At 44.2% G+C, this 121,896-nt stretch overlaps 2 protein-coding genes across 2 annotated transcripts; one reads left to right on the plus strand and one right to left on the minus strand.

Moving 5' to 3' along the window:
- Positions 1–922: 922 nt before the first annotated feature.
- Positions 923–25,906, minus strand: GPA33 (glycoprotein A33). Its single transcript, XM_023554228.2, has 6 exons — positions 24,669–25,906; positions 22,236–22,452; positions 11,651–11,806; positions 2,509–2,628; positions 1,489–1,618; positions 923–1,084 (listed from the first exon to the last, which is right to left on the minus strand). The coding sequence occupies exons 1-6, from the start codon at positions 24,816–24,818 to the stop codon at positions 952–954; spliced, it is 906 nt and encodes a 301-aa protein (XP_023409996.1). The 5' UTR covers positions 24,819–25,906; the 3' UTR covers positions 923–951.
- Positions 25,907–71,276: 45,370 nt separating this feature from the next.
- On the plus strand, positions 71,277–115,150 carry STYXL2 (serine/threonine/tyrosine interacting like 2). The gene is made up of 5 exons (XM_003415218.4): positions 71,277–72,986; positions 95,873–95,967; positions 99,250–99,481; positions 101,786–102,003; positions 112,007–115,150. The coding sequence occupies exons 1-5, from the start codon at positions 72,877–72,879 to the stop codon at positions 114,802–114,804; spliced, it is 3,453 nt and encodes a 1,150-aa protein (XP_003415266.1). The 5' UTR covers positions 71,277–72,876; the 3' UTR covers positions 114,805–115,150.
- The last annotated feature ends 6,746 nt before the right edge of the window (positions 115,151–121,896 follow it).

Genomic DNA, 121,896 nt, shown 5'->3' on the forward strand with positions numbered 1-121,896 from the left:
AGGACATCATGCTTGGTAAGGTAGAGGGTCAGCAAAAAGAGGAAGACCCTCAAGGAGATGGACTGACACAGTGGCTGCAACAGTGGGGTCAAGCGTAGCAACAATTGTGAGGATGGTGCAGGACCAGGCAGTGTTTCGTTCTGTTGTACATAGGGTTGCCATGAGTCAGAACAAACTGGATAGCACCTAACAACACCAACATGTGGGAGACCAGGAAAGGGTTTTAGAAACAACTGTGATTTGAGCTGGGCCTTGAGTGACAGGTAGGGTTTTGACAGGCAGAGGGGGAAAGAGTGTGGGCATTCCAAGGGGAATAGGGAACACAAAGGCCCCTTGAGGGAGCGTGCAGTGAGAGCTGGTGTGGCCTTGCTAGAAATGTCTGGAATGTACAGGGAAGCTGTGGAGATGAGACTGGAAGGGGAGCTGGAGGCCAGGCCAGGGTGGGTCCTGAAGTTTGCACTTAAATTGGCTAGATAATAGGGAGTCCTTCACTTACTCATTCTTTTATTCATTTGCCAAAAATGTATTGAGTGCAAACCATCTGCCAAGTGCTCCCTAGGTGAGCAGGCAGGGTCCCGGCCTCCTGAAGCCGGCATGGCTTCTGTGGAGCGTTCTAGGGTGGGGTGCCCCATGCTCAGTGCTATGCTTCAGAGAGCTCCTGCAGCTGCCTGGTTGCGGTGGGCGGCGGGGAGCAGGTCCTGAACAAGGGCATGGCAGTAGGAGGGGTCACTTCACAGGAGAGGGCAGTTGGTAAGGTCAGTCATGAATGAGAACCCCACCCACTCACAGCCAGGCCAAAATCTCCAGCAGTGGACACAGGGGAAGAAACATCCCCCATCAATGTCTGGGATGAGAGAATAGGAAAATGGGACTTGGAGAGGAAAGAGGAGGCAGGGAGGCAGGAGAAGGGCCCCCTTAGCCTTTCTGAAGCCGGCCTGCAGGAGGCCCCCATCACTGGCCAGGGTGGTCAGGGGACCCACGCCCGGAGCTCCTCTGGTCTTCATCCCTGAAGCTGTCCTCCTCATCCTGCCCCCCAGAAAGCTCTGTCATCTGCTCTGGTGGCTCCCTGTAGATCTCCCGATTCCTGCAAGGCAGGGGGTGCAGAGGCGATGGGTTTGCATCCCTGGGGTCCCCATACCAGCTGGGCCTAGTATGAAGAGCAGCCACCAGACCCACTCTCCCCCACCTCACCAGCTGCAGAAGGACAGGGCACTAAGGACTGGGCTCAGATGGACAGAAAGGTGTCACAAGCGTGTTCCACTCATGAGCTGAGGACATTAAGGGAACAGGCTGGCTCATGAGACAAGGAGACCCCGTGACAATCTCCCCCCTGAGATCAGAGATGGGAAAAATATGGGCCTTGGAGTCAAGTCCTGCGACTGCACTGCAAGCTCTGTACTGTGCAAGTCACTGCTCTTTGCTCAGCTATAACACGGGGGTGATAAAAATCATACCCATCCCCAGGGTGCTGCCCACCCAGACACTCACGGCCTCGAGTCTTCCTTGTCCTGGGCCTCGCCTTTGCTCCGGAAGCAGCAGTAGACAATGATACCAATGACGATGATAGCGGCAGCCACGCCTCCCGCGATGCCCGCGTACAGGGCCACATTCATGGAGGCTGCAACGGAACAGGGCAGCTACACCACCCAAGGCCCAGCCAGGGGCAGATTAGCCAGCAAGCAGAGTACACACGGCTGGCACGGAGCAGGGTGCACAGCGTGAAGCCGCATTGACTTGCCAATCTGCGGAGAGCAGTTTCACTGCATCCTTGACGTGATGGGGGACAGGTGAAACTGTGCACTGCAGATTGGTGGGAAGGCGTGATTGGGTTTGCGTGTTCCTTACTTATTGGGTAATCTGTCCTGCACCCAACCCTCATCTCCCGACGTGACCTGGGCGCCAGAGGAGAGGATCGAGGCTGGGATGAGAAGCCTCGGCACCTGGCACTTGTTGCTGGGAGATCCTTTCCTTCCAGCTCTGGGCTGGCCTCAGACCTCCTCCCAGCCTGTGAAGCAGCAGCTGCAGGCTTCTGGCAGCACTCAATAAAAGGTATGTTCTTACAGGACCATGACCAGACAGGGCTGGGGACTGCTCTTGGGGATGGAGGTGCAAACAAGGACACCTGGGCTACCCAGCTCCTGCCCCAGCTTCTCCCCAAGCTAGCCACGGTGTCCACCTTAGAAGGATGGGTTTCAGACTCTGTGGCAGCTGGCTCTGGCTCTTTCCCCAGGCTCCCTGAGTGGCCCTTAGAGCAGACAGGCCTGAAGCAGGCTGCAGAAGTCAGTTCTAGGCTCTACATCCAAAGAACCAATGGAACCAGGCTGGCCTCGAGGGGAGGGGAGGCTGGGACAGGAGCCGTCTTGCCTGGGTCACTGCAGCTACCTGCAAATGGGTAGCCCTAAAGAGGCTCCCCGAGTCATCTCCACAGGGTCGCAGCTGACTGTTCTGGTCTTTGGCCCTCCTCCCTCCTTTTCTCCCTCCCTCCGTCTCTCCCTGAGCTGCTCTTACGAAGTCGGACAGCCACGGTGATGTTGCAGAACTTGGACCCCATCTCATTGCTGGAGGTGCAGATGTAGTAACCCGACATGTCTGTGGAGATGTTCTTCAGAAGGAAGGTCTGTCCTGTGACTGGGAAAGAAGAACAGACAGAGGGAGGAGGTGGCGACTGCAGATGAGCTGAGACTGGCTGCCAAGGCTGTGCCTCAGAGTTCCAGAGGCCTGGATTTGAAGACCAGGTCCCCCATTCACCACTTGCATGACCTTGGACACGTTAATTCATCTCCCTGAGCCTCAGTTAACTCATTCGTAAAAGCCAAAAAATAAAAAACCAAATCTATTGCCTTCGAGTCCAACTCACGGTGACCCTAAGAGGACAGAGTAGAACTGCCCCATAGGGTTTCCAAGGAGCAGCTGGTGGACTCAAACTACTGACCTTTTGGCTAACAGCTGAGCTCTTAACCACTATACCACCAAAAAAAAAACCAGTTGCCATCGAGTCGATTCCAACTCATAGTGACACTATAGGACAGAGTAGAACTGCCCCACATGGTTTCCAAGTAGCACCTGGTGGATTTGAACTGCCAACTTTTTGTTTAGCAGCCATAGCTCTTAACCACTACACCACCAGGACTCCTCATTTGTGAGAGGCGGTAATAATACCTACCATAAGATTATTGAAGGTATTAAATGAGATACTACACATACATAAAGCTCTTTAATAGAGTGCTTAGAACTTAAGATCTTAGGCATGGATGACTCTTATTAAAGCTTGCTGGCTAGAGTCCTTTTTGCAAAAATTTAAAAATTTATCTACAGCTATAACCATCAGTGGAGCCCTGGTGGCGCAGTGATTAAGAGCTTGGCTACTAACCAAAAAGTCGGCAGTTTGAATCCACCAGCAGCTCCTTGGAAACCTATGGGGCAGTTCTACTCTGTCCTGTAGGATTGCTATGAGTCAGAATCGGCTCGATAGCAATGTTTTGTTTTTTTATAACCATCAGTGACATCTGCTCACAACCAACCCCCTTCTTCCACCACACACATGCACACACACACACACGGGCACGTGCACACATGCACACACACACACGGGCGCGGGCACACATGCACACACACACATGCACTTCCTTCAGGGGCACCAGAGTAGGGTACAAATAGCCGAGAATAGAAGACCTAGGTTCCTAGGCAGGTGCACACACTACCTCTGAACCCCCTGAGCCTTGGTCTCGTCTGGAGAAAATGTCCACCTCTGGGGCTTTAGGGACAATTAAACCAGAAGGACACACAATTCTTGGGTGTTTAGAATTCGGCCAAGCACCCTGGGTTTGAAACCTGGCTCTGTCACTTACTAATTTTGTGATTTGGGGCAAGTTAGTCAGCTTCATCGAACCTTCATCTATAAATGTTAATAATAATAGTACCTGCCTCACAGGGTAACTGTGGGCATAAAATGAGACAATATATGTGGTGCTAAGTCCACACCAGGATGCCTGGTGTGTCGTACACATTCAGGGAACATAATATACATTCTGTGCTCCTTGGGAACCCAGTGGGGCAGTTCTACTCTATCCTGAAGCGTCGCTCTGAGTCGGAATCGACTCAACGGCAGTGGATTTTTTTTTTCACATGAAAATGCTTTATAAATTAGAAAGCATTACTATTACCAATTTTACTATCTTCAGAAACAATTCTGAGCACAGACTCATGTGGAGGAAGGCTTGGGAAATGAACTCTGACCCCTGGATTTCTGCAACATTTGTGTGTGTGTGTGTGGACTTTTTAATCTGTCACCACTTCAGCAAGCCATTTAACTTCCCTGAGTCACAGCTACCTCATCTGGTAAGTGGGAGTGAAAACGCCTCATCACCTGAATTCAGGGGAACAGACCAGATGTCCTCAGGAGAGACCGCCAGCTAAACCTACGGCTCTGTGAATTCCTCCACCTTGAAAAGGAGAGCTTTATGCTCACACATGTTTACATGTGCCGCGCTCCAAGATGATTCATCACAGCTCTGCTTTTTTGAGAGATTTAGAGACCACAGCCTTCTAATTTGTTCACCTGCAGAGCCAGCCTTGTATGATCCTTGCTGCACCAGGTGATTGTTGTTGTCAGGTGCCAGTCAAGTCCATTTTGACTCACAGCGACCCACATGGCAGAGTAGAACTGCCCTACAGGGTTTTCTAAGCTGTAATCTTTATGGGAGCAGAGCTCCAGGATTTTCTTCTGTGAGGCAGCTGGGTGGGTGCCAACCACCAACCTTTTGGTTAACAGCTGACTAGCTTAACCATTGTGCCACCAGGGCTCCTTCCAACCAGAGGAACCCTTCTAAACTGCAGATAGGGTCCTGTCTCTACCTCGTTTAGGCATTTCAGAGGCTGCCCATGGTTTTCAGTAAGAGGTCCAAGCTTTTCAATATGGTCACAGAGTTAGAGATCTGACTCTGGCAACTGCTCCAGCTCCCTCTGGGCCCAGTGGGCAAAACCAGGTGAGCAACCCCCTCTCCCTTGCATGACTGTGTGGATTTTCCTTGTCTGGATGTGCTATTCAGTATGCTTCCTCAAACATGTTCCCTGGTCTATCCAACAATCTCATATGGCAGGTGGGACAAATATTTCAGTCTCCAATTTCACAGAGGTAACTAGAGGTTTAGCAAAGTTAAGTGACTTGTCCAAGGTCATAAAATTAAGAAATGGCAAAATCAGGACAAAATCCAGTTTTAAGTCTACAACTCCCTGGAGCAGTTGACAACTTTCTAAAAAATAGATACTTTTTTATAAGAGTAATGCATGCTCATTATAAAAATTTATATATTACATAAAACTAATATTTAAATTCAATCTGTATGCTGAGCAAATTATCCGAGAAGCTGGACTATATGAAGAAGAATGAGGCATCAGGATTGGAGGAAGACTTATTAACGACCTGCATTATGCAGCTGACACAACCTTGCTTGCTGAAAGTGAAGAGGACTTGAAGCACTTACTGATGAAGATCAAAGACCACAGCCTTCGGTATGGATTGTACCTCAACACAAAGAAAACAAAAATCCTCACAACTGGACCAATGAGCAACATCATGATAAACGGAGAAAAGATTGAAGTTGTCAAGGATTTCATTATACTTGGATCTACAATCAACACCCATGGAAGCAGCAGTCAAGAAATCAAAAGACACATTGCATTGGGCATATCGGCTACAAAAGACCTCTTTGAAGTGTTAAAAAGCAAAGATGTTACTTTAAGGACTAAGGTGTGCCTGACCCAAGCCATGATGTTTTCAACTGCCTCAATATGCACGTGAAAGCTGGACAATGAATAAGAAGGATCGAAGAAGAATTGATGCCTTTGAATTATGGTGTTGGTGAAGAATATTGAATATACCATGGACTTCCAGAAGAATGAACATCTGTCTTGGAAGAAGTTCAGCCAGAATGCTCCTTAGAAGCAAGGATGGCAAGACTCATGTACTTCGGACATGTTATCAGGAAAGACCAGTCCCTGGAGAAGGATATCATGCTTGGTAAAGTAGAGGGTCAGCGAAGAAGAGGAAGGCCCTTAAGGAGATGGATTGACACAATGGCTGCAACAATGGACTCAAGCATAGTAACGACTGTGAGGATGGCTGAGGACCGGGTAGTGTTTCACTCTGTTGTACATATACGGTTACTATGAGTCAGAATTGACTCAACGGCATCTAAACATGACAACATTATTTCAATTCTATTCAATCCAGAAAGCCTTCCTGTGCCGATCAGAGCCATAAACTCGATAAACAAGGTGCTTGTCCTCTTGCAGGTTACAGCCTGCCAGGGAAGGCAGAGACAATGGTGATACAAAGGTGAGTAGAGTTCAAAACAGAAGTGCTTTTGGAGTTTATAGCAAGGGAATTCAGTCTCATCCAAGGGGTCAGGGAAGGCCTCTACAGAGAACAGAGAATAAAATAAAAATAGTTCATAATCACACCAGCTAGAAATAATAGCGTTTTGATTTGGGGATATTTTCTTCCAGTCTTTTCACATACTTTCTCCAAAATCTTCCCCTGAAACCCAGAGTACTGCTCTCTGGATGCCCATTCTCTGTAAATACTCCTTCTCTGTTAGAATTCCATACCTCGGTGTGTTTTCTAGAATATTCCTTATGTGTGATATTAATATATTACTGAAAAAGGGGTCCATGACCAAAGGAAGTTTAGAAATCATTGAGTTAAGGTTAAGTGAGATCTTTAATGTCAGAGTTCTCAGAGCTTTTTTTTTTTTTTAATATACACTTAATGATCCTATGTATTCTTTACTCTCAAAGTCGCGTTCATTCAGTAGATACACATTAGGTGTATACTCTACGCCAGCTGCTGGGGGAAACTTTTGGGTTGAGGGCATACTTTGTGGAATCCCTGGGCTGACTTCCTTAACAGTCCACGCCAAATCTACTCATCTGTCCTTCAGGCACGTTACTGGCCGGGTGAATGCTTGATCCCCCAGTCCTCAGCTCCCAGTTCTTCCCACTCACTCTCTCAGTGCCCCACGGATGGATGTTTAAATCCCATGTATTCAAAAAAGGCAGTCAATTAGAAAATAACCCATCCATCACACCTCAATTAACAGTCAAGACTGATGCAGAGTTCACTAAATGAATTATGAAACACATTTCTTACTCTCATTAACTTAGGACTGAGTCTTGTTCTCACTTGACTGATGAACTTGAAGCTTGATGTTAATATCATTTGCTACTGGACAATGGGAATCTCTAAGAGGGCTACGGTTTTAATTGATCTCATTTTCTAAACTAATTGGACCACAGATTTTTATTTTAAGAGCTGTCCTGCAGGAGCACACTTTGGGACGTGCCCCCTTAGCTACCTGACCCTCGATGGGCTTAGGTGACCTGTAGGTCTTGTCAGGCTCCCACTACTTTAGAACGGGAGTTAGGTCTATGTACGATGCCATTGTAAACTCTTTGGAGCACAGTTCTACTCTGACACACATGGGGTTGCCAGGAGTAGGAATCAACTTGATGGCAGTTGGTTTTATTAGGTTTATGTAGCACATTGCAGACGGATCCAGGATGGAAGGCTTCAGACTACCTCAGGGCCTTTTCAGATATCAAAGCCCAGTTGGAGCCCTAGACCATGCTCAGGTTTGGGGAGTAAGCACCTTCCTTCCTTAGCTCCCCGAAGCAAACAGTGAACGCTGGAAGCTGCTCTGGGATGAACCAGCACATGTCCCCTGCCACAGGACCAAGCCCCCTTTTCTTCTTGGAAAGTTCCTGAAAGCTGGCTAAAACTAATGTTACCGTGGCAGTGGCAACACCTTGTGGTGAAGGAGGGGAACACACAGGACTGTCGCCTCCCCTCTGCTCCAGCTGGGGAGCAGATTTCCCTCCAGAAAAGCTTTGGCCTCCCCAAGGCATTGTTACCAAATTGACAGGATTTAACTTTGCCACTCGCTGCCCTGATTCCATGGCTCCTCAACAAGCTTCAGCTGCCACTTCTCACCCAGGCCCTCAGGATCCTCTCCAGCTGCTATGAGCAGGGCCATTCAGGACCTTGCCCACCCTTCAGAATCTCCTCCCCTAAAGGGCTCCAGCCCCCAGAATTACCTCCCCCTCCTTCTCTGATACCCAAATTCCTGTTCCTTCAGCGCTGAAAGTCAGCTGACTGGGGCACAGTTTACCAACTATCACACGTGTGATCTCATGTTATCCTCTTCACAGACTTCAGAAAGGTGGTACTATCGTCATCCTAGCTTTTCAGGTGAGGATACTAAGGGTCAGAGAGGCTGAGTGACTCACAGTTGGAAAGTGGAAAAGCCAGGACTCAGCTCCCGGTTTAAGGGACTCCAGATGCCTTGTTCTTTTCACAGCTAGCTTGCTTCCACTCCCTGCTAAGTCAAAGGAACAAGTCTCTAATGGTGGAAATCCTGTCTTTAAACATAGGAGGGTGGAGGAACAGTGTGGATTGGAATGTTTTAAAAGTCAGAAAGGGGTAGGGACTGACCCAGAGGGGAAAAACACTTTGATAGATTCTCTAGGGCTCTGGGGGGCAGGGTGGACACGAGAGGCTTTGAGAAATCGACCCAGTGCCATCCAGATGTCACATTGGTGTTATTACCACTACATACAGTTTTTCTGCCACCCTAGGTCCCCACTCAGACCCTGAGGAAACCTTCACTCAGGCGGCTTTTCCAAAGTAAATAAGCACATCTCCCTTTAGGCCACTTTCACGTCCTCAGGGAACCCCTTTAGAATCACTGCAGAACTAAGTCTTGGCTTCTGACAACCAGAGCAGTTTTTCTGATGGAGTCAGGAGAGGCGTACCCAAAATGCCCGTTTGTGCTGTTCTCTGCCATAAACCCCTCAGAAGGTGCCGGTGACTTAGAGAGGGAAGGCCAGCCTCCCTAATGTGACGCACAGGCCCTTCATGGTCTCTCCTCGCTGCTTTTCTTACCTGTGTCTCCCCATCATTTCCACACGCTCGCCTTACCCCTCAGCTACCTCAGATGCCCGTGGTTCCCATACTGTTATTCTCCATGCTTAGCCAACGCATCCTGCAGGGCCTAGCTCAGAGAATAACCAGTAATCCCTAGCATTTGAGTGCTTACTGTCTACCAGGCACTGATCTCAAAGCTTTACGTGTACTTTCATCTAATCCTCACAACAGCCCCATGAAGTAAATACCAATATTATGTCGATTTTACAGATGCAGAAACCAAGGCACAGAGAGGTTAAGTAACTTGCCAAGGTCACACAGCTAACAAATGGCAGAGCCAGGATTCAAGCCCAGCACATCTTCTAACCACCGTGCTATACTGCCAGCTTCAGTGCTCCCTATTCTGAGAAACTTCTTTGTTCCCTTAAGCATCCTCTGTGCTACAACCTCACTGGGTATAAAACCATCACCACATTGATCACCCTGTAACCTTCAGCTTTGGGTCCCTGAGGAGGCCACACACAATCGGTGTCCATGGCAGACCTTCTGTGACCGTCGTTGGAGTCACTGGGTTATCCACGGGCCAGAGAGTGGGCGATCACAGAGCTGGAGGAACACTACCAGGTCGTTTCAGCACAAACTCCAGACACACTCAGTAAAAATCTGCCAAACAGCAGTATGTCAACAAAACAGGAAACTTGCTGAAATCCACATCACAGCTTCTATTTTGTGTTAGAGCGAGTGGATTCTATTCATTCTTGTTCATTTTTGAGACGTTCTTATTGTGCCCCCCAAACAAGGGAAAGGTAGAGTGTAAAAAGTCATCTTCATTTGACAGGACCCCCAATCTGTGCATGCATCCGCCCATGCTTACCCATGACGCCAGACGTTCTCCCATGCCCCTAGTACCCCAGCTTCTCGAAACAGTTGTTGATACCCCCTGGCTCCACTTTTTACCTCCTGCTTCCTTTAAACCCGCAGTGAACTGAAAGACCTCCAGATGTCAGATGTGATGGATGCCTTTCAGGCCTCGTCTTTCTAGATTTTCAGGAGCACTGGGTGCAGCTGGCCAGGCAGCCAGTGGGCTGCAGGGGCCCAGGGCTGCCACCAGGGTATTCCCATGCCAGTTGGCCCGCAGGGGGATATTTATATAGCCCCCCTTTTATTTTCAGTTTGTTTCCTGGCCCAAAGGTCAAATTTCAAGCTGCCCAGTACAAAAATGGTCTCCTGGCAACTGTAGCTGAACCTACCATCCCCTTCCCTGAGAACACGGGACCCTCACAGGAGGCTTGATGGTATCATTGGTGGTGTGTTTGGGGAGGTGGGGCCCATGGAGTCTGAGATGGACTGGCCTGGACAGGGAATGGGATTAGGGAATCCTCTGCTCTTCCGGGGAGCCAGAGAGCTCGACTTGTGGCCTTGTATACTTTGGGACATAATCATCACCAAAAGAAAAATCCCATCCAGTGCCTTGCATAGCGTGGTTAAAACACCTGCTTAGACCAGAAGAACTAGATGGTGCCCGGCTACAACCGATGACTGCCCTGACAGGGAACACAGCAGAGAACCCCTGAGGGAGCAGGAGAGCAGTGGGATACACACTCCAAATTCTCATAAGACCAGACTTAATGGTCTGACTGAGACTGAAGGACCCCAGTGGTCATGGCCCCCAGACCTTCTGTTGGCCCAGGACCGGAAACATTCCCGAAGCCAACTCTTCAGACATAGATTGGACTGGACAGTGGGTTGGAAAGGGATGCTGGTGAGGAGTGAGCTTTTTGGATCAGGTGGACACTTGAGACTATGTTGGCATCTCCTGCCTGTAAGGGAGATGAAAGGGTGGAGGGAGTTAGAAGCTGGCGGAATAGACACGAACAGAGAGAGTGGAGGGAAAGAGCAGACTGTCTCATTAGGGGGAGAGTAACTGGGAGTGTGTAGCAAGGTGTATACGGGTTTTTGTGTGAGAGACTGACTTGATTTGTAAACTTTCACTTAAAGCACGATAAAAATTATTTAAAAAAAAAAAAAAACCTGCTTAGTCAAGTGAATGTAGTTATGGGGAATAAAGAAAACCAAAAAACCAAACCCGTTGCTATCAAGTCAAATTCTGACTCACAGCAACCGTAGAGGACAGAGTAGAACCGCCCCATAGAGTTTCCAGGGAATGCCTGGTGGATTCAAACTGCCAACCTTTTGGTTAGCAGCCATAACTCTTGACCGTTACACCACCAGGGTTTCCAAGAAAACAACAGTTAACATTTATTAAGTGCTTCTTATTACTATGTACAAGGAACCCTGGTGACGAAGTGATTAAAGCACTTGACTGCTCATCGGCAGCTCTGCAGGAGAAAGATGTGGCAGTCTGCTTCTGTAAAGGTTGTAGCCTTGGAAAGCCTACGGGTTCTAGTCAGTCCTGTAGGGTGGGTATGAGCCAGAATCAACTCCAGTGCACAGATTTGGTTTGGGGTTTATTACTATGTACTGTGCTAAGTGCTTTTACATGAATTGTTTTTACTTCTCACAACTTATGAGGCAGGTATTATTAACCCTTTCTACCAATGAGTAAAATGAAGCTTTAGAAAGATGAGCCAAGATACCACAGTGGCAACTAGAGGCTGGGAGGGCTGACTGTAGGAATCAGATTGGTCAGCCCCAGGGCCTGGTAATTCTAGCCAATCAGCTGCACCTTGAAGTAGGGGATCCCACCTTCCTGATGAGCCCTGTTACCTGGTTGGGCCAGGGGCCGCTCCTGGTTCAGGATGTTGTAGCTCTTCCAGCTGTACTGAGGGGTTGGCGAGCCTTCCTGTGACTCGCAGGTCAGCTTGATGTTGTTCCCGATCACGGTCTCTCCCTCGATGCCACAGTCTGGCTCAGATGGTGGCACTGGGGAGGGGAGGGGCCAAAGAGAAGATATGAATCAGGCAGGGCTTGGTGACATGCACTTCTCCAAACACACACACACACACACGCACACATATACACACAAACACACACACGCACTGTGCCTTGCGCATCCACAGCCAGAGGAATTCATAGCTTAGTGATGAGATGTAAAGCTGAAAGATCAATTCACCCCCAAAATATCTCCCCTGTGGCTTGTCACCATCACAGAGAGTCGGCATGTGTAAGGAAAGCATCCTGGACAGGCAACTAGCTTTAGGTGTGGTTTAGTGCCATGGGGACATCGCCGTTATGAAGGTGGGGATACTGAGGCCCAGAAAGGAGATTGCTCAAGCATCCTGGAAGGGCTAGAACTAGAACCAGAGCTCTCTCCACCAACCCATATCGGCTCCTTCTGCCATTGACTTATCTCTGCCATTACAGGTGCAGGCATTCTGGGTTACAAATGCCTGACATAGTACAATCGGCAGTTATGAACCAGCCCCTCGTAAAGCTTATCATATTAAAAATTCAAGGTACTTAAAATGATTCTTAATAACAAATGGGTGATGGTTTGCAACATGCGTCAAAACATTATTATTATTACTGTATTATTATGTTAAATATGCTTTAGTGTATCTGGAAGTGTTTCTTTAATTTTTTTATGCATACAAAGGTACACTACATACTATATATATACTAAGACAAACATTTGACTGACATTAGATAAGAACCAGATCTAACTGTTCTGACTTACAAATTTGATTTAAAGACAGACTCAGAGATGGAACTAGTTTGTAAACCAGGGACTGCCAGTAAATCCTTCAATTTCTCTGGTCCTGAGTATTCCCACCTGTAAAATGAGGGAACAAGCTTCTTCTGTAAAGGGCCAGACAGTACATATTTTAGGCTTCGTGGGTCCCATATGGCCCTGTCCCTGCTGCTGGTGCTTCTCTTTCTCCTCTTTTCCCCACCCCCACTGCTCTTGAGTCAATTCCTACTCACAGCAACCCTAAAGGACAGAGTAGAACTGCCCCATAGGGTTTCCAAGGAGCACCTGGTGGATTTGAACTGCCGACCTTTTGGTTAGCAGCCAAAAGCTTAACCACTGCACCACCCTTTAGAAATGTAAAATATTTTTATCTTGCAAGCCTTACTAAAACAGACTATGGGCTGGATTTGGCTGTAGCTTGCCTACCCCTTGGTTAAATGAGCTCTTGTTGTTGCTGATGGGTGCCATCCAGTCGGTTCCGACTCACAGTTACCCTACATGACAGAGTAGAACTGCCATCACGGAGTTTCTAAGACTAAATCTTTACAGAAGCAGACTGCCATATCTTTCTCGTGGGGAGGGACTGGTGGGTCCAAACCACCATCCTTTCTGTTAGCAACCAAGCACTTAACCACTACACCACCAGGGCTCCTTACAATGGGTATAAAACAAACAAACAAAAAAACCCATTGCCATTGAGTCAAATTCCGACTCATAGCAACACCATTGGACAGAGTAGAACTGCCTCATAGGATTTCCGAGAAGCAGCTTGTGGATTCAAACTACCAAACAATTTCTTCTAAAAAAAAAAAAGAATTTGCTAAAGCATTAAAAAACAAAACCCGTTACTGTTGAGTCAATTCCGACTCATAGCGACCCTGATGAAAGCATTAAAGACATTGCTATTTATTTCTCCCACACAGAACCGCTGGGTGGGTTCAAACTGCCAACATTTCAATTTTGCCACCAGGGGTCCTTAAATGATCTCTAAAGCTCTCCACCCACTACGCCACCAGGGTTTCCGTTTTTGTTTGTTCGTTTGTTTTTAAAGCTCTCCGACTCTAAGTTCTTAGGAATGCTTGCTCTGGGTTAAGCAATAATTTTTTCCTGTGCTTTACTGATAAAATATAATTGCCATGAGCGCCTGGGTGACAGGAGGAACTCTAGACAGCAGCAGAGCTGTGTGTTGGGTGCAGAACGGGGACTGAAGGGATAGGAAGGGGCAGATGGCAGAGATAAGGAAGGGAAAAGAAACCTCCCAGAAAGGAGGCTGCAAAAACCCTCAGTTTACATTCCTAGCCTGATCTCCCGGAATCCCCTGAGACCTTGAACTTGCGCCTTTCACTCAGCCTTGTTAACATATCGTTTTGTAGAGCAGTTCATTCTATAAACCTTCTGGGCACCTATTGTATGCCTGAAACTGCTGGGCACTGGAATGACATAGTATGTGACTTCCTGTGCTCAAGGGTCCAGTGGGGACAGAAGACAATTGGACAATGTCCAGGTATGTGTGTGTGTGTTGGGAGTGATCAGATAAAGAGGGTACTCTAGGCAGAGGGAACAGGATGTGCGAAGGCTCGGAGGCAAAAAGAAGCATGAAACATGCCTAAGGCTTTAGGTAGAGTGCTTGGGGGCAGGAAGGGGAAAGACACAAAGTGAAGAGGGATATTATTGGAATCCCTGGGCAGCAAACCGGTCCCCTCCATGTCCCCTCCTGGGTGGCTTGTTTGCACCAGTAAATAATGTTGTTCCATTCCACAGTTCAGACACACAGGCGCACAGCCATTGATCAGCGAGTGTGAATTCCAGTCTCTGCTTGGACGTTGCTGGTGGGAGCTGAACGTGAGGATGTGATCTGCTCTATCCAGGACACACTTCTCCCCTCCAGCCCAGCAGCCCACACGTTTTTCCCTGTTGCTGGTGTGCAGACATCTCCTGCTGCCTTGGTGGGGGCTAGCCAGGTGTGGGGCCAGCACGGGACAGGTCAGAGGCATTCCTTACTGCCACGCCCACTGGACAGACCCTGAACCTAAGAGGCTCAGGGTTCAAGGACAGGCCTCCTATATCCTGGCCCAGACCCCTGGGAGTGAAGCTACCTGGGGAAGGAGGGCCTCCTGCCTGGAGACCACTTTAACGAGCAGCCTTTCTGCCCACCCTGCTGGCCCAGCAAGCAGGTTGCTGGGCAACAAGAGAAGGTGAACCCACTTCTGAGAACACTGCTCCACTAGGACAGGGTGAGCCAGATATTAACTCCTGATCTCTACATAGGTTCAAGAGCATCCCTCCCCGTCCCCTCATCAAAACCATTTACCCCTGGTTTTTTATGCCTCTAATAGAAGGCAAATCCTTCGTTCCACCACCTGTCTGTCAGTTTGTTGTGCTATGGTGTGTTGCATGTTGCTGTGATGCTGGAAGTTATGCCACCAGTATTTCAAATATCAGCAGGGTCACCCATGGTGAACAGGCTTCTGTGGAGCTACCAGACTAAGACTAGGAAGAAAGGCCTGGCAATCTACTTCTGAAAATTAGGCAACGAAAACCTTATGGATCACAAGAAAAACACTGTTTGACTCACTTGCTTTTGGACACATCATCAGGCGAGATCAATAGGTATCGAAGGACATCATGTTTGGTGAAGTAGAGGGCCCATGAGGATGAGGGAGACCCTCAATGAGATGGATTTGCTCAATGGTCACAACAATGGACTAGAGCATGCTGGCAATTGAAGATGATGCTGGGCGGGGAAACATTTTTCTGTTGCACATAAGGTTACTATGAGTCAGAGCTGACTCACAGCATCCATCCATCCATTCCTCCGTCTGTCTGTCCATTCACCCATCCGTCCACCTGTCCACCCACCCGTCCACCCGTCCATCCGTCCGTCCGTCCATCCACCCATCTATCACCTTCATTCCACATTTAGAAGCTGGCCTAAAAGATAAACACCACCTAAGAAGTCCCACAGCACCACAAATTCATACTAAGTGTGAATGACTGATAGAGCTTTCTATGACCAGGCTGCTCTGGGACACAGGACAAGAAGGAAAGGCAAGTGACTGTGAGGCCTCAGAGCATAAAGAGAAGCATAAAAAAGCAAGCTGAACATATTCGAAAACTGTCAAATCCTTAATTCATTCCAGGGGCGGAAAGAAAGATAACGGCAAACGAGGGCCCAACACCCTTGAGAAGACCCGTGTGAATTTGGTCCCCCTTAGGAAGGAGAGGTCCCCCAGACCCTTAACCTCCGCCCCCAAACTCCTTTCACCTCATCCCAGGCGCCCCCTACCTTCATTCTGTCCAGACCCCTCACTGAAAGTCTGTCTCCTCACCCTCCTCCATCCTAATCAAAAACAGCTCGGACCTTCATTCAGATAGATACAGTTCCTATAACGCTTTGGGGACCGTGAAACCTCCCGGTCCTCACTAGATCTCTGATTCTCAGTGCCTCGTCTGACCTCCCGAGAAGAATGCAGATGCTTCCTGAGTATTTACTGAGAAAAGCGTGGTGAGGAAGGACGTGATGTATCGGCTCTGGAGCCTCCCCATGTCTGTCCGCCCAGGGCGCTGTGCCCAGGTCCTCCAGAGCTCCGCTGGGTGCGCGCGAGGACTGCGGCTCCCGCTCGTGGCGCCAGGGGGCGCCAGAGGCCGGAGAGACGACCTATCCGCCGGCGGCGCCGGGTCCGGGTCCGAGGATCCGCTGGCCTCCCAGTGGTGACCAAGACGCATGCTCCCCGAGGCGAGGGCTGGCGGGCTGCCTCTTGTCTGGAAACTCCGTGCTCGTCCTGCTTTACTGTGAGGTCACCCAGCCCGAGTGGGCTGGACCGTGTAATTAAAGCCCTTCTGCCTAAAAATAGCTGCAAAGCCGTTTGGAAATATTTTTTTTTTTTTTTTTTTTACCGGATTACTTAACTTGCAGTGCAAAACGATCTCTCTCTTTTATTAAAGAAAACATTGGTTTCGCCGACTTGCATCATCTTGGATTAAACTTGTTTCCTTCACTCATCCAGTTAACGAGATGAATTCCAAAAACGCAGCTGGCGCTGAGAGGGGCGGGAGAGAACGGCTTCCCTTAGGTGGGCCCCTGCCCCCTTCCCCGCGACCAGGGAAGGCGTTGCCAGGAAGAAATGGGAGCTATTTAAGGGGTGGCAAGGAGCTCAGCTGGGGGCAAACTGAGGCAACGAGAAAGGGGGAAGAAGCGCAGGAAGAGAAACAAGAAAAAAACGTTTGGTAACATCTCTCCTGGAGCCCTGGAGACGCAGTGGTTAAACGTTCAGATCCACCTGCCGCTCTATGGGGCAATTCTACTCTGTCCTGTAGGGTCACTACAAATCGGAATGGCAACGGGTCTTGGTGATAACTCTCCTGAAGTATATTCTAAGGAACTAATGCAAATAAAAATTAAAAGGTATGCACACAAAAAAATTGTTGCAACGTTGTAACAGCTTTAACTGGAAACAGCCTAGGTCCAGTCCAGGGGCAGGGAGTCTGGGCATCCACTTGATGGAGTGGGGCGTGGCTTAAAGAGCTGGAAGTGTTGAGGCAGCCAGAGGAATGTCGTGTGAGGTAGGGTGAGAGAGAAGTGCCAACTGGTTAGACTACGGGTACAGTTCTGTACGTAAATAAACATGTAGATCGGAGCTGGAGAAAATGGGGAGAGATGTACCAGAGTGGTACAGGCGAATGCTTGCCTTTTTAGTTTCTTCTTATTTTTTTAGTTAGTATTTTTATAGAGGCAAGGAAACACCACACAGCTGTTTGCTTAATTCCTTGCGTTCGGACTAAGGCTGCTACGGTAGGACAACGGGAGGGCAGAGCTGGAATAGGCTCCACTGAAAAGCCTTACGAACATGAGCAATCCTGACCTAAGGAGCCCTCCACAGACATGACTTCTTGACCATGGCTTATACCTTAATTATACAATTATGATCAGAAGTGACCTTTTCGGACCATTTTTATACATATAAGCAGGAGATTAAAGAAAGTGAACGGAAGGATATGATTTACCTTTGATACGGGAGGACGGGTGAATGAGGCCTAAATGCAGTTCTGGAAACGTCACGAGCCACGCGAAGTACCTGCATGGGCAAGCTATGCCAGAGCTATTTTACTTAATTTCATTATTTCTGTGCCTTTTACATGTGGGTGCACTATTTGCTAACAATACGGTAGGTCCTCAGTAAATAGGAGCTGCTGTAATGATTAGTTTGGTATTATCTGTAATGACCCTGACACAGGCAAAGGTAATTACCAGTTATTTTCCCTCCATTTAACACAGGCCATCCCCTTGGTTGGCTACAGCTCTGCCCTAGGCCCGCAGAGCAGGATACAGAGAGAATGGTGACTTTTTTTTTTTTAGCCAAGTAACCATTCTCTCTGTATCCTACTTGAGATAAATGGCGGGTTGTGAGGAAGGTCCCCTGGCATCCTCCTTCACAACCAAGTAAACAAAAAAACTCCTCATTTGCCCACAGGAAGTCTCGAATTCTACCATTAGAGATTCCTTGTTATTGAGGGACCTAAAATCAAACCTGATATACCATCTCCCTAGATAGAAGACTTAATATTTTTAAATGTCACTCCTTTGCAAATTAATATGTAAATTGAACCTAATTCCAACCAGGCAAACTCATTTTAAAATTAACATTGCAGAATAAATGTGCAAAAATTGCCAAAAAATTACTTTGAGAAAGATTAGTAAGGGGTGATATTACACAGTTACCCCTTGCTGTCGAATCAATTCCGGCTCATAGCAACTCTATAGGACAGAGTAGAACTGCCCATAGGGTTTCCAAAGACTGGCTGGTGGATTCGAACCACTGACCTTTTGGTTAGCAGCCAAGTTCTTAACCGTTGCGCCACCAGAGTACCAGATGGTAATGCTAACTAAGAAAAAATTAGATGTCAACACTGACTAGAAACATACATCAAAACCAAATGATATTGGCACAGGAATAATCAAAAGGATAAATGGAACAAAATAAGGTGTAAAAATACAGAGCCAAGTATATGCAAGAACGTAACATGTTACAAAACTGGCATTCTAGTGGGAAAATAATTATTTGGTATAATAAATCATGCTGATAGAATTGGCTATTTGTCTGGAAGAAAACAAAAAAAAATTAGATTCCTGGCATCTTATGTACAAAATGGAGCTCTGGTGGCACAGTGATTAAAAGATTGGCTCCTAATCAAAAGGTCGGCAGTTCAAATCCACCAACCGCTCCTTGGAAACTTTATGAAGCAGTTCTACTCTGTCCTGTAGGGTTGCTGTGAGTTGGAATCAGTTGGATGGCAAAGGGCTTATTTATTTATTTATTTATTTGTCTTGTTTTATGTACAAAATATATTCCAGGTGACATAAATGTCTAAAAGTAAAAAAGAAAAAATTATAGACATAGGAAAAGAACATTAAGTTCATTTTTATAACCCGTGGGGTAGTGAGAGAGACTACTTGTGCAAGACAAGAAACTCAAAATCCATAAAGGAAAACACCAACAGATTTGACTTTGTTACAGGATATGGAATGGGATTTTTTCTGTATCTTAGAACTTCCACTAGAACTGCCAGGTTGGGGATGATGAATGATAAGCGTTCTCAATATTAAAGGGAGGGATGAGAAACATCTCAGCAGCCTGCTCAAGAGCAAGTCCCCTGATTATCAGTCACTCACCTTCCTCCAGCCCATAGAAGACAATGCTGCAGGTCCATTAGGGAAGAGATTTCCCTGAAGAGGATTCTCAGAAATAGGGCTCCTTCTCTTGGGGAAAGGAAGGGAGGTATTTCTCCACCTCAGACCAAGCCAGGAAGGCACCAAGAGTCTCCCATAGAAATTGGGTTGTCTTCTGTTGGGATTCTGATGTTTCTCACTCCCTGGCTGTGGCTTGCTGAGTGGCTTTCACAGCGCCAGTCCTGGAATGTGACCATGTAAGGGCTTGACAGATGTCCTGGGTATCTGGGGGCCTATCTGAGGGCAGACACTGGTGCCTGCTTATTGCCCAGAGAAGCACAAATGCCTTTTTAGGCAGCTGGAGCAGGCAGCAATAGCAGGGTGAGCGGAGAGTGTAGCAGCAATGGGTCTGCCTTCCCACTTCAGGATTTAGCAGCAAGGATGAGGGTTGGACTCATATCATCCTGAAGGAACTCTGTGCCAGAGAGCTGCCTGCTGGGCAAAGGGGAGTCCAGAGTGAATTGTGGGGAGCAGGAGCAAGTGGCCAAGAGCAGAGGTGGGGTGGAAAGGGAGATGTGAGAGTTCAGCCAGAGGGTGTACTACCTGTGTCAGGAGCTGATGCAAGGTAGACATCTATGGGGGGATTGTGATGAGTACACTAATGCACCCCCACATGACAGCCAGCAGTGGACTGTCTGCTGTGGTTGGGATTGTGTGAGCACCAAGAGAGGCTCACAAACAGCCTACCTCAGTAAACAGGTCTTCTTACTTTTTCCCTTTGACCCTCCCTACGTCTACCCTAACCGTAGAGGAGCCAGAAACAGGGGCGAGAGGAGGCAGACTAAGAAGAGTGAGGAAACAGAACCATGACCTCATTTCACCACTGTTGGTCCCCAAGCTTCAGGGGATCAAGTCCAAGATAGAAAGAGGCTAAATTTTTTTAATTTAAGTTGGACTGAAATTTTTAACACCTGAAAGTGATCAGAAAGTTATAGACTAACCCCATGGTGCTTGAGAAGTGTGGAAAGGGAGATCCAGCATAGTATGGAGAAAAAAACAAAACATAAACCTTATCTCTGATTGATGTAAGCCACCACCATTTGCTTATTCAATGAATTTGTTATCATTGCAGTAAATTTTTTTTCTGTATGTCAAAGGGCACTATAAATACAACCACAAGGAAAAAAATTGATAACACATATGACAGAGTTGATATCCTTAATATACAAAGAGCTCCTAGAAATAAATGAGGAAAACAACTTAGAAAAATAGGCAAAGGATACAAATAGGCAATTCAAGTGGGAAGAAATACCAATAGACAACAAATATGAAAAGGTGCCCCATTTCAATGCTGGGAAAATGGAAAAATTGACAGTAATGAGATAATATTTTCACCTAACAAATTAACAAAACTTAAAAAGATCAGTAATAGTCACTGCTGGTGAAAGTCTGGGAAAACTGGCATGCCCATATAATGTTCATGGCAGGATAAGTTGCTACAACCTTTTTGGAAAGATAGTTTTCAATATCTATTAAAATTTAATGAAAGCATACTCTTTGACTTAGCAATCATACTTTTAAGAATCTATCCAACTGAAATAAGAACAAGATAAAAAATATATATAGTGAAGTATATTGCAGTACTGTTCATAAAAAAAAAAAGGAATCCTGAAGGCCCATCATTAGCAGAACATTTAATAAATCACGGTACATTCATACAGTGGAATGTGTGCCGTTGTTAGGTAGATCTATATGTACTGATCTGGAAAAATGTACATGAAACATTGCTAAGGAAAAGCAAGTTGCAGAGTCATCTATATAACCCAATCCCATTTTTTCGAATGAGAGGGAAAGGAAGAAGATGAAAAGAAAAACTTGTGAGAGAGAGAGAGTAAAGGGGAGAAGGCAAGAGAAAGAGGGTGTTAAAAGAACTTAGAAGTGTGCCAGAGTACACGTCAGGGTTACCATGGGCTATCTGGCTGATGGTAGGGTAGGAGAAGAGCGTTAGTTATTCTTTACACAGTGCCGTATTGTTTGACTCACTGTAATGCTTTCAGAAAACCAGGCGGCCTGCCTTAAGTAATTAAAAAAAAAAAAAAAAAACCATCAAGTAGTATAAAGGGGAAAAAGGAAAAATGATCCATTCATTGTTTTGGGTTAAAGTGTTGTTGCCTCCTAGGGGTGGGGTCATTTCTTACATTGGGCACAGGGCAAGCCCTCACTAACATTTTTCCAATAACTGATTCTGAGTCAGTTGCTGCCTTTCTCTGGACCTCATCTGAAAAATGAAGATATTAAACTAGATGATCTTTCAAAACTTTCTAAAATTATAAATTCCAATAATAAGGCATTTGTATGAAAAAAAAAGTTCTCTTGGGGCATATTTCTAAGGCAGTAGAACCTGGTCAATGGCGTATGTTGGGGGCTGGGGTGGAGAGATGGTGGCATGAAGAGTTTCTGCTGGGAAAGGTGAATTTACGAGAGGGAAAGGCATATAACCCAAATGAGGGTCATGATTTGGCCCACAAATGATCACATCAAGGCACAGTGAAAGCCTGTCCAATAGTATATAGCATTTTCCTTTTCTTCTCTTTAGTAAGCTTGGCCTGAAAAAGAGAAGCGGTGGTATAGGGGGCAGAGCACTAGACAGGGCATTGGGCAGACTCACCCAGGGTGACCCCCAGAGACTGCTCTACATCAGCCTTCTCCTCTCCCCTCAGGAACTGTCTGCCACCCTTGTAGAAATCGAGAGTCTTCAGCTCCAAAGGAAAGAACAACATCCCCACCCAGGCCATCTTCTCAGCTGCCTGGAGCAGCTTCTAGGGACCCCTAGTCATTCCACCCCAGGCCTGTGTGAGACAGACCAGGCTCAGGGAGGAGTCTTAGCACCTTGCCTCCCATTGCTCCCTCTGGCTGGATCTTACCACCAGAATGCTTCTCCTCTTTGAGCAGTCCTTCGACCACAGGAAAGAGATGGAGATGGAGACACTCACCGAGGACCAGGAGGCGAACACGTGACTTGGAGGTGCCATCCAGGTCTGCCAGCAGCGAGACAGAGCACTCGTAGGTACCGTTGTCCTCCATGGTCAGCTGGTTGATGGTGATGGAGGCATCTGACTGCTCAGCATTGCTTGATATGCTGACACGGTTTTGATAACGGCTACCATAGAGGTAGTTTTTGTTTGAAAATGTCCAGATGGTCACCTTTTCCTGACAGGAAGAAAAAATGCCAGTTGGTCTTTACCCCAAGGACCCTGCTGGGTGCATCCAGCCTGTCCTGACTACCCTCATCTACCATTCCCAGAGCCCGGAAACATCTGTCAACACACCAAGCCCTCAGAACAAGCAAACAGCCCCAACACAGGATGCCCAACTTGTGGGTTCCTCTTATTTTTAAGAATTTTTAGAAATGAAAATATTGAAAGACTAGGGCAGGTAGGTATTTTACATGACAGGAGCCCATGTGTCTCAGATCATAAAATGGAATGCTTTAAGCAAGTAGGTAAAAAGGAATGAGATAGGTACAAGTGGGCTGATGTATGGAAAAAGCTCCAAGATGTATTGTTAAGAGAGAAAAAGTCAAGTGCAGAACAGCGTGTAGATAACATGTGCAAACCCACACATTCATGTATGTTTACATATACATGTGTATATGTATGGCGCACCTATGGAAGGGTACCCAAGAAACTGGTAAGAATGGTTGCCTTTGTGAGGGGAACAGGGTGTGAGGTAGAGGCATTTTTGCCCTGCACGCCTTAGTACTGTTTGAATCTCTTGCCATATGTGTGTATTACTCAAAAACACGTGTAAGGAAACGGGCACTCTTGTACATTGCCGTGGGAGTGCACATGCTCCCCTATGGAGGGCAATTTGGTAAGCTCTATAAAAATTAGAAAAGAATTTATCTGTTGTGGAAATGTGTCCTACGGGTATAAATGCAAACATATGTACAGGGTTGTTCCTGATATGCTTGTAATAGAAGATTGGAAACCAGCAAGTGTCCATCATTAAGGACTGGTTAAATAATAACGGCGTATCCACACAATGGAATCCTATTAGCTCTAAAAAGAACGAGGAAGCTCTCTGTTTACTGATAGGGAAAGATCTCCAGGAATTACTGTTAAGGGAAAAAGGCAAGGGACAGAAGAGGGCCTAGAACATGTTACCTTTTATGTAAAAAAGGGGAAAATAGGAATATCCACACACATATATATTCACATTTTATTGAATTTGCGTAAAGAATCACTGGAAGATTATACTAGAAACTAATATAATTGATTTCCTTAGCCAAGAGTGATATGCAAAATACTTAATTATTGTAGCAGAGATAACCAACCAATCAGGATAGACTCTGGCCAAAAGCTACCAAACCAGCTGCCACTGAGTCAATTTCAACTCAGGGTGACCCCACGTGTGTTAGTAGAACTGTGCTCTATACGGTTTTCAAGGGCTGATTCTTCAGAATTAGTTTGCCAGGCCTTTCTTCCAAGGCACCCCAGGATGGGTTTGAACCACCAACCTTTCAGTTAGTAGTTAATCACTTACTTGTTTGAGTCACCCAGAGACTACTCAAAAGCAACCAGTGTTAGTGAAAATATAGGTTCCTGGATTTCAAACAGCAGTCAGTGGAAATCTTCTGGTGGAGTGAGCAGAGGGTCAAGGGAAGAGAGCCCGGGGGAGGGATGGTGTGACAGAAACGGGAGAATGGAAATGAGATTTCCCAATGCACAACTTTTATGATGTTTTAATGTTTGCACCATGTAATTACGTTATCAATTCAAAAACAGAAATAAAAAATAAAATCTCTCCTACACCTCCCAAGAGGCAAAAAGGAAAAATAAAAAACCTAGACTATAAAATAAAATTTGGTCTCAGGGAGATGGCTATGCTAATCAAAAGAAATGACTTTAAATGATTTAAATAGTACAAATTAAAACATATGAGACTGGCTAATGGAAAGATACATTAAAGCAGGTGACTTCCCTGCCACCCCTCAAAAGAAAGGTGACATAATCCAGCCTTCCCTGGGTCCTGCATTTATTGATGCATGAAATTTCTGCTCCTTCCCCATCCAATCCACCCAGGCTGGCTGCTAACATTCATTCCACCTAGTATTTATTGAAGGCCTTTCTAGTGTTCCCCCAAGAGGTAATGATGTTGTTTTTAGTTGCCATCCAGTCGACTCCAACTCACGGTGACTCCCTGTGTACAGAGTAGAATTTCTCTATAGGGTTTTCAAGGTTGGGACCTTTTCAAGCAGATCACCAGGCCTGTCTTCCAAGGAGCCTCTGGGTTGGTTCAAACGGTCAGCATTTTGGCTAGTGGTTGAGTGCTTAACCATTTGCACCACCCAGGGACTCCGTGAAGAGGTTGCAGTTGGGTGATAATAACTCCCCAAATGACCCCAAACTGTTAAGAATCCTTACTGTATGAGTCATTAGCAGCTTATCCCATTGGATAAATCCATTTCGGTCAGAGGCAGAAGTTCGGTAGGTGCAGGGGAGCGTGACATTGTGTCCCCGGGCAGCCCGAAGAGCCTCCTGGGGTGTTTCCACAGAGATGGCATTGACAGTCATCCAGACTGGAAAGAAAGCAGAAAGTGGGAGGAAGATGTAAATGACAAGGTCATACCCACTCGTGGCCTAAGGAACTTCTATGGGATCCTAGAGACACGCTTTCTCCTCCAAACACAGCTACATATCACGTGCTACAACAGTGATCTCGGCCATGGCACACCAGCTCTTCTCCAAGATGGAGGAGGACAAACACATGTACCTTGGTCTCTCCATCTCCCTCCCTCAGCATCACAAAAAAATTACAATCATGAGTCACTTAACGTCCATAATACGTTCTGTGCAGGGATTCTAATTGGAACAAACCAGTTCCAAGACCTGTGCACGAGTCTTCAGCCTGCTGCCTGACCTACAGATTTTGGGCTTGTCAGCTCCTCACATTTGTGTAAGCCAATTCCTTGAAGTAAACTTCTCTCTCCCTATATACATATGTATCGCTGATTTGTTTCTCTAGAGAACCCTGACTAACACAGCTGGTAACTGCATAGAAACAACACCCCATGTTTGCGAGCACTTCACAGCTCTCAGGTGACTCATCTTTATCAGAAGTGAGATTCTGCCAAAGGAAACAGGCTGGGGGAGCTTGATCCAGGACTCTGCACTGCACATCACCTTCCCAGGAGGGCAATATTCTCCAGTGAACCACTCAACTACCTGTTCTTTTCCTCTCTCAACTCTCCCTTTCCTCAAATTCAGAAGCGTCCCTTTGATACTTTGATTCCCCATGTCTGTACCACTCCGTACTTACTGCATAGCCCCACCTTTGCCTTTCCCCGAAGTAGCATTGCATTGAGTTCAAGTGCACAGGCTCTGGAGCCAGACGCCTCAGGTGGGATTCTAGTTCCTTTATTTATAACTTCAAGCAACTGACTTAAACTCTCCATGCCACAGATACCTCACTTGAAAAATGGGTTGTATGAGGATTAAATGACATGAAATATTGGTTGAGCATGGTTCCTAATCCACATTAAGTCCTCCATAAATGATAGTTATTATTATATCTATCTTTTCATATTGAACCACTTCCACTTTTTCCTTCCATAGTCTGTTGTTGAGGCCCATCCTTGGTAGAAGTTAATCACAAGCGACAACCACCCATCACCAGAAAGAACTAGTAATTGCTAGTATTGCAATTAAAGAATACATCAGTTTTAGAGATCATTATAACAGTGAGTTAAAATCATCTTATGGTAATAGATTTATGAGGGAAGAGATTGAAATGAATGGATAAGAAAGTGCTCATACAGACAAGCCCCATTTACATGTTATTTGTAAACCTGAGAAGACTTTTAAAAGACTGATCCTGTGCTCTGGGGTACACTTACATTTCCTATAATCCTAGATGTGAATTTATCCTGTATTTAAGAACATCATATTGACAGTCATCACTGGGAATCTTCTATGTTGTGCCGTCAAGTTGATTCCAATTTATAGCAACCCCATGTGTGCAAATTAGAACTGCTCCATAGGGTTTTCAAGCTCATGACATTTTAGAGGTGCCTCTGGGTGATGAACCACCAACCTTTCGACTAGTAATGGAGTGCTTAACCATTTGCACCATTCAGGGACTCCTGGACTCTTCCATGTTGTTTTTTTTGTTAGGTGCCATTGAGTTGATTCTGACTCATAGCGACACCATGTGGCAGAGTAGAACTGCCCTATAGGGTTTTCTAGGCTGTAATATTTACCAGGGCAGATGGTCGCGTCTTTCTCTCATGCAGCTGTTGGGTGGGTTCTAACCACCAACCTTTCAGATAGTTGCTGAGCACTTAACTGTTAGGCCACCATGGCTCTTTTTCAGGGGCAGATTGCCCGATAAGCAAGGTAAGCACGTACTTATGGCATCAACAAAACAGGTGGACCAGTTGTCCAAAGCAAAGACCCATAGATGCCAAGCAGATAGGACACGAGGAAAAGTGAGCGTACAACAATGATTCAAAAAAGACTCACTCACTATCCTTACTATGTATGGAAGTATATATTGTTTAGCAGCTTAATGAAAAAAATCATTGAAAAATTTATAAGAGCAGGATAGAAAGAAATGTGTTTAATTATAACATGTTAGAGATAAAACATCCATCTATAAATAGAACATAGCATTTTGTTGTAATATGTTTTCTGATCATTAAATTTTCTTTTATGACATCTTTTCATTTGTTCATTTATAATTCTAGCATTTACTATGAAATAAGCATCGAAATTGAAGTATGAGCCATTTAAAGCAAAATTGGTGAAAGTCAATTTTTTTGCTGTGGGAGATCAACAGAATTTTACGTTGATGTTTGAATCAACTAAGTTCTCTGACTCATTTTCTTTTTTGTAGAATATGTGGAATATTCTTTTTGTAGAAAATGTGGGATATAGTAAAAATCTTAGTACCCCACACCTACTAAAATTTTTATAATCCAGTTCATCTCATTCCACTAAAACGGCATATGCCACTTTTGAGTTCAATCACTAATATTATAGTCATATTTTTTAAAAAGTTACATCATGGATAGCTAAGACACACACACATATACATGTATGTGCATATATATATGTATGTATAGATACGCATAACTCACATTTCCCTTTCAAATGTGTTATTAAGCAGGGGAGGGGGCACCACAGATTATCAGTGTTTGGGGCCCTCACATGTCTTTATCCAGCTCTAGCTCCTCAGACTCTGCCATACAAAAAAAACCGAAACCCATTCCTGTCGAGTTGATTTGGATCAATAGTAACCCTACAGGACAGAGTAAAACTGCCTCAGGGTTTTCAAGGCTGTAATCCTTCTGGAAGCAAACTGCCACATCTTTCTCCAGTGGAGCCACTTTCCTTTAGCCACCAAGCATTTAACCACTGCACCCCCAGGAATTGTGGACTCTTCCATAAAAAAAAAAAATCTTCCATAGCTAACCTAAATCCTTGCCACTGATTATGTCTATATCCTCTTGTTCTGACATTACCAGTGTTTTAGTTATCTAGTGCTGCTATAACAGAAATACCAGAAGTGGATGGCTTTAATGAAAAGAAAGTTATTCTGTCAAAGTCAGGAGGCTAGAAATCTGAATTCAGGGGACCAGCTCTAGAGGAATGCTTTATCTGTTGGCTCTGGGGGAAGGTCCTCGTCTCCTTTCAACATCTGTGGATCTTGGAGCTCTCAGTGTCTTTTGGCATCAATCTTCCCCTGGGTCCAGGAGGTTCCTAGGTTCTTTCCTGGTGGTAGTGATGTCCCTCTCCTCTCTGCTCACTTCTCTCTCATTTTATCTCTTGTAAGATAAAAGGTGTGACTCAAGCAATGCTGTGACTTGAGTAAGGGTGTGACTTAAGTAAGGATGTGACTCAAGTCACATCTTCTTGTAAGGCGATGACTCAGGATACACCCCACACTGAACCCGCCTCATTAACATATAGAAGTTAGGATTTACAACACATCACAAAGTGGAGGATAATTCCATCAGATCACAAAATGGAGGACAACCAGACAATACTGGGAATCAAGGCCTAGCCAAGTTGACACTTTTTGGGGAGGGGCCTAATTAAATCCATGACATTTCACGCTTTGGTCCCCCACATTCATTTCCTTTCCACATGCAAAACACATTTACCCCATCACATCATTCCAAAAGTCTTAAGTCAACTCCACGTCCAAAATCTCATCTTCTGAATCATCTAAATCAAATATGAGTGAGAAATTAGGCATATTCCACCCTGAGGCAAAACTCCTCTTCATCTGAGAACCTGTGAAATCTACAATACAGGTCATCTGCTTCCAAAATACAATGGTGGAACAGGTACAAGGTATGCATTTGCATTAGAAATGGGAGAAATTGGAGGGAAAGAAGGGCTAATAGGCACCAGCAAACCCAAAACCCAGCAGAACAAGTTACATTAGCTCTCAAGGCTTAAAAATAATCCTCTGTTCTCTGAGACCATCTAGGCAATGGCCCCATCCTCCACACTCTGGATTCCGGGTGAAGGCCCCTGGGCCCTGGGCTTCAGCTCTGCCTTCCAGGCCCTCTGGGAGAACAACTCTGCTCCCTAGGCTTTGGGCAGCCCCAATCTTCCAGTGCATCTGAGTGGTGACTCCACCCCCTCAGCCTCAGGAAGGCCCATTCTGTCTCTCAGTCATGGCAGCCCTGCCCCCTCTGCTTTGTGTGGTGGCCCATCCCCCTGCCACACCTTAACAGCAGCCCCACATTCCAGAACTGACCTAGTGAAAACCCAACTCTTTGAAACCCACTAGGCTGTGGCCTCACCATTTGAAACCTCAGAGGCCATGGCCCTACCCTTTGAGACCAAGATAGCTCTGCTTCCGCTGCTCCTCCCAACAGTTATGCTGAGGTCTAAGCTGCTCTAGGGATGGTTATCTTTTCTTAGAGGATAAAGATGTAGCTCCTTTGGCTAAAGATGTGACTTAAGTAAGGGTGTGACTCAAGCAAGGGTGTGATTTGAGTAAGGGTATGACTCAAGCAACAGTGTGACTCAAGTAAGGGTGTGAATTGAGTGAGAGTGTGACTTGAGTAAGGGTGTGACTCAAGTAAGGGTGTGACTTGAGTAAGGGTGTGACTCAAGTAAGAATGCGACTTAAGTAAAGGTATGACTCAAGCAAGAATGTGACTTAAGTAAGGGAGTGACTCAAGCAAGGGTGTGACTTGAGTAAGGGTGTGACTCAAGCAACAGCGTGACTCAGGTAAGTGCAATTCGAGTAACGGTGTGACTTAAGTAAGGGTGTGGCACAAGCAAGGGCGTGACTTCAGTAAGAGTGTGGCTTGAGTAAGGGTATGACTCAAAGGAGGGTGTGGCTTGAGTAAGAGTGTGTCTTGAGTCACGTCCTCTTGTAAGGCAGTGACTCATACACCCCACACTGAGCCTGCCTCACTAACATATAAACCACCCAAACCCACTGCCATCGAGTCAATTCTGACTCATAGCAACCCTACAGGACGAAGTAGAACTGCCCCATAGAGTTTCCAAGGAGCGCCTGGCGGATTCGAACTGCCAACCCTTTGGTTAGCAGCCATAGCACTTAACCACTACGCCACCAGGGTTTCCTCACTAACATACAGAGGTTAGAATTTACAACACACAAACTGTAGGATAGTTACATCATATGACAAAATGGAAGACAGACCCACAATACTGGGAATCAAAGCCTCACCAGGCTCACACATATTTTGGGGGACACAATTCAATCCATGAAAACTGACAATGGAGGCATTTGGCTTGATTCCCAAAATAATTTCCCATCATATGATCAGAGGCTTTCTCACCTCTATCTGGAATAAACTCAGTTCATTTCCCTTCTTTTCACAAGCTTTATGTTATTACCAAGGATCCCTGGTGACACAGTTGTTAAGCACTCAGCTGCTAACCAAAAGCTCAGCTGTTTGAACCCACCAGATGCTCCTTAGGAGAAAGATGTGGCAATTTGCTTCCGTAAAGGTTACAGCCTAGGAAACCCTATAGGGCAGTTCTACTCCGTCCTATAGGACCGCTACGAGTCAGAATCAACTCAATGGCAGTGGGTTTTTTGAGCATGTTTATGAGCATTGAGAGTGTTGTTTTCTTTTCTCTGGGATCTCTGCATTCCTATTCAGTGGATGAGAGAAAAGCTCCAGCCAGGACCTCTAATCAGTTATTGGAAAACTGGGAAGTGGAGAAGTTCGTTTCTAGAGCCTTCCGGCTACTATCCTTTCTCCTTCCTTGCAGGGGGTTCATAGTGGGTATCACCTTTCTAGTTGCCCAGAGCCCACCCTCCTGCAAGTAACTGCATCCCGTTGCTTCGTTTGAGCTGTGTTCCTCACGCTACAGAAGTATTCTTTCTTCTTCCTCATTCCCCGACTCTCCTTTCTTCTCAAGGCTTAGCTCTCAGCATCTGCCTCAAAAGAACAGCTCCCATCTGATAAGCTAATTCACTGTAAGCTGTTAATAACTTACAACTGACTGACATGTTAAACTTCCCAGGGCTACACAAGTTAGAAGGGCAAGTGCTTTCACCTGCAAAGAAGGAACCGTAAAATCGCCCTGCAATATAGTAGTCTGCTAGGGAGACAGTCGGAACACACGTGTTGTCCTAGAGGCAATGTCCTAACTCTCCCCAGCAGAGCTGATTACTCTGCCTTTGTGCCACCGACTCTCTCATGAGTACTCTCTCATGCAACTATTATGCAATATGACAGAGGGACCAAGAGCACAGACTCTGGAGCCAAAGTGCCAGGCCGGCATCTTCATTCTTACTTTCCCCAGCTGTGAAACTTTGGGCAACTTAATTAACCTCTCTGTGCCTCATTTTCCTCAACTGTAAAATGAGAGTACTAATATTATCTGACTCATAGGATTGTTATGAGGGTTGACTGACTTAACGTATTTAAACATTTTACTCTACACATACAAGAACTATGCAAGCATTCTATAATGGGAAATCTTTCTTCTCTGCCATACTGTTTTTTCTTCATCTTCATATCCCCAGGGCTCATCGAAGTGCTTAACACATAGGTGGTGCTCAATAAGAGCTCTTTGATACAGTACTTGAATGAATAGAGAATTTTAATTTAAAGGATGGGTAGGATTTACAATCAAAGAGACTTGGTGGAAGAACCTATCTCACAGACTGTTAGAAATTCCCTGAAGTGTGATGGATGGATCGCTTTTGTGTGGTCTTGTAACTCCCACACAAGTGATTGGATGGAACTGTGAAAATAGGGTGCCAAAGGGATTGGTAAATTTTCCATCCCGCTGGGCTTGAAATGAGCCATCCCAGAGGCTGGAAGGAGAGGATTTCATCACCACCAAGGAAGACGGGCCAAGAGTACAGCGCATTCTTTGGATCCAGGATCCCTGTGCTGAGAAGCTCCTGGAACCAGGAGATCAAGAGAGACAGAAAAAGAGAGCAAGCTATAACATTGAAGACAGCAAGAAGCGGTGGCGGAGAAACACTGGCAGAAGAGACTAGCAGGACACAGCGTGGTGGGCTTCCCAGCCCACAGAGTGAGAAAGCTGAGTGCCTTTGTGCAGGAGGCTTGCTGGAGAAATAGAGTGCCTCCGGGCACTTGGTAGAGCTTGGTTTGCCAACCGTTAGAGTCAGAGCTGAGCGCCTTCTGGCTGAGGCTTACTGGTGGAGCATGGTGCCTCCAGGTACTGATCAGCAGAGCTAAAAGAGCTTTGTAACACTTGCTTAAGCAGGGCAGAGGCTAAGGGCCAGGGAGAGGCTGAGGGCCAGGGAGAGGCCTGCCTGTGAGCATGGCTGGGAAGAGACTGTCCTGATGGAAGAACTGTATCCTGAGTGTTCCTGAACCTAAATTGTAAACTGTTACTTCCCTAATAAACCCCATAATTGTGAGTATGGTCTGTGAGCTCTGTGTGGCCATTGTGATGAATTATCGAACCCAGCAGAGAAGTACAGAGTGCTGTGGGAGGGATGGTTGGCGTCAGAGTTGGTAAAAATGGCGGAGAGAGGAGGCCTGTCTAACCTCCACTTCATAGGAGTCAGCCTTGGGCTATGGATCTTGATTCTCCTTCCCCATTGAAATTAGAGGAGGTCAGACACCACCCTTACATCATTTTTACATTCCCCAAAGCCCAAAAACACTAAACCCATTGTTATCAATTTGATTCCGACTCATGGAGACCTCACGTGTTACAGAGTAGAGCTGCTCCACAGGGTTTTCTTGGCTGTAATATTTATGGAAGCAGATCACCAGGGCTTTCTTCCACGGCACTGCTGGGTAGGTTTGAACCACCAACGTTTAGATTAGTAGTCAAGCACAAACTATCTGTGCCACTCAGGGCCCTTAGAAATTGCCCAAAAATCAAATAAAGGACCAATGGAGCCCTAAGAGGGGTTGCCGAACCCGCAGGATGCCCCAGACTGAAATAGGTCATTTAACCTCCCTAAGGAGGTGGGAGTGATTGCTCGTAAATAATTAAGGTTTGTTAAGAAGATAATAAACTGTCTCTTGAGAGCCAAAAGGAAAGTAATATATCCGAAGAAGATAATGAAATGCTTGATGGAACTGGCTGTTTGAGGTATACACAGCACATTATGGGAACTCTTGGGAAACAGGCAGCAATGCCTCCACTTAGGAAAATCCATTTGCTCTGAGAAACCACAGTCTTAGGGAGGAGGTGCTGGAAACCAGAAGGGACCCCGCCTGCTCAGGGCTAGATAGCATACTTTGGTGCTGAGAAAGTGCTAGTCTCTGGAAAGAGCCAGGCAGCTCACCCTTGCTGGCTGGTTTGTCCTGAGGTGGGAATGGGCCCAAGGGAATGAGAGGTAGGGGGCTCAGAACTTAACAAAAGTTCGTTGGGCTGTTTGTTCAACAACATGGCTCATTAGAAACCTGTAGATTTAGATCCATTCAGTGAATTTTGCCTACAGCCTGGTAAAGCCCTACCGTAGTTGGAGGCACTGGAGAAATTATCAGAGGTGTGCTTACATCCACCTTCCCAGGAGCCCAGCCAGGACCACCCGAGCTCTCCCTGCCCAGCTAGGACCACCCCAGCTCTCCCTGCCCAGCCAGGACCACTCCAGCCCCCACTGCCCAGCCAGGACCACTCCAGCCCCCACTGCCCAGCCAGGACCACCCCAGCCCCCACTGTCCAGCCAGGACCACCCAGCCCTCACTGCCTAGCTGAGATGACCCCAGGCCCCACTGTCCAGCCAGGACCACCCAGCCCTCACTGCCCAGGCAGGACCTCTCCAGCCCCTACTAGTGCCCAGCCAGGACCACCCCAGCCCCCACTGTCCAGCCAGGACCACCCAGCCCTCACTGCCCAGGCAGGACCACCCCGGCCCCCATTGACCAGCCAGAACCACCCCAGCCCCCATTGACTAGCCAGGACCACCCCAGCCCCCACTGCCCAGTCAGGGCCACCCCAGCCCTCACTGCCCAGCTAGGACCCAAGCCCTTACTGCTGGCTGGCTTTTCCGAAGTGCTTCAGGCAGTTTTTACACCACGCACACTTCATTCTTATTCGTTGTCGTCTATGTGTGCAGGCCTCCTCTCCTCGCCAGCTGGCATGCTCCATTGAGAAGGGTTTGAGTCTCAGGTTGCTCTTGTACCTACCACGTGCCTTGCCTTCACCCCCAAGACATCTGCACAGAGCTGGGGACTAACTAAGACCATGCCAACTGAATGATTAGTGGCATGATCCCTGCCCAGGAAGTAGAGAAAGGCCACTGTCAGCCACTGTATCAGTGCCAGTGGCCATCAAGTCGAAACTGACTCCTGGTGACCCCATGGTACAAACAACTAACTCGCTTGATAGCTTACTAAAAGGTTGGAGGTTTCAGTTTACCCAGAGGTGTGCGGGAATCTGCTTCCGAAAAGTCAGCTATTGAAAACTCTGTGGATCGCAGTTCTACTCTGACACACGGGGGTCTCCAGCCGATATCCTAATGGAACCTAATGATGCATTAAGGTGCAAGTGTAAAGGGAAGGGAGGGGGGAAGTGAGGAGCCCTGCTGCTCCCAGGAAGATACATTTTAATGGAAAGGCTTATTGAGGGGTAGGATTTCAGACGTCGCCAAGAGATTGAATTTACTAGGTTGAACTTGTGTATGTAAGGAAATAAAACAGGTTGCAAAACAGTGTATACAACAGCATCCCAACTCCATACAAATAATCACAGAAGAATAGATTCTCGTAGAAAATATAACAAGATTACTAATGACTGCTTCTGAATTCTGGGATCGTGGGCAATTTTGGGTTTCTTCTTTGTGGGCTTTTATTTCCCAGATGTTCTGCACCAAACACAGCACTCTTGTGGCTGTAAAACCATGTTACAGTTTGGTAAGGCTGCATGGGAGGTGACAAGTGCAGCGTGAGGGAAGCCGATTTTGTCAAGGAGCTTGCCTAACAGAGCACGAGAATGCTGAAACAGAGGGCACTAAGGGTCTGGAGAAGCTTCCTTTGTTTCCCTCAGGGCTTGCAGACTAGGCCACAGGAAAGGAGCTCCTAGAAGAGGCTGAAAATAGAAGAGAGATGAGAAGTCCCAGCCAGGGAGGGGAGGGGCTAGGACACAGGTGGAGGATTAGCCTCCTGTCCCCTGTGTGCAGATAAGCTGGTGGGCCTGTGGGGCAGAGAGCGCTAGAGCAGTCGTGGGCCCACTCCTTGCTTTCAGTCTCCTCTCCCAGTGACCTTTGTGATGGTCCGAACTGAAAGCGTCTGTCTGTCACCCTGCCAGATGTTTATGGCATCCCTGACTCACCAGGGCAGAAAATGAGGAAGGAGCCAAAGTCCACTGGGTAGCAGAGGAGAGGGAGGCAGTTTCAGGAAGTGGGAGGCTCTAAGTGTGACCATTGGTGTCCTGGGGCAGAGAGGGTGGCTCGGGCAGGGGCCGGCAGGCAGAGAGGAGACAGGGATCAGACCTGAGTGCTGCCAGTGTGGGGAGGTTTGCAGGGCAACTCAACTTCATCTCCAAGTCAGAGATGTCCTCTACCAACCATCTCAATGCTGAAATTCCCACTGTTTAGTAGTAGGTCTTTGAGTCAAGGCACTGGAGCTCCTGCTAAAATGCTAATGATGTCTGGGAGGGAAGGAAGGTGCATTGAGCAAGTCTTCCTTTAACCTGCAGGATAAATCTATTTCCCTAGTTAGATACCCTTACCTGTCAAACTCTGGAAAGGGACCATGATAGGCAAATGTTGACAGAAAGAAGTGAGACCATGCAAATACAGTGTATGGAATCCTAACAAGTGGATTGGTTAGTTTTGCTATTCTTTTAGGCTTAAAAGAGAGTCAATACCATAGTGGGGGGTGGGGGGAGAGGGTCTCCTACCACCAAGAAAGAAGAGCTGGGAGCAGAGTGCATCCTTTGGACCCAGGATCTATGTGCTGAGAACCTCCTAGACCAGGAGACAGAGAGTTGTAACACTGGAGATGGTGAGAGATGATGAGAAGCAGTGGCAGATAAATGGCAGCAGCAAAACTAAAAGACTAGCAGGAAACGGCACAGTGGGCTTCCTGGACCATGGCGCAAGGTGGTTACAGTGGGTGTGCCGACCCACAGAGTGAGAAAGCTGAATGCCTTCAGGCAGGAGGCTTCCTGGTAGATTGCCTCTGGGCACTTATCAGCAGAGCTACAAGAGCTTTGTAACACTTGGTTGAGCAGGGCAAAGGCTGGGCCAGCCCAAGAAGCCCAAGGGGCCAAGGGCCGGAGAGAGATGTGCCTGCAGCATGGCTGAGAAGAGGCTGTCCTGATGGAAGAGCTGTATCCTGAGCATTCCTCCACCTGAATCGTAACTTGTTACTAGCCTAATAAACCCCGTAACTGTGAGTATGGTCTGTGAGTTCTGTGTGGCCATGGCAATGAATTATCAAACCCAGCAAAGAAGCGGAGAGTGCCTTGGGAGGGATAGTTAGTGTCAGAATTGGTAAAAAGGTTGGCAGACGGAAACATGTCTGACTTCCGCCTCAGAGGAGTCAGCCTTGGGATGTTGATGCCAATGATGATTCTTCTCCCTTGGGAAGTTAGAGAAGGTCAGACGCCTCCAGCACACCATCTTTACACTAGGCTTCTGGCTTTTGTTCCAGGAAGGAGGGATTTCCATTCATTGAGATAGAAATCACTGGAAAGGAACTAGATTTGGAGAAAAATATCATGGGTTTGGTTTTCCGTTTCTGAGTCTGAAGTGCTTTTGAGACATCTAAGTTGGGAATCAAGTGGCCTGTTGGGATTGTGGGTCTCTAGCTCAAGAGCGTAAATTTACGCACCAACCACTAGGGCCAAAGATGAAGAAATAGAATATTTTTATCAGCTGCTACAGTCTGAAATTGATCGAACATGCAGTCAAGATGCATTGATAATTACTGGCGATTGGAATGCTAAAGTTGGAAACAAAGAAGAAGGATCAGTAGTTGGAAAATATGGCCTTGGTGATAGAAACAATGTCGGAGATGGAATGATAGAATTTTGCAAGACCAACGACTTCTTCATTGCAAATACCTTCTTTCACCAACATAAATGGTGACTATACACATGGACCTTGCCAGATGGAACACACAGAAGTCAAATTGACTACATCTGTGGAAAGAGACGATGGAAAAGCTCAACATCATCAGTCAGGACAAGGCCAGGGGCCGACTACGGAACCGGCCATCAATTGCTCATATGCAAGTTCACGCTGAAACTGAAGAAAATCAGAGCAAGTCCACGAGAGCCAAAATATGACCTTGAGTATATCACACCTGAATTTAGAGACCATCTCAAGAATAGATTTGACGCATTGAACACCAGTGACCGAAGACCAGACGAGTTGTGGAATGACATCAAGGACATCATCCATGAAGAAAGGAAGAGGTCACTGAAAAGACAGGAAAGAAAGAAAAGACCAAGACGGATGTCAGAGGGACTCTGAAACTTGCTCTTGATTGTCGAGCAGCTAAAGCAAAAGGAAGAATTGCTGAAGTAAAAGAACTGAACAGAAGATTTCAAAGGGCCTCTTGAGAAGACAAAGTAAAATATTATGATGACATATGCAAAGAGCTGGAGATAGAAAACCAAAAAATAAGAACAGTCTCGCTGTTTCTCAAGCTGAAAGAACTGAAGAAAAAATTCAAGCCTCGAGTTGCAATAGTGAAGGATTCCATGGGGAAAATATTAAACAACACAGGAAGCATCAAAAGAAGATGGAAGGAATACAGAGTCATTATACCAAAAAGAATTAGTCGATATTCAACCATTTCAAGAGGTGGCATATGATCAGGAACCGATGGTACTGAAGGAAGAAGTCCAAGCTGTACTGAAGGCATTGGTGAAAAACAAGGCTCCAGGAATTGATGGAGTATTAATTGAGATGTCTCAACAAACAGATGCAACGCTGGAGGTGCTCACTCGTCTATGCCAAGAAATATGGAAGACAGCTTCCTGGCCAACTGACTGGAAGAGATCCGTATTTATGCCTATTCCCAAGAATGGTGATCCAACCAAATGTGGAAATTATAGAACAATATCATTAATATCGCACGCAAGCAAAATTTTGCTGAAGATCATTCAAAAACGTCTGCAGCAGTGTATTGACAGGGAACTGCCAGAAATTTAGGCTGGTTTCAGAAGAGAACATGGAACCAGGGATATCATTGCTGATGTCAGATGGATCCTGGTTGAAAGCAGGGAATACCAGAAGAATGTTTACCTGTGTTTTATTGACTATGCAAAGGCATTCGACTGTGTGGATCATACCAAATTATGGATAACATTGCGAAGAATGGGAATTCCAGAACACTTAATTGTGCTCATGAGGAACTTTACGTAGATCAAGAGGCAGTTGTTTGGACAGAACAACGGGATACTGTTCAAAGTCAGGAAAGGTGTGTGTCAGGGTTGTATTCTTTCACCATACCTATTTAATCTGTATGCTGAACAAATAATCCAAGAAGCTGGACTATATGAAGAAGAACAGGGCATCAGGATTGGAGGAAGACTCATTAATAACCTGCATTATGCAGATGACACAACCTTGCTTGCTGAAAGTGAAGAGGGCTTGAAGCACTTACTAATGAAGATCAAAGACCACAGCCTTCAGTATGGATTACACCTCAACATAAAGAAAACAAAAATCCTCACAACTGGACCAATAAGCCACATCATGATAAACGGAGAAAAGACTGAAGTTGTCAAGGATTTCATTTTACTTGGATCCACAATCAACAGCCATGGAAGCAGCAGTCAAGAAATCAAAAGACACATTGCATTGGGCAAATGTGCTGCAAAGGACCTCTTCAAAGTGTTGAAGAGCAAAGATGTCACCCTGAAGACTAAGGTGCGCCTGACCCAAGCCATGATATTTTCAATCACATCATATGCATGTGAAAGCTGGACAGTGAATAAGGAAGACCGAAGAAGAATTGATGCCTTCGAATTGTGGTGTTGGCGAAGAATGTTGAATATACCATGGACTGCCAAAAGAACGAACAAATCTGTCTTAGAAGTGCAACCAGAATGCTTCTTAGAGGCAAGGATGGTGAGACAGCGTCTTACGTACTTTGGACATGCTGTTCGGAGGGATCAGTCCCTGGAGAAGGACATCATGCTTGGCAGAGTACAGGGTCAGAGGAAAAGAGGAAGACCCTCAATGGGGTGGATTGACACAGTGGCTGCAACAAGGGGCTCAAGCATAACAATGATTGTAAGGATGGCTCAGGACTGGGCAGCGTTTCGTTCTGTTGTGCATAGGGTCGCTATGAGTTGGAACCAACTTGACGGCACCTAACAACAATAACAACAGCTCAAGAGTGGACAGGTTTAGAGATAGAAATTCATGAGTCAACTGGGCATGGGTGGTAACCGAAACTGTGGATGTGGATGAGTGGAAAGAGAAGAGCATCTAGGACCAAGGGTGAGGAGCTCTGACATTTCGTGGCAGGACAAAGGAGGGTGAGGCTGCAAAGGAGACACGGAAGAATCAGGTCAGGAATTCAGGAGGAGAACCGGGGGAAAGTGTATGATGGGAACCAACAGAAGAGAGTGTTTCCGAAAGGTGGGAGAGAAGAACAGGGCCAAACACTGCAAGGAGTAAAGCACAGGCTGAGTCAGGCACAATTTTACTGGGGCCTTCTGGTGAATGACATCACAATGGGCAACATGGCTGGGGAATCAAGAAGCCCTGGGATAGGATGCTGAAAGGCAAAGGCAAGATTAGGATCACACCTGTGCCCATGAGCCAATTCTTCTCTAGAGTCTTGCTTTTCAAACTGTGATCCTTGCACAAGTAGCAGCCTCACCTGGGGTCTGTTAGAAATGCAGAGTCTCAGGCTCTACCCTGAACCTAATGAATCAGCGTCATTTTAAGAAGATCCTCAGTGCTTTGTACGTGCACTAGCTGTGAGGCTATCTGCAGTTGGGCCCCCTGAGTTGAGGTACCAAGCCAGAGATTGGGCAGTAACTCGGGGAGATGCAAAACTGAGCTGAAGCCCAGGTGAAGAGTATCGTCCTAGACTATTTCAACAGCTCATCCAACGGACTTCTACTCAAGCTCCAATATTTAACTTTAAGCCTAGACTGCACAGCAGAAGCATGTGGGGAGCTTTCTAAAGATCAGAGAGGTGCCCAGATTCTGCCCCCGGACTCAGATTCAGAAGGTCGGGGGCCCTGAGCATCTGTGTTTCTACTTCCAGGTGATTCTGATGGGCAGCCAGAGTTGATGGCCACGCCCTAAATCATCACTCCTCGCCCATGGAACACATAGCCCTCTTAGACTGACCGTCTGTTACATCCTCTCCCCTTTAGGGCTGGGACCTGCTGTGTGTCTGTGAGGAGACAGTGTGATTCCCCCTGAACCTGTTCTGCGCATGGGCCCTTCCTGTGAGTGCCAGCTTCTGACTTGTGCTCAGGCCCAGAGCAGGTGGTGCCTGGGTCCCACGTGGGAGCCAGGTCCTGGGGACTGGAGTGGCAACAGAGCCCAGGGCTGCAGAGCAGATGGAAGGCTGGGCTTGTAGGTAGACTTTAGGTTGATACCGCCCTGGTTCTGGCCTGGATTCCCCCCTTTCAGGGTCAGGATTAACTGGCCACTCTCTTATCTGATTATCATCAGATGTGCATGTCCGAGGCTGAGCCCCCGTAAACCGTGCAACTTGGGCCACGCTGTGCACCCAACTCAACACGCAGGTGGCACTGGGCTATGACATGTCACAGTGACAGGGCACACCAGGGTGCACCCCAAGCCTGTGTGACCAGCAGGGACATGGCACTTCAAGTGGGCAAGTGCAAGGCCACACATTTAGAAAAATTGTTCCTGGATCGTGGCTCTAGGGAAGGATTCTAAAATGGCTTGATCAGTCTTAAAAAGTCAGGAACGTGGGAACTTAGCTCCCCACCAAAATCCATCATGGATCGCTCATCTATGGGCTTACTGAAACTTTTTAGATGAGGAGAAAAAAATGCATATTTTCTCAACCGGTACGATATTCTGAGATGATGGATTTCTTTATTTCTCTGAAGCAGTACTTTCCTTAATGTTTCTAATTTAAGGGCCAAGGGGGTTTCCTCTAGTTCTAGGCAGGTGGGACTTTGGGGGGTTTTATTAGGTTTTGGAAGATTTTAGTGGCTCCAGGCAGAGCTACTTTGGGACTTTTTTTTTTTTTTCTGGAGCTTTCCTGGTGGGCTCTTCTTTATACATCTGCTTCCCTGCATCTGTACCTTCTATCACATCAAATCCGTCATGGAGTCTGGTGGCTGAAAAGTTCCAGGAGAGGAAGAGCCTTAGTTCTGCACGTGAGTTAGGACATCTTCTCTAGCAGCAGGTGCGGGCCCAGCACTCTGTGATGGTAACTTAGGGCTCCACCCACAGTGACCCCTGATTCCCCTACTTGGCGCATGTCTGCCGGAGCAGAGCTCACAGGTGATCACCAACGGCTAGTTAATTTCCTGCACCTTACACATGCCACACTGATAGTAACAACAGCAACAATAATAACTGGTATTTATGGAGTGCTTATCATATGCTGGAGCCCCTGGGTGGTGCAAATGGCTCGGCTGCTAACTGAAAGGTTGGAGGTTCAAGTCCACCTAGATGTGCCTCAGAAGAAAGGTTTGGTGACCTACTTCCAAAAAATCAGTCACTGGAAACCCTATGGATCACAGTTCTGCTCTGACGCACATAGGGTCACCATCAAAGTGGACTCAAGAACAACTGTTTTGTTTTGTTTTTTAATGTGTCAGGCATTATTCCAAGATCTTGACATGTATAACCTCATTTAATATCCATAATGACCCTATGGGAAGTACAATTACTAACTCCATTTCACGGATTAGGAAATTGGGGTTTATTGAGGAGAAGTAATTTGCCCAGCTTGAAACAGCCAGAAGGGAAGAGGGGCTGTGGTTTGGCCCCTCCCTCCAGTGCATGTGATGGCAACAAGAGGGCCAAGGCGGGAAGGGATGGGAGCATCTGCCTTGGCAAGAAGGAGTATTTTGTGCTGATGTGGCTTAGGATTGCTAGCAGATGTGATAATAAACAGTGGACTTTTAGTCAGTGTTATTATTGTTTTGGCATCCTAGTGGCACAGTGGTTAAGAGATCGGAAGCTAACCAAAACGTCAGCAGATCGAATCTACCAGCAGTTCCCTGGAAACTCTATGGGGCAGTCTTATAGGGTCACTATGAGTCAGAATCAACTCAGCAATGGGTTTAGTTTGGTTTATTATTGTTTTTAAATTCCCTATAGACAATGTACTGTCTTACAGCTGCAACCTCTGGATACAACCTTGTGTGGTATCTTCCGTTTCCCCAAAGCCCAACAGGAACCCTGGGGCCTATCCTCATCAGCTTAGTGTTTCCCTGCCCAGGTCATTAGCAGAAACCGACTTGTTGCCAGGCAAGTTCGGACCCGAGGATCCTCTCAGATGGAAAAAGGAAGAAGAGAAAAAAGCCAGTAGGTCCTCTGGAACCCAGCTCAAGACCCCCCTTCTCCAGGAGGCCTTCCCTAAATTTTCCTGCCCCTACCTCCACCTCCCAAGGAGCCCTGGTGGTGCAAGGGTTAAGAGCTTGGCTGCTAACAGCAAAGCTGGCCAGTTCAAACCCACCCAGTGGCTCCCGGGAAACCATAAAGATTATAAACAAGAAAATCCTATTGGGGCAGTTCTGTTCAAGGGCAAACAACTTCTGCCTCCCAGATATGCAAAGGAGGAGGCGTGGTGGGCTGGGCTTTCTGGTTGCTCTTAGGTTTGATCCTTGAAGACCTTCCCTGCTCACCTGCTCATGGCAATGACTATTTTACCACCACATATTGCCAAACTCTCCCTGTGCCTTATGGTGCCCAGGGAGTCCTGTCCGCTGCCCACTGCTCCAGCCCCACCTCTTACTCTGTGGGAGAAACAGTGTGGGCACCCTGTCCTGGGCTGGGCTGGCTGGGTGGTTGGAGGGAAGGGGGTGGGGGCTGAAGACACACCCTATCAGAAAAGACTTTCTCCCTCTGAGGCTGGAAAACGTGCCCAAGAACTGGTTCCCCTGGTTGAGTTCACCCAGGGGTCACAGGCAGGAAGAGGCGAAATGTTCTGCTCCAGGCAATTCAGAGTTCAGGACACTTTTTGTGCTGAGCTGGGTGAGCATTTTGTTTTGGTTTTTTTCCTAAGCCAAACTCACTTTTTAAATTTGTGCACAGGGCTGCAGCCAGACTACAAATACAGGAATGTAGGTGTGGGAGGGGGCACAGAATAGACTTCTGGCCTAGCCAGGCCTTGGTGGTGTTTCCTTTCAGCCTCCCTCCCGCCCTCCCTCAGCTTGAAGCAGCCTCCCTGTCTGGATCTGATAGCTGAGACAAGCTCACTCATGATGGTGGTCCTTGCAGACTCCTCATGCCTGTGACCAATATCACAAGAAGCAAAACAGCTGGGATATCGAGAAGCCCTGGGATGGGATGCTGAAGGGCAAAGGCAAGATAAGGGTTACACCTGTGCCCATGAACCAATTCTTCCCTAAAACCTGGCTTCTGTGGTGCCTGCACAAAGTATGTGCCCAGTAAATACTTGTTTGGATGAGCGAATGAACCAGCCAGTCCATCTCAGCTGATGACGAGCAGCTTTCTGCCCCCAGTCAGTGAACCCCAGGGCAAGGGTTGATCCAGCCTGAGCTGATTTATCTCTTCCAGGTCTACTTCCAAACCCTTTGAGACAGCCCTCCTCCAGCACCTCTTTGCCCTCCCAAAGGTGGGCTTTGAGAAATCTGGCAGGAGAGGCAGCCTGGGGACCTGAGAGAAATGAGCTGGGTCAGTGGCAATCGTACTTGCAGAAAGTGACCTCTTAAACACAGCCTCCTGGCCCATCTCCCCAAGGGGTTTTGGGTCCTGTTTCCTGGTATAGCTCTTTGCTTCCTCCTCATTCTTGCCAGATTCCCGAAGCCTGCAACAGTTTCTGGATTTTTTGCAAGCTAATGAGATTTCTCAGCATAGCCAAATACCGAACCAAAGATGCCCCTAAAATCCCCCAAACCCCCCATCTCTCACCTTCTCTGTCTCAATTCTACTCCCTTCCCAAGCCTAGGTACCCTAACAGCAAGGCTTCCATCCTAACCCATCTAGCAATTGATTTGGATCCAATTGTTAAAGCAAAGGAGCGCTGGTAATGCGATGGCTGCTAACCAAAAGGTCAGCAGTTCGAATCCGCCAGGCATTCCTTGGAAACCCTATGGGGCAGTTCTACTCTGTTTTATAGGGTGGCTGTGAGTCAGAATCCACTGAACAGTGCCGGGTTTGGTTTATTAGAGCAAAGAATGTCTGATTTTTTTTTTTTTTTTCCCAGAGCTATCTACTTCTTGAGAGTTTTCAGCGGTGACAGTATCAGAAGGGCTAAGTTTTAGCCTTTCGGAAGAGCCTTTCTAGTTTATTGCAATTTTTTTTTAAGGTTTGAATCTTTTCTTCTTTTTACCAACAATACTGGGTAAGTAGCATCTTCTTTCAGTACCTCGCTTTCCGTGTATGCAATGCTGATGACATCACTCATCATTGTCTCTTTCTCTGGGTTTAAGGCAACATTTAAATCTTTGGTAGTAAACATAGCAGTGGATTTTCTGGGATAACTTTGATTTCAAATGCTTTGTCCCCCATTGTCAGATCTTGTGTGTGACCCTAGGCACTGGTTTGGGATCAGAAAATACAGTCTTCAAAGTATTATGAATTCTTCATTCTAAAATGGGCTGAAATTTTATTTACTAATAAGCAAATAAAAACCATTCTGATTCGGGGCACTAGTCTGGAAACTGCTGCCTGAAACAGAGCCTGTAATTCAGTCCAGCAGGAACGCAACTGTGTCACTGGAGGCCCTTCCTCCATGGGGAGGCTCTGGGAGAACTTCACCCTTGATCCCACCCACCCCTGGGAGCTAGATGGAGGAGAGGCCTACTCACCGGCACAGAGTGTCCACAGCACAGGCCTCATCTTCCCCACCATGGTCTTGCTTTTTCTCTGCCCCAAGTCTAGCCTGGCACTGGCAGGCACCACACAGGTCCTGGCTGACTGGTTAAAGCTACAACAGCCTCTGGCCTGGCCCAACCTGAGGTTACTGCAGTTCTCCCTCTTCCTACCCACCTCTGTCCAGTCTGGGCCACATGCCCCACCCCTCAGCTGAACTGGCAGGTAAGCTTACCTGTGGGCCTGGGCTTATGCCCCACCCACGCCACAGAAGGCACCAGTAGGAACCTTCGCCACCTTCTCCTTGAACCAGTCACTTCCCCTGCAGATGTACAGAGCCCTGTGCTTCCCCTCAAGGTGTGGGCTTCTTTAACTGACAGGAAATTATTACTGTATAATAAAAAGGGACTTCATCTCAGAGGAAGGTTCTGAAGCCAGTAAAAGAAGGGCGTTGCCCACAGTCACTGAAACACTTTAAGACCTCAGGTGATCTGTTTCTCTACTTCTCTCCTCTTCTATGACCCCCACAAGCCTTCGAGACAGAAAGTCCCTGCCCCCAGAAAGTTTATAACCTGGCTGGGAAAGTAGAAAATACAAAAAAAAAAAAAAAAGAACAAAGAAGGTAATACTAGAGACAGTGTAACCAACTCTCCTCGTTCGCTTGGGGTTGTTTCGGTTTTAAAACCGAAAGTCCCATGTCCTGGAACTCCTGAGTCCCAGGCAAATAGTGATGGCCGGCCACCCTACTTAAAGAGTGATAGGTGCTATGGGAAACAGAACGTGGGAGGATGGTACAGAAAATGAAATTGGGGTAGGGAAAGGGCTTGCTCCACTTCAGATTGAGTTGGTGAGAACAAAATTGGGAGATGAGCCCCAGAGAAGATAAATGACTTCCCCAAGGTTACACAGCCAGTAAGTGGTTTTCTGATTTCTGGTCCACCACAACTTCAGTGGCCCAGAAGCCACCCTCTGGCAAGTCCAGGAGTGATGACTGTGGGTATTGAGAAGACAAAGGCCCTCTGTCCTCTCTCCTCCTGTGATACCTTCCTTATCTGTGGCCTCTTTCAGTGTGTGCCTCTTCCCTCCCATTCTTCTCCTCCCTTGCCATGATGGGAGTCCGTCATCCTGAACATTCACCTGCCTAGTGCTGCTCTTCAGCCTTTCTCTGCCCCTTTGTGCCCCTTCCCACCCCTGCCCTCCTCCATCTCTTCCTCCCTCATCTCATCTCTCCTTTACATCTTGGTCACCTCACCTCTTCACAGAATCTTGATGCCTACGGATGGGAATAGAGCTACTATGGTTTCTCAGTTGCAATCACTCTTCTTTTATTCAGCTGTTATTTAACGAACCCCCAACATGGCCCCCAGGAAGCAGTTTGATGCCATGTACATCCCCAGAGACTCCTTCCTTGGCTAATTTATCTAAAGAAGGCCCATCCCAGGCCTGCCAAGTCTCAGCCACACCACCCTGCTTGCTTTCTTCACAGCTTTCACCACTCCTTGAAACTAACTACTTGTTTATTTGCTGGCTTATTTTCTGACTTCTTTTGCAGTTTTTATAGATACTGCCAAATTACCCTCTATAAGGGTTTTACATCCTACACTCTTACCAGCAATATACGAGAATGCCTATTTCCCTACCCACTCAGTACCCCATTTATCAAACTTTGTTGTTGTTAGATGCCATCAAGTTGGTTCTGACTCATAGCTACCCTATGTACCACAGAAAGAAATATTGCCTGGTCCTGTGCCGTACTTACAATCACTGTTATGCTTGAGCCCATTGTTGCAGCAACTGTGTCAATCCATCTTGTTGAGGGTCTTCCTCTTTTCTGCTGACCCTGTACTTTACCAAGCATGATGTCCTTCTCCAGAGACTGATCCCTCCTGACAACATGTCCAAAGTATGTAAGATGCAGTCTTGCCATTCTTGCTTCTAAGGAGCATTCTGGCTGTACTTCTTCCAAGACAGATTGGTTCATTCTTTTGGCAGTCCATGGTATATTCAATATTCTTCTCCAACACCACAATTCAAAGGCATCAATTCTTCTTCAGTCTTTCTTATCCATTGACCAGCTTTCACATGCATATGATGTGATTGAAAATACCATGGCTTGGGTCAGGCGCACCTTAGTCTTCAAGGTGACATCTTTGCTCTTCAACACTTTAAAGAGGTCCTTTGCAGCAGATTTGCCCAATGTGATGCATCTTTTGATTTCTTGACTGGTGCTTCCATAGGTGTTGATTGTGAACCCAAGTAAATAAAATCCTTGACAACTTCAGTCTTTTCTCCGTTTATCATGATGTGGCTTATTGGTCCAGTTGTGAGGATTTTTGTTTTCTTTATGTTGAGGTGTAATCCACACTGAAGGCAGTGGTCCTTGATCTTCGTCAGTAAGTGCTTTAAGTCCTCTTCACTTTCAGCAAGCAAGGTTGTGTCATCTGCATAATGCAGGTTGTTAATGAGTCTTCCTCCAATCCTGATGCCTGTTCTTCTTCATATAGTCCAGCTTCTCATATTATTTGCTCAGCATACAGATTGAATAGGTATGGTGAAAGGATGCAACCCTGACGCACACCTTTCCTGACTTTAAACCAATCAGTAGCCCTTTGTTCTGCCTGAACAACTGCCTCTTGATCTATGTAAAGGTTCCTCATGAGCACAATTAAGTGTTCTGGAATTCTCATTCTTCAAAATATTATCCATAATTTGTTATGACTCACACAGTCGAATGCCTTTGCATAGTTAATAAAACACAGGAAAACATCCTTCTTGTATTCTCTGCTTTCATCCAGGATCCATCTGACATCAACGATGATATCCCTGGTTCCACGTCGTCTTCTGAAACCAGCCTGAATTTCTGGCAGTTGCCTGTCGATATACTGCTGCAGCCACTTTTGTATGATCTTCAGCAAACTTTTGCTTGCGTGTGATATTAATGATATTGGTGGATAATTTCCGCATTCGGTTGGATCACTTTTCTTTGGAATAGGCATAAATATGGATCTCTTCCAGTTGGTTGGCCAGATAGCTGTCTTCCAAATTTCTTGGCATAGGTGAGTGAGCATTTCCAGTGCTACATCTGTTTGTTGAAACATCTCAACTGATATTTCGTCAATTCCTGAAGCCTGTTTTTCGCCAATGCCTTCAGTACAGCTTGGACTTCCTCCTTCAGTACCATGGGTCCTGATTATAAACGACCTCTTGAAAAGGTTGAATGTCAACTAATTCTTTTTGGCATAATGACTCTGTGTATTCCTTCCATCTTACTTTTGATGCTTTCTGCGTTATTTAATATTTTCCCCATAGAATCCTTCACTATTACAGCTCAAAGCTTGAATTTTTTCTTCAGTTCTTTCAGCTTGAGAAACGCCAAGCATGTTCTTCCCTTTTGGTTTTCTACCTCCAGCTCTTTGCACGTGACATTATAATACTTTGTCATCTTGAGCTGCTCTTTGAAATCAAACTTTAGTGACACAGATATCAAACTTTTTGATCTTTGCCAATCTGATAAATGAACCTGATATGCCTATGCAGATATAATTTTTTATTTTAATATTAGTGAAATTGAAATTTTATAAATATAATTGTCCATTATTTTTATTTCCTTTTCTGAGAATGCATAGTTCATTTCTCATGTTTCTGTTGGGCTGTTGGTCTTTAGCTTGCTATTTCTAGTTCTTTATATATTAGGGAGATTAACTTTTAGAAGTACCAAGTATTGCAAATATTTTCCCCAGTATTTGTTTGTATTTTGAATTCAGAACTTTCCGTGCAGAAGATTTTATCGGGGAACCAACATGGTACTACAGACAGAAGCACCATGCTGTCCCTCTGCAGCAAAGACCTGAAAAACTAAGTAAAACAGATACAAACGTCAATTCTAGAACCCCAAGTACCAAACGAAGGAATAAAGAACTCGGTCAAGCACTGGGTGGAATAAGAAACTGACAGAGAACAGAGAACAAAGAGAGCTATGGAGTGAAGGTCCCATACCAACTAACGTGGCCAGATTTGCCATCTTGGGCTACAGCCACCAAAGAACTCAGACAAAGAGTAAAGGAAGGCAACTTCATAGAGCTCCCAACAAGAGACAGAGCACCCTGTAACCAGGGATACATGCTTTCCCACCCCCCATCCTTCTTCCCTCTATGCAGCCTCCACTGCTTGCCAACAGGCCATGGTTGCTTGGCCAGAGAGACACTAGCTCACTGCTGTCAGTGTCCACCCCACTCCCATCAGTCTTTTTTTTGGTTTGTATATATATATATATATATTTGGCTTTTTGTTGTTGTTGCTTCTCTCTGTCTCTCCTTTCCTTACTCCCACCAAGCTAGCCCCATGTGCCATCCCCTCCCCTTCTTGACAGGCTGTGATTTTTTTGGTCTGTTTGCATTGTTCTTTTTTGTGTGTGCGGTTCTTTTGTTGTTTATTTGTTTTTTGATACTTTTTGTGGGCTTTTTTTTGTTGCTTTTCTCTCTTTCCCTTCCTTTCCTTTCTCCCATCCAACTAACCCCATGTGCCACCCATGCCCCTTCTTGACAGGCTGTAATTTTTTGGTTTATTTGCTTTGTTCGTTTTGTTTATTTGTTTGTTTTTTGATACTGATTTTTGGGCTTTTTTGTTGCTTCTCTCTCCCTTCCTTCCTTTTCTCCTGCCCAGCTAGCCTGTGTGCCATCCCCTCCCCTTCTTGATGGGCTGTGATTTTTTGGTTTGTTTGCTTTGTTCTTTTGAGCTGCACAGTTTGATTGGAGAGTCACTGCACCTGGGCTCCCCAGGTCTGTGCTGCCGTCACCAATCAGCTCCCTCAGTGCCATTTTATTTATTTATTGTTGTTCATTTATTTTTTTGTTTCTTGTTGTTTTTCTCGTTATTGTTTCCTCTCTCTCTCTCTCCCTTCCTTCCTTTCTTTTCTCCCATCCACCCAGCCTGGTGTGCCAATCTCAACTTCATTGAGGGCTGTGCTGTACCACACAGCCGGAAAGCCACTGGAACATGGCCTCCACCGGCCTGTGCTAACACTAGAGGCCAGCTCACTCAGTGCCATATTTTTATTTTTCTTCATCTTTCCCCTTCCCCTTTTCCTTCTCCCTTCACCTAAGCCCTGCACTGCCTCCACCCCTTCCTGATGGGCCGTGCCATGCCACCCGGTGAGAGAGACATCAGCTTGCTGCCACTCCAATTCCCCCCACCCCACCACTAATGGAAGGTGCCCCCTCTACATTTTTTTGGTGCTGTTGTTGTTTTTATTTATTACTCTTTATTGATTTGTTTCCTTATTTGATGGTTGGTTTCTTCTCTCTCTTTCCCCTCTTTCCTTTCCTTTCTCCTGCCTGTCTAGGCCTGTGCACCACCCACTGCACTTCTCAACAGGTCAAGCCAGGTCTGCCCCACCCCCACCTGCGGAATCTCACCATACTGCTATTTTTTTTACTTTTTTCTTCTTATTTTATTTATTTTTCACTTCATTTTTTGCCTTTTTTTTAACTTTTAAAGAATTTTGCCTTTGTTTCTCTCTCTTCTTTCACCAACCCACTTAGCTCTGCACATCACATCCTGTCCTTTCCCTCCAACCTATCTGCACCGTGTGTCAAGTGCCATGCCCCCGAGTGGTACCAATGAGGTCCCTCAGTCCCTGCCCTTCACTGCTCCCCAACCCCACTCCATCACCCCCAGTTCGTGTTGCAAGGTACCCATTCCCACCACTCCACTCCCACTGGACCGGGCCTGCTGCACCATAGCTGAGTGACCAGCCCTGCCCACCTGGACAAGGTGGTGAGAAGTATGCCCACAGGCAAGCAAGCAACAAGGCACACTCAGACTGCCTGCCCAGAATAACCAAATAAAACAAAAAAGCAGGGTGAAACAACTAAAAACAACAAATAAAGAAAATAGTTCCGGAATGTCCCAGAAACAGCAGACGATATCAAAACATATACAAAAACAGGAGAGGATGGCTCCATGAAGTGACCAAAATAAAACACCAGATGACCTTCTGCTAGAAGAAAAGGCACTGGAACTACCTGATAGGAAATTCAGAACTCTAATATTCAGTGTTCTGCAACAGATGAAGGAAAATGCAGACAGAAAAAGGAAAAAATAGACAAAATTATGGAAAATACAGACGAAATCATGGGAAAGGCAGACAAAACAATGGAAGAAATTAGGAAAATAATACTGGAACAAAATGTCAAAATAAATAAACAACTCGATATCATCCAAAAACAGCAATTAGAAATACAAAAGATAAACAAGATTTCAGAAATGGACAGTGCAATAGAAAGTTTTAGGAGCAAATTTGAAGCAATGGAAGACAGGATCATCAAAATTGATGACAAATCCTTGGATACCACTTTGAAAAAAAAAAAAACGGAGAAAAGAATGAAGAAAAATGAAGAAGCCCTGAGAATGACGTGAAATAAAAATCAAAAGCAAAAATTTGCATGTGACCAGAGTCCCAGAAAGGGAGAAAAAACAGAAAACACAGAGAGGATCATTGAAGATTTGCTGACAGAAAACTTCCCTAATATCATGAAACACAAAAAGCCGACTACCTAAGAAGCTCAACAAACCCCTTACAGAATAGATTCCAAAAGAGAAACACCAAGACATATCATAATCACACTTGCTAAAACCAATGACACGGAATCCTGAGAGCAGCTCAAGAAAAATGAAAAGCCACATACAAAGGGGAAACAATAAGACTAAATTCTGGTTACTCGGCAGAAACCAAGCAGACAAGAAGGCAATGGGATGACATATATAAAATTTTGAAAGGAAAAAACCACCAACCAAGAATAATATATCCTGCAAAACTCTTGCTCAAATATGATGGTGAAGTTAGGATACTTCCAGATGAACAGAAATTAAGGAAATACATTAAAACCAAATGAAGCTTAGAAGAATTATTAAAGGGACTCATTCATTTAGAGAACTAACGACATCAGACAACAACCTGAATCTAACACATAAGACAGCATAAGCCAGATGTCAAACTAGATAATGAACTCTCAAGGTTAAAACAAAACTAGAAAAATTTACAACAGTGAACCAGAGACATCACTCTGTAAATGACAACAATGTCAGAACAATAAAAGAGGGAATAAACGGTACAGCTATAGAACTTTCAAATGGAGAGGAAGTCAAGGCATTATAAAGTAATAAAAGGCTGCTTTAAACTTACAAAGATAGGGGTAAATTTCAAGGTAATCACAAAGAAAGTTAACAAACCTACTCATCAAAATAAAGACAAAAAACATAAACTCTTGGTAAACATAAAATCTACAAAAATGAAAGAAATGAACAAAAAATCCACAGAACAAAAGTAATTCAGCACATCAGAGTATGAGGAACAAAGAAAATGTCAGCACCACAAAAAAAGCAGAACAAAATGACAGCAATAAACACACACCTATCAATAATCACACTGAAAGTAAATGTCTTTAATGTACCCATAAAGAGACAGCGAGTGGCAGAATGGATAAAAAACCAGGACCTATCAATATGCTGTCTATAAGAGACACATCTTAGAAACAATGACATAAATTTATTAGAAATCAAAGAGTGGAAAAAATATATCAAGCGAACAGCCACCAAAGAAGAACAAGAGTGAAAATACTAATCTCAGATAAAATAGACTTTAAAACAAAATCTATCATGAAAGACAAAAAAGGACATTATATATTGATTACAGGGACAATCCACCATGAGGACATAACCATAATAAACATTTATGCACCCAATGACAGGGCTCCAAAATACATAAAACAAACTCTAACAGCGCTGAAAAGAGAAATTGACAGTTCCACGATAATAGTAGGAGACTTCAACACACCAATCTCAGTAAATGACAGAACATCTAGAAAGAAACTTAACAAAGATACAGAAGAGCTAAAAGGCCACAACCAGCCAACTTGACCTCGTAGACATTGATAGAACACTCCACCCAATAGCTGCAAAATACTCATTCTTTTCCAACGCACATGGAACATTCTCCAGAACACACTACATCTTAGGCCACAGAGCAACCCTCAACAAAATCCAGAACATTGAAATAATACAAAGTATCTTCTCTGACCACAACACCATCAATGTAGAAATTAACAACAGGAAGAGCCAGGGGAAAATATATATATATATGGAAACTGACTAACACCCTGCTTCAAAACCACTGGGTAATAGAAGAAATCAAAGATGGAATCAAAAAATTCCTAGAACTCAAACAAGAAGGAAAACATATCATACCAAAACCTTTGGGACACAGCAAAGGCAGTGCTCAAGGGTCAATTTATAGCAATAAACACATACATCAAGAAAAAGAAAGAGACAAAAATGAAACATTGGCTACACAACTAAAACAAATAGAAAGAGAACAGCAAAAGAAGCCCACAGCCAGCAGAAGAAAGGCAATAATAAAGATCAGAGAAGAAATAATGAAATAGAGATTAGAAAAACAATAGCATCAATAAGACTAAAACATGGTTCTTTGAAAACATCAACAAAATCAATAAACCATTGGCCAAACTGACAAAAGAAAAACAGGAGAGGAAGCAAATAACCCAAATAAGAAATGAGATGCACAATATCACAACAGACCCAACTGAAATTAAAAGAATCATAACAAAATACTATGAAAAATTGTACTCCAACGACTTTGAAAACCTAGAGGAAAAGGACAAATTTCTAGGCACACAGAGCCTGCCTAAACTAACACACGCTGAGGTAAAGAAACTAAATAAACCTCTAACAAAAGAAGAGATTGAAAAGGAAATTTAAAAAAATTCCCTCCCCCCCAAAAAAGCCTTGGCCCTGACCATTTCACAGGAGAATTCTACTCAACTTTCAGAGACAAGTTAAAAACAGTATTACTAAAGAGATTTTAGAGCATAGAAAAAGATGGAATATTCCCAAGCTCATTCTATGGAGCCAGCATAACACTTACACGAAAACCAGGTAAAGACAGCACACACACACAAAAAAATTACAGACCAATATCTCTCACGAACATATATGCAAAACTCCTCAACAAAATTCTACCCAATAGAATTCAACAACATATAAAAAAAATAATTCACTATGACAAAGTGGTATTCATACCAGGTATGCAGGGATGGTTCAACATTAGAAAAACAATCAATGTAATCCATCACATAAATAAAACAAAAGATAAGAACTAAAAAATCTTATCAATTGACGCAGAAAAGACATTTGACAAAGTCCAACACTCATTCCTGATAAAAAAGTCTCAGCAAAATAGGAATAGAAGGGAAAACCTTGACATCATAAAGGGCATTTATACAAAGCCAATGGCCAAGATCATCCTAAATGGAGAGAGTCTGAAAGCATTTCCCTTGAGAACGGGAACCAGATAAGGATGCCCTTTATCACCACTCTTATTCAACATTGTGCTGGAGGTCCTAGCCAGAGCAATAAGGCAAGAAAAAGAAATAAAGGGCATCCAAATTGGTAAGTGAGAAGTAAACTTATCCCTATTTGCAGATAATATGTTCTTATACACAGAAAATCCCAAAGAATCCACAAGAAAACTACTGAACTAATAGAAGAGTTCAGCAGAGTATCAGGATACAAGATAAACATACAAAAATCAGTTGGATTCCTATGCACCAACAAAGAGAACTTCAAAAATGAAATCACCAAATCAATACCATTTACAATAACCCCTAAGAAGATAAAATACTTAAGAATAAATCTAACCAGAGACATAAAAGACCTATACAAAGAAAACTACAAGACACTACCAGAAGAAACCAAAAGTAACCTACGTAAGTGTAAAAACATACCATGCTCATGGATAGGAAGACTCAACACTGTGAAAATGTCAGTTCTACTCAAAGCGATCCACAGATACAATGTGATCCCAATCCAAGTTCCAAAGACATTTTTTTAATGAGATGGAGAAACAAATCACCAACTTCATATGGAAAGGGAGGAGGCCCCAGATGAATAAAGCATTACTGAAGAAGAACAAAGCAGGAGGCCTCACACCACCTGATTTTAGAACCTATTATACCACCAAGCAAGTCAAAACAGCCTGTTACTGGTATAACAGATACATACCAGTGGAACAGAATTCAGAACCCAGACGTAAATCAATCCACCTATGAGCAACTGATATTTGACAAAGTCTCAAAGTCCATTAAATGGGGAAAAGACAGTCTCTTTAACAAATGGTACTGGCATAACTGGATATCTATCTGCAAAAAAATGAAACAAGACCCATACCTCACACCACGTACAAAACTAACTCAAAATGGAACAAAGACCTAAATATAAAATCTAAAATGATAAAGATCATGGAAGAAAGAATAGGGACAACACTAGGAACCCTAATACATGGCATAAGCAGAATATAAATCATAATTAACTATGCAAAAACACTGAAGAGAAACTAGATAACTGGGAGCTCCTAAAAATCAAACACTTATGCCCATGAAGACTTCACCAAGAAGGGTAAGACAGTACACAAACTGCAGAAGCCAGCACAACCTGTACAAGGCAAGGTCATGGAAGCTCTATAGACACATCCAAACTCCCTGAGGGAGCAAATTTGCTGGGCTGAGGGCTGTGGGGACCATGGTCCTGGGGAACATCTAGCTCAACTGGCATACCATAGTTTATAAAGAAAATGTTCTACATTCTACTTTGATGTGTCTGGGGTCTTAAAAGCCTGTGAGTGGCCATCTAGGATACTCCACTGGTCTCACTCCTTCTGGAGCAAGGGAGAATGAAGAAAACTAAACACACAAGGGAAAGATTAGTCCAAGGGACTAATGGACCACATCTGCCACGGCCTCCACCAGATTGAGTCCAGCACAACTAGACGGTGCCTGCCTACCACCACTGACTGCTCTAACAGGGATCACAATAGAGGGTCCTCGACAGAGCTGAAGAAAATGTAGAACAAAATTCTAACTCAAAAAGAGAGACCAGAATTGCTGGCCTAACAGAGACTGGAGAAACCATGAGAATATGGCCCACGGACACCCTCTCAGCTCAGTAATGAAGTCACTCCTGGGGTTCACCTTTCAGCCAAAGATTGGACAGGCCCATAAAACAAAACGAGACAGAAGGGGCACACCAACTCTGGGGCAAGGACTAGAAGGCCAGAGGGGACATAAAAGCTGGTAATAAGGAACTCAAATTCGAGAAGGGAGAGGTGTTGACATGTCATGGGGTTGTTAACCAATGTCATAAAACAACATGTGTACTAACAGTTTAATGAGAAACTAGTTTGTTCTGTAAACCTTCATCTAAAGTGCAAAAAAGAGAAAAAGACTTCACCAAAAGAGTAAAAACAGAACCTACAGACTGGAAAAACAATTTTGGCTACGACATATCTGATAAGGGTCTAATCTCTAAAATCTACAAGATACTGCAAAATCTCAACAACAAAAATATAAATAACCTGGTTAAAAACTGGGCAAAGGATGTGAACAGACACTTCACCAAAGAAGACATTCACATGGCTAACAGATACATGAGGAAATGTTCACAATCATTAGCCATTAAAGAAACACAAATAAAACTACATTGAGATACCATCTCCCCCAACAAGGCCAACACTAATCCAAAAAACACAAAATAATAAGTACGAAGAGGTTGTGGAGAGAATGGAAAACTTATGCACTGCTGATGGTGATGTAAAATGGTACAACCACTTTGGAAATCGATTTGGTGCTTCCTTAAAATGCTAGAAATGGAAGTACCATAGGATCCAGCAATCCCACCCCTTGGAATATATCCTAGAGAAATAAGAGCCGTCACAAGACTAGATATATGCACCCATGTTTATTGCAGCACTGTTTACAATAGTAAAAAGACAGAAACAACCTAGGTGCCCATCAACAGATGAATGGATAAACAAATTATGGTACAAACACACAATCGAATACTATGCAACGATAAAGAACAATGTTGAATCCATGAAACATCTCACAACACAAATGCATCTGGAAGGCATTATGCTGAGTGAAATTAGTCAGTTTCAGAAGGACAAATATTATGAGATCCATATTATAAGAACTCAAGAAAAGGTTTAAACACAGAAGAAAACATTCTTCGATGGTTACAAAGGTAGGGAGGGAGAGGGGAATTCGCTAACTAGAGAGTATAAAAGAATTTTCTTAGGTGAAGAGAAGGACAGAACACAATACAGAGGAAGTCAGCACAACTGGACTAAACCAAAAGCTAAGGAGTTTCCTGAACACAATCACTTTGAGGGGCAAGTAGCAGGGGCTAGGGTCTTGGAACCATGGTTTCAGAGACCATCTAGGTCAATTGGCGTAACAAAGTTTATTAAGAAAATGTTCTGCATCCCACTTTGGTGAATGGTGTCTGGGGTCTTAAAAGCTTGCAAACGGCCATTTAAGACACATCAATTGGTCTCGAACCACATGGAGTAAAGGAGAAAGAAGGACACTAAAGACACGAGGAAAATATTAGCCCAAGAGACAAGAGGGCCACATAAACTAGAGACTCCATCAGCCTGAGATAGAAGAATTAGATCACTCCCAGCTACCACCAATGACTGCCCTGACAGGGAACACAACAGACAGTCCCTCATTAGCAGGAGAAAAGTGTGGCGCAGAACTCAAAATCACATAAAAAGATCAGACTTAATGATCTGACTGAGACTAGAGGAACCCCAGAAGTCATGGCCCCCGGACACTCTGTTAACCCAGAACTAAAACTGTTCCTGAAGCCCACTTTTCAGACAAGGATAAGAATGGACTAAAAGACAAAAAATGATACTTGCGAAGAGCATGCTTTTTAGTTCAAGCAGATACAGGAAACCAAATGAGCGGCTCCTGTCCAGAGGCAAAATGAGAAGGCAGGAAGGGACAGGAGCTGGTTGGACGGACACAGGAAACCCAGGATGGAAAGGGGGAGTGTGCTGTCACATTATAGAGATTGCAACTAGTATCACAAAATGTGTATAAATTTTTGTATAAGAAATTAACCTGAGCTGTAAACTTTTCCCTAAAGCACACACACACAAAAAGAAAAACAACCCCCCCCCAAAATAAAACAAAACAAAATCAACAAGCCTTTGGCCAAATTGACAAAGGAAAAACAGGAAAGGATGCAAATAACTTGAATAAGAAATGAAATGGGGGACATTACAACAGACCCAACTGAAATTAAAAGGATGATAACAGAGTAATATAAAAAAACTATACTCCAACAAATTTGAAAACCTAGATGAAATGGACAAATTTCTAGAAACACATTACCTACCCAAACTAACACAAAATGATGTTGAAAACTTGAACAGAACATTAACAAGAGAAAAGGTTGTAAAGGTAATAAAAGTCCCAGCAAAAAAAAAAAAGCCCTGGCCCAGATTGCATTGCTGGAGAATTCTATCAAACATTCAGAGAAGAGCTTACACCAGTACTACTCAAACTATTTCAGAACATAGAAACTTAAGGCACATTTCCAAATTCATTCTATGAAGCCAGTATAACCCTGATACCAAAACCAGGCAAAGACACCACAAAAAAAAAGAAAATTACAGACCAATATATCTCATGAATATAGACGCAAAAATTCTCAACAAAATTCTAGCAAATAGAATTTGAGAATCATATCTAAAAATAAAACACCATGACCAAGTGGAATTCATACCAGGTGTGCAAGCATGGGTCAACATTAGAAAACCAATTAACATAATCCACCACATAATAAAATAAAAGAATCACATGATCATCTCAATTGACACAGAAAAGGCATTTGACACAGTCCAACACCCAGTAATGATAAACACTGTCAATAAAATAGGTATAGAAGGGAAATTCCTCAACATAATAAAGGGCATCTTTACAAAACCAACAGCCAACATTATTCTTAATGGAGAGAGGCTGAAAACATTCCCCTTGAGAACAGGAACAAGACAAGGATGCCTTTTATCACCACACCTATTTAACATTGTACTGGAAGTCCTAGCTAGAGCAATAAGGCAAGAAAAAGAAATAAAGGGCATCCAAATTGATAAGGAAAAAGTAAAGCCATCCCTATTTGTGGATGATATGATACTATACATAGAAAACCAAAAAGACTCCATGAGATACCTACTGGATCTAATAGAAGGATTCAGCAAAGTCGCAGGATACAAGATAAACATACAAAAACGAGTTGGATTCCTATACGCTAATAAAGAGAACTATGGGAAGGAAATCAGGAAAACAATACCATTTGAAATAACCCCTAAAACAATAAAATATTTAGGAATAAATCAAACCAGGGAAGTAAAAGACCTATACAAAGAAAACTATAAAACATTACTGCAAGAAATCAAATGAGAGCTACATAAATGGAAAAACATACCATGCTCATGGATAGGTAGGCTTAACATTGTGAAAATGTCTGTTCTACCCAAAGCAGTGTACGAATACAATGCAATCCTGACACAAATACTAACAGCATTCTTTAAAGAGATGGAAAAACTTATCATTAACTTTATATAGAAAGGGAAGAGGCCCCGGATAAGTAAAGCACTATTGAAGAAGAGTAATGTAGGAGGACTCACACTACCTGACTTCAGAACCTCCTATACAGCTACGGTAGGCAAAACAACCTGGTACTGATACAATAACATAACGTTGGCCAATGGAACAGAATTGAGAACCCAAATGTAAATCCACCCACCTATGGTCACCTAATCTTTGACAAAGTTTCAAAGTCCATCAAATGAGGAAAACACAGTGTTTTTAACAAATGGTGCTGGCAAAACTGTCCATTTGCAAAAAAATGAAATGACCCATATCTCACACCATACACAAAAACAATTCAAAATGGATCAAAGACCTAAATATAAAACCGGAAACTATAAACATCATAGAAGAAAATACAGGATCAATGCTACCCAGTTCCCAGTGCACTCATAGGATCATAGGATCAACGCTAGAGGCCATAATACACTGCATTAACAGGATACAAACCATAATTAATAATGTATGAATTTCAGAAGATAAGCTAGGTAACTGAGATCTTCTAAAGATTAAACACTTATGCTCATCAAAAGACTTCATCAAAAGAGTAAAAAAACCTGCAGGCTGGGAAAACAATTTTTTGGTATGACAAATCTGACAAAGGTCTAATCTCTAAAATCCACAGGAAATCCAAAACCTCTACAACAAAAAGACAAATAATCCAATTAAAAAATGGGAAAAGGATATGAACAGACATTTCACCAAGAAGACATTCAAGTGGCTAACAGACACATGAGAAAATGCTCATGATCACTAGCCATTAGAGAAATGCAAATCAAAACCACAGTGAGATACCATCTCACCTTGACATCGCTGGAACGAATCAAAAAATAAAAAATGTTGGAGAGGCTGTGGGAAAATTGAAACTCTTGTGCACTGCCTATGGGCATGCAAAATGGTACAACCATTTTGGAAAACAATATGGCACTTACTTAGAAAGCTAGAAATAGAAATACCATATGATCCAGCAATCCCATTCGTAGGAATATATCCTAGAGAAATAAGAGCTGTCAGATGAATAGACATATGCACACCCATGTTCATTGCAGCATAGTTCACAATGCCAAAAAGATGGAAACACCCTACGTGCCTATCAACAGATGCTTATCAAAAGCAAACTGTGGTATATACACACAATGGAATATTACACAACAATAAAGGACAAGGATGAATATGTGAAGCATGTCACAACATGGATGAATCTGGAGGGCATTACGCTGAGTGAAATAAGTCAATCAGAAAAGGACAAATACTGTATGAGACAACTACTATAAAAACTCTTCAAAAGGTTTACACACAAAAAGAAACAATCTTTGATGGTTACGAGGGAGGGGAAGGGCTGGAGGGAAAAACACTAGTTGGTAGATAAGTAGTAACTTTGGTGAAGGGTAAGACAGTACGCAATACTGGGGAAGCCAGCACTTGTCCAAGGCAAGGTCATGGGAGCTCCATAGACACATCCAAACTCCCTGAGGGACAAAATCACTGGGCTGAGAGCTGTGGGGACCATTGGGGATCATGGACTTGGGGAGGCTCTAACTCAAATGGCATAATAGAGTTTATAATGAAAATGTTCTACATTCTACTTTGATGAGTAGCATCTGCGGTTTTAAAAGCTTATGAGCAGCCATCTAAAATACTCCACTGGCCACGCCATCTGGAGCAAGGGAGAATGAAGAAAACCAAAGACATAAGAGAAAGATTAGTCCTAAGGACGAATGGACCACAGCTACCACAGCCTCCACCAGATTGAGTCCAGCACAACTAGATGGTGCCCGGCTACCACCACTGACTGCTCTGACAGGGATCACAATAGAGAGTTCCTGGACAGGGCTGGAAAAATATATAGAACAAAATTCTAACACACACACACACGCAAAACCAGGCTTAGTGTTCAGACAGAGACTGGAGAATTCTGGGAGTATGGCTCTGGGACACCCTTTTAGCTCAGGGATGAAGTCACTCCTAAGGTTCACCCTTTAGCCAAAGATTAGACAGGCCTATAAAATAAAATAAGGCTAAATGGGCACACCAGCCCAGGGGCAAGGATGAGAAGGCAGGAGGGGACACGAAAGCTGGTAATGGGGAACCCAAGTTTGAGAAGGGGAGAGTGTTGACATGTCATGGGGTTGGCAACCAGTGTCACAAAACAGCAAGTGTATTAATAGTTTAATGAGAAACTAGTTTGCTCTGTAAGCCTTCAACTAAAGTACAATAAAAAAAAAAAATTTTAAGTGTTTTTTTCAACCCTTTTTGGCATCTAGATTTTATAACACTTTTATACTCAGTCACATTATTGAGTTCTTCTTACTTGTAATAATTTTCTAGACCCAGCACTTTTTTTCAAATGAAAGCCATTATTATTAACCATATTTAAAAAAATAAGAACAAACCTGGAAACCCTGATGGCACAGTTATTAAGAGCTACAGCTGCTAACTAAAAGGTTGGCAGTTCGAAACCACCAGGCACTCCCTGGCAACACTATAGGGCAGATCTACTCTGTTGTGTAGGGTTGCTATGATTACCCATATAAAGCAAACAGTAAATAATAGGAACAGATTTCTGGTAAGCCAGCCTGCCTTCTGGTCCACTTGCCCCATTATGTACCATAGAAGAGGGGCCAGCTTATGTCTCAAAGGGGACCCACTTACCTTTCGCAAAAAAACAATGTCCATTCTTTTGTCGCTGGGCAGGTACGCCATGGCTCACGTCTCAGCAGGGGCGCTGTAGTTCAGGCGCTGGATTCACATTGTCCACTCAGGTCAGGTGCCATGTTAGCCTTGGCATTTTTGAACACCATTGGCAAGTCAGTCTTCCTAACACACAGCCCTGATGATGTCACTGAGCCTAACAAATGAAGCTCAGCCCCTTTAAATTGGCGTTTAAGGTGTTCTGGTATTTGTTCTCAAACACAGCCTACCTTCCCAAAAGTATCCTTTGACCAGTACTCTGGCCCTGAAAATTTGTCTTTCCATTCCCTCTGGAATTTCTTCCCCCAGCTATATCTAATGTTATAATCTAACTTGCCCTTGAAAAGTCAGCTTATATATTACCATCTCTTCCACGAAGCCTTCCCTGATTTATTCTGTCAGAGGAGCTCTGTCCCTCCTTAGAACTCACACAGCACTCTTAGGATACTAATTACATTCTGCCTCATGCATGAGGTATTTTTAGTCTGTGTCTCATCTCTCCTGACAGACTATGAGCTCATTCATTCATTTAGCCAATTTTTAATACTATACGTCAGTCATTGTTCTAGCTACATCCTTCTGTGAACAAGACAGATACAGTATCTTCATACAGTGAAGCTTTCCACCTAGTCAAGAAGAAAGACATTTTTAAATTGTGCTTTAGATGAAAGTCTACAGCTCAAGTTAATTTCTCATACAAAAATTTATACACATATTGTTATGTGACACTAGTTGCAATCCCTGTAATGTGACAGCACACCCCTCCTTTCCATCCCGGGTTTCCCATGTCCATTCAACTAGCTCCTGTCCCTTCCTCATCTCACCTCCAAACAGGAGCTGCCCGTTTAGTCTTGTGTATCTACTTGAATTAAGAAGCATACTCTTCACAAGTATTATTTTATACGTTATAGTCCAGTCTAACTTTTGTCTAAAGAGGTGGCTTCGGGAATGGTATTAGTACTGGGTAACAGAAAGCCCGGGGGCCATGTCTTCTGGGGCTCCTCCAGTCTCAGTCAGATCATTAAGTCTGATCTTTTTACATGAATTTAAGCTCTGCTCCACATTTTTCTCCTGCTCCATCGGGTACTCTCTGCTGTGTTCCCTGTCAGGTGGTCATTGGTGGTAGCCTGGCACCATCTAGTTCTTCCAGTCTCAGGCTGATGGAGTCTCTGGTTTATGCGGCCCTTTCTGTCTCTTGGAAACCCTGGTGTTGTAGCGGTTAAGACCTACGTCTGCTAACCAAAATGTCAGCAGTTCGAATCCACCAGGCACTCCTTGGAAGCTCTATGTGGCAGTTCTACCCTGTCCTATAGGGTCGCTATGAGTCAGAATCGACTGGACAGCAAAGAGTTTATTTTGGGTTTTGGTTCTGTCTCTTGGGATCATATTCTCCTTGTGTCTTTGATGTTCTTCATTCTCCTTTGCTCCAGGTGGGTTGAGACCAATTGAAGCATCTTTAAGACCCCAGATGCCACTCACCAAAATGGGATGCAGAACATTTTCTTAATACACTTTGTTATGCCAATTGACCTAGATGTCCCCTGAAACCATGGTCCCTGGACCCCCGCCCCTGCTGCTCTGTCTCTCGAAGCATTTGGTTGTGTTCAGGAAACTTCTTAGCTTTCAGTTTAGTCCGGTTGTGCTGACTTCCCCTGTATTGTGTGTTGCCCTTCCCTTCACCTAAGATAATTCTAAGAAGACAATTTTTTAAAAAATAATATCTTATTGAGTTTTTGGCGACAGTTTACACAGCCAGTTAGGTTCCCATTTGGCAATTTCCACACAAACTGTTCAGCAACATTAGTTACATTTATCACAATGTGTCAACGCTCTCTAATTGTATTCCGTTTGTTGCCTTTCCAGTACTCTAGTTTCCCTGCCCTTTATCTTATCTTCTCTTTGCTTTTCAGTAATTGTTGATCTTTTGGTCTCATACTGACGGTTTTTAAGTAGGGCACTGGTCTTACTGACAATATTTTTTATTTTGTGTGAGTCTGCTGTTTCCTAAAAGGTGATCTCAGGGGATAGGTTCAGTTCTAGTTTTAAAGAGTGTCTCAGGGCAACAGTCTCAGGGAGTCCTCTGTTCTCTACTGTTTCAGTTTGTCTGGCTTTTTTTTTTTTTAATAAGAATTTGAGCTCTGCTCCACATTTTTCTCCCATCTGGGACCATCTATTGTGACCCCAGTCAGAACCGTCAGTGGTGGTAGCCGGACACTATCTAGTTCTTCTGGTCTCAGGGTAGACGAGGTTGTGCCTCATGTAGGCTTATTTCTTCTCTGAGCTTTTGGTCACCTTCTCACTGTTTTTATCCTGGTGAGTAGAGACTCGTAGCTGTGTCTTAGATGGCCACTGGCAAGCTTTTAAGACCCCAGACACTACTCACTTCGCTAGGATACAGATCATGGTTTTTGTGAACTACTGTATGCTAATTGACTGAGTTGTTCCGTAAGACTGCAGTCCTAAGCTTTCATCCCCAGGAAACCAATCTTGGGAGGTGTTTGCTTCTGTCTGAGGAGTATCTGTATTTGTGCCTTCAATGAATATATGTGCCTGCACTCATATATTTGTATTTACATGTAACTACAGTTACTTCTATCTGTTCTCACACTTGTAGCTACTCTTGTACCTGTATGCCTAAACCCATCCATATGTGCTCAAACACCCTTTTTTACTTGGTTCTGCTGTGCTCACTACATCCACATTTAGTGCCACTTTTCCCATCACCAAACACAACAAGTCTCTACAGTCTAAAGCGTTCTTTCCACTCCCCCCTCTCCTCCCTGGTAACCACTAATGAACATTGGTCTCTCTGTATTTCTCTATTCTTGTCTGCTTATAAAAAAGGATCATACGATCTTTGTCCTTATATGCTCAACTTATTTCACTTAGCATTATGCCCTCCAGGCCCATCCACGTTAAAATATGTTTTGCGGACTCATTCTTGTTCTTTATGGTTGCATAGTATTCCATTGCATGTACGTACAGCAATTTGCTTATCCATTCATCCGTCGATGGGCACTTCAGTTGTTTCCATCTATTTACTGTTATGAATACAGCAGCAATGAACATAGGTGTGCATATGTCTGTTGGTGTCATTATTTTTAGGTCTCGAGTATGTACCTAGGAGTGGGGTTGCTGAATTATAGTTCTATTTCTAGTATTTTGTGAGAGCATCATACTGTTTTTCACAGAGCATTTTACAGTCCCACCAGCAAAGGATAAGGTTTCCAATCTACCCACATCCTCACCAACATTTGTTGTTATCTATTCAATTTTTTTTTAATCAGTGCCATTTTAGCCAGGGTAAGATGGTACCTTACTGTAGTTTTAATTTGCATTTCTCTCTCCAATGGCTACTGATTGTGAACATCTTTTCATATGTTTGTTGGCTGCTTGGATGTTCTCTTTGGTGAAGGTTTTGTTCATATCCTTTGACTATTTTGTGATTGAGTTGTTTGTCTTTCTGTTGTTGAGTTGTGGTTTTCCATGGATTTTAGAGCTTAGACCCTTATCAAATAAGTCATTTCCAAAGATTTCTTCCCAGTCTGTAGATTGTCTGTTTATTCTTTTAATAAGTCTTTTGATGAGCATAACTTTTTTAATTTTTATGAGGCCTCATTTATCTATTTTGTCTTCTATTCATTGTAATGTTTGTTATTCTATTTTTATAAAAGATTAGGTCCCATACTTTTCTCGCTATGTTTTCTTCCAGGAATTTTATGGTTTTAGGATTAACATTTAGGTCTTTAATCCATTTTGAGTTAGTTTTTGTGTGTGGTGTGAAGTACGGCTCCTGCTTCATTTTTTTGTAGGTGGATATCCAGTTTTGCCAGCACCATTTATTAAAGAGACTGTTTCTGCCCCACCGAATGGCTGGGTTTAATTCTGATTTTTCAATTCTATTCCACTTGTCTGTGTCTATTGTTGAACCAGTACTAGACTGTTTTGATTACAATGGCTGTATAGTATGTTTTGATACTGGGGAGTGTGAGGCCTCCTGCTTTGTTCTTTTTCTTCAATATTGCCTTGGCTATTCAGGATTTCTTTCCTTCCCACATGAAGCTGGTCATTAGTTTTTCCATTTCAGTAAAGAATGTTGTTGGGATTTGTATCAGGTTTGCATTGTATCTGTAGATTGCTTTAGGTAGAATTGACATTTTCACTATATTAAATCTTCCAATCCACGAGCATGAGGTGTCTTTCCACTTTTGTAGGTTTCTTTTAGTCTCTTGTAGTAGTTTTTTATAATATTCATTGTGTAAGTTTTTAATATCCCTGGTTAGGTTAATTCCTAGGTATTTTTTCAGTTTTGGGGGCTATTGTAAATAGTATTGTTTTCTTGATTTCTTTTTTGGAGTAGTCTTTGTTAGTGTAAAGGAACTCAACTGATTTCCACGTGTTGATCTTGTACCTGCAACATTGCTAAATTCTTCTATTAATTCCAGTAGTTTTCTTGTGGAATCGCTAGGGTCTTCTATGTTTAGGATCATTTCATCTGCAAATAGAGATAGTTTTACTTCTTCCTTTTTCATTTGGATGCCTTTTATTTCTCTTCCTTGTCTTATTGTTCTGGCTCGGATTTCAATACAATATTGAATACGAGTAGTGATAATGGGCATCCTTGTCTCATGCTCATTCTCAAAGGGAAGGCTTTCCACCTTTCTCCACTGAGTATAATGTTGGCTATTCGTTTTGCATATATATGTGCCTCTAATTATTTTGAGAAATTTCCCTTCTATTCCTATTTTGTTGAGGGTTTTTTTTTTTAATCAGAAAATGGTGTTGAATTTTATCAAATGCCTTTTCTGCAACAATTGATATGATCATATGGTTCTTTTCCTTTATTTTGTTCATATGGTGGATTATATTGGTTGATTTTCTAATGTTGAATCACCCCTGTAATCCTGGTATGGATCCCACTTGATCATGGTATATGATTTTTTTGATGTATCGCTGAAGTCTATTGGCTAGAATTTTGTTGAAAATTTTTCGTCTGTGTTCATAAAGCTATTGATCTACAGTTTTCTTTTTTTGTGATGTCTTTGCCTGCTTTCAGTATCAGGGTTATGCCAGCTCCACAGAAAGGGTTTGGTAGTGTTCCTTCCTTTTCTGTGTTTTTGAAGAGATTGAGTAGGACTGGTCTCTGAATGTCCGTTTGGTGGAATTCTCCGGTGTAGCCATCTGGCCTTGGACTTTTTCTGGGGGGGGGGCGGGGAGTTTTTTTTTAAATGACCTCCTCAATCTCTTCTTTTGTAATGGATCTGTTTAAATTTTCTACCTCTGTTTGTGTTACTGTATGTAGATAGTGTGTTTCTAGGAATTTGTCCATTTCACCTAGGTTTTCAAATTTGCCGGAGTACAATTTTTGTAGTAATCACTTATGGTCTTCTTTATTTCTGTTGGATCCATTGTAATGTCACCAATTTCATTTCTTAATTTGGTTATTTGCCTCTTCTGGCTTTTTTCTTTTGTCAGTCTAGCCAGTGGTTTCTCTATTTTATTGATCCTTTCAAAGAACCAACTTCTGATTTTGTTGATTCTTTCTACTGTTTTTCTATTTTATTTATTTCTGCCCTGATCTTTATTATTTTGTTTTTCTGTTTGCTTTTGATTTCTCTTGCTCTTCCTTTTCTATTTATTCAAGTTGTCAGTTTGAGTTAATGATTTTTTATATTTCTTCTTTTTTAACATAGGCATTCATTGCTATGAATTTCTCTCTGAGTACTGGTGGTTTTAATTATGTTGTGTCCCAAAGGTTTTGATATGTTGTGTTTTCATTTGATTCTAGGAAAATTTTAATTTCACTTTTGACTTCTTCTATGACCCAATAGTTTTTTAGTATTGTATTATTTAATTTCCATGTATTCTTTTTTTCCTGTTGTTGTTTTCTAGCTTCATACCATTGTGGTCAGAGAAAATGCTTTGTATGATTTCAACCTCTTTAAATTTGTTGAAACTTGTTTTGTGTCCTAGCATACAGTCTATTCTGAAAACTGATCCATGTGCACTGGAGAAGAATGTGTGTTGTTCTGACGCTGGGTGAATTGTCCTGTACACGTCTGTTAGGTCCAACTGGCTTATGGTTTTACTTAAGTTCTTGGTGTCTTTAGTGATCTTCTTCTTAGATGTTCGGTGTATAATTGAAACTGGTGTGTTGAAGTCTCCTACTATTATTGTGGAGTTGTCCATTTTTCCTTTCATATTAGGTGCATATGTATTTATAATTTTTGTGTCTTCTTGGTGGATTGACCCCTTTATTATTGTGTAATGCCCTTCTTTATCTCTTCAAATAGATTTTGACTTAAAGTCTATTTTATCTGATATCAGTATGGCCGCTCCTGCTCTTTTCTGTTTACCGGTTGTATGGAATATTCTTCTCCATCCTTTTATTTTTAGTCTGTTTGTGTCCTCATATCTATGGTGTGTTTCTTGTAGACAGCAAAGGGTGGGTCATGATGTTTTATCCATTCTGTCACTCTCTGCAGTGGGGCTTTTAGACCATTTACATTTAGGATTATTACTGAAAACTAGGTGTCTACCTACTCATTTTGCTATTTTTTTTTTTTGAGTGTTTTATATCTTCTTTGTTTTTTTAATTCTCATTTTTCTGTTTTTGTTTGTATTTGAGTGTTTTCTTCTGATGAACCTTTTGGCTTTTTTCCTTCTTCTCTTCTGAATGTTTTTTTCTTGATGATTTCTTATTGGTTACCACCTATTTTATGTTACACAATTTAAAATTGCGACAACATTTAACATATGAACAACAGTTACCCTACAATCTTAACATAATGTATCTGTTCCTGATATGCATCTCCCTCCCACATTCTGCTGGTGTGTCTCTATTAACATTAATGTACCAGCTATTTTTTTATATTTGATAAGTTTACTTTGTATTTATTTCTTACAAATTTGATGTTGTATTCTTTGTGGGATTTAATTTTTGAGTTTATTCCCTGAAAATATCATATACTTGGTCCTTATTATTGCTTGTGTTGCATTTTTTTTGAGATCTCTCTCTCTCTCTTATTTTTTGTTTATTTATTCCCCCACATATAGATACGAATATTTATTTAAAGCTCTTGCCTTACCATCTGGTGTGCTCCCTTGAGTAATGCTTACAAAGCTGGTCTGGTAGTGGCAAATTCCCAGAGCTTCTATTTGTTTGAGAATGCCTTGATTTCCCCCTAATTTTTCAATGACAGCTTTGTTGGATAAAGAATACTTGGTTGGCAACTGTTTCGTTCAGTGTTTTATGTATGTCACTCCATTGTCTTCTGGCTTCTAGAGTTTCTGGGGAGAAATCTGCACTAATTCTTATGGAAGCCCTTTGGTATGTCATTATCATGCTTTTCTGTTGCTGCTTTCAGAATTCTCTTCTTATCTTTGGTTTTTCAAGAATTTTATTAGGATATGCTGTGAAGTTGATCTTTTTGTGACTCTTCTAATTGGGGTTCGTGTAGCTTCCTATATTTGCAGCCTTGGTTCTCTGTTCAAATCTGGGAAATTCTCTCCGATTATCTCTTGGAAAATTGTTTCTTTGCCTTTATTGTTGTCATGGTGCTCTGGAATTTCAATAATTCTAGTGTTTAATTTCTCAATTGAATCCCATATTTCCTTCTGAGTTTATTCACTTTTCATTGTTCTTTTCTCTTGCTTCTTTTGAGACTTGAGAAGTTCAGTTATTTTGTCTTCTAGTTCATTTATTCTATTTTTTTCTGTTCAACTCTATTGTTAAGTGTTTCTCTTGTTTTTTCTAATTCAGTTACTTTATTTTTCAGTTCCAGTAGTTCTCTGCTTCTTTTCTTCTTTTTTCATGTTTTCAATTTCCTTGTTCAGTCTCTCATTTTATCCCTCCATTTGTTTCCTGATCTCTGTTAATTTGTTTTCTGTATGCTTTTTACTTTTTTCAAAATATTTAGCATCAAAGTCTGAAAATTTTCAATTCTTTATGTTAGTCTGGCCTCCATAGGAGACATTTCCTCTTCTTCATGTTTTGCTTTTGATTGATCCTTCTTGTCTTCTGATTTTGTGTGTGTTACTATTTTTTTATGAACTTGGGCCGTTTTGTTATCTCTCTTTAAAAAACTTTAAACTTTGTATTCTGGTTTTTATATGAAAATTTTCTGATTGGGTGTCCTGGTGGTGTACAGCCAAGTGCCCAGCTGCCAACCAAAAGGCTGGGGCCTGCACCCAGCAGCTGGTCAGTGGGAGAGAGATGCAGCAGCCCGTCTCCACAAAGACTCACAGCCCTGGGAACCCCACAGCATGGCTCTATTCTGTCCCACAGAGCTGCTATGACAGAAAGACAATTTTAAGCATATATTATGTGCCTTACTAACTTCGGCCAAGTACGGTGCCTGACACACAGGAGATAATCAGTAAATATTTGTAAATGGGTAGAAGAATGGATGAATGAGTAGATGGAGGAAGGGGTAATTATAGAAAATACAGATGAAGGGGCGAACTAATGAGCCATTGAGCTTTGCTTTGACCATAGTGATGACGGGGAGTGATGTAATGGGGTGAGGTGTGTCATGAGCTCATTTAAAGTTTATGCAGATCAGGGAATTTTTATATCACCCAGAGTCACCATTATGGGGTGTGAGTGTGTGTGTGTGTGTTGAGGGGGGCAGATCTCAACCACCCAGTTTACTGTCCAGAGATATCTCTGTTAAAATAAACGTAACCCTGGTCATAAACAATGACTACTCTTCAGTCACACCCAGGTACCCTTCCAACTCCTATCATGAGACCCTGCCCATTCTATATACCTGGCATTTTTCCCAGGCGCCCCTAAGCTGACATGTGGCTGAGGTAAAGCTTGATCCATTCTTCTAGATCCTTGGCTTTAGACTACCTTCTGGAAGAAATTTGAATAGGCAGCCCCAGGCAGAAGGGTATGGAGAGAAAGCCCATTGAAAACATTTTCTTTAGGCCTCTCTGTCTACAAAATGTGAACTTCTTCCAACTCTGATGCTAAATGTCAGTGTCTGGAGAATCAGACAGGAGGGAAAGAGTTAAGTAAAGCCTGCTTTCAGGTCTGGGTCCTGCTCGAGCATTCCTGCCTCCCAGCAATCTGCCAGCCTTTAGGGTCAGAGGCTAAATTTAGAGAGTGGCTAAGATTTCCTGTGAACAGCTGTCCTGCCCCTTGGAGAAGAAATACTGAAGAGAGAGGAGAGAGGCTGGTCCCTCTCACTGGTCAGAGCTTCTGGCCATTTAATCTGGGTCCCTCAGCCTTCAAGTGACTGCCCCTTGGTGTGGAGACACAGGAAGGCCAGTGGTGAGTGTGCTTCTTCTCATTTTGTCTTGCTGAGGCCGAGACTTATAAACAAAGGGGCAGCAGCTCTGTCCTATGTGTCAGGGCCCAGCCATGATGACTGGGACCAACTGTTGGGAGGTTTCATATCTTTTAATAGGCTGTGGGGAGGTGCTTGAGCCAAAGGACCCAACTCCCATGGCCTTGGTCAGACTCGTGAAGAGTGGTGAAGAGGGCTAGATGCACCTCCCCCAGTAGAGACAAAAGAGGTGTGCATGAGTGTGGGCATGTGTGTACAAGTATGTGTGTGTTAGAGAGTATATGTGTGTGTGATTGTGTGTGTGTGAGAGAGAGTATATGAGTGTGTGTGACAGTGTGTGTGAGAGACAGTGTATGTGAGTGTGTGTGACTGGATGTGTTGAGACAGTATATGTGAGTGTGTGTGTCTGTGTGTGTGAGAGTATATGTGAGTGTGTGAGGTTGTGCGTGTAAGTATATGTGAGTGTGTGTGACTGTGTGTGAGTGTGACTGTGTGTAAGTATACGTGAGTGTGTGTGACTGTAATTATACGTGAGTGTGTGCGACTGTGTTTGTAATTATACGTGAGTGTGTGTGACTGTGTGTGTAAGAGTATATGTGAGTGTGTATGACTGTGTGTGAGAGAGGGTATATGTGAGTGTGTGACTGTGTGTGTGAGTATAAGTGAGCATGTGTGACTGTGTGAGATTACATGTGTGTGTGACCGTGTGTGTGAAAGAGTATATGTGAGTGTGTATGGCTGTGTGTGTGAGATTATATGTGTGTGTGACTGTGTGTGAGTATATGTGAATGTGTGTTACTGTGTGTGAAAGAGTATATGTGTGAGACTGTGTGAGTATATGTGAGTGTGTGTTACTGTGTGTGTGAGTATATGTGTGTGACTATGTGTGTGAGTTTATGTGAATGTGTGTAACTACGTGTGAGTATATGTGAGTGTGCAACTGTGTGTGTGAGAGAATATATGTGAGTGTGTGTGACTGTATGTGTGAGAGTATATGTGACTGTGTGTGTGAGAGTATATGTGTGTGAGAGAAAGAGTATATGTGAGTGTGTAAATATGAGTGAGTGTGTGTGAATGAGTGTTGTGCATGAGTGTGGTCATGTGAGTATGTGTGTATGTGAGTGTGCATGAGTATATGTGAGTATGTATATGTGTGTGTGCATGTGTGCATGAATGTGGTCATGCCTCTGTGTGTGTGTGTGTGTGTGTGTGTGTGTGTGTCCACACCCAGGAACCTCACGAAAAAATCATTCTGGTTTGACCCTCTAGTCTGGGAAATTCAGTTCTTCAACCTGTTTAGTCATAATAAGATGAACTTCCAGTTCACCTCACTGCTTCCTTACTGGCATCTGTGGAAGGAGCCAAGTTGTCACTCCTTAAATGTTGTGACCCCTAGGTGGGCTGTTAACACAGCTGGGGTGTGCTACTTGGTGTTCTGGTAAAAGAAATTGTGCCCAATACGAACTGGATTTTCCCTTCAGGTCTTTTAGCCACCAGGGCTAATCTCTTCACCTGTTTTGTCATTGTTTTGTTTGGCAGATGGGGACAGTAATACCTGCCCTGTGTATCTCACAAATTGTATCGTGAAATTACTTTGGAAAACACAAGGCATTAGTATGCGATGACTTCCCAGTCCTAGCCCCAATGAGGGAACACCACTGACACTCTCCCCTAAAACCTCTAGAACCTGATTCCCTTACTGCCGTTTTCCTACCAAACTTACAGAGGTTGTCATGGCGACCAGTGGGGACCCAGAGGAGGAGCAGGTAGTCCCGAGTGAAGAGGATGAAGCTGATGTGAGGGCAGTGCAGGCCCGGTACCTCCGGAGCCCCTCGCCCAGCCAGTAAGTGTACATTCACTAACCTTTACAGCCCCCACTACCGTGGGGGACAGGGGCTAGAGACGATGATGTGAGGTGGGGCCTAGGGTGTCCACAGCCACCACCTTAAGTTCACTCATTCAACAAATACTGAACACTCATTATGTCATACTCTCTGAAGGAAGCAAATGTACAAACAGAATGCATTGCAGTGTTGCATGGAAACCGCTAGAAATATGTCTAGGGTCTAGGGAAAGGGAAAAACCTGACTTGGAAAAGAAGGCTTCTTGGAGGAGATGATGCTAGACCTGAGCCTTAAAGAGTGAACAGGAGTTTGGCAGATCTACCTGGAGAGGGGAGAGGGAAGGGGACAGGAGGAAGGGGGAAGGGGCAAGGACAGTGGTAGAGGTTAGTGGTGGTTCAGCGGTAGAATTCTCATCTTCCATGCAGAAGACCCTGGTTCAATTCTCCCAACTTGTCTGTCAGTGAAGGCTTGCATGTTGCTACAATGCTGAAACATGTTTTAGTAGAGCTTCTAGACTAAGACAGACTAGGAAGAAAGGCCTGGAGATTCACTCCCAAAAATCAGTCAATGAAAACCCTATAGATCACAATGGTCTGGCTCTGTTGGCTATTGTGCATGGAGTTACCATGAGTGAGGGGTGAGGGGACCTGGCTATCTGCTTCTGTAAAGATCACAGTCTTAGAAACACTTTGGGGCAGTTCTACACTGTCATATAGGGTCACCATGGGTCGATGGTAATGGATATGAGGATGGTAGAGCAGAGACTCTAAGAAAAGTGATTAGAAGGGGAAGAGGCCTGTAGAACCAGAGCCCTAGTACTAGAATAACTTTGCATCTGTCATCAAACTGTGTCTTCCAAACTGGGATATGTACAAACCCAGCAGCAAGTGGCAGTGTGCCAAGGGGCAGATAAACATGATGCATCTTCCTGGAGAGTCCTTTTTATTTCATGACGAGTAGAATAAAAAACGTACATGAACAACAAAACAACAGCACCTGCTAAGGCTGCTTATGTATAATACAACCAAACACCTCACGGGATTTGGTTTCTTGGTTTGGAAGTTTAGAGTCATGGTTTCATGGGACATCCCAGTTAATTGGCCTAATATCGTGTTTAGTGGTTCTTTTCTATCTCCTAGTTTGTTGTGTAGTGCCTGGGGTCTTAAAAGCTTGCAAGCAGTCATTCAGTTGGCCTCTATTTGCCTGGAGCAACAGAGGAAAAAAGAGAGTCAGGAGTAGGAGGAGGAAATGGAATACTGGCTAATTGCCTCCTTTGTCATGAGACCAGAAGAACTGGATGGTGCCCAGCTACCATTACTGAACATTTTGATCGAAGATTCTATAGAAGAATCCTGATCAAACGGGAGAAAATACAGAACATAATTTCAAATTCTCATGGAATCCAGACTTTCTGGAGCCACAGAGGCTGGATAAACCCCCAAAACTGTTGCCCTCAGATAATCTTTAAACCTTAAACCCAAAATATCCCCTGAAGTCTTCGTAAAACCAAACAATAGTTCAGCTGAACTAGAAAAGAATGTCTGTCTTGAGCACCATACTCTTTTAAGAACTATCTATATGGGGTCGAAGTGACAACAGCAACCAGAAAGATCAGATAGGAAGCTTAGGGGGCAATGAGTTTATGTTAATGGGGGAGGAACAATTCAGAAAAGGAAGGTGAGAGTGGTTGCACAACTTGAAGAATGTAGTTAATATCACTGAATTGTACATGCAGAAATTGTTGAACTGGTGTATGTTCTGCTGTTCTCAACAAAAGCAACAAAAAACAAAATAAAAAAATACCATGCTGACACTAAAAGAACTTTAAAAATCTGCATGAATTTTTAAGAAAAACTGTGAGACATCAAAGAAATTTCATGCTTAATTACCTGCTAAAGCAATAGTGGGTATGTGTCCATTTTCTTGTCATAAATGATACTCATCAGGGAGCAGAAGACCTGGCTCCTAATCATAAACAAAAACCAGCTGCCGTGGAGTTGATCCTGACTTATAACGACCACATAACGACCGTATAGGAAAGCTGCTGCAGCGTATAATTGAAGGGCTGGATTCTCCAGGTGGGGTGCATCCTGCCCCTCAGGTCTGAATGCAACAACTCATGGTCTGACCAGCTCCCAATTGATAAGAGAAGAAATGGGAAACACAGTGGTCATCAGTTTGGATGAGTCTGTCTATCCCCAAAATGGGGTAACTTCTTGTATTTGACCTTGATTCTCCTCTCTGGAGGATCTCCCTTGTCTACTGTACTCTGTGATCTCTAGCCCCATCTTCTGGGCTGCCTTCCTTGTCCAGTGTTCTCCACAGCTACATCTGAAGTGAGACTGAAGCATATCTCTTGAAGGCTGTATAGCTTTTGAGACTGTTTCCTGCTCATGAAAGTTAGGGGGCCCAAGGGCTGTTTTAAGGTTTAAACAGCCAAAGCCTTTTTAAGGCTCATGATTTCTTTTGAAAAGACGATCCTTTCAAAAATTTAATAGGTTTCTGACAACAGAGAGTCCTGGACAGAGCCAGAGAAAAATGCAGAGCAGAACTCAAATTCGCATAAAAAGACCAGACGTAATACTCTGATAGAGACTGGAGGAACCACCAAAACTGTGGTCCCAGAGGCTCTGTCATAAACATTAATCAAAAGAAAACTAGTAAAGCTATATTGATTTCAGAAAAAGTAGACTTTAAGGAAAGCATTACTAGAGACAAAGACGGACATACCATAATGATAAAAGGTTCAATTCACTTGAAGATATAATAATTTTACATTCCTATGACCTAACATAGCTTCAGAACATGTAAAACAAAGCTTAAGAAGAAAAATATAAATCCACAATCTTGATCTCATTTATATTTTTTTTAAAACTCAGCAATTGATTGAATAAGGCAAAATATTATTAAGAATATAGGAAGTTTGAACAAAACAATAAACAAAATTAACCTAATTGGCATTTATAGGCTGTGCACCCAGTAACTGCAGGATATACATTCTAATTATGTGCTCATGAAAGGTTTACCAAAACAGACCATATACTGGACTGGACATATATCAACAAATTTTAAGTGATTGAAATTGTACAGAGAATATTCCCTGACCAGAGGAGAATATTAAGCTAGCTATCGATAAAAAGAGAAAAATAAAAATAGAAATTCAAATTAAAACTGTAATTCAGTACTACTACACATTCACCAGAATGAGTAACATTAAAGACCGACAAAGCCAAACATTAGTGAGGATGTGAAGCACTCAGAGCTCTCATTCATTTCTGAATTAGAGAATACGTAAATTGGGGGTGCAAATTAGGACAACCATTTTGGAAAACTATTTCACAGTATCCACTGAAGCTAAACATATGCCTGTCCTATGACCCAGCAGGCTCATTCCTGATGCATACTTAACAGAAATATGTGCATATGTGTGCCACAAGATAAATACCAGAAGGTCTTAGTAGCAAACAATCATTAAGGATATAAAATGTTTAAACAACATGATGGACTGTCCAATTAGCAGTAGGCTAGATAACTCTGGTGTATATTTTTAAAATACTGCCCTGGGGAATAGGCATTTTATGAAGTGCCTGTCGCTTTGGCTTGATTGAGCTCAGATTATTTTTATCAAGACAGTTGGGGAAGGCATCTACTGACCACTGGGGGCAAAGGCAGGGGAAGAGTCACTGAAGAGGAAGGTAGATAGATGTCAGGGAAGTCCAATTCTGCTGCCTTCACAGTTTCACATAAAGTTAGCTGCCACCGGACAAAAGCATTTATTAACAGAGAAGTTCCAACAGTATTCAGTCCTTAGCCCTTCCAGCAGGCAGGTCTCCTCCTGGGTAAAAATAGGCATGAGCTCAGCCTGAAAGACCCACTTGCATGTGGCATGGGCTGTGCTTCCTAAAAGCAGGGTCTCACATTCAGAGCAAATTTTCTTTGGGTCCTCAATGTTTCCTGCTGAATCCTTTTGGTTTTGATGCTCTTCTTGGTTTGTGTCTACTCTTTAGCAATCGGTTTTCAAAAGCAGTTCCTAAATCTGGTAGCATTTTTCATAAATTTTCAAGGAAGGCAAGTGCATGGTGAAACTTCAAGAGCTCTTCTCACAATAATCATCATAGTCTGAGGTATAAATTATTAAGACTGAATTGGCTTTTGAGATATCATCCAATCAATCCTACTGCCTTACACAGAACCAGGCCTAAACCAGTCTAGATGAATGAGTACGCAGGGTCTTTTAAAAATGAAAAGACAACTCACAAACTGGGAGAAAATATCTTCAAATCACATATCTTATAATAATTTTGTATCTGGAATATTTTGAAACCCACAAAACCCAACAGCAATAAGAAAACAAACAACCCAATTTTTTAAAAAAAGGACAAAATACCCTTCACCAAAGAAGATATGTGGATAGAATTTGCTAAGCAAACAAAAAGATGGTCAACATCCTTAGTCATTAGGAAAATGTCAATTAAAACTACAATGAGACAGCACAGTACCTGTACCTGTACCTATTGCCATCAAGCCGATTCTGACTCATAGTGACCGTATAGAACAGAGTAGAACTTCCCCCATAGGATTGCTGTGATGGCTAAGGTTCTGTCAACTTGGCTAGGTCATGATTCTCAGTGGTTTGGGAGATATTATGTAATCATCCTCCATTTTGTAATCTGATGTAAGCAGCCAATCAGTTGAAAGCCAGTCAGTTTCTTGGAGGGTGTGGCCTGCATCCCATATATGTGGATGTCCTGGCAAAGCTCTCTCTGTATACCGCATCTGACTCATCATCCTCTGACTCCTGGTTCTTGGGACATGAGCCAGTAGCCTGCCACCTGACCTGCAGATCTTGGGATTTGGCAGCTCCCACAACCCCGTAAGCTGGCCTTCCAACTGACTTGCTTATTTTGGGTTTGTCAGCCCCTGCAATCACATGAGTTAGGAAGAAGCCTGCAGCCTGATGCCTGACCCGCGGATTTGGGACATGCCAACCTCTACAACTGTGTGAGCCATTTCCTTGAGATAAATCTCTCCATATATATTTGTATATATATGCTTCACTGGTTGTGCTTCTCTAGAGAACTCAGCCTTAGACAGTCCCAAAGCTGTAAATCTTTACAGAAGCAGATTGCCACATCTTTCTCCCACAGAGTGTCTGTGGGATTCAAAACAGTGACCTTTCAGTTAAGAACCAAGCACTTTATCATTGTGCCACCAGGGCTCCTACACACCTGTTGCAATGTCTAAAGTTAAAAAGACTGACCATGCCAAATGGCGAGAATGTGGCACACCTAGAACAATCCTACACTGCTGGTAAGAGTGCAAAATGGTACAACCACTTTAGAAAACAGCTAGGCAGTTTCTTAAAAACTTAAGCATAAACCTACCTAAAACTACACCTATACCTATGTGACCCAGTCATTCTATTCCTAGGTATTTAACCAAGAGAAATGAAAACCTGTGTCCATGCAAAGATTGTGCACAAATGCCCATAACAGCTTTATTTGTAATAACCAAGAAACTAGAAGCAAATTTTGATGGACACATCGACAATGAATGAATAAACACATTGTGGTGTATTTACCATGTTTTTATGCAAACAATGTGCACCTTCTATGTTTGTTTGCCGAAAAGAAAAAAATTGGCATAGCTGCTCTTATGAAAATACCTTGTGGAGGGAGGATGCGGTTGGCAAACAAATGTAGAAAGTGCACTTTATTTGTGCAAAAATACATTGTATATATGGGGTAATGGCACACAGCAATACAAAGAAATGAACTATTGAGTCACACAATAACCTTGATGAATCTCAATATAATTATGCTGAGTGGCAGTAGCCAGACCAAAAGAGAGTACATAGTATATGATTACATTTATATAAAAATTCTAGAAAATGTAAACTAATTTCAAGAGTGACAGAAAGCATACCAGCAGTTCCCAAAAAATGGGGGCCTGGGAAGGGAGGAAGCAAAGAGAGGGCTGACAAAGGGGCATGAGAAAATTTGGAGAGATAATGGATAAGTTCACAATCTTAATTATGGTGATGATTTCACAGATGTATACACATGTCAAGTCTTACTAAACTGTACATTTTAAATATGTACGGTGTATGTGTCAATTATACCTTAGTAAAGCTTAAAAAAAAAAAAAGAACTATAAAAGGGGAGAAAAACTCTTCTGGGAGGCAGCATAGTAGTGTGGAGCAAACCTAGGTAGAGGAATTAAGGCCAACATTGAGGTCAAATCTGCTTTCCCACTTATTAGCCATGAGGACTTGCATATATTACTTAACCATTAAATGGGAATTCCAGTTTTATCCAGCATTAGAGATTAAAGAAGATGATATATATAAAAGAATATCAGGTATTTAATAAATGCTGATTCCCTTCCCTTCCCCCCCTAGAGAAAGATGCCTGACAACCACTCTCTTTCAATAACTCGTGATGTCAAGAAATTTTTATTTAACAAGAATCCCAAATACTCTAGTTAGAACCTCCTGTTTCTCGAATTCTGCCATCAGCAAATCCTGTATACTAGGCAAATGATCACTGCCTATGGCTATCGGTTCCCAGTCCAAAGAGTTCTCCCGGTATTTGATAAGTGCCCGAAATTTTATCCTTCTCGTTTTATCTTCTTTAGCTAAAGGCTTGAGTCTTTTTTAAAAATTATATTATGCATTGAGTCAGCAAATATCTCACAAACTGACTCTTAGTCCTGTATCAACCACTGTCAAACATAACAACACTCTTTCCTGTGAAACCAAGATTTAAAAAAATAAAAATAAACACAGCCACCATCAAGTTGATTCAGACTCATGGCGACTCCACGTGTTTCAGAGCAGAACTCTGCTCCCTAGGGTTTTCAATGGCTGGGGTTTTTAAGTAGACCACCAGGACCTTCTTCTAAGGTGCCTCTGGTTAGCAGTCAAAAGTATTAATCACTTGCATCACCCAGGGACTCCGGAACCAGGATAGAGCCTTGCAAAACTTCACCCAGTGATACAGCCCAAAATAGTGGCTTAGTCGCGCCATTCCTCCGTAGCAAAGACCTGAGAAACCAAGTGAAACAGATACAGATGACAATCCTGGAACCCTAAGCATCAAATGAAAGGATAAAGAATTAGACTGGATACCATTGGAAGAAGAAACTGAATGACAACAGCAAAGGTGGAGTGATACAGAGTAGAGGTGCCCTGCCAGTCAGCATGGCACAGTGTGGCCATCTTGAGACAAAGCCAGCTTGCCTCCCAGGTGAGGAGCACAAGAAAGCAGCTTCACAGAACTCCCAATAGGAGACAGAGAAACTGTGTAAATGCACCCGGAGTGAAGCAAGGTGAGCAGGGCATGAGCCAAATCTAAGGAAGAAAGGTACAGGAAGGAGGGTGAGAGCTCCAGAGATCCTGGTGTCCACAGAACAGGGAGGAGCCAGAGAGAGGACTACTCACCAGCAACAGTCCCTGACTTTAAGGATGAGTGGCACACATGCACTAATATATTCGCAGAGTGTCAGCAGGAGATGCCCCACCCAACTGACCTCCAGGCAGTCCCCTACTCCTCACACTTGGTTTGGACTAGGTCCCTATTGTTGGTTGCAGCCAACAGGAAGTGCCCAGGCACCCAAGCCTGGTGACACATGGAGCATACTCCCCCTTCTCCCACCCTCCTGGTGATTAGTGACACTAACTCCCCTAACCCTGCCATCCTGCCCAACTGAGGACTGTGTATGAGTCCCCCCAGGCTATCCCCACCAACCCCATTCACCACCCCTCCTGCCACCCTGCCCACCTGGTAACAAGTGGTAAGCACTCCTGCACCCCTGGTCTCCTGTCACACCCTCATCTACCCAGTCAGTGGCAGAAAGCACTCCTACATGCCCAGTGGCCCACCACACCCTCACACCCACTGCCCTGTCCACTCTGAAAGTGGCAGAGAGCACTCCCACACACCCAGTCGCCCACCCCCGTGCCCACATTTGCTGCCCCGGCCACCCAGCGAGTGGTAGAGAGCACTCCTATGCCCCCAGTCACCTGTCGCACCCCCACCTACCATCCCACCCACCCAGTGAGTGGCAGAGAGTGTTCTCATGCCACTGGTTGTCTGCCACACACCCCTGGCCCACTGCCTTACCCACCACATCCCCCCACTGGCTGCCCCACCCACCTGGCAAGTAACAGTAAGCACTCCTGTGGTGCTGGTCACCCGCCACACCCCCTACCCACCACCTGCCAACCTGGCAAGTGGCAGTAAGTACTCCTATACTGCTGAGCATCCACCATACCACCAACCCACTACTCTGTCCATCTGGCAGCAGCAGAGCACTTACACGCCCCCAGTAACCTGTAACGCCCCCCGCCTGCCACGCTGCACATCCAGCAAATGCCATCATGTGATCTTGTGCCAATGAATGGACAACAGGTGGTGGCCTGTGCCTGTGAAGCCTGTCCTCAGCCACCCACACACCTGGTAAACAGTGACACACGTTAGCCCTGCCCACCTCTGCCCCATCTACCCAGCAACAGTTGCTGAAAATTCCTGTGCCACCAGATGAGCAATCAGCTAAGCACACCTGCTCTGCCCACTCCGATATATCAAAACAAAACAAAAAATCAGGACAAAACAAACATACTATTAATCAATAAACACATAAATAAATTAAATAACACCTCAGTGCCTCAGAGACAGCAGACAATAACAAATCCTGTGAAAATCAGGGTAAGATGGCTCATAAAAGTGAGTAAGATAAAGGGAAAGAAAACCTTCCCTGGAAAGAAGCAATAATAGAATTACCTGAGAAGGAATTTAAAAGACTTATATTTAGTATCCTCAAACAGATCCGGGAAAATACAGACAAAAGCCTAGAAGAATTCAGGAAGGTAGTACAAGGACAAAATGACAGACTCAATAGATATTTAGAAACTATACAAAAAGAACTAGAAATTCAGAAGAGTAACAATAAAATACCAGAAATGGATAACTCAATGGAAGGACACAGAAGTAGAATCGAAGAACCATTCCCGAAGCCAACTCTCCAGACATAAAATGATACTGGTGAGGAGTATGTTTCTTAGCTCACATAGACACATGAGACTGTGTGGACAGCTCCTGTCTGGAAGCAAGGTGAGAAGACAGAGGGGGACAGGACCTGGTTGAACGGACACAGGAAATACAGGGTGGAGAGAAGGAGTGTGCTGTCACATTGTAGGGAGAACAACTAGGGCCACATAACAACGTGTGTATAAGTTTTCGTGTGGAAAACTGACTTGAATTGTAAACTTTCACTTAAAGCACAATTTAAAAAAAAAGATGAAGTTTAGAACCCACCCTACACCATTAAAAAAAAAAAAAAGTAGAATAGAATCAATAGAAGAAAGAATCAGCAAATTAGAGGACGAATATCTCAATGCTAATTTGTTTGAGGAACAATCAGAAAAAAGAATGAAGAAATTAAGAGCTTTGTGGGACACAAGTCGACTACATCTGTAGAAAGAGATGATGGAAAAGCTCAATACTGTGGAACAGACCATCAGTTGCTCATATGCAAGCTCAAGCTGAAACTGAAGAAAATTAGAACAAGTCTACGAGAGCCAAAGTATGACCTTGAGTATATCCCACCTGAATTTAGAGACCATCTCAAGAATAGATTTGACATGTTGAACTCTAATGACCTAAAACCAGATGAATTGTTGAATCATATCGAGGACATCATAAATGAAGAAAGCAAGAAGTCACTGAAAAGAAAGAAAAGACCAAGATGAACATCAGAGGAGACTCTGAAACTTCCTCTTGAACGTCGAACAGCTAAAGCAAAAGAAAGAAATGATGAAGTAAAAGAACTGAACAGAAGATTTCAAAGGGCGGCTAGAAAAGAGAAAGTAAAGTATTACAATGACATGTACAAAGAGCTGGAGATAAAAAAAAAAACAAAAGGGAAGAACACACTGGGCATTTCTCAAGCTGAAAGAAGTGAAGAAAAAATTCAAGCCTCGAGTTGTGATATTGAAAGATTCTATGGGGAAAATATTAAACGACACAGGAAGCGTCAGAAGAAGATGGAAGGAATACACAGAGTATCATACCAAAAAAGAATTAGTCAATGTTCAAATGTTTCAAGAGGTAGCATAGGATCAGGAACCAATGGTAATGAAGGAAGAAGTCCAAGCTGCACTGAAGGCATTGGCAAAAAACCAAGCTCCAGGAATTGACGGAATATCAATTGAGATGTTTCAACAAACTGCTGCAGCACTGGAAGTGCTCACTCATCTATGCCAAGAAATTTGGAAGACAGTTACCTGGCAAACGGACTGGAAGAGGTCCATATTTGTGCCCATTCCCAAGGAAGGCGATCCAAATGAGTGCAGAAATTATCAACCTATATCATTAATATGACACGCAAGCAAAATTTTGCTGAAGATCATCCAAAAGCAGCTGCAGCAGTATAGCAACAGGGAACTGCCAGAAATTCAGGCCTGATTTAGAAGAGGACGTGGAACCAGGGATATCATTGCTGATGTCAGATGGATCCTTGCTGAAAGCAGAAAATACAAGAAGGATGTTTACATGTGTTTTATCGACTATGTACATGCATTCGACTGTGTGGATCATGACAAATTATGGATAACATTGTGAAGAATAGGAATTCCAGAACACTTAATTGTACTCATGAGGAATGTGTACACAGATGAAGAGGCAGTTGTTAGAACAGAACAAGGGGATGCTGAGTGGTTTAAAGTCAGGAAAGGTGTGCATCACGGTTGTATCCTTTCACCATACTTATTCAATCTGTATGCTGAGCAAATAACCTGAGAGGCTATACTATAGAAGAAGAACTGGGCATCGGGATTGCAGGAAGACCTGCATTATGCAGATGACACAACCTTGCTTTCTGAAAGCAAAGAAGACTTGAAGCACTTGCTGATAAAGATCAAAGACCACAGCCTTCAGTATGGATTATACCTCAACATAAAGAAAACAAAAATCCTGATGACTGGACCAATAAGCAACATCATGATAAACGGAGAAAAGATTGAAGTTGTCAAGGATTTCATTTTACTTGGATCCACAATCAACACCCATGGAAGCAGCAGTCAAGAAATCAAAAGACGCATTGCATTGGACCAATGTGCTGCAAAGGACCTCTTTAAAGTGTTGAAGAGCAAAGATGTCACCCTGAAGACTAAGGTGCACCTTACCCAAGCCATGGTATTTTCAAACGCCTCATATGCATGTGAAAGCTGGACAATGAATAAGGAAGACCAAAGAAGAATTCACGCCTTTGAATTGTGGTGTTGGCAAAGAATATTGAATATGCATACCATACACTGCCAAAAGAACGAACAAATCTATCTTGGAAGAAGTACAACCAGAATGCTCCTTAGAAGCAAGAGTGGCAAGACTGCATCTTACATACTTTGGACATGTTGTCAGGAGGGATCAGTCCCTGGAGAAGGACATCGTCCTTGGCAGAATACAGGGTCAGTGGAAAAGAGGAAGTCCCTCAACGAGATGGATTGACACAATGGCTGCAACAATGGGCTCGAGCATAACAATGATTGTAAGGATGGTGCAGGACCAGGCAGTGTTTCGTTCTGTTGTGCATAGGGTCGCTATGGGTCGGATCTGACTTGACAGCACCTAATAACAACAACAACATTGACAACCTGTGATACACAGATGACCCAACCTTGCTTGCTGAAAGCAAAGAGGACTTGAAGTACTTACTCGTGAAGATTGAACAGCACAGCCTTCAGTATGGACTACACCTCAACATAAAGAAAACAAAAACCCACACAATTGAACCAATAAGCAACATCATGATAAGTGGAGAAAAGGCTGAAGATATCAAGAATTTCATTTTACTTGAATCCACAATCAACACCCGTAGAAGGAGTAGTCGAGAAATCAAATGATGTATTGCATTGGGCAAATCTGCTTTGAAAGGCCTCTTGAAAGTGTTACAAAGCAAAGATGTCACTTTGAGGACTAAGGTGTGCCTGATCCAAGCCGTGGTATTTTCAATTGCTTCATATTTATGTGAAAGCTGGACAATGAACTGACGCCTTTGAGTTATGATGTTGGTGAAGAATATTGAATATACCATGGGCTGCCAGAAGAACAAACAAATGTGTCTTAGAAGAAATACAGCCAGAATGCTCCTTATAAGTGAGGTGGCAAGACTTTGTCACACATACTTTGGACATGTTATCGGGACGGACCAGTCCCCAGAGAAGGACATCATGCTTGGTAAGGTGGAGAGTCTTCGAAAAAGAGGAGGACTCTCAATGAGATGGATTGACACAGTGGCTGCAACAATGGGCTCAAACATATCAACAATTATTAATTGTATATAGGGTCTCCATGAGTCAAACCAACTCAACGGCCCCTAACAATGACAAGTAGTAAGGAAGAAGTAAAATTACCCCTATTTGCAGGTGATATGATCCTATACATAGAAAATCCCAGAGATTCCACAAGAAAGTTACCGGAACCAATAGAAGGATTCAGCAAAGTGACAGGATATAAGATTAACATACAAAAATCAGTTGAATTCCTCTACACTAACCAGGAGAGTTCTGAAAAGGAAATCAAGAAAACAATACCATTTACAATAGCCCCAGTAGGATAAAATACCTAGGAATAAATGTAACTGGGGATGTAAAAGACTTATACAAAGAAAACTGCAAAACGCTACTGCAAGAAACCTAAAGAGACCTATACGAATGGAAAAACATACCATGCTCATTTGTGAAAATGTCAACAGTACCAAAAGCAATCTATAAATATAATGCAATCCAATCCAAATCACAACAACATTCTTTAATGAAATGGAAAACCTAATCTCCAACTTTATATGGAAAGGAAAGAGGCCCCGAATAGCTAAAGGATTATTGAATAAGAAGAACAAAGTAGGAAGCCTCACACTTTCTGATCTCAGAATTTACTACCGTATTTTTACAAAAATAATGTATTCCTTCTGTGTTTGTTTGCTGGCTGCGCCCTCCCCCTGTGAGGCACCATCACGAGTGCTGCCATGCCAGTTCTCTTCCACATGTTGCTGTAAAAAAATCAGCACAGCTCGCTTATAAAAATATCTCATGGGGGAGGCACGGCTGGCAAACAAATGCAGAAGGGGCATATTATTTGCCTAAAAATAAGGTATATAGCCATGGCACTCAAAACAGTCTGGTACTGGTACAATGACAGACACATAGACCAATGGACAAAATTGAGAACCCAGAAGTGAATCCATCCAGCTATGGACAGCTGATCTTTGGCAAAGTGTCAAAATCCAACCAATGGGGAAGAGATAGTCTCTTTAACAAATGGTGCTGGGAAAACTGGATATCCTTTTGCAGAAAAATGAAGCAGAATCCATACCTCACACCATACACAAAAACTAACTCAAAATGGATCTAAGGCCTAAATGTTAAACATAAAATTCTAAATTTCCTGGAAGATAACACAGGGACAAAGCTAGGGGTCCTAACTGACTGCATATATACACTGTCAAACATAACTAAAAATGCACAAACAACAGAAGATAAACTAGACAACTGTGACCTCCTAAAAATTAAATTCTTGTGCTCATCAAAAGACCTTACCAAAAGATAAAAAGAGAACCTACAGACTGGGAAAAAAAATTGACAATGACGTATTTGACAAAAGTCTAATCTCTAAAATATATTGAAAATTCCAACATCTCAACAACAAAAAGACAATCTGTCTTAGTCATCTAGTGCTGCTATAACAGAAATATTACCACAAATGGATGGTGTTAGGAGCCTTGGTGGCACAGTGTTGAAGCATTTAACTGCTAACTGGAAGGTCGTGGTTCAAACCCACCAGCCTCTTAACGGAAAAAGATGTGACAGTCTGCTTCCATAAAGATTACAGCCTAGGAAACCCTATGGGGGCAGTTCTACTCTGTCCTGTAGGGTCGCTATGAGTTGTAATTGATTTGACAGCAGTAGGTTTCGTTTGGTTGGGTGACTTTAATTCAAGGTGCTTGCTCTAGGGGAAAGCTTCTCTCTGTGTTGGCTCTGGAGGAAGGTCCTTGACTCTTTAGCTTGTGGTTCCTGGTTCCTTGGAGATCTCCATGTGTCTTGGCATCTATCTTACCCTATCTCTACTTTCTTAATCTGCTCCTTTTATATTTTGTAAGAGATTGACTCAAGACACACCCGACACTTATCCTGTCTCATTAACATAACGAAGACAATTCATTCCCAAATAGAATTATAACCACAGGCATAGAGGTTAGGATTTACAACACATATTTTAGGGGGGCACAATTCAATTGATAACACAATCCAATCAAAAAATGAGCAAAGGACATGTACAGACACTTCACCAGAGAAGACATTCAGGTGGCTAACAAATACATGAAGAGGTGTTCATGATCATTAGCCATTAGAGCAAATTAAACCTACAATGAGATGCCATCTCACCCCAGTATTACTGGTACTAATTAAAAAAAAAAAGAAAATAACAAATGTTGGCAAGGTTGTGGGGAGATTGGAACTCTTGTACACTGCTGGTGGGATTGTAAAATGGTACAACCACTACGGAAAATGGTATGGTGCTTCCTCAAAAAGCTGGAAATAGAAATACCATCTTATCCAACAATCCCACTTCTAGGTATATATCCTAGAGAAAAAAGAACAGTGACACGAATAGACATACGCACACCCATGTTCACTGCAGCATTATTCACAATAGCAAAAAGACCTAAGTGCCTGCCAATGGATGAATGGATAAAAAAGTGTGGTACATACACACAATGGAATACTACTCAAGGATAAAGAATAATGATGAGTCAGCAAAACATCTTATAACATGGATGAATCTGGAGGACATTATGCTGACTGATACAAGTCAATGCAAATAGATAAATATTGTAAGATGCCACTTTTATAAACAGTCAAGAACAGTTTTACACACAGAAAGCAGCATTCCTTAATGGTTACTGGGGATGGGAGGGGGAGGGAGAGAGAATCACTTACTAGACAGTAAACCAAAACCCACTGCCGTCAAGTCGATTCCAACTCATAGCAACCCTATAGGACAGTAGTACTGCCCCATAGGGTTTCTAAGGAGTGTCTGGGGGATTTGAACTGCCGACCTAACTCTTAACCACTACACCACCAGGGTTTCCTACTAGATAGTAAAAAAAAAAAAATAGATACATGTGCTAATTCTGGTGAGGGGAAAAGCAATACACAATATGGGGGAAGTCAGCACAATGTGACACTGAGAGGTACGCAAGAATAAAGGACAACTACAGTAAATGCTATAACATATACAATTCAGCAATGGCAGTAATAATAACCAAAAATTTGTGATGGTTACATAGGTAGATATGTATACTATACAGGTGTGGGAGGGTGTTCGGGCGAACGTGCGCATGCACGTATAGGTGTAGTTGTGGACATTTGTGTATACATATTTGTATGCGCTGCGTATGTACTCATGTATAATAGAGCACATGGGGGACACAGTTATGGAAACTTCTTAGATACAGCCAAACACCTCATGGGACTGTGCTGCTGGGCTTGAAGGTTAAGGACAATAGTCTCGGGGGACGTCCAGGTCAATTGGCAAAACATAGTTCGTAACGTTATATATCTTAGTTTGGTGAGTAGTATCCAGGGTCATAAAAGCTTGCAAGTGGCCATCTAAGATACATCTATTGGTCTCTTCCCATCTGGAACAAAGGAGACTGAAAGAAACCAAGGACTCAAAGAAGCAATTAGCCCACAGGACTAATGGCCTACATGAACCACAGCCTCCCCTAGCCTGAGACCAGAAGAATTAGGTGTTGCCTGGCCACCACTACTGACCTCTCTGACCAGGAACACAATGGAAGGTCCCTGTTAGAATGTGAGAAAAATGTAGAACAAAACTAAAATTCATAAAAAAGACCAGACTTACTGGAGGGACAGAGACTGGAAAAACCACTGAGACTATCACCCTAAGACACCCTTTTAACCTGGAAGTGAAGCCACTCCTGGAGGTTGCCTTTTAGCCTAATAATAGATTGGCCAATAAAACAAACAATAACACCCCTGAGGAATGTGCTCCTTAGAGCAATAAACTATACCGACCAAACGGGCATCATTTACCCAAAAACAAAGATGAGAAGGCAAGGAGGGGCAGGGAAACTGGGGGGATGGAAATGGGAAAGGCAGGGTGGAAATGGGGAGAGTGCTAACGCATTGCAGGGATAGCCATCAAAGTCATGCAACCATTTGTGTAGGAATTGTTGAATGGGAAATTAATTTGCTGTGTAAACCTTCACCTAAAACAATAAAATGTTCAAAAAACAAAAAAACTTCGCCCAGCATTCCAAAGAGCCACTACCAATCAGTGCGAGTTAGCTCAGGGGCCGAGCCTGCAGACTGTCCAGCGGCGGTCTTCACATTTGAAACTTTCTCTGTAAATCTCATCCTAGTGTGACTTAAGAGCCTGAGAAAGGGGAGCAGACAGCAGAGGGTGGAGGTTGACAACTACGTCAAGTCCACATTTTTGCCTGAGTCAAACCCTGGCCTTAAATTCAAACCTAGTCACTGAGTCACTTTCTCTGGATGAAAACCTGTGGTTGAGGATTCATCCATCTTTCAGCTAGTTTTCCAGCAAATTTCCCAGATGATAAATGAGTTGACGCTAAAATTTAAAAACTCCTGTCCAGTGGTGGCACCAAGGAGCAGCTTGGTGAGGTCTTCTTTATTACTAAAAATCTCAGTGAGATGCCCCGCATCACCCAAATCAACACAGTCTAAGAAATCAGCACGCTTGCCTTGCCAACCAACCTCAAGACGGACCTTCCCATCCATCACAAGGAGACTGCACCCCCCAAACCCTGCCATCTGGGACTTACAACTGCTTCTGTCTTTCTTAGCTAACACCCAATTCTTTCTTCCCCGCTGAGTAGAGGAGCAGGCTCCTTTATCCTTCTCTTGTTCCTGATTTGAAGAATGTCAGTTTCCATTTCTGTCTTTACAAATGAAAACCTATTTCTTACTTTGGCTTTTAGGATCTGAATTTCCCAAGCCATTGCAATTTCACAGACTCCTCCTTGGTGATGTGGCCAGGCTTTCTTTCGCACTGCCATTTCCCCTCAGGCTCAGGGCAACTCCTTACTGTGTGCGCCACCCCCCCGCCTTGACTCACCTATTGTGAGTGTCTGCGTGCTTGGACGGTGGGGCAGGACAGGGCAAGCATGATGGGTAATGTCTGTGTGTCCTTCCTGTGTTTCTTGGGAAATGGCTCCACCTATCTATCCTTTCTCTTTCATATTTCTTTTTCTGTGAAAAATTTTCCACCTCAGCTCTTTCACTAAGCCTGCTGGAAGCAGCTTGCTGAAAAATTGATTTTCTTCAGTTTACTGACTTTGCTTCTTCTGTGGAGCCTGGACTTTGCCTGTGTGTGATCACTTTCCCTGAAGTGACTGTGAACACTTACAAAGAGTGCAGAAAACTTTTTTTTCTCTGAAGGGGCCAAATCAAGAATGACACCCGCTTCTGGACCTCTGCTTCCATCTCATTCTGAGGGACTCCTTGACACAAAGTGAGCAGCTGTAGGGAGGCTTTAGGGGTTAAAGGACCCCAGTTCCACTCCATTCTGTGCCTTGCCAGCCTGACCATCTGCTGAAAGCAGTGGCTTTCAAACTTTGCCCACTGTCACCCGCAGAAGGACGTATTATTTACATCTGAACTCAGAACATATATATATATGTATATATGTATAAATTTTTATAAAGTTCCACAAAACTGCACTTATCTTTACAATGGGGAGTGCTGTTCTACCTCTTTCTTTCTTTTTCCAAACAGGCACCACCCATTAAATTGATTTTATGATACACGAATGGGTCACAGTTTGCAATTTTAAAAAAGCAGCTTTAAAGGAAGCTATATTTTTTTTTTATACCAGCCTCCTGCTTTCGGTTTGGGAGTCTATCAAGCTCCCTTTATTGTTTCTCTTTCAATTCACCCTCAAGGCTTTTTAGCCACAGCTTCCTGAGCCTATGATGAGGTGTGTATCGATCCAAGGGCCTCTTTCTCCCTGCCTGTTTTTCTTGAGCAGGCAGCCCGGCTTCTATCTAATCAGGGTGTGAATGTCCCCGCACACCATCTCAGGTATACTAGTTGGGGCATAGATGTGGTCATAAATCAAAACCTCCAGCTCGCTTTCTCCCTGGCCCTGTGAATGTAAACAAGGCCTTCTTCCTCCTTTCTTTTGCTGCAATCCTGCTTCTCTGTGGAAAAGGAGGGCTCGACTCCTCAGCCCTGAAATGCTGTTCTCAGTCAGGCCCTTTGAGTTCTGATCCCCACACCCTTCTTTAATAGCCTTAATAAACCATGTCTTTGACAAAACTGTTATTACTGTTAGCTTTACATCTCTCCTAATAGCAGGTGACTCATAAAAATCACTGGTAATCATATCCTACATTCGCAATTGGGTTATGTTGACCGTAGTTCACTGCTGCTTGCACTCGATCTATCCTCAGCAGCCAAGGACAGAAACATTGTGGGGGGGGGGGGTGGGGGGGCGGGGGGCCTTTCCTTAAGCCCCTTCTTTTCTCAATCATAAATCCACCAACTTCTCAAAAGTGTACTGAGCAGGGTCTTCACGAGTGAGTTCTCAGATTCACTGTCTAATTAGCTGAAGTTCAGTCTTTACCACTCACAGGAAGGAAGGCTGTTTCTCAGTACTTTCTGTTTTAAAATTTTAATTCTGAATTCTCCCATAGCGAGCCCACAGCCTCAGAGCTGAGGTATACTTAGGGCATATCCTCAGTGTCCAGCACCTGTTTCATGAAACCAAATCCGCACAATCTGGAGTCAACGCTATTACGCTGTTAAGGGAAATGGCCTGATGAAGGGCCCCGGCTAGGCTTTCCTGGGCCAGGATCCTGGCAACACCGCCTGCTGAGTTCTCCGGGAGAGGGGGGGGCATCTGTACACCTGACAGGTGAGGGCTCAGTGTGTATCAGTTGCTTGGAATACTGATTACGGATGTGAGAAAGCCTCCTTGGAATGCGGAAGCCTGAAGGCCCTCAGAGGAACAAAGAAAACTGACCTTGTGTAAAAAATGAGAGGCTGTGTGGGGAGGAAGCCCTTCTAGTCACCACAGTAAACAAGAATTCTCAGCTAGTTACCCTCTCGTGGCTTGACTTGGATGTTTGCCCCCGAACCCCATTTTATATAATATGGACTCTTAATAAATGAAATTGTCAATATTTTATTAATAATACCATAACATAATGTTAATTACAAATACAGTAATATCTTATAATACAATATGATCATTAATCATGTTACATAATATTAATTATAGGAAATATAATAAAATCTTTAATAAATATTGTTGAAATGGAAATGTAATTCAAATTTATATAAAATTTGAGGCTCTCACTCTCACTTTCTGAATGGCTGATTTTGCAAACAAGACTGCTCAGAATGTTCACAGAGTCTGAAGTGCTGGACTTTGGGGGAGAGGCAGGGCTTGCTGTCCCATATTGGTATTCATTTCTTATTACTCCCCAACCCAACAAATTTGGGTCAGTCAGATATTTATTAGGTTCTGTATTACTCTTAGGAAGATTATCCTAGCATCTGCTCAGAGCTTACATCTTAGCCCTTGGAATAGTACTATAGCTACTTAACAAATCACCCCAAAACATAACGAATTAAGACAACCATTTTATTTGCTTCCCTCTTTGGGGGGTCAAGAATTTAGACAGGACCCAACTGGGCAGCTTGTCATTGTTTCATGTGGTGTCAGCTGGGCTAGATTATTTACCTCTAAGAGGGCTGGTCCACAGGCTGATGGCTGGCAAGTTGGTGCTGACTGTTGGCTGGGAGCTCAGCAAAGACTGTTGTCTAATGGCCTTTCAGCTTGGTGGCGTTTGGGTAATTGGACTTCTGTGTCAACTCAGGGCTCCCAGAGAGAGCACCAAGGGCCAGGAAGGGGAAGTTACCTTTAAAGCCTGGGCTCAAAAACTGGTACAGAGTCGCCCACTGTACCCTATTGGTCAAATAGTCACAGAGACAACCCAGAATCAAGGAGAGGGGTTTCTATACAAGGAGTGTCACAGATCTATGACCTTCTTAAATCCACCATAAGAAAAAATTTCTGGCCGCCAAAGTAAGCCTCAGAAATTATATACATCTTGGCCTCAGAAGAGCAAAGAGTTGGCATGAACAGAACACAGCCAGGGCCCTGGTTTTGCTCCTGGGCTTGCTACTGGTATCCCAGTAAAATGATGAGCACAGAAGAGGTACTTGATAACTACTTGCTGCTGATTGTTGTAATTGCCACAGTCCCTTATATATGGTGCTATTGAGGACAAATTCAGTGAGTCAGAGAATATCTATTAAGCATTTATACTGTGCTGGACATTGTGCTATGTAACATGGTTAGCAAAATAAATCTAGCCATGGTCTCTGCCCTCATAGAGTGATGGTCTAGTATATGAGACAGATATTTATCAAATGATCTCGTAAATAAATGTACAATTTCATGTGATAGAAGCATCAGAAGGGAGAAGTGTGTGGTGTAACGACAGGTGGAGGTCAGGGAAGATTTCCCTGAAGAAGTGATGATTGAGCTAAGATCTGAAGGATGGGTGAAGAGGGGGAGGTATGAGCACGCAGGCACTGGAAATGGGCTTCTGAAAGGTCCCTGGACAAAAGAAAACTTGGTGAGGATGAACAACCAAAAGAAGATCACAGTAAGAGAAAGGAATGAACCAGAGAGACCCCAGCTGTAAGCTGAGAATGGACAGGAGGAAGAGGCCAGAGACTGTAGGACCTTGGAGAACATCAAGTTTGATCTCCAAGGTGGACACCTTGTCTAGGGCTAGCATATCCCATCCATTCATCCAGCCATCTATCTGTTCATTCATCTACCCGCCTGTCTGCCACCATTCACTCATGCAGCCATTAATTCTTGCCTAATCACCTTCCATGTGCTGGAGATACAGGGGTGAACAAGATCAACCTAGTCTGCCTCTTTACAGACCTCATTCCTACCCCCAACCAGGTGTTTTTATCTTTATTACCTCCACCAAGCAATGAGGTCTCTCATGATCTCCCTAGTTCTATCCTAGGATAATATCCCACAAAGCTCACTCTTAATCTACTTCCACTCCTTAGTCATTTGAAAATGCATATTCTGGTTATAAGGAGTACTTCGTGTCAGAGTAAGGATGATCCAACACAACTGCTACTGAAAAACCCTCAGGAGCTACCAATGATGGTGCCATCTCTGACACTGCCCGGGCAGGTCTGGCCATGTCCTGAGCAGAGTTACAGGCTACTCCTTCCTCTTGGCAAGGGCATTTTCATCTCTGTAGCTTTGTTGGCTCTGAGAACATCATTTTCCCAAGAGCAGCCTCTGATGGTGTGGATGTCTAGTACAATAGAATTGTTCAGTTAGTCAATTCAGTTTAATTCAACTCCTCTCAACTCAAGTTATCTCTATTCAGTTCAGTTGGACTCAGCTTAATTTAACTCAATCTATGCATCCATGCACCCATGCATCCATCCATGCACCCATCCATGCATCATCCATGCATCCATCCATCCGTGCATCCATCCATCCATCCATCATGCATACATCATGCATCCATCCATGCATCCATCCATTCATCCATCCATGCGTCCGTCCGTCCTTCTGTCCATCCATCCATCCGTCCATCCATCCATCCATCCTTGCTTTTAACAAGTATTTTGTGAGCAGTTCTTTGTGTCCAATTCTATGTTCATCCTGGGGGTCCAGCTAGAGTTGCTTCCACCACCTGACTTACCTCTCCATTCCAATGCAAATGATAGCATGTGTTGTGGTACACAGAAGACTGGCTTTAGAGTGGGACTGTCCTCTATGTTTACAACTTAGCTCTGACACTACCTTGAGCAATTTTCTTAACCTCTCTGAGCCACAATTTCTTCAGCTGTATAGCAGGAATGCTGATGCTTATTTTGTGGGGTTTGTCAGAATTAAGCTAATAGAAGGCACTAAAAAATGGTATCCATTAAATCCCTCCACTTTTTTTTTAGCCTATCTGAACCTAAAGGAAAGAGCAAGTGAAAAATCTCAAAGCTTACTCTAAAACCAGGAAAACAGGAGAATTCACTCAGAAGGAGAGTATTCACCATTGCAGTATGGTCCTAACCCTTGGGATGCTGTCTCTGTGCTAGGATTCTCCATGTTCCCCAAAGATCTCTTTGGAAATTCTTGCTGAAATCATTCTGAGAAATCACCCTTGACAATTACTCAAGTTACTTTATTCCTTCCCTGGGCTCAGCATGATCCTTGATTTCTTGTGTTCGAATGAGGGTCTGTGTGTTTCAGCACATATTTGGCAGCTCTCTTGGTGCTGTGCCCATTCTCATGCAAGCAGGGAGAAGACATGAGGAATGGAGGGAATGGCGGCTGCCTACCCAGACCAACCAGCCCCACAGAATCTTGGAAAAGGCATAGTTAGGAACATCCTGTAGTATAGGTAGTGGAACATGGAGACAAGAGAAAAAAAAAGAGTAGTAAGATATCCAGGGGTGGGAACACAGTAGAGAAAGTGAGACCACAACAGGGTGAGTTCCTGCCAACCATGAACTCTTCACTCCACAATCTAGACTTCCACGTCATTAAACATCAGCTCACACACTAGAGGTGCCAACCCTTGCCTTATGGATGGGCAACTGAGCTACAGGATGCCCAGCGTTCTTCATTACCAGGCTCCCTAAGCTTGGGAAGGCACCCCATTTATCTCTATCTTCTGGTCTACTATGTATGGATAAAATCAGATCCAGGTTTCTCCTCTGAAAAAAACATGCCTTCCACTCCTCAGATGCTGCCCGGGGTCATTTCATGTGAACACCCTCTTTTCTTAGGTATTCAATGGTCTCAGATGCAGAAACAGAAAGCATTTTCATGGAGCCCATTCACCTCTCCTCAGGCGTTGCAGCCAAACAGATCATCAGTGAAGGTAAGACATGCAAAAGCTGGTGGGAGCAGAGTGATTTCAAGGGTCAAATGGAAACTCTGGGGGGAAGCGGGCGTTTGGAAGTTGTAAACATGCCTCTCAGGTATTGCCCTCACATTAGGAGGAGCAGATCCAAAGAAGACAATTCTGCCAAACCCTGTTTATCAGCCTTCACAGGACAGAGATGCACATTATTATACACTGGTGTGAACAGTTACCCCGGTCTACAGCCAGGGAGGCAGCTCCAGCCTTTGAGGACCCCCATTAAGTTTTCTGCTTATCCTCAGGGGTCCTGGGGCAGCTCATGCTAGAGACAGACCTTGAGCCCCAGAAATGACAAGCGGCCTCCAGAGAGTTCTGTTCAAAGGGATGCCTAGGGTTAGGCTTGCATTTCCATTCATTGTTTAAAGATGGTCTTCAAACTGGAGTATGCCCAGGGGAGGAGTCAGGAAAGGTATGACAGGGAGAGATGTTGATATTGATACAGTAAATTTCAAAGTGGATACTGTACTAGATTACACTCAAGGATACTCAGCCTGATTGGATGGATTTTTTTGCCTAGTCATTTTTGGGCAAATAATTTTTTGAGATTTTTTTTTGTCCCTTTTCCCTTCCTTTTTCCCAGGTGACATCTCTGCACTTCTGTTGGGGTAGGTGGGATAGAGGCAGCACTGCTGACGAAATGAGGCCAGGTTACTGTTTGGGCTTTCTTTGGCATCCTCTGCTGGTGGCCTTGATCCCTTTTCTGCTTCAGTCACAGAACCACACGGTCTGCTCCTTCTCTGCCCTAACCCCAGGCTTTTTCATCCGCCTGGCCCTTTGGGTCTCCACTAGGTCCCCTTCCTCAAGGATACTGGAATCTCCTGCACACCTCACGGGAACCAGGAGTTCTATCTGCTGCTGTTGGCTCCTCTGGTCATCTGTGAAGCATCATCTTCTCAAGCCGCCTCTGATGCTTTTTCTTGTTTTCCTTAACCAGCCTATCTGGGGTCCCTATTATCTTGCTCCAAGCCAGTTCACCGCCCAGGAACCCAGTCAGTGTCTTCACCCTGGTCTAGTTCTCTCTGAATTGCTTCCAGCACCACCCTAACTCTAGAAGATCTTTTCCTCCTTCTGTATGGCTGGGAATTTCCCTCAGTGTCAATTCTATTTCTTCCCTGCTCTGGGCTCCACTCTGTGGCCTACTCTCAGACTTGGGTTCTTGCTAAGTAAAAACACAGTTTCAAGAGTCATGAGAAAAACATTTTCTCTTTTTGAAAGCTCACCTTCAAGTCTATCAAATACTTTGGACATTCAAACTCTAGTTTGTAACTAGAAGCTGAGTAATACCTTCTTTATTCTAGGTCTTATCTACTTTGCCCTTCTCTGGGACATTAGTCTTAGTGGCTAAAGGGCTGTGAGGTAGGGGGAAAAAAAAGAATATATTCCTGAGAAAGGAAAACGTATTAGCTCATATTTCCCAACAATACCCTGCTCACTGGTGATCATGGGGTGAAAGTGTGTGTTGAAGAACCTTCCATTTTCACGGACGTCTGCCCATGCCACACATCGAGAGAGCGGAGAAGAGGAGGTGTTACGGTTTACATTGCTTCTGCAGAAACCATAGCAGTAGACATAAATGGGAGGAACAGATGCAGGCAGGGAGCTGGACTCTAACAGGCTGAGGTGTGAACAAGGGGCCTAGGGAAATTTGGAGTTGCCAGTTAAGAAATGAGGTGCTAACCAAAAGGTCGACAGTTGGAATTCACCAGCTGCTCCTTGGAAACCCTATGGGGCAGTTCTTCTCTGTCCCATAGGGTCATTATGAGTCAGAATTGACTCAACAGCAACGGGTTTGGTTTGGGTTTGGATGAGGGAACTGGCACATTTATTTTTAAACTGAAAAAGAAGAAATCAAAACAACAACCTACCTTCCTCAGTTTTACTTTTTATATGTAATAAAGGGAAGACATTATCTAAGTTGGAAGGAGAGGGACTTTTATATTTTGTATTTAAGATTCCAGGAGAGCAAGAGAAAACTGGAAGCCTTCTTCTGTTTAAACTACAGAGTGCTGGGATTGTAGATGTTTTCTTCTTTCAGCTTTTGAAAAGGAGATCAGAGATCACTTAGAGCTCAGAGCTGAGGCTGGGCTGTGGGGGCCATCAGGCAGCTACTGGGTGGTTTAGATGAGAGAGAGAGAGAACAGAGAAACTTTACGGAAATGTAGTCCTCGGCCTGGGCAGAAACGATTCCCAGGATTCTTAGTCCTTGAGCAGGAAGCCCAGCTTACAGGCACTTTTTCAAGCTCATTCCGTGAACACTGGGCCGAGTCAATTTCCCAAATGCAGAGAACTCTTCACTAGTCTCAGCTCAGATACCAAGACTGTCAGGGACAGAGATGGTACCTGCAACAAGTGTGGCCAGCACAAAGGCCACACCTTTCCTACTTCACTCCATTTTTTGTTTGTTTGCTTCTCCCTTTCTTTCTGTTCAGTATTTTTGTCTCCCAAGTGGAAGGAAAAGCTTTACTGTCCGCTATTCTTGCCTGCCTTCTTAGAGAAGGGAAACGTCTTACTTCCCCCAAATACTTGCTAAATCTTGAACAAATATGTTAGGAAGAGAAGAAGAAAGGTGCATTCCCGACATGAGTGAGTTGGAATTTGGGCTCATTTGGAATTTGAGCTTTCCTGACCTGCTGTGCAGGAAGGTCTGAGTCCTGTGTTGAGACTGCCATTGGAGCTCAGGTCAAATTTTTGCCACCTGTCTGAGAGCAGAGAGGCTGAGAATCACAAGTGTTCACAGTCTAGTGGGGGATGCAGACAATAAACAAAATAAATAAGTAAATGTAGAAAGAGATAGGGCATTAGTGACTACTTAGAGTTTTACTTTTCCGCAGAGTGAATTATGTTAAGAAAATATAATTTACTCATTCAAGTAAATATTTCTGAGCATCCACTTTGTACCAGGAACCATGGGAGTTATAGGGATGACTCAGACAGACACCTAATCCTCCAGGACCTCAGTCCAAAGTACCAATCAGCTTGAGAGAAAATATAAGGTGGCAGTGAGGGAACTGTCCCCCTGCACCCACTCTCCACATGCTGTTGGTGACCTGAACTACAGGTGTCCAGGCCAGTGTAGTGGGTTCCCTGGGTCTGCATTTAGTCCCTCCTAGCAGATAAGTTGGCATTTCAGCCTGTGCCCAAAGTCCAGACAGCAAACTGGCCAAGGATGGGCTTTCCCATGTTGCCGGGAAATCCATGGTGTTCCTAACCCTTTGACAAGGATGCTGCCTGTCTCCTTAGAACTCAAGCCGCGAGGGGTCGGAGCAGACTCAGAGTGTCCAGGCCTGCTGGAGTCCGCTGAGCAGCTGCTGGTGGAGGACCTGTACAACCGTGTCAAGGAGAAGATGGACGACACCAGCCTGTACAATACTCCCTGCGTCCTGGACCTGCAGCGGGCCCTGGTCCAGGACCGCCATGAGGCCCCCTGGAATGAGGTGGATGAGGTCTGGCCCAACATCTTCATAGCTGAGAAGTGAGTCTGACTTCTGAGGGTCATGGCCTCTGTCCCACCCCTCTGGTTAGTGCCTCTGAGAGATGAAACTCCCCCAACTTTCACCCAAGGTCCAAGAGCTCCACTCAGCAATTTGAAGCCAGCCAACCACTCACCCAGCCCTGGCCTTGGAGAAAGGCCATCCGTCTACCTGCACACAGAGATCACCAGGCAAAAAGCTGGCACAATGCTTGTCCCCTGCCCTCTTGCCAAAGCCATCCTAGCCATGTCCCTCCAGGTACTTCTCTGAGCCTCCCTTCCTGCCACAGAGTCCTACCAACACAGCCCCAGCTATCACCACCGTTCCCTGACATCTGTAACAACCATATAACAGGACCCTCAGAACCACCGACAGTACTGATCTGCATATACATGTATCAACATGTGAAAATGTTCACAGTAGAGCAAGAGAAAAAACGAGGTACAAAAATATATATACACAGCATGATGTTGATTTAGTAATATATAGGTGCATGTGTGTCTGTGTGGAGCCCTGGTGGCATAGTGGTTAAGTGTTTGGCTGCTAACCAAAAGGTCAGCAGTTCAAATCTACCAGCCGCTCCTTGGAAACCCTATGGGGCAGTTCTACTCTGTCCTTTAGGGGTGCTACGAGTCGGAATCAACTCAAAGACAACGGGCTTGGTTTTGGTTTTTTGGTGTGTCTGTGTGCACTTCTGCATGGACAACAAACTAGAAAGAAATGTGACAAAACGTTAGCAGCACTTTTTTCTGGGAGGTGGGTTTTACAAGTGATTTTTATTTCTTCTTTAGACTTTTTTTGAATTATACAGGTTTCCTATTATAAACATAATCAGGAAAAAAGTTATTTTTTAAAACATTTTAATCAGTTTATCAATGGTTTCCAGAACAAAAACAGAAGCAACTCACTCATATCCTATTCCTCCAGTGCCTTACCTGTGCATAATTGGTACCAGTAAGTTAATCAGTGAAGCCAATTTTTGCTGATCCATTGACTACTTAATGTTCTTCCATATTAATTACCCACTTCCACTTATCCATGAGAGAAGGAAGCACCCAGGGCAGGCAGTAGGGAAAAGAGCTTTGGACACTGGGTCTTATACTCCAACATGGAATAGGCATTTGCCCAGATCCCATTTCCCAGAGTTCTAAGCGTCCAGAGTCCACCAAGCCCTAAGTGACCCCTAAATGATCTGTAGGCCCAGGAATGTTCACATCCGTGGCCACCAGGGACCTCCCGTTGCTGTCGAGTAGATCCCTACAGGACAGAGTAGAACTGCCCCATAGGTTTTCCAAGGAGCACCTGGTGGATTTGAACTGCCGACCTTTTGGTTAGCAGCAGAACTCTTAATCACTACGCCACCAGGGTTTCCACCAGGGACCTCAGGCCTCTCCAAATACCCACCTAAAGGCTTCTGCTCCTTCTGGGACAGCCCTGTCCTCAGGGCCTCTTGAACCTAACCTCCACTTACTCAGCTGCAGCGAAACCAGCTCTGGATGAGGAATCGAAAACACGGGCTCTTGTTCGGTCTTTTTCTTCTTTCACAGTGTTGGGAAGTTATATAACTGCTCTTTGGTTCATTTTTATTATCTTCAAACCGGAATAAAAATCGTTGCCCTATCTACTCCTGAAGCTTATTATCAGAATAAATTGTTTAAAAAGTGCATGTGAAAGCCCTTTGAAAAATACAGCATGCATATTGGCATAAAGTACCCAACATCTTACTACTACTTCTGTCTGCCACTTTTGTGTCTGGACGAATGTCCATTCCCAAGGTGTGGGGTTTTTAAACTAGGCACTCTCTGGACCTTTCAAAGGTTTCCTTACATACCAGTCTGGTTCTCCTCTTCATCCTGCCCTCCTCTGCCCTGCTCCCCATGTCTTCTCTCTCTTGCCACTGCCAGGTGATTGGCTACTTCTTACCATATTTGCAGTGGACTGCAGACATATCAGAGTACATAATGGCACAAATCGTAAAGCGCTGGACTACTGATTGGAAGGTTGGCAGCTCATCCCCACCCAGAGCTGCTTGCAAGACAGGCCTGATGATGTGCTTTTTAAAGGTCACAGCCTTGAAAACCCTTTCGAGCAGTTCTACTCTGCACACATGGGGTTTCCATGAGTTAGAAATTGACTCAACAGCAACTAACAATCACCACCAGACAAACCCAGCGGCAGAGGAGCCACTGGCCCAGCTATGGCCCTCCCGGCCTGACTCAAGCAGGCTCTCAGTCGTATGGATAGTACAGGAGGGCTCCTTTCTAGCTCTGACTCTATCAAAGGTGTCCCTGCCTCTTTTCCCCCAGGAGCGTGGCTGTGAACAAGGCGAGGCTGAAGAGGCTGGGGATTACCCACATCCTGAACGCTGCTCATGGCACTGGTGTTTACACTGGTCCAGAATTCTACACTGGCCTGGAGATACAGTACCTGGGTGTGGAAGTGGATGACTTCCCCGAGGTGGACATCTCTCAGCATTTCCGGAAGGCTGCTGAGTTCCTCGACGAAGCCCTGCTGACCTACAGAGGTGAGGGGGTCTGCCTGCTGCAGACTGCTAGAATTTCACAGAGGGAAGGCAACAGTGAGGGATGTTTAGAAAAAAAAAAAAACTCCTGATAAATGCCATGTGTGGAAGTTATCTGTCTTAAGAAGGTTGTTGTCTCCTCCTGAGAAAAGAGAAATGAAAAGATGATCATTCACCCAATAAATATTTATTCAGGGTCCAACATGCACCAAAGGTCTTTAGGTGGCACAAATGGTTTGCACTTGACTACTAACCTAAAGGTTGATGATTTGAACCCACTCAGTGGTACCACGAAAGAAAGGCATGGCAACCTGCTTCTGTAAAGCTCACAGCCAAGAAGACCCTATAGAGCAGTTCTATTCTGTAACACATGGGGTCACCATGAGTCAGAATCGACTTGATGACAATGGATTTGGTTTGGAACATGTGCCAGGTGTTGTTCTAGGCACTGGGGTTACCGTGGTGGAAGAGACTGACAAAGCCTCTGGCCTTTGAATCTTATATTGTAGTGAATAGAGAGGAAATTTTTAAAAAGGAAAGGAAAAAAGTGAGAAGAATGTCAGAGAATGATAAGTACAAGACAGAGACTGTAACTAGGACGAAGTGTTAGAGTGACTGGTTTGCTTCTTGTGGGGAGTGGTTGAGAAGGCCTCTCTGAGGAAGTGACATTAAACTGAGTGACAAGAATGAGCTAGCTGTGGGAAACCTAGAAGAAGGGGATTCCTGGTCAAGGAAACCGCTGGTGTGCAAAGATCCTAAGGTGGAATGATCTTGGTGTGTTTGAGGAATCCAAGGCTGGTGTGGATTAGCGTAGTGCACGAGGGCTCGAATGGCAGGGGTCTGATGGTATAGAAAGGTGAAGGTCAAGTTAAGGAAGTCGACAGGTGCCTTGGGAAGACACTGGGGGATTGATCGGATTGCCTGTGATGGAGAATGCTACCCCGGTAGGGGGGTGCCAGCGGAAGTGAGGAGGGCTGGCTGAGGCTGTCGCTGTAGTGCAGGGAAGAGATGAAGGGAGGCAAGGCTACAGTTTATAAGGCAGAAGTCTAGGTGAGGAGAGGCGTCAGCCGTGCAACAGGAGCAAGACAGCCAAAGGTTACAAGTTCAGGATCTGGTGATGAGACACCTGGGTTCATGGGCCAGCTTTGCTCTTCTCCATACCTTGTGCCCTTGGGCAATTTCCTTTATCCCTGGGCACCTCAGTTTCCTTATGCGTAGAACAAAGATTAAAAATGTCTACTCTTAAAAGGGCTGTGAGGATTAAAATAAAACCTGCATATAAAGAGCTTACTTATCACAGTACCTGGTGACCTGGTGCAAAATAAATACTTAAAAACTTACAGTATGATTCTAATGAATAAGAATGTTAATGATTCCTGGGGCGGGTATTGCTTGTCATTACCAATGGCCAGGAAGGGTAACTTCTATTTGAAAAAAAGTATATTTAAAACTGTTTTCTCCCCTTTCCGATGCTTTAGAAAAAAAAACCTTTTTAAAAATGCATTGCTTTTCAGCAAGTCAAAGAGACACACGCACACTCATGTTCACTGTAGCATTATTCACCATGCCAAAGATGGAGACAGCCCACGTGCTCTTCAGCAGATGAACGGACAAGTAAAATGTGGCACATACATACAATGGAGTACTATTCAGCCATAAAGAGAAATGACATTCTGATGCATGCTAGAACATGGGGAACCTTGAAAACGTGATGCTCTGTGAAATAAGCCAGGCACAAAATGTCAAATATGGTATGATTCCACTTTTATGAAATATCTAGAACAAGGAAATCCATCATGACAAAAGATGATTAGTAGTTACCAAGGGCTGGAGGGAGGGAAAAATGGGGAGTGAAAATAAATGAAGGCAAGAAAGATAAATAAAAACAAGGGTTGGGGATGAAAGGACGATAACATGAACCATCCAATTACAGGGTTAATGAGAGAGAATCAATTGAGATAATTAAAGTGGTAATAATCTGAACAGGGTATAGCAATCTAAAAAGGTTTAAATATATATTTGTAAGAAAAAAATCAAAATATCGCAGTAGTTAATATCACCACCGGTCTGATCAGAAAAGTCTCTAAACACTGGGTTGCCACGCAGCTCATGGCGGCAGATACAAGTTTTCTAAAATTCTATTTTTTTTTTGCCTGAAATCTCAGGTTTTATCATTAGCAACAACTGTTGATTGTTTTCCTTGATATGACAAGCTCACTTCATTTACTTTCAAGAAAACTTCTGCCAAATACCCAAGTCTGAATAACTATAATTTGCCTGTCAATCATTCTTTCAAGTAAAAATGGGAAAAGTAGCTAGTTTAGCTTGCAACTAAAACAAGTGCACAAGAATTTTCCCTTCCGACAACTACCCTATGTTGGGAAGCAGCTTTACCCACTGTTGCTTTTGTATTGTCAGTGCAAATGTCAACGCAATGAAAAAGGCAAATGATGTTTCCGTATTAGGAAAATAGCTCTGACCTCACAGGCTCCCTGAAAAGTTGTTGAGATCCACAGGAGTCCATGGACCATATTTTGAGAACCACTGTCCTAATTTTATATTGTCTGTGATGCCAAAGCAAAGCCGCAATGCTAGCAGTAAATCCCAGGCTTTCCCTACTGCTTCACCAACCACTCTCTGGCAAAACCCAGATAGTGGATTAACGTGATCAGTCGCTAACCCAAAAGTTGGAGGTTCAAGTCCATGCAGAGGCGCCTCGGAAGAAAGCCCTGCCAATCTATTTCTGAAAAATCAGTTATGGAAAACCCTATGGAACACAGTTCTACTCTGACCCACATGGGGTCACCATGAGTTGGAGTTGACTAGATGGCAATTGGCTTGGATTTACAACTACTTACCTGCTTGCAAATGATTTGTAGATCAATCGTATCATACGGTTTGGCTGAGCCATTTTGAACCTTCCAGTTTCTGTAGAAATGATAAAATTGATCCAAACAAAGGCTTTGGTTGGCATATCTTGTCAAGGACCACAGGTCGTGTCATCTGCCTTGATTTCTTCCTGGCGGTACTCTGGATCCAGGAGGCGTTGTCTTGATAACAGAGGGAAGGCTCCATGAAGCCCTGAGAACCTGACTCCATTACCGTCAGTACTCATGCTACGTTCCTGTTGCAATACTTCAGCCTTTTCATTAGAAATAATCAATGTTTAAGTGACAAGTAGTTGGAACTGTAACTTGAGTTTTTTTTTTTTTTTTGGCAAAACCATGAAGAGAAAGAATGGACCAACATGGTCTGAGGGGTTAATGGGATAAATAATTACTTAGCAGCTGGATAGGAGTTTAGAGAGTCCTTAGGCTTTTGAACTGAGATCCATATAAGGTCCCAAGAATGGGCAAACCCAGTCAGATTCCTCTCGTTTTGTCACATTTCCTTTGGAAGACACTTTGACTTTTCTCAAAACCTTCTCTTATCTTCCCCGTGATGCCCACCCACCTGAAGGGAAAAAGAAGGAAAGAAAGAAAGAAAAAAAGCATCTCTTTGACCAATGTGGCAATGTGGAATGGAGTGTGTCACATGCCCTGTGGAAGAGGGAATTTGTTCTGCGGCTTTTCCTCGGGGGCTGGCGCCCACGGGCGGACTTCCCCTGGGGAGTCGGAGGCGGGCGCAGTGGACAATGCGTGTAGACACCGTCACAGCGCGCTGTCCTCCCGCAGCGCTCGTGGGCAGAGACAGACCACCGAGGGTGAAACGCGTTAACACCTTCCAGGAGCACCGGCGAGAGCAAGAAAGCAGGAGAAGGCTGCCTGGAGGGTGGAGGAAGGGAGGACGCGCCCGGCCAGGTGGGGCGGAGTTGCTGTGCGATTGGAGCAGGGACGTTTCCTGTCCGGGTTTCACCAAGGCGCCCAGGATGCGGGCGTCGGGCTGGGTCCCATCTGCCAGGAGTGGGCGCACCGTTGCCTGCAGTGCTGGCGAGTGTGTTAGCTCCGCCAGGGGCCTGAGGCCCTTGGAAATTAACCTTTTCTTGGGACCAGATGGAGTCCAGGTCACCTTCAGGGCCTGTGCAGGGTCCAAGCGATGGATTTCCTCTGCTCTTGCTACCCATCCGCTCCGTTCAGCCTCACCCTCCCATTTCTCCACACTCCTGCAAGGGAGGCAAGGGAGGCTAAAGGACGGTGTTACTATGGCTGCTTTTGTGGGTAGTTCCTACACTTGGCTGAGAAGCTCTCACTACACCTTGAATTGACCCCTGAGGCTGTTTCTGTTGTTTCCTCTTGTCTGTAATGCTTTGGAAGGAGCCCCAGTGGAGCAACCGTTAAGTGTTCAGCTGCTAACCAAAATGTTGGCAGTTAGAACCCACCCAGTGGCTCTGTGGAAGAAAGACCTGGCAACCTGCTTTCCTAAAGATTACAGCCAAGAAAACCTAGAGGGGCAGTACTCCTCTGTCTCCTGAGGTCGCTATGAGTTGGAATCCACTCACTGCACTTGGCAACATGATACTTTGGAGTCAGTTCCTAGCAGCTAGGAAGAAGAAATTCAAACACCTGGTATTAGACATTTTACTTAATAATCACCCCACAAAGTGGAAGTTATTATTTACTTTTTATTGATTGGGAAATTGAGGCCCATGGAAGGTTAAGTGACTTTGCCCAAGTGTAATAATGGATATTCTCTTGGTTGCTAGTAAGTCCAAACCATCCCAAGCTACTCAACAAGCAGCAAAGGTATTAATTAAAAAGGCACTGGAGGCGGCTAACAGATACATGAGGAAATGCTCACGATCATTAGCCATTAGAGAAATGCAAATCAAAACCACAATGAGATACCATCTCACCTCAACTAGGCTAGCATTGACTCAAAAAACACAAAATAGTAAATGTTGGAGAGGTTATGGAGAGACTGGAACCCTTACACACTGCTGGTGGGAATATAAAATGGTACAACCACTTTGGAAATCAATTTAGTGCTTCCTTAAAAAGCTAGAAATAGAAGTATCATATGATCCAGCAATCCCACTCCTTGGAATATATTCTAGAGAAATAAGAGCCCTCACATGAATAGATATATGCACACCCATGTGCATTGCAGCACTGTTCACAATAGCAAAAAGATGGAAAGCAAACCTAGGTACCCACCAACAGACAAATGAGTAAACAAATTATGATATATTCACACAATGGAATACTACGCAACAATAAAGAACAGCGATGAATCCGAGAAATATCTCGCAACATGGATGAATCTGGAAGGCATTGTACTGAGTGAAATTAGTCGCAAAAGGACAAATATTGTAAGAGACCACTATTATAAGAACTCAAGAAAAGATTTAAACACAGAGAAAAATATTCTTTGATGGTTACGAGGGTGGAAAGGGAGTGAGAGGGTTATTCACTAACTAGATAGTAAACTAGATAATAGACAAGAATTATCTTAGGCGAAGGGAATGACAACACACAATACAGGGGAAGTCAGCACAGCTGGACTAAACCAAAAGCTAAGAAGTCTCCTGAACACAACCAAACACTTCAACGGACAGAGTCGCAGGGGCAGGGACCTGGGGACCATGGTTTTGGGGGACATCTAGGTCAATTGGTATAACAAAGCTTATTAAGAAAAAGTTCTTCATCCCACTTTGGTGAATGGCATCTGCGGTCTTAAAAGCTTACAAACGGCCATCTAAGAGACTTCAATTGGTCCCAACTCACCTGGAGCAAAGGAGAATGAAGAATGCCGAAGACACAAAGAAAACACTAGCCCAAGAGACAAAAGAGCTGCATAAACCAGAGACTCCATCAGCCTGAGACCAGAAGAACTACATGGTGCCTGGCTACCATCAATGACTGACCGCCCTGACAGGGAACACAACAGACAGTCCCTGATGGAGTGGGGAAAAAGTGTGGTGCAGAACTCAAATTCACGTAAAAAGACCAGACTTAATGGTCTGACCGAGACTAGAAGAATCTCAGAAGACATGGCCTCCGGATTCTCTGTTAACCCAGAACTAAAACCATTCCTGAAGCCAACTCTTCAGACAAAGGTTAGACTGGACTATAAAAAAAATAGAATGATACTCTTGAGGAGTGTGCTTCTTGGATCAAGTAGATGTGCGGGACTGAATGGGAAGCTCCTGGCTGGAGGCAGGATCAGAAGGCAGAAAGGGATAGGAGCTAGTTGAATGGTACGGGAAACCTGGGATGAAAAGGGGGAGTGTGCCGTAACATTACAGGGATTGCAACTAGGGTCTCATAGCAGTGTGTGTATAAATTTTTGTATGAGAAACTAACTTGAGCTGTAAACTTTCACCTAAAACACCATAAAAAAATAATATATATAAATATATAAATAAAAAGACACAGGAAGGAATCCAAGGACAGGGATGTACCTGGCCCCAGGATGGTTCTGGAAAGGGACTGGACATCCCTCTTGGTTGCAATCTTCTCTTTCTCTCTCTACCTAGAATAGAATGGCCCTCCACAGGCCTGGCCATTTAACGTTATTTTCCTACCTTACTCCCAGTTCCAAATTCCCTGAAGAGAGAATTTCCTGAGCAGACTCTGGTCATATGTCTACCCTTATGTCTATAGATGGTGGCAATGGGGGTGGTTTCTGGAAAAGTACATCTTTCTGCGTTTTCCTGGAGCGGGAGAAGGGGGTACATTATGAGAAAAGGGGAGGTAGAGTTATGAACTGGGAGGACACAGCACAAGTGCCTGCCCCGTAAGGGCATACTGAGAGTGGTAGAGAGAATTTGAAATCAGTCTTACAGAAGTCCCATGTTCTCTTCACTACTTGTACTCCTCAAAATTTAAAACAGAGGAACTACACCTAGGTGGAACGGCCCATCAGTTCTGCTGCTAATCAAAACAGTGACTCTGCAAATTAGAAAAAGACCCCTCTCCTCAAACCATTTTACTGCCAGAAATGTTTCTTCCTAAGACAAATAAGTCTACTTTGACTTCAGTGTGAAGGATGCCCCTGGAGCTGTGCAAAGCACAGTCTATACAACCATCAGTGAAGGCCCCATGCCTGGCAGAGAAAGAAAATCCTGTCACTGCTTTGGTTGAAGTGGGTGGGGGCCCAGAATCCACCCGCCCAGCCTCTCCCTTGTCCCTCAGGCTTCCCCTGAGGCCCCCTGGAGAAATTCCAGGGTACAAGAAATACAAAGTGGAAAAACATGGCACCCCTGACCTGGTCCCAGTCAGACTGGGTCTAAAGCAGTATTTGGTGCCCTTGTGAGGAAGACTGGCTGATCCTGTCATGACGTGACCTGACCTGATGATCCTTCCTCCAAAGTAAGAGAGTGAAACATTGGAACTACTAGTTGCAGATTATGGCCTGGTCAGGTAGTTAAGGGGGAGTCTTTGGTAAGGTCCAGCTGAGCCCTGAGCTAGAGGTGGAAGACAATTTTTGTTAGCTGCTGTTGACTTGGCCCAAGTCACTCAACAGGATCAGACCATTGTGATTCATAGGGTTTTCATGGGCTGATTTTCAGAAGTAGATCGCCAGGCCTTTCTTCCTAGTCCATCTTAGTCTGGAAGGTCCACTAAAATCTATTCAGCATCATAGCAACGTACAAGCCTTCACGGACAGACAAGTAATGGCTGCGCTTGAGTTGCATTGGCCAGAAATTATACCCAGATCTCCCACATGGAAGGTGAAAATTCTACCACTGAACCACTGCTGTCCCCAAGAGAAGAATAGAGAAAGTCAACCTGTTGACACTCTTTTAGTGGCTTTGATTCTGCTTGCTTACCTCCCTTCCGTGGCTGCTGGCTTTTCTTGGCAATAAGGCCTTTCAGTGCCCTCCAGTCTTGCCTGTCTCTGAGGTCCTTTGGGACAAAGACAAGCCCTTAACTAGTACAAAGATAGAATAATGAAAGGGTCATTCCCCTCTTCCCCCACATCATTAGGTAGGACTCTTAACCGATTTAACAAACATCCCCCAAAATTGTTCACAAGTAGATTAATGACATCCTGGAGGAAGGTCTCTATTGGTTGCTTTCTGCCTTTTAAATGGTCACTCAAATGAAGCCACAGAAGACATAAAGGATGCAAAGCAGGTGGGGAGGCAGGAGACAGCTATCTATTGATGACAAAGTCAAGACTTGCAAATATTTCTGTAGGCTACAACTAGAGAAAAATTTAATAGGGACTTGTAGCATTTTCCTTATGTTTAAAAATCCTACAAGATAAGATCCACCAGGCTTAATAGCAGTTTTTGAAAAGTGTTACAGATTTTAGTTGATCCGAAAGATAATTTGAGCTCATTGTGTGACACATCCACCCACAGTGCACACTTGGCATCAGTGAAGTCCCAGTGTCCAAAGCAGGGGTGGTGAGGGGCGGTGCAACTCCATGTGGCTCAGCCCTAACCTAAAATGCCTTGCTCCATCCTGGAACAAATTTCTAAGGAAAAAAAACTGATAAAGTGAGACCTGCAGGAGAGTGGCTAGAATAGTAAGGGAACATGAAACTCTGTCCAAGAAATGATTTCGAAGAATCAGAATAATCTGGGGGAAAAAAAAAACAAAAAGAATCTCCTGGTAAGAATATGATAGTGATCTTCTCAAGGATTTTTTTTCGTAAAAGGTCTGGTTCATATAGATATATTCTTATTGTTCCCAGAATGCCAGAGTAAGAGCCCTTGTTTGTATGTTACAGGAAGTCATATTTTGTCCTAACATAAGAAAGAATTTTCCAGAAATTAGAGTGATCCAAATATCGAGTGGGGTGTATGTGTCTGTGTGTCTGTGTGTGATAGTGAGTTCCCTGTCACTGGAAGCATCGTAGCAGAGGCTGGATGACTTAGCATTAAGGATGTTGTAAAGTTAATTCCTGGACAGCACAGGAGTTTAAACTATGACTTCTGTGGTGCTCTCCAACATCAAGATTCTGCCTTTCTTGATCCATTTATCTTAGCATCTTTCTTTTTCTTCTCTTTGCCTCCTTACCCCATTCTATATTTACCTCCCTCTCATGCTCAGTTTGGTGGGTAGAGAGTAGAGAGGTGCACTCAAGTGTTTCAAAAGTGGTGACCAAAAAAAACCAATCCCAACCCATTACCTTCGAGTTGATTCCGACTCATAGCAACCCTATAGGACAGAGTAGAGCAGTTGCATAGGGTTTCCAAGAAGCACCTGGTGGATTCTAACTGCTAACCTTTTGGTTAGCAGCTGTAGCTCTTAACCACTGTGCCACCAGGGTTTCCAAAAAGGGTATCTGTCTCCCCAGCAGGGACTCAAACCCTGGTCTCCCACGTGACAGGAGGGGATACTCACCATTTGTTTTTCCCACCCAACCCCTGCTTATGTGCCGACAACGGTTATGTGTCCAATAAACACCATATGAATGTAATATGAAGCCCTGGTGCACAGTGGTTAAGAGCTCAGCTGCTAACCAAGAGGTCAGCAGTTCAAATCTACCAGCAGCTCCTTGGAAACCCTATGGGGCGGTTCTACACTATCCTATAGGGTCTCTATGAGTCCAAATTAACTCAACGGCAACGGGTATCTGTAATATGGGGACAATGATGTTCATTTCTCATGTGACATGAGCCTGGACGAACACCAGAGGCAAGGTAAACACAAGAAGTCCAGAACATCAAAACGCCACTTTAACTTCAGGGAAGCCACTGTAGTTATGTTGTTACCCCTTCAGCCATTCAAGTGTAATTATTGTTGTTGTTAGCTCCACCTCATGGCAACTTAGGTATAATACAGCGAAACCTTGCCCCATCTTGTGCCATCGTAATTCACATCTGAGTCCATTGTTGTGGCTCTCGTGTTAGTATATCTCATGAAGGGTTTCCCTCCATTTGGTGACTCTCTCCTTTACCAAGCACAATGTTCTTTTCCAGCAATTAATCTTTCCTGATTATGTACCCAAGGTAAGCCAGTGGAAGTCCCCCAATCGTCTTCTCTAAGCAGCACCCTGGCTGCATTTCTTCTAAGACCGATTTGCTTGTTCTTAGAGAGGAGTATCAGATGGCTCTGGTACCGCATATCCTGCCACACTCAGCAGTAGCTAAATTTTTGTATTTCCTTTTCAGGGAAAGCCCTGGTCAGTAGTGAAATGGGCATCAGCCGGTCAGCAGTGCTTGTGGTGGCCTACCTGATGATCTTCCACAACATGGCCATCCTGGAGGCCTTGATGACCGTGCGCAAGAAGCGGGCCATCTACCCCAACGACGGCTTCCTGAAGCAGCTCCGCGAGCTCAACGAGAAGCTGATGGAGGAGAGAGAAGAGGACGATGGCGGGGAGGAGGGCACAGACCAGGGGAGCACACTAGGGGCCAGAGTGCATGGCCTCACCGTGGAGGAGGAGGATGACATCACCAGCCACCTAAGTGGATCCTCCTTGGGGAAGGCCAGCCAGGCCTCCAAGCCCCTCACCCTTATAGACGAGGATGAGGAGGAGAGGCTGTATGAGGAGTGGAAGAAGGGGCAAGGCCTCCCCACAGGCAAGGTCCCCCAGGGTGGAGATGGCCGGTGCTTAGCCTCCTCTGGCCAGGGCGGGGAGGAATTGGAGGATGAGGACGTGGAGAGCATCATCCGGGAATGGCAGAGCCGAAATGAGCGGTACCAGACAGAAGAGCACCAGAGACGGGGCAGGGAGGAGGAAGAGGAGGTGGAGAGTGAGGCTGGCTGCTTCGTGGGGAGAAGACGGAGGCACACCCTGAGTGAGAGCAGCACCTCAGAGAGCGTCAGCAGCCATGACATACGGGTCCTGAAGCAGCAGCTGCAGATGAGCAGCCTGAACCGAGCTGGGAGGCGCCGCTCGGACTCAGTGTCCACAGAGAGCACCTGGGACATGTGGAACCAGAGGCTGCTGGAGATTGAGAAGGAGGCCGCCCGGAAGTATCACTCCAGGAGCAGGAGAGAGGAGGCAGACACAGGCTCAGAGGCAGGGAGCAGGGTGCCAGAGGATGATGAGGAGAGTGTGGCTTCAGAGGCCAGCTCCTTCTACAACTTCTGCAGCAGGAACAAGGACAAGCTCACTGCCCTAGAGAGGTGGAAGATCAAGAGAATCCAATTTGGATTTCACAAAAAAGACTCGGAGGCAGGAGATGGCAGCAGTGAGCAAGGGGCAGAGGAGGCAGAGGGGGAGAAAAGGAACCCCTCCGATGTCAACCTGACGGCCTACCAGGCCTGGAAGCTGAAACACCAGAAGAAGCTGGGCAGTGAGAACAAGGAGGAGGTGGTGGAGCTCAGCAAGGGAGAGGACTCAGCCTCAGCCAAGAAGAGGCAGCGGAGGCTGGAGCTGCTGGAGAGGAGCCGGCAGACGCTGGAGGAGAGCCAGTCCATGGGAAGCTGGGAGGCAGCCAGCTCGGCAGCCAGCATGAGCATCCCCCTGTCAGCATTCTGGTCTGCAACCCCCTCAGTCAGTGCTGATGGGGACACAGGGTCAGTACTCAGCACCCAGAGCCACCGCTCCCACCTGTCTCAGGCCGCAAGCAACTCAAGGGGATGCTCTGTCTCCAACCCCACCACACCCCTGCCCACCCTGCCAGTGGGGCCTGGAGACACAATTTCCATTGCCAGTATCCAGAACTGGATCGCCAACGTGGTCAGCGAGACCCTTGCCCAGAAGCAGAATGAAATGTTGCTGTTGTCCCGCTCACCGTCCATTGCAAGCCTGAAGGTGGCACCGCTGGCTGGCTGCCTGGGGGATGACCAAGCGTCCATGCTCAGTGGACAGAGCGGCTCCTCCCTGGGTGGCTGCCTGTGGCCTCAGAGCCAGACAAGACCTAGCTGTGACACGCAGTCTGTGCTGTCCTCCAACACCACACTGAGCTCGAGGGCCGAGGACACAGGGAGTAAGGTGAAGGGGACAAGCAAGCCTATCTATAGCCTCTTTGCCGATGATGTGGACCTAAAGGAGCTTGGTCGGAAGGAGAAGGAGAGGCAAATGGAGTTGAGGGAGAAGATGTCTGAGTACAAAATGGAGAAGCTGGCCTCAGACAACAAACGCAGCTCCCTTTTCAAGAAGAAGGTCAAGGAAGAGGATGATGACGTTAGTGACAGGGATGAGGACACTGACAGTGCCATAGGGAGCTTCCGATACTCTTCCCACACTAATTCCCAAAAACCGGAAACAGACACCTCCTCTTCCCTGGCTGTCTCTGATTGTTATGGAAATGACAACAGAGCTGACAAAGAGATGGATAGAAGCATTAATAAGTGGCTAGGTGGCCTCAGGACAGAGGAAAAATCTCCTTCCCAAAGTGATTGGTCTGGAAGCTCCAGAGGGAAGTACACCAGATCCTCCACGCTCCGGGAGACTGCGTCTAAATCCTCCAGTTACAAATTCTCCAAGTCGCAGTCAGAGGAACGGGATACCTCCTCCTACCAGGAGGCAAATGGCAACTCGGTCAGAAGCACTTCCCGGTTCTCCTCTTCCTCCACCAGAGAGGGCAGAGAGATGCACAAGTCCTCCAGGTCCATGTTCAGTGAGACCTCAAGCTCCCGAGAGGAAAGCCCAGAGCCCTACTTCTTCCGTAGGACCCCCGAGCCCCCTGAAGGGGCAGAGTCCCCTGAACAGCGACGTCGGGATTGGGCCAGGCCCAAGGACTGGGAAGATGTGGAAGAATCATCCAAATCAGACTTTTCTGAATTTGGAGCCAAGAGGAAGTTCACACAGAGCTTCGCGAGGTCTGAAGAGGAGGGAGAAAGAGAAAGGGTGGAAAACAGGGAGGAAGGGAGGTTTGCCTCGGGGCGGCGGTCCCAGTATCACAGAAGCACTGACAGGGAGGAAGAGGGGGAAATGGACGATGAAGCCATCATTGCCGCCTGGAGACGTCGACAAGAAGAAACCTGGACTAAGTTGCAGAGAAGGAGGGAGGATTAAGCTGGGCAAAGCAGACCTAGGGGAGACCGAGAAAACAGAAGGACCCATACTGCCTGGCACAGGTCTCAGGCACACATTGCTACCACCTGTCAAGGTCATCAGTATGAGGTTTGAATGCCGGACCATCTAGCCCCGTTTACCTGTTGCCCAATGGCCTCTAAGATTTGGTGCTTCACTTTTGTATGTGGTAGTGTCCCTCATAGACTAGAGAGGTAAGTTGAAAACGCAATGTAGTTTGTTGGGAAACTCTAGCTTACATCCAGGAAGGCCACGAACGTGGCACATGGCTCTGTTTGAGGAAGTGTTATAGTTTTGTGATGAGACCCAGTAAATCTCCTGTGGCAAGCTTAACCTATCCTGACAATGCTTAGTTCTTGTTGTTTCCTTTTATTGTTTTGGATCTCCATTAAATGGTATATTGTCAAATATTTCTTTTTCATTCTGATCACTTTTAACTCTTTGGGAATTAGGGGGAATCACTTTAGATGAGTTATTATGAGCCAACCTCCTCTTGTTCAACAAAAGCTATGCCTTCAGACACCACCACCATCATCTCATTATCAAAAATCATAATCAGGTATTTTGGCTATGATACAATGCAGTGGGAGATTATAATAGTAAAACCCTTGAGAGTAACAGAGGGGACTAGAGAAAGACAGAACATGGTTTATTGTGGTGGGAGTGGCAAGATATAAGATAGAGAGAGGATTCCTCTGGAAAAGCAGAAAAACAAAAGAAGACCATAGTGGAGAGAAGAAGCCCAATACAAGGAGATAGAGACATATATTTATAAAATCTAGTGGTCATCCTTGCTTTCTATTTCCTTGGAGGATCTTTGGATAATGCAGTTACTCGTCCACTTGATCCTTCCCAGCACTCTGGAGAAGCAAGGTGGGTGAGGCCTCTTTACCCGTTGTTCTGAAGGAGTTTCTGCCCTCCCAAAACACAGGCTGGGTTGCTGAAGCAAGAAGACATAGTTTGAGTACCTTACAACAATCATTGATGGACTTGTCGCCACAGTTGCTTTTAAGCAGAAATACCTTGTGGGCTTCAAAAACACACATGTGCCATGCAGGGGTCAGAGATGTCTTGATCAAACAAAAAATCCAATTCAGGATACACAGCAGCTGATGAGATGACTAACGGGAGGCAAGACAAGTAAGGAGAAACCCACCAATGGGGACTAATAGGAATGATAATTCAACATATGATCGATTTTTCTAAGAAGTGAGTTGTGAAATGTGGAGATTACAAAATCTTTGTGAGTGAATTAGTTTTGCATCACACATCTCGACACGCACAAAGATAAAAACATCAAGGCAAAAGGGAGTTGACTTGAGCTCAAACCCAGAACTGCACATAGTTGCTATCAAAGCAACTGAGTTAATTTGCTCACCTTCCCTCTATCACTTCAACCCACACTTCAGTTGCTCATGATACTCACCTCCCTCCTGCTAACTGAGAGGGAGAAAGGCTTTGAAAAAAAAAAAATGCTACTCAGTCTTTGTCCCATTTTCCTCTTCCTTTGCCCACGTTTACTTTAGCTGGCCCCACTCCCTAGTTTCTATGGTCATTCCCACCACACAAAATGGCATTGTCCTAATATATCTCAAGGCAGGAAGGCTGGTTGTGGCCCATTTTACTTTCTGGGAGAGCTCAAGGCTTCCTCTCTCATTTCACTCTTATGGGGAAGCTTCTGACATCAGCAAAGACGGTCAACTAGGCACCCACTCTAGAAGCTCAGTTTTCTGGGGGAAGGAATGAGACCATCCTTGGGACAACAAAAGCTCTCTTCCCCTTTTGCTCATCTTCTTACCTTGAATTATCTTGCCATTTGAGGGAAAATACCTAGAGAGTCAAGATCAGGATGAACAGGTTAAATTAACTGATGGGTCAGATAAGCAGCTGCCCTGGATAAGGAGCCAGTTAACTCAGGTCTGTATACATGGTGGGGCACTGATGGTGCAGTGGTTAAGAGCTCGGCTGCTAACCAAAAGGTCAACAGTTCAAATCCACCAGCCATTCTTGGGAACCCTATGGGGCAGTTCTGCTGTGTCCTATAGGGTCACTATGAGTTGGATGGCAAAGGGTTTGGTTTCAGGTTTTGGTATACATGTCTTAAAAAAAAAAAAAAAAACTAAAAATACAGTCTCATTCACATCTAGGTAGACAGGAAATTTAAAACAAACAAACAAAAAACAACTAGCCAGTTCCAAACTCATGCCCAACTGAATGAATGTTGAACAAACATTTAAAGAATATTGGCTTGAAGAGTCACTTCAGTCTCCCTCCAACCCTGTGAATCTAGGGGGAAGGGACTAAGGAGACCACCTGGACTGCTTTTAGTTGAGCTCTTAGGTTAGTGGGGCAGTGGCCCTTGTGGTCCACATATAGACCACCTCGGCTTTCTAGAGGAGGAAATCAGAAAAGGGTCAAAGGCCAAGCCCTAGGGAAATGCCTCTGCTTGCTGGATCTCCAAGGAGAGTTCCCTTGGAATTCCGTACTCAGGGGAGACGTCTGCCTGAGAATTCAGGATTCCAAATCCAACTTATTCCTGGAGTACAGCTGGGAAACCACACCATGAGAAATCTATGTAATGAGTGACGAGCTTTAGGGACTACGTGGAATTTGAAGTGTTAGGACCCCAAGTGTGACTTCTGAATTACACCTAACCTAGGATGATAGGGGATACCCTGGTGGCGTAGCGGTTAAGAGCTACAGCTGCTAACTAAAAGGTCAGCAGTTCAAATCTGCCAGGCACTCCTTGGAAACCCTATGGGGCAGTTGTACTCTGTCCTGTAGGGTCACCATAGGGTTGCTATGAGTCGGAATCAACTCAACAGCAATTTTTTTTTAGGATGATAGGGCTCTACGGCTTGCAATCCACATGAGGGCGATCCAGACTTCCAGTCTCTGAATGACATTAAAAGGTGTATGCCAGTAAAGGACCCAGCAGGAAACAGATGGCACACCTGAGGTGGTAACTGATGCAAGTTTAAAGCAGAGACTATTTACAGAGGCGTGGGCAGGGTGAAGAGGGACAAGAAGTTATAGTAAAGCACCCAGGTACTAGCAATAAAGAGAAGTTGATACCACCCTCAAACTGAAGAGGCAAGAGGAAGAAGCTGTTTCTAGGACTCAGCAAGAGTCGTAACTGTGGAAAAGGGCCCCCTGACAGGAGCTGGGTCATCAGGTGGAGGAACACAGCCACTGCGAAACCATGGCCTGGCAGAGGAGTGGGGGCAATAAAAACCTGGACTTCTGTCTCCTCTCAGTCTTTGATCTCATGCTAAACCAAATAAAACCCAAACCCATTGCTGTCAAGTCAATTCCGACTCATAGCAACCCTATAGGACAGGGTAGAAGTGCCCCATAGAGTTTCCAAGGAGCGCCTGGTGGATTTGAACTGCCAACCTTTTGGTTAACAGCCATAGCTCTTAACCACTATACCACCAGGGTTTCTGATCTCATAGTAGTAGCTTCCAATAGCCTAAACCAACTAGAAACCAGAGGGTAAGAGAGCCCGTTAGGCTGAGGAAGAGCAGAAAGTGGGTCTGGAGGGCAATTCCCAGCACAAAGGTTAATGTGTGTAAATGGAAAGGCCATACCCGTAGAGCCTTACCAATGAAGCTATCTTAAATGACTTAGAACACTATACACTGAACACAAGATTGACCCACTCTTGAGAATTAATTAACAACCAGGATAGAGTTTCAGCTGTATAAAACCAACTGATGGAGTCAGGGATTTAAAAAAAGAAAAAGTGTAGATGGATCTGACTGCATGGCCTTCATCCACTCCTGAATTACAAAGCTTTCACTGGAAGAGATCCCCCAGAATAAAGAGAGACTCCTAGTGGCTTTGTGGTTAAGTACTACAGCTGCTAACCAAAGGGTCGGCAGTTCGAATCCACCAGGCGCTCCTTGGAAACTCTATGGGGCAGTTCTACTCTGTCCTATAGGGTCACTATGAGTCGGAACAGACTCGACGGCAGTGGGCTTTGGTTTTTTTTTTTTTTTAGTGTATGCAGTTGCTATCAGTTGGAATCAACTCGACAGCAACGTATCCACAGGACTGGAAATCCTATACATAATTCTGAGGGGAGAAGAGGGAAAAGAGAGAGAGGAAGAAACACACTTTTTCTTCACCCAAAGAGGAAGCCCCAGAGGGAAAATGAAAACATGGCTACTATGAAGAAACAAGGTGTGTCAAGGAGCTCCCAGCAAGAAACACATGACACATCTAAATTGTTGTTGTTGTGTGCCATGGAGTCAGATTTTCGACTCATAGCAATGCCATGTGACAGAGTAGAACTGCCCTTAGGGTTTTCTAAGACTGGTTGGGTAGGCTTTAACCACCTTTCGGTTAGCAGCCTAGGTCTTAAACATCGCTCCACCAGGGCTCCTTATATCTACGTGAGCGTCCTTCAAAGGGGCTTAATAAGGGGCTATTTACAAAGGTGTGGGCAGGGTAGAGGGAAACCACAAGACACAGTACATATCCCAGACCTGAAGGGACCAGGGGAGGGAGCTTAGAATCCTAGAGGTAGAGAGAGCTGTGTGAAGGAAGGCTGTTTTACAAGAGCGGAGACCTTGTTCTAGGGACAAGCCATTTTAATGTAACCCCACAGGGAAGGAGCCAGAAGACTTCAGCCCCAGAGGACAAGGTTCTTGGTGCTTGTGGTCCACTCGGTCAGCCTCACAGGCCACAGGGGAGGGTGAGAAAGGGTGGAACATGCCGCTGGAAGGGCCAAAGGAAGATATCCAACATCAAGGGTGAATACCAGGCCTGTGCTGTGAATGTTGGTTAACATGTGCTTATTGGTGGGTTTTTTTTGTGTGTGTGTGCTTTAGGTGAAAGTTTACAGCTAAAGTTAATTTCTCATACAAAAATTTATACACATATTTTTAAGTGACCCTAGTTGCAATCCCTGTAATGTGACAGCACACTACCTGTTTCTACCCCGGGTTTCCCATGTCCATTCAACCAGCTCCTATCCCTTTCTGCCTTCTCATCCTGCCTCCAGACAGGAGCTGCCCATGTAGTCTCATGTATCTACTTGAACTAAGAAGCACACTCTTCACAAGTATTATTTTATGTTTTATAGTGGTCTAATCTTTGTCTGAAGAGTTGGCTTTGGAAATGGTTTTAGTTCTGGGTTAATAGAGAGTCCAGGGGCCAAGACTTCTGGGGTTCCTCTAGTCTCAGTCAGACCATTAAGTCTGGTCTTTTTTACATGAATTTGAGCTCTGCACCACACTTTTCTCCTGCTCTGTTGTGTTCCCTGTCAGGGCAGCCATTGGTGGTAGCCAGGCACCATCTAGTTCTTCTGGTCTCAGGCTGATGGGGCCTCTAGGTTATGTGGCTCTTTTGTCTCTTCAGCTACTATTTTCCTTGTGTCTTTGATGTTCTTAATTCTCCTTTGCTCCAAGTGGGTTAAGAGCATCTTAGATGGCTGCTCAAAAGCTTTTAAGACCCCAGACGCCACTCACCAAAGTGGGGTGCAGAACATTTTCTTAATAAACTTAGTTATGCCAGTTGACCTAGATACCCCCCAAAACCATGGTCCCCAGACCCCCACCCCTGCTGCTCTGGTCCTCAAAGTGTTTGGTTGTGACTTGTGCTTGTTGTTAATGTCAGGTCGTGAAGACTCTGCTTTTAGTGTTTGGAGTAACACCAGAAGAGGGAGTATTTCCCTGGACTCCCTGAAACTTTTTTCCCTGGTGTTCCTTCGGAGAATTACTAAGCAATGATGATTAAATAACAAAGTCTTGACACAATTTGCCTTAAAGCATGCTACACAGAGTTGCCCTTTATGATGATGTGCCAAACACTGTGCTAATGCTAGTTGCCAGCAAATCGACTGCAACTCATGGCAACCCCTGTGTGTCAGAGTAGAACTGTGCTCCATAGTTTTCAGTGGCTGACTTTTCAGAAGTAGATCACCAGACCTTTCTTCCAAGGCACCTCTGGGTGGACTTGCACTTTCTAACACATTAACCGTTTGTACCACCCAAGGATTCCAACACTATGTTACAAAAAAAAAAAAAAATCAGCAGAGCACTAGGCAACGATAAAGGACAATGATGAATCTGCAAAGTATCTCACAACATGGATGAATCTGGAGGGCATTATGCTCAGTGAAATAAGTCAGTCACAAAAAGACGAATTACAAATATTGCATGAGACCACTACTGTAAAAACTCATGAAAATGTTTACACGCAAAAAGAAAGAATCTTTGATGGTCATGAGGAAGGGTAGGAGTGGGATAGAAAAACACTAAATAGACAATAGATAAGTCGTAACTTTGATGAAGGGTAAGACAGTACACTTACAGAGGAAGCCACCTTGTCCAAGGTAAGGTCATGGAAGCTCTATAGATACATCCAAACTCCCTGAGGGACCAAATTACTGGGCTGAGGGCTGTGGGGACCATGGTCTCAGGGAACATCTAGCTCAATTGGCATAACATATAAAGAAAATGTTCTACATTCTACTCTGGTGAGTAGTGTCTGCAGGGATCTTAAAAGCTTGCGAGCCGCCATCTAAGATACTCTACTGGTTTTACCCCATCTGGAGCAAAAGAGAACGAAGAAAACCAAAGACACAAGGGAAAGATTAGTCTAAAGGATTAATAGACCACAACTACCACAGCCCCACTAGACAGAATCCAGCACAACTAGATGGTGCCCACCTACCACCACTGACTGCTCTGACAGGGATCACAATAGAGAGTACTGGACAGAGCTGGAGAAAAATGTAGGACAAAATTCTAACTCACAAAAAAAGACCAGGCTTACTGGCTTGACAGTGACTGAAAAAACCCCGAGAGTATGGTCCCTGGACACCCTTTTAGCTCAGTAATGAAGTCACTCCTGAGGTTCACATATCAGCCAAAGATTAGACAGAACTGTAAAACAAAATGAGACTAAATGGGCACACCAGCCCAGGGGCAAGGACTAGAAGGCAGGAGGGGACAGGAAAGCTGGTGAAGTGGAACTCAAGGTCAAGAAGGGGAGAGTGTTGACGTGTCGTGGGGCTGGTAACTGATGCCACAAAACAATATGTGTACTAATTGTTTAATCAGAAGC

The sequence above is a fragment of the Loxodonta africana genome, chromosome 3 (assembly GCF_030014295.1).
Source record: "Loxodonta africana isolate mLoxAfr1 chromosome 3, mLoxAfr1.hap2, whole genome shotgun sequence".
NCBI lineage: Eukaryota > Metazoa > Chordata > Mammalia > Proboscidea > Elephantidae > Loxodonta > Loxodonta africana.

Coding starts and splice junctions, on each gene's coding strand:
- STYXL2 (XM_003415218.4), top strand. CDS start 72,877: ATGGCGACCAGTGGGGACCCAGAGGAGGAGCAGGTAGTCCCGAGTGAA. Junction 72,987..95,872: donor CGGAGCCCCTCGCCCAGCCA/GTAAGTGTACAT, acceptor CTCTTTTCTTAG/GTATTCAATGGTCTCAGATG. Junction 95,968..99,249: donor CAAACAGATCATCAGTGAAG/GTAAGACATGCA, acceptor CTGTCTCCTTAG/AACTCAAGCCGCGAGGGGTC.
- GPA33 (XM_023554228.2), bottom strand. CDS start 24,818: ATGACTGTCAATGCCATCTCTGTGGAAACACCCCAGGAGGCTCTTCGG. Junction 22,453..24,668: donor AGCTGCTAATGACTCATACA/GTAAGGATTCTT, acceptor TCTTCCTGTCAG/GAAAAGGTGACCATCTGGAC. Junction 1,619..2,508: donor CACCGTGGCTGTCCGACTTC/GTAAGAGCAGCT, acceptor GTTCCGTTGCAG/CCTCCATGAATGTGGCCCTG.